Raw genomic sequence first — 141,632 nt, forward strand, 5'->3', positions numbered from 1 at the left:
ACCAGTGTAAAGTTGACCGTCTAGTGAAATCAGTATCCGCTCATAATGTCTGAATAAAGCTCCCACTGTGCCAACAGTGTTAAATAGACGTCCAAAGATACCATACTCAAATGGAAAGCTTCTTAATTTCCCTCACACAGGACTATTGTTTTATTTTATTTCATTTTATTTTTTTAAAAAAAAGACCAAGATACTTTCATTTGGTTAGAAATGGTGTGAGAAATGTCGCGCTTTTATTTTGAAGACGAAGCAATTTCCGGTGTTTTTCACCTTACTTTAATGAACAGCTCTCCAAGCAATTAAAATACACTTGTTCTTTCAGGTTTCGTTGGAGCGCCAAAATGTCTACAATCCCTGAACAACCGCATCAAATAAACATTCACACCCAAGCATTTTGATACAATTGGTAATTTATATACAAATAAACTGTATGGTTACTTTTTAAAAGATAACCAATTTTAAACTTTTTAACTGCAGAGTCCTCTATTAAAATCTTAACTCTCCGTAGAGAAGTAATATCTCTGTATTTAGTTACTAAACTGAAAAATCTTTAACAAAACTATTTAGTAGCTTAAATTTATATAACTCTTTTTAGAAATTAAAGTGAGTTCGGCTCGGGGTTAAGGTTTATTCTCCCAGAGGTAAAACAACATGAAGCATAAAGCCAGAGATGCAGTCGAATGGATTAGATCAAGGCACATGCATGTGTCAGAATGGCCTAGCTAAAGTCCAGAATCTATGGAAAGTCTTCGAACGTCAGTGTTTTCTGGTTCTTTTAATCAACCCGACTGGCTCCTGCTAACGTTAGTAGAGACGTACCTGAAAAGACTCGTAGCTGTGTGCGGCTCTACAAAGCACTGGCGTCAAAAGCGTGCCGCACTTTTCAGATTCTGATTAAAACGTTTCACCAAACAAACGCGACATCTTCACGGTTGTGCGCAGCTTAGTTTTTAATGTCGCGCATAAAAACCAGCTCAAGGGTCGCGGACATTTACGCAAAACAGGAAGTGTCAGTAGGACATCTGTGGACGTGGATCACAAAATACAAAACCTGGATATGTAATCTATGTGATAAAACGAAACACCCTCAGGAGGTTTGTAAACTTTATGGAGGCAATCGCGCTGCAGGAACCGTGAACTTTGGATTGGATTCTCTCTGAAAAACATTTATTTAGCTAAAGGCATTCGAAGGAAATAATTATTAAAAGGCCGTCCACACGCAACCAGAGGAATGTTTTATGTGCTCTCAGACGCCACAAGTGGATCCAGTGCAACACAACCAGTCATCCCACGTTCTCTGAACTCTACATTGTTCAGAAAGCAATCTGGGAATGAAGAAAATCACAAATTTACCAATTACTCACAAGGAGGCAAAGACGACAAAAAGAGAAGAAGAAAAAACAACCTCCCCTCAGAATGTCAGACAGCAGAAGCATTGTGGCTCAGCGATGACAAAGTGGCTCTGTCTGACGCAAAGTGCTCGACAGGCAGGTGGCAACTGTCACAGCACATGACAAAGTGAAATGAAAGGGAGCGAAAAGATCCTCCAGAGGAAAACACTTCAAATGGTCAAACGTTGACAGAAAGTTCGGTTTTCGCAAACTGTGTTAGATTTATTTATTTATTTATTCATTCATTCATTCTTTCTTCTGTGTCCGGGAGGTACTGGAGCTCAGTAATATATATTTTAGAAATAAAAATAAAAAAAATAAATAAATCCCTATTTACAGAATGACATCGAATTCGTGTGAAGCATTAATATTCACATTTTGGACTTTTGTAGTTAGCCTTGGAACATCATATCAGCTTCTGGGCCAAATCCTGACGGATGGAGGTTGTTGAGCCAAGCTTTGATGAAATCACCATGATTGGATTGTTAATATGACAGCTTTCTTTTCAAAGGGGCAATATCGTGTTTTCCAGGCACAATCACGTAACTGTTACCTTCAGATGTTACAAAAAGGCTTCATGTTACCAAATATCACTTACAATTAATTTTACTTTATAATTTAATGCGTCTCTATAAAAACTCCTGCTCTTTCACAACATGGCTCCTCTATTAACCTTTTACCAATGTTTTTACCAGCGTTGCACTGAGAAGCAGCTCATGTAATGAGTTCAGCAGCTCCATCAGGTGCTTCCTGATTGCTGCTGCCGCTAGTCTGAAGGAGCCGAGTTGAGGAACTTGCAGGAAGATTTGCTCCAGAACTGTTTGACTTTTTAATGCAGTAGCGGTCCCTTCTGAGGAGAAGATTACTTCATTTTCCTCTTCTCCACTAATAAGACAAACTGTAACTCTAACTCCAGGATGAAGGGCTAATTAAAATATTAAGCTCCGTACAGAATACACTTCGGTTCAGAAGTTAATTTGGATCTCCTCGCGTGAGGAGGAGGCTCTGTGGATTCAGCGCTGCCATGGGAGGGACGTCTGCAAAAATCTGCAGCAGCACAAAAACACTTAAGTTAAATAAATTATGACTGAAAACATCAGACAGACTGTACACAAACTTTAACAAGCCCCGACGTGAGCTGACAGGTTTGTGCAACGAGTTTTGGCATTATGGCACACAATCAAAAGCCTCTCTGTCAGCGGGCCGGGCGGCGTCGCTACAGAGGTTACATTTATGAAGGATGAACACAAACAGAGCGGTGAAAACGGTTTTCACCCCTTTATAGATTTGGTTTCTTTTTGCTTTTTTGTGATGATATGTTTTTTTAACTTAAAAAACTTAAAAAAAAACTATTTTCATATTTATAAAAGCTGCACTATGAAAGTAAAAAAAAATAAAATAAATATTTGTTAAAACTATTACCATGTCGTGACATTATAATATAAGACAGATAATGTGTGAAAATATTTTGCTCCTCTGCTTTCCACCTATGATCCAGAAACAACCAATCAGTTTTAGAGCCGACAATAATCCTCATGCATTCGCTCACATCCTCCCCCGTCTGTCAGCCATAAAGTCTGGTGATGATGATGATGACAGTTTTCCTGTAGTGGCAACTTGTTTCTGTGCAACTGAGCACATTCAGCAGCACATACACGAGGATGACTGATAGCACTAAAACCCTCCTCTTGGCTCTGATTGGTTGATTTTGACCCGGAGCGGTGCTTCTCTTCAAGCAAAAGTGACTCAGGAAGGAGGTGGAGGACCTGAATTTTTTCACACATTATTTGTCTCATGTTATAGCGTCATGAGATTTTTAACAAATATGTACAAAAAAAAAAACAAAATTTTTTGTGAAAGCTACAAAGTTACAGCTACTGCAGTTTTAAAGAAGGTCCCAATTTAGGCACATTGAAGAGTTTTGGGCAGGTGTGGGCACTCCTGGTCCTGGAGGGCCGGTCTCCTGCAACTTTTAGATGTTTCTCAACACACCTGAGTCAAATAATGAGGTCATTAGCAGGATTCTGGAGAACCTGACTGCACTTGGATTCAGGCGTGTTAGACCAGGGAGACTCTAAGGTTTGACCAGGTTTGGCCATCCCTGGTTTTGGGGCATCAATGGCTTCTAAGTTTTAAGTCCAGACTATTTACTTTTTTTTTTCTCCCAAACCTTTAAGAGGTAGACTTGCTTTTTATCCTACTGAATAAACCAAGTAATTAAACTAATAATAAGACATTTCCTTCACAATTTTCTGCTGCAGACCAGAACTCTTAGCTCTTCTGGGAACAAAAGAAACTAAAGAGTGCAAAACATGCAGTCTAAATATTTTTGAGGCCTCCTTGAGGAATTGTCTAAGTACAAATCCTCACTGTGGTTTGCCGGCTTCCAAAACTTTTGAGACTTTTTTTTTTTCCTTTTTGTTTTGCAATCTACTCTGTTTCTTGAGATGGGGGCATGATGTCTTGCCTTTTAGCTTGCTTCATGTTGTCAGATTCAATTTAAGTGACTTATCGATTGTGCAGGTGCAGTAAAAAGGCCCGGCTGCTGCTGGCGACATTGAGCCGAAGAACGCTGCAGTCACACTGGAATCTCAACACAGCCTGTAAACAATCATTTGAGATTTTAAAAAAAGTGTGAAATGTATATTCAGATCGGCTTAGAACGCTTTGTCATTTACTAAATGAGGTGCATTTTGTGTTGACTCAGCTTACATTCGCCTTTGCTATTAAAAATTGTTTGACGATGTGAACGACTTGCAGATGGAAAAAGCAAACAGGCGTAATCTGTGGGCAAACAAAGAGTAATATTTTACTGCACTGTTTTGTTAAACAGGATATCAGGAGAGTGAATCATAAAGCTGCTTGATGCTGCAGCCTTCCATCTATGTTGGTGCGTATAAAATGGGTTTCATGTGGGTCCACTGCCAAGAAATCAGCGTGTTGCTCTTGATGATATTTGGATAAAAGCGCAAAATTTTACAGAAAGCTGTGGTGTCCAGATGTTAATTTTAGCTTCATTGAACTGAATGTTTCTTTTTTTTTTGTTTGTTTGTTTGTTTCTTCCATGTTTGATGATCACTTTGTGAACCCTGAGCAAACAACCGGCAGCTTCCCAAGAAGCTTCATGACCCAACTATAATGGAGAGGTTCAACTAGTCACAATAAACAATAAATCAGTTAATAACATGATAAATAAAAAAGACAGTCAATAATTTTTATTTGCTTGATTCATCGGTTTTCTCTTTCTCTCACTTTTTATCAAAAACTGATTGATAAAAGTCGTCAGTCTGGCGTTTTGGTCTCAACCATCCCCTTTTTTGAAAGACAATTTTGTCAACAGAAACTTCATAATTCATTTTATTTGTTGTTTCTGTTGTTTTCTTTATTTATTTTGGATATTTAAAATGTCTTCCAGTTCAAGCTTCAAATGTGTATTGTGATTTAATGTTTATCGATCCTTAAGAATAATGTTCTTGCATTTTTATGCAATTACTACTATTATATTACTTGAAAATGATCTCAAAACAACAATATTATAATTTATCACAATAGGTTCTGGGACAATTTATTGTCTCGCAAAATTTGTTAGGAATAACGTACCTTCACATATCTGCAGAGCTCAAATCATAGATGGATTAAAAGTATGTTTAAAAACTCTTACTTTCTTCAACTAATTATTCACTGTTTTTTTTTATTTTGTCAGATTTTCAGCGTTATTTCGTTTATTATTCATATGATCATATTTTTGGTTTTACTGACCATTTTAGGAGGAAAGTTTAGCGTTCTAAACAAAAAGCATGAGAGCAACTAAGTGAATAAATAGTTCAAGGTTGAAGTCTTCAATTATCATGTCTTATCAGACACCTTAAGCATTCAGAATGCTGAGGTCAGTGACTCCACATCAGTACAGACAGAGCATCTGGACAGTGCATGAGCCAAATCATGTCATTATTGATAAATTCCCATGACAATTGAGTATCACTCAGGTAGATTTTGTAATCAACAAATCTTTAGCAGCCTGGTTTAGCATCATGTATAAATAAAAGAGCAGTGATGCTGGCGTGTCACACACCTGAAGCATTGTATGTACGCCATAAAAATGTAAGGCAGAAAAGTGCTAGGGTAGGTGCAAACGTAATATTTATCTTTGTGATACAACATTTACTGCCAGGACATTTTAATCAGCATTATGCAAAACACACAAATTGGCCTACAAAGTAGCTTTATGCAAGCAAGCCCACATTATCAAGTACAAACCATAAATCAATAAACCTTTTGGTATTGGTATGAAACGGACCAACTGGAAGATTTCAACGCTTTACGGAGTCTAGCTCAGACACTGTGTTTTGCGATGCAGCTTTCTTTGTTCACTAATATAACTGTATTTTCCACCAGGCTTATATAGACACTACCAACCTGTAGGCATAAATATTATGAGTGGCACTGGCAATCTTCTTGTTTTCATAAAGTTTCTCCAGGACCATCTTCACCTGAAACGCACGAGGGAAGAAAAACAAAACAGTAATGAGTGACGGCTGCTGGCATTCGGCTTCATCCTCTGTTAGCTCACTGTTGAGTTTATAAAGCGCTGTGCTACAGCCAGGAGTGTTGAAGGAGTTCTACCTGCAGCACTACGAGGTATGAATAACCCATTAGTTCAGTCTGCCGCTGCTGACTAACGCAGGTTATTTGCCAGGCGCTGAACTTTTTGGTAAAAGCTAGTAAAACAAAACCTGTTGCCCATTTTTAATGCTGTCTAATGGTTGCAGAGCATCACATGTTCTGCATGAATCTACAAAAAGAAAAAAGGAAAAAAACAACACAACGCTGAGCAAGCATTTCCTGGAATTACATCACTACAGCCATGTGAGTTTTCAAGAACTACAATGATCAACTATAAATACAGTAAGTAAAAAAGACAAGTTGTGAATTGAAATGTTTCCTTTTTCTTCTTTCTTTTGCTAATCTGAGTGATTTATTTACTTCTATATTTTTATTCCAGACTCTTTCTTGTAGCTGCGGAGTCAACCAGCACTTCAACATGCGCCTCCTTTTGTACATTTTAACCTGAAATAAAATTAAGCGGAACATCTCTTTAAGCCCAGACAACTAGAACTTTTTAAAAATCAACAAAATTACTAGCAAAAAGGCAGAGTTATCCGTGGAAAGAAAAACATGAGGTTTGTCGCCATATCATGCATATTTTCGGTACAGAACAAAACGGACGCTGGGAAGAAAGTTTGCAGAAAATCTGGACTTCTTGGACAGAACGGACCAGATGGGGAGAATAATCTTGACACACCTCTGTGTAGAGCGTCTTCGCTCGTATTTTAGCTAAAGGGCAGAGACTAGAACTGAGCTTCCACAAAGGGGTCATGACACCATGACACTCCTCCCTGACGGCGGTGGGTGACAGAATAAATCATGAACTGTCGCTGTGAAAGTCCCGACTCATGTCCCAAGACTTCTGTTATTAACTAACGTCACGATCACCTATCAGAGACTTTAAGCCAGAGCTGCACCAATAGCTCAGTTATTCTGCAGAGCTCATAAGCACCAATTCTAACAGAGACATTTACAGTGATCTTGGGGCATCTGTTCACGAGGACGCTAAGATAAACAACAGCATTTGCGTAGCTAAGCCGTCTCCCTGTACAAAAAAAACTCTTGAGTAAATGAGAGGAGTGGGATCAAACATTGATTTGGTGAGACGTTTGTGCAATCTGTGCAAAACAAAACTGATTCTTATGTCACCAGCCGCGGTGACGGGCAGCTGCCGTCCCTTTGGTGAAGCTTTGAATGGAAGTCAAAATCTGAGACTAGTGAGCCGGAATCAGAAAAAGAAAAAAACATGTAAGTAGAGATTTGATGATCTTCAGAAAAGTGATTCACAAGTTAAACTAAATTATGCAAAGTTTTGGCAGTTTCAAGAACACACATGTATTAAATACACAGACATGCAATAATTAAGTAATAAACTGGTTTTCTGACAGGTAAGAAATGAGAGAAGGAAGCCGCAAAATCAGGTTACAAATTAGCTACAGGGTGAACTGAGGCAGAGCTGCCAGTAGCATGCAGCATTTCCTTTACAGTGCGTGGCCTTTTACAGAATCAATAACATGATAATATTTTTAAATGCATAATTTTTTTGGCTATGTTTTGTTCTTTTTGCAACCAAGTCAGATTCCACTCAAAAGTGTGTTTAAGTAAAGGCTCCTAAAATCCTAGTGTGTGTACAAACTTTGTTCCAGCAGCGCCATTGGCTAGAAGAAAAACCTGGCTGAAACTGAACCCCATTGGCTCCATTTACTGTTTACAGCTTATAAACACCTCACTGCTTTAATTAAGGAAGGTTTTATATATAAATATATATTTTTTTTCTTTCAAAATTATTTTAGCAGTTGTAGCACTTAGCGCTTCAAGAACATTACGTGAAAGCATGAAGCCTGCCTCGGGTCTCCATTATCTTGGTCCGTGGCGTCCCAGCAGGACAGCTGCATCTGCTAATATTTTTGACCAATTAGTACTTTGCAGCAGGTGGGAGCTTTTAAGACGAGCCAAAGAGTAAGATTAATATGCAGGAAGTGGAAAACAGATCTTTTTTACTTCAGTCAGTGGCAAAAATCAGAAGATTAAGACAAACCCAAACTACAGAAAGTTCATAAGTTCCCTCTAGGTGTCATATACCATTCTGGCTAGCTTTTAGCCACTTTAGCTAAACAACAGTTTATTTGTTTTCTGCCTAAATTACGACATGTCATAAACGTTACTGTGCACGTGTTGTACCTGTCCTGGTGTGACCACAGGTGCCAAATGGGGCTGGAAGGTGCTGCGTCGGTCCGTGATGAGGCTTCCATGTTTAATCGGCGGTATCTCTTCATCTGTAAGTGGGGCAGCGTTGCACATAATTCTAAAATCTTTTTTATCGGAAATGGAGCAGGTGCCGATTTAAGAGAGCTATACCGTTTGCCCGATCCAGGAAGATGTGGGTTTTCTCTGCGTTTTCCCCGAGAACGCGCAAATCAGGTATGTCTTCATCGTCTTCCACGTCCTCCTCGGCAGTTACGTTCACTTTTTCTTCTTGAATGACTAAAGAGGGATAAAATAAACACAAGGTATTAATATGAGAATGAATGTGGCAGGGGGAAGAAAAAAATCACATAATAATTAGCACAGTGATTGTTAATGCTAAGGCAATGAAAATAAATAAATGTGCGGTTAAAGTCAGCTGACAATCTATTCCAGGATTATTTATGCAAAAACATAGTGCGATCCAAAAGTATTCACACCGCTAAAACAAATTAGTAGTTTGTCACGATCCTGCCTTGTGCAGTTCGGATCTAAACGCACAACCACAAAGACTCCAGCAACGCAAGCATGAACAGCGTGATTTCTCCAAAGGCTCAGCTGCTGGCAGCTAATATCACACTGATTATCCTCATTGTCTCCATGGGGTTTTCACAGAGAAACGTTGAGATGTTGGAAAATAAGTCCATTTATGAGATATGTGTTTGTTATCCTCAACAAACCCCTTAAAAACGTGACAGTTAATTAGCCCGCCCTCCCGCTGCTCCCCCTCAACGTAGTTGAAGCTTTTGGCCGCAGATGTGCTTCTCATTTCTGAGGGTGTAAATGCCACACTGCGATCAAGTAATGCAACTTAAAAATAAATAAATAAATAAAAATAAGTAACTGGCACTGATTTAAAGTGTGGATTAACACACATTTGCAGGGCAGTGCGAACACGTGACTCGCCAACATGCTATTAACACGTTTTTGGAAGACAGTCAAGGGCGCGGGAGGGAAGATGCAAACGCAACATTAGCATAAAAAGCACGTACTTTTCAGGAAGAGAGAAAACTCCCAAAACAGAGGTCAGAAAAACAAGGCTGCACGCGGCCTGGCATGCATAATAGGATGCATTAAAGCACGACTATTAGAACTCCAGGATAAAGAACACGCAGACATGAGCATTAATGTCATTCATCAGCCCCTTTTTAAGTAAACGCTGCTGAAACTTGCACGGCCGCCAGGAAAACAGGAAAAGAAAAATGTGCACTGGAGATCTTCCCATGTTTACTCTCATAATGAAAAAAGCTCAGTATTTCTTACAGTGTAATCAACACACACACACACACACACACACACACACACACACACAGCAGAGAGGGAGCAAGCACTCAACAGAAACACACACACACACACAGCCAAAATCCATTAAAGGTAAGTGGATTTCAATATTTGTTCTCCAATGTTTTTTTTTCTCCTTCTCCTGCTCTTCGTTTTGCTTCAGTGTGGTCTGATTCATCCAAAACTTCATCATCAAAGCCTTTATATCCCTCCTCACTTTTCATGTGCCCCGTCATCTCTTCTGCTTTTTTTCATTTCCTTTATTTTTCTGTCAAATGCGCGGCTCCGGCCTTATCGCCGCTCCATCCTCTCTTTCTCTCTCTCTCTCCCACCGTGTGGCTGTCATTTAAATGAAAAAGCCGACGGTCCCACTCCTGGGCTGCGACCAGTTACACTTATTACCACAGGAATCAGAGAAAAGATGACTTTTGACGCACCACAATGGGGAGGCGGGTTTTTTTTTTCTTGTCTGGCTTGTTGTTAAAACGGTATAATGTTCTGTAGGAGCACGGTGTCAGATAAGTGAGACAGAGGGAGGAGAGACTGACACCCAGAAACGCACCTCGTTTAGCGGGTGAAGCCGGAACCGAGGAGCCTTTTAGCGCCGCGTTTTATGCCACATGAGAGGCTCCGCCGAAGCAACAGGGCGCATTATGGAGATACGGATCTTAATTCAGTGAAGTCACTCAAAGCGTGGAGCATTTTTCTTTCTTTTTTTTTTTTTTTTTTACAAGGGCTTTGTGTTCACCTTATCGCACCTTTAGATCCTCACCGGAAAGATACGCCGGCGAGGAAAGGAGCCGAACGAAGGAGGGAGGAGAATCTAGATGAGGCTTCACCTGCTGGTCGGAGATTTGGCTGGATCGGAAGTGATTATTTAACGTATAATAAGTTTCAAATATGCATTTTATGTGGCGAAACGGTGAAACCAGGAATTTCAGGTGACATATACATTTGTCATCGTGTGACATGAACTCAGATTGAACTTTTAGGTCAGCTGGATCATTGAAATGATGCATTTCTTTATAAAATGGGAAGAATATTTTTAGGTTTTCTTCAAATTGAAAGTTTTGCACAAACTAAGATGGCTGTGATTCTAAACGCGTTTGGGAGAGCTCAACTGATGATGTCATCGCTTTGTAAGGTTCCGATAGGTTAATTTCTGACATTTAAGTTAAATGGAGGCACACGTCTCCATTTAAGTTATGAAGGAGTTTTTAAGTTTCTAATGAGAATTTCTTCGTACACTTGAAATAAAACAAAAGTAATTTAGAAGTAACGTTTTAGCGAGATATAGGAGTCTGTCTTAAGTCAGTAATTATTGAATACTTATATGAAGTCTTTGTTTAAATGGCAGATGTTTAATGCTTGATGTAACATTTTTCCCATCTTAAAAGTTTTTTAAAAACCTGCCAACGGAACTGGTACGTTTTTTTTTTTCATTACTACTTGGGTATTATTGACTTAAAACAAACTATTGTATATTGCTAAGAAGTTACTTGTAAGTTAGTGATGTCTTTATTTCAGCTGCACCGAGATATTTGCACTGGACATTAGTCAAAACTATGTGGTAAGATTTTGTGCAAACGTGACAGAAATCAAATCAAAACAAATTAGCCGAGACATTATGAGGAGAAACGTGAACTTCGTCCAGTAAATTGTTGCACTTCATGTCATTTGCAGAACAAAAACACAGAAAAAAAGCAAACTTTATTCTTCAACTCCACCGTTATGAACTACCAATCGTTGTGCAGAATGGGACATAAACTCCCATCAAAACACATTCAGGTCTGTGGATATTATGTAGGTATATGAGTGTCAAAAGTTTGTGCAGCAAAAAATGTTTTCTGTTCGGCTTGGGTTTGAAGGTATTAATGAAAGGTTAAAGGTCAAAATGTCACCCCCCCCCCCACACACACACACACTTTTGCAGGAGGAGGGGGAGCTGCAACAAATTTTTTGCTGCACAAACGCAGCACAAACATTTGACACCAATTTTATTTGATTTCATAAAAGTGGGGGGAGGCTAGCTGACCTTTAACCTTTCATTAAGCCAAAGCAGCACAAACAAAAACAAATTGCAGCACGAACGGTGTCGAGTTGATCGGCATCCATTTTGTCTGATTTGAAGAAGGTTGCGGGGCTGGATGACCTTTCATGACCTCTAGGAACATCCATCCATTTTCTATACACCCTTTGTCCCTAATGGGGTCAGGAGGGTTGCCGGTGCCAATCTCCAGCTAACGTTCCGGGCGAGAGGCGGGGTTCACCCTGGACAGGTCGCCAGTCTGTCGCAGGGCAACAGAGACATACAGGACACACAACCATTCACACACACACTCACACCTAGGGAGACTTTAGAGAGACCAATCAACCTGACAGTCATGTTTTTGGACTGTGGGAGGAAGCCGGAGAACCCGGAGAGAACCCACCATGCACAGGGAGAACATGCAAACTCCATGCAGAAAGACCCCGGGCCGGGAATCGAACCCAGAACCTTCTTGCTGCAAGGCAACAGCTCTGCCAACTGCGCCACTGTGCAGGAACATTTCTTTATATATTTAAAAGCAATTTTGTCTGATTTGAAGAAGGTGTGTGTGTGTGTGTGTGTGTGTGTGCGTGTGTGTGTGTGTGTGTGTGTGTGGAGGGAGGTTGGGGGGCAACTTCACTCAGGTGACAAAATGTGAAAAAGTTAAATATATACTGAATCTGTTCACTATTAGTTGCAATTTTCCAGCATCTTTCCTTTCAAGAACCCTCCATGTTCTCCAACAGTCAGCTGGCTGGTACAAACGGATGAAGCCACCAGGTGAGCGCTCAGAGTAGCATGAAGCTAGCTCTGCCACGCAGGTGGACATCAAGCCATTCGGGGCTCACAGCACCAAAACTCATTTCTCACACACCTCACCTTGTCCCGAGCCGTGGGATTTCTCCACGAGAAAGTCTCTGATTCTTTCCACCCACAGGTAGAGGATGCTCTCCCCCGCATGCTCCCTGTTGAAAATTAAATAGTCGCATGTGAGGGCGGAAGCTCGAAATCACACACAGAGACGAACGCCCTGCGAGAAAGAATAATGAAAGCTTTTGTTGTGACTAATATCGCCGTGCAGCGTCTCTTTGTGAAGTCAGAAATTACGAGAAAAGCTCTCACACGTAGATGTCTTCCAGGCTGTTTGCCAATTCGGCCCTCTCGGAGCCTCGCAACCACGCGGCACTAGAAAAGCCGAGAACAAACACAAGGTTATTGAGTGGGACGCGGAGTGGGCTTTTGAGTGGGACGTTGTTCTTTCAAATCAGCAGCATCTCCTCATTAAATGAAAAAAAGGCAAATCGACTTACTTGATCTGATAGATGGGTGGGGCTGCACTCGGATAATCGGGTGGAAGGATTATCTGGTCACAGTGAGACGAAAATAATAGTTTTAGAACAAGCTGAAATGCTTGGGATTTATATGCAGGGATTTTTGTTTTTTCTCCTCCCGTTTTCCACCTGCAAGCATGCTGTCAGTTTCTGCTCCTCGGCGTCGCTGGATATTTTGATGCAGAATATCCTGGACGCTTCGTCTATCACACACCACTCGTCTCCGTAGATAGAAGACAAAGCTTCGACCTCTTCGATCTGAATGAGAAAAAAACCAAAAAACAACTAGTCTAAGAGTTTTCAAAGTTTAATCCCTGGTTAATCCACACTGTGATTATAGAATTTCAACAAGTGGAGGGTTTTAAAATTCTCACAGTACAGCTGATGGCGCTGTAGAGATCTGTATAGATCTATGGGTTTGTTATTCTGGAAGAATAACAAAGAATAACAAATCCAAGAATCAGACTAATTCCTTAAAGAAACAGACGCTGAAACAAACTGTTTATAGCAAAAGGGATAAAAAGGAGTGATGCACAATTCCTCACTATGCAGAGCTGGACAGAATCATAAGAGAAACAGGCAACTTTCAGACTGAGCCATTTTATTCCCATCAACTTTAAATTCGTATATGTACAACAAAAACATTTAAGGCTGAAACATTTCATCAGATTAATTGTGATTAATTGATTATTGAACTATTCGTCAACTAATTTAGGGATTGATTACTCGTTAACTCGAGGATACAGATGAAAAAAACGACTATTTGCTAAAAAAGTGACATCCTCAGAGCAATAGTTAAGCCAAAACTGTCCAAAGATTTTTAAAAAAAATTTCACTTAAGATAAAAAAAAAACCTTAATCTAGTGGCATAGTTTAGTTTTAGCTTCACTCAATTCAAATTCTGTAAAAAACAATAACAAAAGCAATGCTTAAGAACCTTTTCCTATTCAATTATTAATCAAATAGTAGAAAAATAAAAGGATTGCCTCTACACTGTATTGATCTTAAGTCAAACAGAGAGAGCTGAGCTTTTCACATGTTTTGGGGGTTTTTTGCTGCAGATGCATCCTAAAAGTGTTCACTAAAGAAATGCTATGTTGTTGCATTTTAGGCAATAAAATGTTTATCTTTTTATTTAAAAATGGACTGAATTATTTATTTACATCTTGTAATGTATTTCTAAAACTATAAGAAAGGCTTTTTAAAAAATCAACAGAATGTGCCAATTATCTTATCTGATTAATTGATTCGTTGTCAGAATAAGCAATAGGTTAATCGATAATTAAGATAATTTCTTTCATTACAAACACATAGTGCACACATCCCTAAACCATGACATACCAGTTAATAGGAATCACTAAGAGTTCCCTAATAATAAGAATTAGGGAACTAAGACTCACTCCTCAGTGAGGGAGTGGTGGAAGCTCACAGCCAGTCAGACATATGTTGCATCAATCCACGTCATCAGCTGACTGGGCAGATCAGCAGATTGTGAGTCTGCTGGGATAACTTTCAGACAACCACAAGACCAGGAGAGCACAGTGAGGTGTACCATCTGTACAACTGACCAAAAAAAAAAAAAGCTTCACCCCGTTCCTGGTGGAGTCACACCAGACCGAGGATTGCAGCTTATCAGGAGGATTCATACATTGGTGTGAAAAAGTGCTTGTCCCCTTCCTGATTTCCTTTTTCTCTTTTTGCATCTTTGTCACACCTTGGTGTTTCAGAAAATCAAAACAATTTAATACAACACAAAATGCAGTTTTTTAAATGGTGGATTTCATTATTAAGGGAGAAAAAAAGCCTGAAACCTGCATGGGCCTGTGTGGAAAAAGTGACTGATTGGCTGCAGAACCCAGGTTGGTTTCAGGTGGAGGTCAGAAGTGTGATCAGTCTAGTAAATCATTTCTACAAGAACGCCAATTGAATACATTCAATTTGCAATAGTATGTATACTTATAAAAGTATAAGTATACATATTTACATGTATAATAATATAAGTATACATGTATGTATATATACTTAAATGGATATAAGTATGTATAATTATAAACACAAAAGATGAATTTTATGAAAAGCGTGGTAAAGTGGAAGAAAAACAAGCAAAATACAACAGCTGATTGGTCACCTTATGTGATGTCACCAGAGGTGTCTGGAAGCTTTTTTTGTTTGTTTGTTTTTGAGAAGGTATGCTTTTATTTTGTTGATTAAATTGTCATGTTTGCAGAAAATAGCAACCTGTACGTCAAGTTTACCGTGATATTTTGTACTGTATAACAGATAATCTGGTTTGGGGCTTTAAATGTTCCTGGCATGATTTCAAGAAAAAGTTGCACTGAGTCGCTCTGCCTCTTATCAACATGATTATCACTTCCACGCTCCATGCAGCCAATCTACAACAGTTACTGTAAAACTCTGTTTTCTTCACTCTGTCTTGGAGGATTTAATCTTACTTGAGCCTGCAGATCTTCTTCATTCTCTGGATTTATAATATCCGCCATGAAACCATCTTAACAGACCTCGCCCGCCGGGAACACGTATCATTCAGTGGTAAGGCACATGACAACACGAAGAATCCTAGCAGTCCGTGAAGAACAGCTTCCAGGGTAAAGTGGCTCCACAGCCTGCTACCATTCTGACTTCCGGTTTCTGCCATCACCTTGTGGGTATAAAGAAAACAGTAAAATGAGGCACAATATACTGAGATAAGTTTATACACAATATTCTAAGAAGAGTTTGTCTTCTACTGTGTCGCCAAAAAAATATTCACATTTCTCACCTTAAATTATGTTTTGTTACGGGATTCTCTTTTATTTTGAAAGGCCCGGTTGGCTGATTTCCGCTGAGGCGTGGATCAGCTGATCTCAGTGTAAACAGTCAGCAGCGACAGAGGTATGTGTGTCCAGGAAGCGTCACTGCGATACATATTTGTCGGCGTGCTGAGCCGGAGCTGTCAGAAGACAATAAACGAGAAGTTGGTGTCTGTCGGCGAGTGAAAGCGGGATGTGTTGGAGGCTCTTCGCCGTGCTGTGTGCGCTGAAGTAGGGCAGCAGGAAGCTCACCGGAGGGGCTTTAGACATCACATGCAGCTCCACGGTGGGCCCCTGTTAGAGAAAGCAGCTGGATTTTAACTCACGGGACGTGGAAACTGTAAGTCTGAATTTTTCTGTGCACTTAGTTGGATCATAAATGCGTGTTTAAATCACATTAACGCTAAAACTATCGCTGCTTGTGGCAAGCTGTAGAGTATTTAAATATATTTTTATGTCCTTTAAATTCCTCTTGAAAGTAAATTGTTCGAAGTTTTAGCACCTAAGTGTCCTGTGTTTTTGTTTTTTTCTTCTTTTGTTTATTATCGAATAAATACAATAGGTACTGCAATGTGGTTTTTATTGCTATAAGACTGGGCACCTCTTAAAGATTCACAATAACAATTTAACTTGAGCTTTTCTGGTTTCAATCCAGATTCTGTTGTCTTATAGCGCAACACGATGATAAATGTCAGCTTGAGGCATTTTACAAGAAAACATTTTAGAAGTGTAATTTGCATCCAGTTTTATAAAAGCAGAATAAAATCAATCCAATAATGTATAGTCGGATTCAAATTCAGCGACATACTTATAATCCTTGTTGTAAAACAATGTAATCAAATTCAGTTTAAAATGTAAATAGGTGAAACTTTCCTAATCTGCCGAACGCCATTGTCTTTGCAGCAATCCATCCTCCACTCCAGCAAGCATGACGCGACAGTAGCCAGGAACAACTCAGTTTTAACCAGAAAACTAATAATAATAAAAAAGAAACTCCATCTGAGCCTGGAGCTGAGAGGGCAGGGCAGAGCAGAAGACACAATGCAGATTTTGTTGAAAATAAAGTCTACATAACAAGGTGTTCTGAAGACACTGGAACAAATTTATGTTACACTGTCTTTTTAATGAGATGGAAGAAACAGTGGCTGAGTGATTTTTGACGTTGAGTTTTTACTATATGTGTTAACACACTGACACTGTCTTATTGTTTTTACTCAGGTTATCATGTTGTGAGAATGTCACACCGGTCCATGTCTACTTCAAATATTTCTAGCATAAATATCCATCAAAAGAAATCCATCAAAATTTCTTACTCATTTTAGCCATAAAGATCTGAATACCAAGATACTTGTTTAGTCACGGTCCCATATTTCAGAGCCAGTGGTACAAAAGAGAAACGGAAAACACTTATGCAATTTTCAACTGGCATAGTTTTTGAAATGCCATTGAGTGAGGAGGAACATTAACCTTAAATCCTACAAAAAACACGAGAAAATGTGTTTTCTTTCTTACTGTACCCAGGTGCATTCAGGTGCCTTTTGAATTATTCATATGTTTACCATTTTGAGCCAAAATGAAGCCTTCTTCTTCTGAACACAGACTAACACTAAGCATATAACGTATGGTAACATTGGTAATCAAGTAGATTGTTTTTTAATCGATGTACTAATAGAACATTTAATTAATTAGCAGACTAAAGGCTTGGGGGGACAATTTAATTATTGCTATTAATTAAATAGTATAAATAAAAATGCCCTTTTTTTATACAGCATACCCTTTCTTTTGTAAATCCAAATATAGCTGGGGATTTTATGGGGTTTTTACTTACTTTGATACAATCATCTAGTCATCTAGTCACCTGCTTTTCAAGCCCAGCTAAACCTGTTTCTGAGCCACACGTCAGTTTCCTGCAGAAGTCAAGCTGCAGAATCTTACGGTAATAGTATTTTGTTGACTACGTGATTTATTGATCCCTCTGCAGAGCCACATGACAAACCGTGACATCGCCGTATGAGCGCTTTCCAATTTTCCCTTGTCTTTCAACAGCAATCATTTGATGCCAGCTATAGGGGTGTCATGTGCACATGCTTTTTTTTTTTTTTATAAAGTCTGGATGTGGAGGAAAGGAAAGATCTGCCTCTTTCCTGTAAGGCTTGGCTAGAGACGGCCTCCTTTTGAAAAAAAATAAATAAAAAAATCCTCGTTCACTTCTCCTTGCTTTCTTCATTTCCGAGAAAACAAAAGCCCTTGTGACTTGTTTCTCACATGACCCCGTGCTGACTGGCTAAGTAATGTAAACAATAAGGGAGGCTGTGCAGCAATTTAAAATGGCCAGTCTGATGATTGTAAAGCATATATTTCACTTTATTTCTGTGAAAGTGTGTTGAAAATCGTGCCTCAGAAAGTCACTTGATGATCTGCGGGGATATTTGTATGGAGAGAAAACTGTCTCAGAATACCTGTACTATTTATTTCATCTTCTGCTAGAAAGGCAAAAATCAATCGACCAGATATGAGCAAGTCAAATACTGTTGAACTCTTTCATACTCATTGAATCTATCGCAACTACGAATCCCCACCGTTTCAGTCAATCAATGCGTCAACCTGCGATTGCTTCTTTAAAGCACGGCCGTACACGTTTTACTGTAGTAGAAGCAATTTGAACAAATGGCGATATCCTTCTAGAGCATTCAGCACATTTCTTTTCTGTTTTTATGCTTTAGAAAAACCACTAGAATAAGTTACAAATCTCAGTTATCAGAAGCTGAACGTTCGTACTGAGCAGGAAATATCAGGATTGGTGCACCTTTAATTTTGCTTAAGGGTCTCCGCGCCCTTCAAACACACGCAGGCGGTTGGAAGGCATCCATGTTTACCAGCATATTTGAACACAAAACATGACCACTTTATTCCCTTTGCCAGGCTCGGTAGTTGTGGTTTGGCTCTGTTTTGACACTACTTGACCTGCATTCATTGGGAATTATCATTGTGCTTCTAGCAGCTAAAGCCTTTCCAGAATTGGGTCATGTAACAGGATTTTGATCCTCAAGCGCAACAGCTGAACAAGATAGGTGGCATCGTGTAGCGGTCTTAGATTAAAGCCAGGCTGGCTGAAATGCTGGGGCAGCATGTTTAAAGAGCAGAACATAAACAAACCCCAGCAAATCTGAGCAAACTAAGGCTACTTTTTTGATAAAGAATGATTAAGAGCCACTTCAAAAAGACGTGACAGACTGATACGTTTGTGCAGAAACTGTCGAATCATGGCGTTGGACAGTTTCCGCTTCTCTTTTATTGTTTTTAAATAGTTTTACATTTTCCATTACGGTCAGAGTCAGAGAGTCTTTTAAAATCTCCCACTCAGTCCTATTTATCATGTAGCCACAGCTAATTCCCATCCTTTCTGTTTTCCCCTGCAGGGTTCCATGGAGGATCTGGAGCCAGAGGAGCAGCTCCTGCAGTGCGCCCGGAACGGAGATCTGCCTGGGGTTCAGGAACTCCTCAGGTCCGACGCAGCGGTGGAGAGGCGGATTAATGTCAACTGTAAAGGTGTGTGACTAACACATGGGTGTAGCTTCAGTTACAGTGTGCTGTTGAACTCAATTCAAGTGTGTCCTGTTTTTTGATTTCAGGTCAAAGCAAGTCTAACTTGGGCTGGACGCCTCTTCACTTGGCTTGTTACTTTGGTCACAGAGACGTAGTGGAGGAGCTCCTCAAGGTGGCGTTTCTCTTTTTTTTTATTTTAAGGATGAAATGTTAAACGACTGCTCAGATGACACGTATTTTCGCTCACATCCTGCAGGCGGGAGCAAATGTCAACCTGCCCAACAACATCGGAGACACAGCGCTGCACAAAGCTGCGTTCACGGGGAGAAAGGTGCGTTGCAAAAATATTCCACCTCTATAGATTCTTTTTTTTTTTTTTTTTTTCAAATTAAAAACTCTCTGCACCACTTTGTTAAATGTAAGATTGTTTTTTATTTCGCATGCGTTCGTTCGTTCATTCATTTCCTGTCAAACCAATCAAATCAATCCATCGCATATTGATCAGGAGGTTGTCATGCTGCTGCTGCACTATGATGCATGTGCTGCTGTCATCAACGGCTCGGCTCAAATTCCCAAAGACGTCACTCAAAACGCAGAGATCAGAAGCATGCTGGAAGGTGAGAGATGCATCTTGTCATTCTAAGAGTTACCATGGAGACTTGCATTCAGTCTTATTTATTTATTTTTTTCCACGCCGGCTTGTTTATCCTCCATTCACACAAACTATTTATGCCGCTTATGTCCTACATTTTCTCCCGTCGCGTGGCGGATGCCAGCTGCCGAAAGAACAGAAGAGAGGAAACTGGAGGAGAAACTTCTGGAAGCTGCGAGAGAAGGAGACCTATCGACTCTCACTCAGCTGGTTGGTAAAAGATGCTCCTCATATCCGTCCGGACGCACACAGAGCTGACCTGCATGTTTTCGTACAACTTTAAGGCGACATTGAAGATGCTGCACTGTTAGAAGTGCGGATGAAAACAGAAAGCGTCTGATTACTCGTCAGAGATTAACATGAAATCAATCGACAAATTTAGTATTTCATTTTGAAGAAAAAGAAAATGTTCTCTAATCTGAAAAAACAAAGATCTCCTTTTGTTCTTATTATAATCTGGGCCACGTGTCAAACTCAAGGTCCACGGGCCTAATCAGGCCCGGCAGACATTTATACATGGCACCGCTAGACTCTAGAAATAGAAACTTTGAGATAAGAGTGTGCTTAAATATTATATTATTTTATCAATATTATCAGTAGTTTTATCTGGAAAGTACAAAATTACACCAAGTGTGAAAATATGTTTCGCAAAAATCTGAAGAGGTTCTATTTATTTTCATTTTAACTGTTTAATAGTGTTTTTATTTTTTATCATTGGTTTCTGCCACAACTGGCCATTCAAAGACAGACTCAAAATGAAAATGAGTTCGACAGCCCTGACTTAGGATGTAAACTTATTTTACTTTATATCTGATAGAATCACATCTTCACGTCTTTTAATATGTATGTTTGTGTTTCACGTGTTTTTGCTGCTGTATGTTTGATTAAATAGTTGGAAATGTCGCCTTCTGACGCTCCAAGTACTTGTGTTTAATTATTGCAGCCTGTGATGTCGTTTTGCATTATAGCATGTAAAGTTATTTAATTAAACTATTAAATTAGCTCTCATTACATCCAGACTGAAACACCACCCTACACAGGAATTGGCCCCCCTTGTAAAAACTTTGTAAAACCTGTTAAAATAAGTCAAACTTTCACAGTGGCATAATCTCGATTTGAACATTTTAGGAGAAATCCAACCTTCAGTTTGAGTACGTCAAAGCCGTGGGGGAAGAAAACGAAACCAGAATTATGCGATTTTGCCAACAGGATATGACTTCGTCTTCTCATATCAATTTTTCCAAACTCTGCATACAGAGAGAGGGATCTTTAATCATTCCTCTTTGCATAATCGCTCTATGCCATCCAGAGTCCTGAGCTCTCCTCTCTTCAGCTCACCTTATGGGTCTTTTAGACGATTTCGATCTGAGATTTCCTTGGGAGGAAAAAGAAGAGACAGATTTTGTGTCTGGTGGGCTTTTTCTGTATTGATTTACCCTTTTAAGTTGGGTCATTATCTTGCTCAAAATGACCCATTTTCTGTTTTTCTGGTGGAGACACACAGATTTATGTCTAAAACATCCTGGAATTTCAAAGAATTTGAGATGCTTTGCGCTATAAGAAGGTCGCCAGGAAAACAGACCCACAGCATCACAGATCTTCTGCCAAAGCTTTTTATTTCCTCAAATTCTTCTTCTTGGAGTGTTTGTTGCTGAAAAGTTAAATTTTAATATTTTGTGGATAAAGATCTCAGTTAAAGTCCTAGTAGAGCTCAGCAATCTCCACGTTTGGATTTGTGTTTGTTGGATCTCCTACTAAACAGCTTCCTCTCATGTAGGTATTGTCTGATATCTGCTGGGGAAACTGAACCAAACTCAGGAGCCACTTTTAGCCAACAAAAACTGAAAATCTCTTTCCTTTCTCCACTCCCAACTTTGGATCCTCATGAGACTCTTCATCAGTGGCGGCGCTTCGGTTGACCATAAAATTACGCAAATTGTTATTGCAAAAAAAAAAATTGCTTAATGGGAAGCCCGGCAATTTTGAGCAAACTCTCGTTTTTTGTGATTAAATGTTTTTGCTGTAGGGTTAGGTGTTTTTTCGGCCGGATCAAAATTACAGCATTTCACAAAACTGCAATGGAAACACTTTTTTTTTTCTCATCACTCGAGTCGTGTGATCAGCAACCGGATGTTACTACTGGTAGAAAAGACGACACAAAGAACAGGAAGCAGTCGGAGGAGGATGCTGTGGCATGTTTTTTAATGGCTTACTGCGTGAACAAATTTATTTAGATGTGATTTTAATGGTGTGTCTTATTTAGTGGAAAAGCCGCAGTTGCAAAATGTAGTTTTTCCGATATTAGCAGAACATTAATAAGCACATTTCTAATGTTCTTACGATCCTGATTGCAGAAATGAGCGCTTGCTTGTCACTCATGAAGATCAACCCACATCTACCTCACCTACATATTTAATTTCTCTGTGTGATTAGTAAAGTATTTTTGAATTGAACAGTATGTTCTCTTGTCTTTCCCTCATTGAAGAGTCACTAAATGAAATGCCTCTATGTCACACCGTATCCATACGGGAGTGAAACAAAAAATTATCTTATTTGTTAGCATTTAAAAAAAACGTACTCAAATTTAAGGGTGAATCTGCCTGAATTATTTTAATATATTTTAGTGTTTTTACACATCTGTACCGGAGTGCCAGGGATTACGCAGCCGGTCGATTTGAAACATCTCACCCATTTCTATGTATCACGTTTCACAATGCAGAAAAGTTGACAACACCTTTTAAACACAATAGTTCACACACACACACACAAACACCTTTTAAGGCGAAAGCTTCTTAAAAGCATAAATCTGCCTTTGTGCCAAAGGGTTTGCAGGATGAAAAGCAGCAGAAAGACGCGCGGCAGTTCTGAGTCGGTGTGTGACAAATGACAGAGTTTGTTCCTCTCCTGCGTGTTTTGCTGCAGCTCAGCAGGAAGAAGCCTCCAGATATCAACTGCACAGATCTGCTGGGTAACACTCCGCTGCACTGTGCCGCCTATCGAGGCCAGAGGCCGTGCGCCCTGAAGCTGCTGAGGAGCGGCGCCAACGCCACTGCGAAGAACAAAAACGGTAAAGTGCAAAAGCCAGAGAGCTGGCAGCAATGAAAGACTGCTGATTTTTCTTTTGTTTTTCACTTGGACAAAAGGACATGAACAGGAACAAAACCAGCAATAAACCAAACCTTTTATGTGCCTTTTATGAAATATTGCTCCTTTGAAATGACTTGGAAATAAAAGAGAAGCTAGTCTTTTTCGTTTCTTTGTCAAGCTTTGATGCTTCTGTCTTTTTTTGAACTTTTGAAAATATTTCCCGAGGTGCTTGGTGACAGTTTCACCATCTTCTCTCTCTATTTTTACACCCAGACAAAAGTAGCATCCATCCTGGCACGCAGTTAGCAACTCTTCATTTTCTGTCCCGAAATTTAGTCTGTTTTTATCTCCCCAAAAACAATCGTCAGGGAAACAACAAACATAACAACTGAGGCTGTACGAGTGTCAGATAAAACCTTGACATTTATGACTGCTGGCAGCGCCATTTAACCGCTGTTCAAGCTGATGGTATTTTTTTCCTCCCCTCTCTCTGCTCGTGTTCTGTTTTGATAAAACTCTTCAATTCCCTAACTCGCAGGGCAGACGGTGTTTGACCTGGCCAGCGATGCGGCAATGAAACAGTGTCTTGAAGGCAACGTTCATCGAGTGAGTGCTCAGCGGACGGTCGGCTTCCTAACGTCTCAGTTGATTTGCTCTGAGATTTGTTTTCTACTCTTTTTATTTTTCTCATCCGCAGGATTTGACCCGTCATGTCAAAAAGTACGAAGGACTCCTCTGGAAGGTAAAGTCTGGAAATTAAGTTTTTTTTTTGTTGTTTTTTACTTTTTCTGGTGGGTTAGAGAGGCTGCTCGTTTTACAAGTTATTAACTGTCTGTAGGCACGTTGCTGATGTGCAAACACAGCATTATGTTTCCTGATTTGTTCTTTTTTAAGGCTGTAGTTCCAACTGATTACATGCAGCATTAGAGGTGACTTAATATGCTTCCTTGAACAGGCTAGGTTAGGAACTTGTTCATCGCATTTTTTGCAGAAAATCCTTGATTCTCATTGATTGATTTTATTGTGCTCATTTTGAGCTCTGTTCAGAATGAGCTGTTTTAGGGCCTCTTGCCACCTTAGATCACAATAAGCTGTCAGTGCTTACACTTGCACATGAAAAAGGCTGCAAGCACATGCGCAGTTATACAGTACCTGATATATCTTTGAAAAGCAGAAGTAGAGCCTCCTGCACAACCACGGATGGTAAGTCGACAACAAAACTTGCCACTGCAGCCATTTTGCAGCAGTAGAACCAGCTGATCAAACATACTGGAACTACTGCAACTCAATGATCGGGATGTATTTGAAATGGCTAGTTTTCCAGACATCAAAAATCGTAAAATTACTGTCAATGATGACTGGATGTTTGGTTTTTTATAAGCGCTTAGACTGTTTTTAGTAGCAGTTCAGACTTTTGCACAATAACGTGCAAAATGTTCATTTGAAAACAAAGAAAAGTAAAATATCTTTTTCTGTGAGCCTGTGCTTTACTTCCTGTTTGCTGAATGAGAGCTCTTACACTTTATAATGACCAAAGTCACTTTCCAGTCCTGTTTCACTAAAATGTAAAAGTTAAGTTGTTTCTAAAACAATTGCAGAAACATCTGAACATGTTTGGAAGCATAACAGAAGATAACAGTATAATAGATGTTATTCTATTATCTAATTGTTGCACCTCAGTACATGGTGACCTCACAGCCAGAAGATCCTGGCCAGATCCTTTTTTTGTGTGTGTCAATGTTCAGGGTTTGGTCTATAAAAACAGATGTTTCATTAATTGGGCTCTCTAAATCCCTCAATGTGTGCATGCATAGTCATCACCCCTGTGTGTTTCTGTGATGGACCCGGTCTACAGTCCTTTTCTACAATATGCTGCTCAAAACAAAAACAGTCTAGCTTCTCCTGCTGTAAGTATGAACTGTTCTTGGCTGCTGTCTGTATATAATTCCCGGTTAATTAACCTGCCACTCCAGCGCTAATGCCAGTATTTATTGTGGAGCTCTAACAAGAGCAAGAGGGAAAAAAACCCACTCATCTCTAAATTTTAATCCAGTGAACAACAGGACCCGTAAATTACAGCAACTCATATTGACAAAGTGGGAAAATGTGACATTCAGACCGAGTCCATTCAGGCTTTTTTTTATTTCTAGTTTTATTTTTATGCTGCTTTATTGTTGTTGGGTTTGTTCGCACACCTGCAGAATTCTGATCAGTTCGTTCAATAATCCGAGCAACTCGGTGTTGCCAGGTAAACTGTAGATGTTAGCGAGACTAGAACAGTTTCAAACAACAAGCCACTTTGATTCTCAGTCCAGCTGTTTTCAGCCCATATAGGACGCACCTTACTGTTAGTCGAGCTAAAGAAAGACCGGCCGACAGAGCCTGACGGGTTGAGCCGCGATGCACTCCGTCGGTTTCAGACATCGCTGTCTCTCCGGGCTCAACTTGACTCCAGGGTTAAAGGTCTAAAGATGGATATGAAAAGGTTATTTTGCAGGTGTTGTTGACAGGTGAGCCACCCGCCTCGCCTCTGCGGTGGTTGTGTGCGGCGGAGAAGGATCTCTGAGTCACATGTGCGGTGCATGATGAAAGCTGCAGCAGTAATGTGGTCGGAATGAGGACAAATTGCCTGCCGGCCCTGCGTTGTTCCTGCCGGCTCCCAGCAGACAATCAAATTGCTTAAAGGACTTTTTGAGCTGCCGACTTTTGCTTTGAAAGCCACCTTTTTATCTCTGTTTCCAGTGTTGGTTCAGAAGTTTACTCACAAACTCATCATGGATGTAAATGTCAGAATAATAAAAAAAATTATTTGATCCAGATTATTCGTACTGGTTCCAATATATGCGTTCATCCTCACTTTATTAGCCATTGAAGAGGTTGGCGCACAATCATTATAAGTGTTTGATGACCCCGTCCGTACGTGTTTGATAAGTCTGGGGAGCTTCCAGAATCTTCTTTTTTTCCTACAAATACTAGTTTGATGTGTTTTTGGTTACATCAGTCACTTGAAGCGCCCACATGAGTTTTTACTCGTCTGGTTGTAGATTTAGCTGATGTCCAGTCATTTTTTCGTGCTTTTCAGCATTCACCACGCTTGGCCACCCTTATAAAACGTATTTATGTAAAGCAGTAAAAACAAAAAAATTCTGCTAAAATTTTAGCTGCAGACTTATACCAAGTCTGCAACTTGGTATAAGATATTTGCCAAAATACTCATAGAGGTGCATCGTACAGCTGTGGACAAAATGTTGGACGGCATTTTTTTATTATTATTATTAATTTTTTATTTGGAAAGGCAAATTACAATTATTTTGTACAATTCAGCTTCCACCACATTGGAAGTATGAGAATGAATAACATAAGCCCAACCAGTTTTTTTTTTTTTTTGTATAATAACAGAACATCCATAACAGAAGAGTGAGTGGGGGGATGGAGGGTCTGGTCTGAGTTTTCTTATGTTAGGGGAAAAACACAATCAAGAGCGTAAGTTTGCCATAATCCTGAGCCAAAGTACCATACACAGAGAAACAATACTTGCATGTAATAGAGATATTTAGTCCACAGGAATAACAGATTTTATATAGTTTGTCCATTTAGACCAGATCTTGAAGAATAATTCCCTTCGGCCTTGGACAGAAAAAGATATCTTCTCCAGAATGTAAATGTCCTGTACAATCTTGAACCAGTCCTCAACAGTAGGAGCTTCAGGCTTCAACCATTTTCTAGTGATTGTCTTTTTGCTTGCTGCCAGGAGCACCAACAGCAGTTTTTTATCTTCCAGAGTCCAGTTATCAAGTGAAATGTTTCCTAGGTATAGGGATTCAAATTTACATGGGATCCTTTCAGTAAAGATGTTATTCAGGTGGGAACACATTTGTTCCCAAAAACCTTTAATAACCGGACAATCCCAGAAGATATGATGATGATGATTTGTCCCATTTGATCCACAGAGTCTCCAACACGTGTCTCTGTTGCCCTGATGCTTTTTCTGAACTGAAGTTACAAAATATCAAATCGTGTTTTTCCAACAGAATTCTCTCCATGTGTTGGAGCTCGAGGTCATCCAGGGTAACTTGTTGATCTGTTCCCAACTTTCAGATGAGATAGATAAGTTTCCTTCGTTTAGCCACTTGTTTCTTGTGTAGTTTGTGTCACCTTGTTTAGAAGACAGAATACCATCATATAGTATGGAAACAAGTTTCTGACTTCAACAAAGACAAAAACACTTTAAAAAGTCCTGGTTTGGCTGTTTTCCAATTGTCATATATATTTTCATTGAAATAGGCCCTAACCTGTAGATATCTAAAGAAGTCGTCCTTCTCCAACCTTTTAGATCTCTGAAGTTCCTCAAAACTCAGAAACACGCCCTTCTGAGTAAAGCTATAGTAGGTGGTTAATCCTTTTTGGATCCATCCTCTAAATCTCCCATCAATCTTGTTTGGTTTAAACGCTGAATCAAATGCACACCATCTGAGTATTTTTATCTGGTTACCCAATTTATAAATTTTAATGACCCTACTCCAAGAATCCAGCATAGTGTGTAATATTGACCCATGTGGTATATTCAGCCCTTCTTGTAAGTTTTTGTCCATTAATACTGATATTAAAGGTTTTCCTTCCACTGTTGTTCCTTCCAAATCTTTCCACCTTGCGTCGTAAGATGGATGGACGGCATTTTTGTTAGATTTGAGGATATATGCAGTCACTAGTGCTCCAGAAGAAATTTTACTTGGTCATTGACAGCTTAAACTTGTTGATTTTTTGTTGGCATGACAACGTAAAACTTGCCTCACTGTACAAGTTACTCAACAAGTTGTTGCTAGGTAACCAAAGAGTGAGTGAGTTAGTTGATGCCACCGACATTTCTTAGCTAGCCATAAGAGATGAAGCAGCTCAAGTCTTTCCTTTGCCTACATTTCCCAGAATGCTGTGTGGTTCTGAATCTGAATTCAGTGAAGTTATCAAAATTCTATCGAACATATTTGTTATTGATACTGATCACATGTCTGTTGCGATAGATATTGTTTTATCAGTCGTCCAACTGCACTGACCAGCTTCCACTCAGGGTGATATTCTGATAAAACTTTGTACCATTTGGATATTCCAGAAGGCCAGTAATCCCACAAATACATCTATACTGGTTTTGGATTGGATAAAGCACAATGACATTAAATTTCTAAGCCCTGATAAAAAAAAAATTAAAAAATCTTAAGGCTATGCAAAGGGTTCTCCAGAGGAGAAGCAGCCATTTTTGATTTGAAGAGATTATCATTTTCATTGGCAATAAAAGGCAAATGGAATCTCTGCAACTTGGTATGAGATATTTGCCAAAATATTCATAGAGGTGCATCGTACAGCTCTGGGCAAAACGAAGAGCCCACTTAAAATGATCAGTTTCTCTGATTTAACATTTTATAGGTAAATGTTTGAGTAAAATTAACATTATTATTTTATTCTATGAACTACTGACAACATGTCAAAAATCCAAGCAAAATTTTTTTAGAATTATTTGCAGAAAATGAGAACTAGTCAAAATGACAAAAACGATGCAGCGCTTTCAGGCCTCAAATAATGCAAAGAAAACAAGTTAACATTCATTTAGAAGCAGCAATTCTAATGTTTTAACTCAGGAAGAGTTCAGAAATCAGTATTTGGTGGAACAACCAGGAGGTTTTCAATGGGGTTCAGTGAAAACGTCTCTTCATTTTTTCCAGAGCTAAGTATATGTTTCCGTTTGTGTGTGTAATTTTGACACAATAAGAAATAGAGAAAAGTCCCAGTAAATTCAAACTTCTAGCTCTTGAAATTCACCAGCGTTTTTGGTCGTCCCTGGCAAAAAAAAAAAAAAGAAGTATTTAAATGCATCAATAAAAGGCCAGAATTAATATAACAGTGATTCCAAATATCCACTGTGGTAAGCTATGTCCAAGGTTGCATTACCACCAGATGCTTTCATCATAGTTTTCTGCAAAGACAAACAAACAAAAAATAAAATGAAGGATCAGACTGACATCGTTTGATATCCGATAAACAAACCCAGTGGAGCTGCAGCTGTCAGGTGACCCTACAGCCAGCATCCCTGCACACACACACACACACACACACACACACGCACACACACACACACACACACACACACACACACACACCCACATACGGGTTTTGGTGGTTTAGAGGGACAATTTTTTCAAACCAGTTTTTTGCAACACTAAACAGTCACCCCTTTCCACTTGTGCTAGAAAGACGTAGTAAGTTGTCAAAAATCTTGTTTGAGCTACACAACATAGATCTCACTTGAAAACTTCAATACACACATCAGAACTCAAAATACAAGAACCTGATGCAATGCTGTATTAGAAGGACAGACGATAATGAGGTGCTTGGCTCCGCCCATGATACCAACAGTAATTGTCAGGGCCAATTTTATTTATCAGGACCACAGCATACACAAACATGAAATATATATGTATTAAGTCCAAACATGGAAATATGGAATATGGCTACACAGAAAGTGGACTTTATTTACAGCACCTTCACTAAGAACTAGAGCAACAATTCTGTTTGTGAACATAAAGGAAAATCTGTGAATGGCAAAGTTAAATGAATTATGGGTCTATTGTTAAATCAAAAAGATAATGCTGGCATTCTATTATAGTGGCCAGTTGTCCTTTCTTGATGTGTTCGCCAAAGTGCCTCATGACCGCAGCAATCTCCAGGGAGATCATGGATGCTTTTTTGCTCTCCTAGCACTTTCCATAGATGCTAGAAAAAAGAAATAATTCATTAGTGAAAACCAACTCCAATTGTTAATTTTTCTTGGTTATAAATTATGTAATGCCTGTTTTCAAATAAGCATTCATAAAGAACATACATTAGTGGGAGAAGCTACAGAAATGAGCATGTAGGTTGCATCGATGAAAATTAATTTCTGCAAATGCCAAACAGGTTAACACTTGGTATGGTTGCTTGGTATGTATGATTAATTATTTGAGGGAATTCTAGAATTTTTTTTTTTTTTTTCATAATTTAAAATTGCATTTGTTTGACAAACAGGCCTCAGCAGCTGGTGAAGAACCATCCAAAGCCAAAAGACTTGTTCCTCCTTCTAATGCTGGTGCCTAGTCTTTTTTCCAGTGAAGGAGATCCCACTCTGAACCATCTCACTGACTCCACCAAAATACAGGTTCTGTACAGGTGCAGCATCAGCAAAGGGCCGTTTATTGAGATCTCTGGTTTCCTAAAACCAGAGATTAATCAAATTTAAGATGTTAAATTTGGTTAATATCTTAAAATTAACCAAATTTAAAGATATACTCTGATTACTTTGCTTATTAGTTTTGTGGTGCTTTGATATTTTGAAAAAAATATAAATATGTGAATGTATTTCAGATTAAGATTGGGATAGAGAAAGTAGTATAAACAGTCCCATTACTGATCACCAAATTAGATTTTCTAGCATCTGAACATTGGCTGTGTGAAAGTTTATCATTTTAATACAAGGCACAGTTAAATGGTATGTGTGTGGTAATTTAAGCCAGATGACATATTGGATAATGTCTGCTCAAAATATCATGCATAAAGAAGAACATGGTCACCCTATTGCCTTTCAGTGGTGTAGATCATTACTTTTGACCATGCTTCAGTTGTGCTTTTGAGCTTAACTAGCTTGGTGTTTCAAGACTTGTGTAGGTGTGGTGATTTACCAGAATTTTTATTTGTGTTCCTTTTTCTGCGGGGCTCTATGTCCTTCTGTTTTAGTTTTCTGTTGAGCTCTTTCCCCTTACCATCTGTGTTTACTTTGTGCTGAAAAGAACATATAAAATTATGGGGTTAATCAACTGAAAAGTAAAGAACACTTGCTTAAGGTGAGTCTCTTCCCAATGTAGAAAACAGTTCTCCATATTCCTGCACATTACATGTTGAATATTACACAAGACCTGTGTGTCTGTGCACTTCTACATGTAACTTTCAATTTTTTGTAACTTCAAAACTCAGTCCTCTATATACCTGCATCTTACATGATGAATATTACACAAGACCTGTTTGTTTGAACAGTAGTTAATACCATTTTAATGACTTCATTTAGAAAATAAGTTGGTCTTTGGAGACCAATAGTACCTCAGGAGGGTTGGTTAAAAGGATCCCCATGCATCCACGTCACCAGCCTGATACGGTTCCTTTTTGGAAATCTGAAATGTAAAGAACACTCATTGAATGCGAGTTTGTTCCCAATGTAGAAAACAGTCCTCCTTATTCAGGGACCTTACATTTTGAGTATTACACAGGACCTGCGTGTATAGGCATTTCTACATGTCACTTTCATTCTTTCAAAACTATGTCCTCCTTATTCTGGCACCTTACATGATGAGTATTACACAGGACCTTTGTGTATGGGCGTTTATACATGTAACTTTCATTCTTTTGTACTTGTAATTTCAAACCTCTGTCCTCCCTTTTAATGCAGCTTTACATATCAAGTTCTAGACAATACCTGTGTGTTTGAACAGTACTTAATAATCATTTCAATGACTTAGTTTTAGAAAATATGTTGGTTGTTGGACACCAAAATTACCTCTGGAGGGTTGGTTGAACAGGATCCATGTTTCCACATCACCAGCCTGACACAATTCATCTTTGGAAATCTGAAATGTAAAGAACACTCATTGAATCCAAGTTTGTTCCCAATGTAGAAAACAGTCCTCCTTATTCAGGGACCTTACATTTTGAGTATTACACAGGACCTGCGTGTATTGGCGTTTCTACATGTCACTTTCATTCTTTCAAAACTATGTCCTCCTTATTCTGGCACCTTACATGATGAGTATTACACAGGACCTTTGTGTATGGGCGTTTTTACATGTAACTTTCATTCTTTTGTACTTGTAATTTCAAACCTCTGTCCTCCCTTTTAATGCAGCTTTACATATCAAGTTCTAGACAATACCTGTGTGTTTGAACAGTACTTAATAACATTTCAATGACTTAGTTTTAGAAAATATGTTGGTTGTTGGACACCAAAATTACCTCTGGAGGGTTGGTTGAACAGGATCCGCATGTTTCCACATCACCAGCCTGACACAATTCATCTTTGGAAATCTGAAATGTAAAGAACACTCATTGAATGTGAGTTTGTTCCCAATGTAGAAAACAGTCCTCCTTATTCAGGGACCTTACATTTTAGTACTACACAGGACCTGTGTGTATAGGCGTTCTACATGTCACTTTCATTCGTCTGTATTTGTAATTTTAAAGCTATGTCCTCCTTATTCTGGCACCTTACATGATGAGTATTACACAGGACCTTTGTGTATGGGCGTTTTACATGTAACTTTCATTCTTTTGTACTTGTAATTTCAAACCTCTGTCCTCCCTTTTAATGCAGCTTTACATATCAAGTTCTAGACAATACCTGTGTGTTTGAACAGTACTTAATAACATTTCAATGACTTAGTTTTAGAAAATATGTTGGTTGTTGGACACCAAAATTACCTCTGGAGGGTTGGTTGAACAGGATCCATGTTTCCACATAACCAGCCTGACACAATTCATCTTTGGAAATCTGAAATGTAAAGAACACTCATTGAATGTGAGTTTGTTCCCAATGTAGAAAACAGTCCTCCTTATTCAGGGACCTTACATTTTGAGTATTACACAGGACCTGTGTGTATAGGCGTTCTACATGTCACTTTCATCTGCCTGTATTTGTAATTTTAAAGCTACGTCCTCCTTATTCTGGCACCTTACATGATGAGTATTACACAGGACCTTTGTGTATGGGCGTTTTTACATGTAACTTTCATTCTTTTGTACTTGTAATTTCAAACCTCTGTCCTCCCTTTTAATGCAGCTTTACATATCAAGTTCTAGACAATACCTGTGTGTTTGAACAGTACTTAATAACATTTCAATGACTTAGTTTTAGAAAATATGTTGGTTGTTGGACACCAAAATTACCTCTGGAGGGTTGGTTGAACAGGATCTGCATGTTTCCACATCACCAGCCTGACACAATTCATCTTTGGAAATCTGAAATGTAAAGAACACTCATTGAATGCGAGTTTGTTCCCAATGTAGAAAACAGTCCTTATTCAGGGACCTTACATTTTGAGTATTACACAGGACCTGCGTGTATAGGCATTTCTACATGTCACTTTCATTCTTTCAAAACTATGTCCTCCTTATTCTGGCACCTTACATGATGAGTATTACACAGGACCTCTGTGTATGGGCGTTTCTACATGTAACTTTCATTCTTTTGTACTTGTAATTTCAAACCTCTGTCCTCCCTTTTAATGCAGCTTTACATATCAAGTTCTAGACAATACCTGTGTGTTTGAACAGTACTTAATATCATTTCAATGACTTAGTTTTAGATAATATGTTGGTCGTTGGACACCAAAATTACCTGTGGAGGGTTGGTTGAACAGGATCCGCATGTTTCCACATCACCAGCCTGACACAATTCATCTTTGGAAATCTGAAATGAAGAGATGTATACTGAATGAGTCCATAGAAAAATAAAATCCACCTATTTAATGAACCTGTCCAGCTGATTGTTAAACAGACATTTTATGTATTGACACTGCAAAATATGTCTCCTGCTATAAAATGTTCATTAATATAAGGTCAAAATATACTAATTTACATATGACAGTTTCTAGCATTTTGGATAGCGCTGAACAAGTTGAAATGGTGGTCTGGTTAAGTCTTTCTCCAAAATCTGGTTTTTAGGCACTCTGCTAATCACTTCTTGTTTTCAACTATAATGAAACTCTGTACTACAACTTGACATTTCCTTCAAAAATATTTTCAATGCTAGTAGAATGACTTGTGATAGTATTTTCACACTTACTCGTACCCTTCTTCTCCATAGCCAGTCAGAATCACTACAATTATAAGTCATTTCTTCCTTGACCAATATCTTTGAGTGCAAACAAACAGAGATGACGTCTTCCATCCACCCTTGTAACTTTCATTTTGTTGTTTGTGTTCATCTCTTCATCATTTACCAGCCTCCCCAATGATCCATGTTCTCTGGCAGCATCAACACTAAAATATTAAGTATGCTATAAGAATAATTATACCATGCAACGGAAATGATTTTGCATATTTGGTGTTTGCATGTCAGAAGAATATTCCTCCTCCAACTAAAACTACTTTTACTGATGAAGCTGAAAATGTTTACATCACTTTGATTAAATATAAAATAAAAAACAACATTAAAACAGTCACATACCAAAGCTGTTGTCCATTGAACTTGAAATCAAACATAAAAGCCTGGAGTGCATCATGGTAAATTTTAAATCGGTTTTCTTGTTCCTTCCTACTTATGACTTCCTCTGCACTCAATAAGGAAATCTCCTTTTGAAAGCACTGGCAGCTGAACACACCCCGACCTGCAGGTAAACATAATGAGTAAGGTTGAATAAACTTTAAACAATGCATATCTTTCAAATAGTAGCAAATGAGATTATTAAAATTTTTTCAAAATCAGTTAATTGATCTAATTTGAGGTCTTTCTGTGTTACTTGAACATTTGTTTGTCAGCTGAGTGGTGCTTCTAAATGTCACTCATTCTTTTATACTTGGAATTTCAAAACACAGTCCTCCTTTATACATATATATATATGATCTATGCTAGTGTGCAGTATAAAATAGTTTAAAAGTCAAAAAGCAAGACAAAAGTAAACAAAAACAATCCTTTAATAAACTCTGGAATCCTGTACGTAAAAAAGTCACAACTCACCTTTAAATGAATTGATGTATTTTACATCAAATCCCTCTTTATCTTCACCCAAGGAGAATAATAGCTGGCATCATGTTTGGGATTTCTTTTTGCTCTCTGAGACCTTGTTGCTGACATCTCCTGCAAAGATCAGAGTAATTTGTTGTTGAGTAACAACATGATGCTTTAAATCAGGAGTGTCAAACTCCAGGCATCGAGGGGCAGTGTACTGCAACTTTTAGATGTTCCTCTGGTCCAAAACACCTGAATTATATGACTGAATTAGCTTCTAAGGGCAGTCAAGTTGATGACCTGCTGATGACCACCTCATTTGATCCAGCCATGTGGCATCACAGACACATCTAAAAGTTATTGTATACAAGCCCTCAAGACCTTGAGTTTGACACCTCTGCTGTACACAATATGATTTGATTTTATTGTATCTGAAAAACCTGTACTGAAGTACACAGTATTACATAATTGACTTTCTATTGACAGGTTCTCAAAACCTTCAAATATTAAAACATTATCTTAATAGTAATGATTATTACAAAGGATAATTTGTGCCTGTGAAAGAATATCACTCACTGATGCACAGAAAATGTCCAAATACAGTTTTGTCTAATTCTGGAGTGAGCCACCTTCCCTTTAAACTCTGGTACACTGACTAAGATGGTTGGTGATAACTAGCTAAACTGAAGCAAATCAGATGCTTTGGTGCATCCAAACATCAAGTAACCTACAACATTCTTCAGAATTACAAATCAATATGTACTTAAATGTCTTAAGAGATTCTGTATGAGTCTTACCTCTTCTTCCACGCAAAAGAAGTTCAATTAATACTAATGGCTTGCACCTGGCCTTGATGGACTGTACCATGTTGATAGAGTAGGAGGGTACAACAAAGGAGAAATCTATTTTGTTTCTGAAGCACACAAGGTCAGATTTTTTTTCAGAAACAAGAAAACAAATTTATTTGAGTTATATTTTGTAACTTTCATTCAATATTTCAAAGTTAAATAGTTTATCATACATCTTTCTTTAATTAGGAAACAACAGTAAGATGGTATCTCTCACCATAATGTTCAATCTTTTATCAGGAAGGTCACTTCTTTTAATCATTTCTGTTCAATCAATTATTTAAGGTTACTTCTATAGCACATTTCAACACATATATATACATATCTATATACATACATATATATATATATATATATATATATATATATATATATATATATATATATATATATATATATATACACACTAGATCACTTTATGATATAAAGTGTTCAAAACACTTTAAATCATAAAAACAAAACTGTTGTCTAATGGCAGACAACACCAGCAGAAAAAGGTTGTCTTATGTACCTGCCTACAGACAAATTAGACTACTAGACAATCTGCATGTATGCAGAGTAGTGACATTGAGATAATGACAAAATATCAATCTAAAGTTTTGTGCTAACAGTAACATAAGTAATCATAATATTTTTGGCACTTTAAATATTTTTAAATAAATGCTTTTTATATTTATATTTGTAATTCTGTATTACTCCATGAGTGGTTATCCCTTCTTTCAAATTCAAAAATACTTTATTGATCCTAAAAAGGAAATTAAATTTAAAAAAAGCTTGGGTCCTCTACCACAGGCCTTGGAGTGTGAGTGGTCTTCACAGTATATTAACAGTTCCCAAAGGTGTGCTTCTCTGTATCAAGAGGTCTGATGATGTATTGTTTGAGCCACTCTTCCAGTTTAGGGGTCATTACCCCAAGGGTTTCAGTGACCACAGGCACTACTGTTGCCCACACCTTCCACACTCTTTTAACCTTTTGCATGGCATGCATTATTAATTCATCTTTAATATTGGGGCTGATTGGGCCCTAATGATTCCAAAAACAAAGAGTTATCTTTTTACATGATATGTGGACATAATTCTTCTCAGAAAAATATTTATTCCTTTTAAATCACCATGTTTAGCACCATGGTAAATCTCTACAGTTGCCAACTTTTGTAAACTTACACCACAACAATAAACACTGAACATCTTGGGTCTAGCCTGTAATATGTAATAATCTTCCACTACCACTAAGTCATAAAATAATGACCTAACATATGGACACCCAATCCCATGTAGAGCTAAATTTATTATTGTGGGCTAGACAGCCTAAAATAAGTCATCCACTTATGTGGATTGGCCTCTATTGCTACGGTACTAGGCACCTGCTTGTGTGCCACCATAAATACCACCTCTGTGCTGTGTTTCAGTCTAAGCCTTTTTGTCCATTGGTAGTATTGTTTGCTCGCTATTGTAAACACCCTGTTGTTATGATTATGCATCATAACAAAATAGCAAAATATAAAAAATATTTACAAAAATCAGTCCAAATACACAGTATCAAAACAAGAAGGAACTTTTGTCCAAACAAAAGCTATATTTCCCCCAGAAAGGCAGGAATGAAAGTTTAAAAAGTTAAATTCTCAATGAAAGAACAGGGCTACTCCAATGTGCTACAACCTTGAGAGGCACAATTTTCCATTCATCATCAGTAGCATTTGAATTCTTATATCAGTGGACTGAGTTTCCTCCCTTTTCCATCTTATCATTCCAGCATGGTATTTGATAACTGTCAATGCATAGCTGTTGATTGCTGGACCTTGTTTCTCTCATTGGACTTGCCTTACTTATTGTAGGTACAGTAGTTTGCAAAAGTATCCATAGCCCTTGAACTTTTCCATATTTTCTGACATTACAACCGCAAACATATTTTTACAGAATTTTATGGGAAAGACAAACACAAAGTGGCATATAGTTGTGGAGTAGAAACAAAACTATACATGATTCAAAACATTTTCTGCAAATAAAAGCTGAAAAGTGCAGTGTACAAAATCTTCAGCCCCCTTTCCCTAAGTGCGACCAATTGCCTTCAGAAGTTGCCTGATGACTGCTAATGACTAAATAGTCCACCTGTGTGTAATCTAATCTCAGTATAAGTTCAACTCCTCTAAGACTGCCTCAAAGGTTAGTTAAGAGAATATTGGGAAGCAAACAGCATCACAAAGTCCAAGGGACACACCAGACAACTCAGGGACAAAGTTGTGGAGAAGCTTAAAGCAGGCTTAGGTTATAAACAGGTTCCACGAATCATCTGGAAATGGAAAGAGAATGGCACAGCTGTGAACCTACCAAGACAAGGCCATCCACCTAAACATAAAAAAGTCCCATTTGCAATTTGCCAGAAGCCATGTTGGGATACAGCAAAACAATCAGTCGAGACCATAATTTAACTTTTTGGCAAAAGTGCAAAGCATTACTTGTGGTGGAGAATGGACACTGCACATCACTCTGAACACACCTTCCCCACTGACAAACATTTATTTTCTTCATTCTTGATTGTAAGATGGATTGAGCCAAATACAGGTCAATCTTGGAAGAAAACCTGCCGGAGTCTGCAAACGACTTGAGGCTGGGGCGGAGGTTCACTTTCCAGCAAGACAATGACCCTAAACATTAAGCCAGATCTACAATGGAATGGTTTAAAAAACATTCATGTTAGAGTGGCAAGGTCAAAGTCTAGACATAAATTCAACAGAGAATCTTTGGCAAGATCTGAAAACTGCTGTCAAGTCAAGTTTATTTGTATAGCACATTTCAGCTGGAAGGCAGTTGAAAGTGCTTTACATCAAAGAAACACAGAACTAAGAAGTCATACAAGTAACATACACTGTGTTCCAAATTATTATGTAATTGATATCTTCTCAGATTTTATTAAATGGTCAATGGAAATGATGGTCAGTATGATTGTCAAGTCAAGAACTACTACAGTATAAATAAAATTTTACTGAACAAAGCTCCCAAGGAGAACAGTATTTTTCAAAAAGAAACTCAAAATGCACTGTTCCAAATTAATATGCACAGCAGATTTTCTAAACATTTTATGGATTATAAAGAACTGCAAACAGTTCTCTGAACTAATCAATATTTGAATGTGCAGCATCACAAGTACTAAAATCAAAACCTAATTCAATCAAAAACCTCTTAATAGACTGAGTTACGTGTTCACATAGGACCCCTTCTTTGATATCACCATCACAATTCTTGCATTCATTGAACTTGTGAGCTTGTGGATAGTTTCTGCTTGAATTTCATTGCAGGATGTCAGAATACCTTCCCAGAGTTGCTGTTTTGATATCAACTGCATCCCACCCTTGGATCTTCTGTTTGAGGAAACTCCAAAGGTTCTCAGTAGGGTTGAGGTCAGAGATCAGAGGAGGATGGTGACCTCACCATGAGTTTTTCCCCTTTCATGCCTATACACAGTGGCCTTGCAGCATAAGATGATGCATTGTCATGCATGGAGATGATTTTGGTATGGAAGGTATGGCTCTTCTTTCTGAACCATGAAAGAAAGTGATCAGTCAGAAAGTCCATATACTTTGCTGAGGTCATTTTCAAGCCTTCAGGGACTCTGAAGGGGCTGACCAGCTCTCTCCACATGATTTCAGCCTCCACTACCTCCTTGTTGATGTCACAGCTGTTTTGGAATTTGGTGGCCATCCATCATCAATCTACTACTGCGAACATCTGGACTATCCAGGGTTGCACATCAGTCATCAGTGAACTAATCTGTTTGAAAATCAATCTTCATGTACAGTTGGGCCCACTGCGACTGGTTCTGCTTGTGAGCTCTGGTTAGGAGCTGCCAAATAGTAGGTTCATGCACTGCAAGCCTCTGGAGGACCCTTCACCTTGTGGTTCCAGCTTCAAGTAACTGCTTGCTGCTATGTAAGGGCATTTTAACAGCTGCTCTCTTAATTTGATGAATTTGTCTAATAGAAACCTTCCTCATTCTGCCTTTATCTATACAAACCCATCTTTGTTCTAAATCAGCCACAAATCTCTTCACAGTACAATAATGCTTCAGTTTCAGTTAAAATATTTGATGTTTTCATATCTTGTCATATAGCACTACACTATCTGATGATTTTGGTCAGCAAAGAGATCCTTTCTCTTTCCCATATTGCTTGAAAGCTGTGGCCTGCTTAATAATGTGGAACATCCTTCTTAAGTAGATTTCCTTTAATTAAGCTCACCAGACAAACTAATCCGAAATTAATTATAGTGATTAAAAGAGCCCTGACACACAATACCATCTATAAATTTAATAGCACAACAAAAAATGTAATCTTTATAACAGTTAAATCCAATTTGCATAATAATTTAGAACATGGTGTGCATTCACCTTAAGAAAGAAAAACAAAGAAATTAAATTCAAAGTAAAATCAAAATTAAAATCATATACATCAAATATAATGATACATGTACCTTTGATTAAGATTCAGAAACAATTGTAAATAGTTGTGTTTTTGCCTTGATTTAAAGGAATTCATTGTTTCAGCTGTTTTCAAGCTTTATTCAAGATTTGTGGTGCATTGAAGCTAAATTCTGCTTCAAAATGCTTGGTTCTGGTTCTATGGTTCTACTACTGCGAACATCTGGACTATCCAGGGTTGCACATCAGTCATCAGTGAACTAATCTGTTTGAAAATCAATCTTCATGTACAGTTGGGCCCACTGCGACTGGTTCTATGGATGCAGAGCAAGCCAGAATCAACAAAATGTTAGCAGTGGAGTGTATAAATAGTTTGGTGAAAAATGGCTCTCTTATGGTTTATATTTCTTTTAATCCATGCACTTATGTCACACATTTATTAGTCATAATATTTTAAATAAACAATATTTGACCAAAATATATATTCATTTCTGTATCTTATAGCACAGAATAATCATATTGCCAACTCATCCCCAGTGTAAATTGCAAGACGTGAATTAGAAGGACACTGTAATAATTAGCAGGACCTTCCGGTAAACAACCAATCAGATTAAGACCTTGTGTGAATATTCATGAGGTCCTGCTATTACACAAACCTGCCATAGGGGGCACTGTGGTGATACACAGATTATACACAAAATCAGGTTTATGTGTATTAAGCGGACATCTCGTTTTTTTTGCATTTTTGGGGTTAATAGACCAATAGAAACCTTTCTACGTTTTTAGATTTTTCTCTGTTTTAGCAGGACACCGCTCCTGTCCTGCTAATTCAAAATGTCCTTCTAGTGTGGTGTGTATTCTGACGAAATGTCCTGCTAAATCACATATACCAACGCACACACACACACACACACACACACACACACACACACACAGGTACTCATAGCATCCAGGAATAAAAATAATTATAGCACTTTAAGAGATCAACAGGAAATGTATTCTGCTAACAAGATAAAAGCCAAAAATGAACAGGCGGCATCCGACCCGTGTTGCTTCGCTGGATGACATGCCTTCATTACTGTCAACACAGGCCTGTTGTTTTCTTTCAGTCATTCCCATGTATGCATACCAGATGTCAGCTAAAAATAAGCCCAGTTTTAATTACCTCTTAGATGTTCATGCGAGGGGCTTTTTAGCATTCAGAAACCAGCAGACTTCTGTTACCGTGGTATTGGAAATCCTCTGAAATGACTTTATCCTCATTATACCTTCTGAGTTAATTAGTCGGGAAAGCTAAGTGTTTCCCAAGTGCTTCAACATGGTTTTTTTAATAACTACTGAAATTACAAAATGCTTGTTCTGTTCTTATTTTCCAACCCACAGAGCTCCCGGTTTTTTGGCTGGCGGTCCTACTGGGTCGTTGTGCTGGACGGGGTTATATCCTGGTACCCGAAACAGTAAGTTCGGCTCTGACCTCGGCTGTGAAAAGGAAATGGAAAAAGCAAACCTTTCTTCAGATACATGTGTGAAAATCCTACCTGTCTGGCTTCTCCAATAAAATACAAGAGAAAACCGTAATTTTTTTCCCCGTCTGGATTTCTGAGACTTCACTTCTCCCTCTATCGAGCGCAGGTCTGATGCAGCCGCAAATGTCAGAAGGCAGGGCTGCAAGTCACTCACAAACGCTCACTGCTTGGTAAGCCGGCTTTAAAGTATTTGGCTTTCATTTTTGACCTTTTGTTCAATCTGCATTTGCGCAGCTTTCGGTTAAAGCAAATATTTATGCTTCTCTCCTCTCCAGATACGAGCCAAAGATAACTGCTTTTTTACTCTCAAGTGCTTCGATGACAGCGTGCATCACTTCAAGGTTTGCCCGAAAAGTGAACCAGAGGCAACTAGAAAAGTAAGTTTATATCGCCTCCACTTTCTGTGCTCGGGAAAAGAAAATCATAATTAATCACAGATGGAAAGAAAGGTAAATTATGCGCCTTATCTAAAGGTCCCTGTATTTCACAGAGAATCACTTCCAGGAATCGCATGTAGTCTTCGAAGTGAACCAGTCGTTGGTGCTCTGTACTTGAAAGCTTTTGTAGCCTTGATGTTTGAAAATGATCACATTCTTTAACAATGAATTCTTCTTAACACAAATCAAGAATCATGTTTCTTCTGCTGCACAAGGTCATCAGTATTAACGGAGCTCTTATCTTACCTCTACAAACCTTCATAGTCTCACTCTGTCAGTCTGTATATAATGGATAGATCAACTGATAGATTTATGGAGTTAAGCATGAATTATGTTTCTACCTGCATGTCTTCCAGAGGATAAATCCCACCTGCCTTTAATTTGTTGTGTTATGTTTCTAGCATGTTAGCTCAATTTAGCTGCTGATGTTTTTTTTTTTTTTTTTTTTTTTTCCAAGCAAAAAGTTACATTCAGGAGGAGGAATCTGAATTATTCAGATTCATTTCACAAAATCATCCTAATTCTTCATACAATTTGCAAGTATAAGAAGAAGAGAGTTTGCTGCCAACCATCTGCCGCCATTACAGCTGGGGCTTGTTCCAGTGGCTTGTCTCATCATCGTCTAGCCTTCGTTGCAGCAATTATTTGTTTATTTTTTTTGCATTTTGTTGCAGTTTAGCTACAAACTTCCATGTATTTTATTGAGATTTAATGTGATGTACCAACACAAATCAAATCAAATCAAATTCAAATATACTGATGTGCTGCACACAGAAACAAAATGACAAATAACAGTAATTCCAGCACAAAAGAAATTACAAACATAATATAAGAGAGAAAGAAAAACATAAACATGTCCAGCAAATGAACCTCTCACCCTGCATTAAAAGCCAGTGAGTACAAACCTGTCTTAATATGAAGGGGCACAAAGTACTAGATTGTTGTGAAGTGAAAGAAATTTTGTTCATATTATCAAAAGTAAAACTATATCGGAGCAGATCGGGCTTTTACTGCTCTGAATATTTAGCTTCTGCTGGTTGATGTGTAAAACTACAACCATGTCACTGACCTCTGACCCTCTGAGTCTTCACATCAGAATCAAATGAGCTGCTAAGGTGCAGAAAGAAGAGAATATATATCTGTATATATATGTATATTTTAATATATTTTTTACCATGAAGGATGTGAAACAAAACCAGAAATTTGGCAATCAGCACAGAAATGCTCTTTCTTTCATGTTCGATCTTATGTAACATCCCTTCTCATTTCTGATTGTTATCTGTGGCTGTCAGAAGATAACAACTTCCTGTGCGTTGTCGCAGCGACCAAAACTTTATCCTTTTATGCGTGTCTGAAACTCTGCAACCCAACTCGCCCAACTTTGAAAAATAAATAGATAAACCTGTCGGAGGGGATAAATTGCTACAATTAATTCAGCATCAACACGGCAAAGAGGTGAAGGTTTTTCTGTTTGCATGATTGTTTTTTTCCCCCAGATAAATAAAATATGCCAGTTTTTGATCTTTCTATACAATTTTAATCTTTCAGAACGAGGTGAGAAGCCACCGGCAGCTATGCGTCATTGTGCAAGCTCTACTTCCCTGCGAATTGATTTTTAACTCCTGACTATTTTCGTGATTTAATCCAGTATAACCACAAACCTTTGTGTTATTTATTGGGCCAAGAAGGGAAGGCAACGTACAAAACGTACGACCAGTAAACCTCTAAGTCCTTCATGGATTTGCTGTTAGGTGACCTCAAAAGACAACTATTTGCCCTAAGTCGTTTTTAGGTTTATCAGGATGGAGGAGGTCACACAGATACACGACACACAGTTAGTGTGTTTTTAGTTTTAAAACAAATTGAATGCCTCTTTAATCAGGTTCTACTCCGTGTTGCTCTGTGTGGTTGGATCCCGGTGGAGTGCTTTAAAGTTTCTGGCTGGAAAGTGAGAAAAAGGACAAAGTTTAAGGAGTTCTGGTAATTCCATAGTTTTGTTGATGGAAATCTTTCACAATGGTTTTCATCAGCGGCATTTTTAATCCCCCTCATTCAAGTGAATGCAAACAACAACTCTGATTATAAATGTCTAAAGTTTACATCGATGAATAAAAAGGCGAGAAAAATGTTGGAGCCCCTCGGTTTAGTAGTTGAGTGGCATAAATCTACATTTTTATATAAATAAATGTACGCCCGTGTATTAAAATATCTAAGTTTGCGTTCATCACATCTCTGGACTGACGTTTTATGTGCAGATCAAACTAAAATGATTTATTGCTCAATAACATTTCCTGTAATTACAACCACCTGATGGTAGTTTATACCACCATGAGTGAAAAGCTAAAGGGAAAACAAGGAAGATGGGAGGAAAGAAGAATGAGAAAATGTGTTTCATCTGACTTGAGATATTAATATGGTGGAGTTTCATTTTTATGGATGATAGTGAGGAGGCCTTTCCTTCGATACGTCTTCAGAATACCAGTGGAAACGTAAAGCTGCTCAATCATTAGAGAAAATGTTTGATTGCTGCATAGATCTCTCCAGAGCATAAATCATTTAAGACATATCATCTTTTAATAAAATGTAATATAATTTTTTTCTAATTATATTTTCCTTTTACACAGTTTTATTGTCTCCTGTAGCAAAAAACTAATTGCTACAGGAGAAGCAATTACATATTATTTCAATAATGTAATTGAAATAATATAATTTCAATTACATTATTGAAATAATGTAATTGAAATTACCGTCAGAGGGATGAATAATTATTTTCAGCTTAAATGTAGATGTAAAAAAAAAGAATTTCTTCAGGATTAATATATTAATGCCTTAAGTCAGTTTCTGATTTAAGGCATACAAAGAAAAGGAAAACAAAATTTTCAGTAAATTTAGCAGAAGTCTGATTTGAAATTAAACTAAAGGTGCAAAATACAACAAGATGATTATATCCTGACTAAAACTAAATTATAATCAAAGGACAGACTAAAAGTGAATTAATATTTGCTACTAAAAGTAACTTTGACATACCTGTAGGTACATAAGAACCCATTTCCCTTCCTTCCATTTTCTACGACTTTCATGTAAAACTTTCTCTAGCTTTAGTTTAAACTTCTGCATTTCCACTTTTCGTAGCTAAATCGGTCGCACGCCGCTTGTCACAACAATTGAAAGAAGACCAAATTAAAAAATCTGCTTTTATTTTCCCTCCAGGCATGGCTGGATGCGCTGGAGGAGCACTCTGCCTACAGCACACACTACTGCTCCCAGGAGCAGGGCAGCGAGGAGGAGGAGGAGGAAGAGCACGGCATGTCGCTAGGGGAACTGACGGACTCGCTACAGGTGGCTGTAAACAAAGACGTACATAATGAGCGCGGTGGCACAATGCTCCGGAGCGTTTTCTGAGAACGAGGAGCGCCGCGCCGCCTCCCTCGCTCATCTGCATCTTTCTCACGTCTCTCTGACTCACCAGGCGGCGGAGGTCAGCCAGAAGAAGCTGGAACAGGAGGTGGCGGCGTTCCTGTCCATGCTGAAAAACGACGGGCTGTCAGAACGTAAAGCCTACTATTTCACCCTCACTCCTGTTTCGTTTTGTCATTTTTCCTCCGAACCCCTTCGCTGTGTTATCGGCACATAGGTGACAAATTAAGGAGAAAACCAAAGCAGTGAGAGAGAACCGCTGCACAGTCCTTTTGCTTATCTCTGAAACTCTTCTAATGCAATTATGTTTTCATTTATCTTTAGTAGTAATACATTTTATGATTTATTGGCCCACAGCCATAAGAAATGGGTTAAAAGAATTGACTTCAAAAGCAGGAGGATATAATTTGCATCCTCTCCAGTAAACCGTTCATTAATGGGGTCAATCGATCGCGATGCGTCTCTGCTTGCATCACGAAACTGAGTTCATCTCCATCAAAAGCAGCGCCGTGTTTCTCTGTTCATTTCTTATGCTTTGTTCCTCAATTTTCCACTCATCCACGTGTAAGACGAAAGAAAGTTCAATAGCTTAAGAGTAGAAATGAAAGGCTCATGATTAAAACTGAAAGCATCATCAAACAGATTACATGGCGCGATTTAAAAACGTCTGAATTACTGCTAATTAAGAATATTCCGTCTGTTTTGGTTGTTGGGGATTTCAGCAATTTGCGTGCTTTTTGAAGTTCTTTTGAAAGTTTTCGAAAGAAGCTTTAAGGCACTTTTATTTATTTATTTTTCATTTTTATTTTAATCATCTGTTTTCCTGTTCTTGGCAGGATTTCCTTCGGCCGCGGTGCAAAAGATGCAGGAGATCTGCGACTTGTCCAGCGAGACGGCCTCCAGTCTCAGTGCCTGCCTCAGCCTCTTCTCCAGACAGGAGGGGGTGAGTGTCCAAGAATTTAGACAACTAAATCTCCTCCCGCTAAACTCTTTGAGGGTTTCCAGAAACTTGTTTAGCAAAATCAGTAGTGGATTTCTTAAGGTGCTGTAAAAAAAAGAAGTTGCCCCCTTTTTTACTTCTGTTCCTTCTGTTTTGCCACACATAAATGCAAATTCATATCACAAATTTTAATATCAGGCATAAATAACAAGAGTGACAACAAAAAGACCGTCTTCTTTCTCAGTTTTTTTTATCAAAGGGGAGCTTATTTAGGATTTTTGGGGCCCCGGGCCCTAAACCGTGCAGGCTGAAGCCGGTCGAGTGTTTCTTTGTTTTTTGTGCTAATCTTCTCTTTAAACCCTCTGAATGCTGCAATCAGCAGGATTCTTCTTGTTCCTGACCCCTGGTTCTCGGTTCTGCTTTGTTATTTTCCTTCCGATTGAAATGCAAAAGCAAGATGTGCTTCGTGAGAACTTCCTGTGAAATTAGCTGGTCAGGAGTGATGTGATTATAAACCGAGGGACAAGTTTTTCCTCTAAGGATTCTGCAGGCTTTGATATATCATATCCTATTTGCATGTGGTTTACAACAAGCCCTGCTGCATTGGCAGCATTCCTTGTTTTTTGAACAGTAAGAATATTTGTAGTTGTATAAAATAAGCTTTAAAGCGTAGTGATGATGATGATGATTTACATAAGTCAGTTTTGTGGTTGCCTTTTTGTGCTGCATGTAATAAGTTTGTTTTCGTAGCTTCTGCAGTTCCTGCTGCATTTTATGCTAAGCTAAAGGCTTTTTGTCGTGAGCCTTCAGAGCACTGATGTGTATTTTTGAGGCAGTTTACAGATTGACGTTTACAGCAGCAACAAAACTGAAATATACATGCAGACTGTTAAAGTCTGCATGTATATTTCACTCCATTATATTCCAAGTGAAATAATATAAAAGTGATATTTTTATGTTAATGCCTTTTGGAAAATTGAATGGTAACAGTTGTGAACAACCGTGACTGAATGGAAGAATTACCACGCAACGTTTAATTTGTTTAGAGATTTCTATGAAGAGATAAATTTACTTCTCTCTGTCTGCAAGCCTGACGCAATACGGACACACCGGATTATAATGCTGGGTTTATTGAAGACTTACAAAAAAGTCTTCCAACTTCATCACATCACAACCACAAAGAGATTTTTACCCAAAACAGAAATAGTTAATACATGTAAAATGGGAGGAAAATAAATAACGCGTGGCTTTATAATTGTCTTAGAAATAAAAATCTGGAATGTGTGACATTCAATGTAAATTTCTTGTGTCCAAGCAGATAAGCAGTATTTCAAAAGATTATTAACAGATTATCTCAGTCAGGCCATACTGTCACAACATAATGACAGTTTTAACAAAAAGTTTAAAAAAAATCTTTTATATAAAAGTTACCAACTGCAGCTTTAATTTCACTCAGGAGAGGACGGGTCAGGAGGGATGTGGGTTAGAGCTGCTGCTGACCGACTCATCTGTTGTTAAATGTGCTAAAAGGTACAAGTTAAATATATGAATGTCTTGGTAATTTCTTTCTTTAATTTATTAAATGCTAGTGAAATAGAGGCAAATAACAGTCTGTAGCTAAGCTAACTATGCTAAATGGTTGATAATCTCACACAGTCTACCCACCTATCGTGTAGCACAACGCGTCATTGTTTGTTCATGTCCTTTAGCAATATTACTTGTTTTCATCATCAAGCCCGGTAATGAAGAGACTGCGCTGGCAAGACTGGATTCAGTTTCTGTTTGTACAGAGAGATTATTGGCTAAGGACTGAAATAGGTTTGTTGGGGCTGAGGCAAAATGAATAGACAGAATAATTAAAAGAAACAAAGACTCTCTACTCTCATTATTATAACTTAAGGTTTCATTAGTTCTGTAATGGTGGCTGTAAGGTTTTAATTAGGAGATTTGGGACTTTCTTTTTGTAGTTGCTGACAGTTTCTTATTCTGAACCGGATTTTAATCTGAACTTGACGCTAGAATGAGAATTAGTCACAGCTGGCACAGCTCTGCTCATTAAAACCGCTGCGTTGTGTAGCCGTGCCGCTGGTTTTGATGGACTGCTGGGTATGTAAATCCACGCGAGCTCGCCTTTACATGATAATGCACAGATTCAGTTATGTTTTGCATAATTTTTTTTTTAAAGGGGAAACGGACAAAGGGACGAACAAAGTGACAGAATACAAAAGCCTAAATTATGAGCAACACTAGAAGTGAGGAAGGAAAAAAATAAATGACCATCAGTGGTTGTGTGAGTGAAGGGTTTTACTCTTTCTCATTCAACACAGGCAGAATTCCCGAGAGATCTTTAGTGTAGACGGCGCTGCTGCCAGAAAGCGGTTAACTGTTCCTGCTTCAGAAAGCGGGCGGCCGCGGAGTTCAGTGTTTACACCTACGGTAGGCCTTGATCGCTCAGCTGTGCCGTCTTTTGAGCTGCGGCCTCCAGCTGCAGAGCGCTCAATGACGGGCTGATACAGTCCTAGAGCTCGCCTTTCAATAGACCTGCACTGAATGGCACAGTCTGCACATGACATGTTAGGAGTGTGAATGGCCCGGCAAGACTCGCACACGGTGGAAAAGCCGAATCACTTCCTGCTCCCGCAGTCCTGCAAAAGTAGTGGCACCTCTGCAGAGGTTGGCTGCCAGAATTTCCCTGAACTTATCATTAGACCACATTTCAGCTTGTTTTCTTTAGTCGTATGTAGTCAGATACATATTTTTTTTGACTCTCTGACTGCGGAGTCTGTGATCTCCAATTGGATTAATAAAATGCCAGCCCATCACTGGCGGCAGTAGAAATGGATTTCTGTAAAGGTGCAGCTGAAATTTAATCCCTTCTTTTTGTCAACACGTATCACACCGTACTTGTCTAGTAATCTAACAGCCCTGAATAAAAGCCAGTGCAACAAATTGCTTTCACTGGTCACTTCATTTGCGAAGTTTATGTCATTTAAACATTGTGCATGTTTTTGTACCTCCATTTGGGTCTCTACTGCCTCTAAAACACACCCAGCTGTTTTCTGGCAGTAAGTTTTTGTTTTCTGGTGTCTGGACAATGAGCCGTTTCAAAAACCTCCTAATTGCTAAATCACTATCGACGGACACTGCATCGTTACCTTGCAACCTCAGCAAAGCCCAGGCCCTTCATCCAGTAACCCAAACTGAGCTCCAGCACGTTTGATCAGCTGGTTTTACCGCTGCATGCGCTGTACAATGGCTGCTGGAAAAGACAAGCGTTTGGTTGACTGACAGTCCAAAAACCAATCGCTGCATTCCTGTTGATTGTGCAGGAAGTTCTTCTTCTGCTTTTCCAAGATGTACGGCTGTATAATTGTCAAAATGTTAATGTTAAAATGGTCCAGTCAAAGTTCAAACCCAAATCCAATTGCAAGCCTGACAACAACCAAAATTGCTGTTCTCATTCGCTCTCCATGTGATTTAAAGTTTTATCTATTCTCCAAAGACTGGACAAAACATCCAATGCAACAGACTTGCATCTTTAATTGCAACGCAAAAACGATTCTACAAAATCCTATTTTTCAAGGTTTTATGTGTTTGAAAATTATGCTCTGTTTTCCCTCCACTTCTCTCACTTCATCGCTGCTCTCCGTTGGCCTGTCGCAAACAACCCCATGGAAATACGCTGGAGTTTTGTAGCTGTGCGTTGACAGAATTGTGAAACACAACCAGGGGATACGAATACTTCTGCGTTTTGTGTTGAGGTAGGGTTCTAGCTAATGCTTTATTCAGCATCCAGCAGCTGTCATTTGATCGGTCTCGCCTGCACAGGAATCATGTTCTCCAGCTGGCCATTTGAGACGGCGGCACCAAGGCAGCCGTCCTCTGCTACAGAGAAGCGTGGCTCGTCCCTCTCAGCTGCTTCTCTCCTTCTGTGGCTCTGATGAAAGAGAGGAGGATCAATCCGTTGACATGCTGATTATTGCGAGAACAACTGCCATCACAGCCGCCTGTCTGAAGGCCATGAGCGTTTGCCTTCTGTTTTCCTTGAGAATTGACTTTTGGTCGCCATGAGAGCAGCAGACTGTCAATCTGTAGTTACTAAAAGTGCAAAACAGAATCCCACCACCCTTTTCTTTTCTTGTTGTTGTTGTCTTTCAGTCAGTGATTAATCTGTCCTTCTTTTGTCTGCGTATGTGTGTGTGTGTGTGTTTTGGCTATGTGTGTGCGTGCGTGTGTGTGTGTGTGCGTGGCAAGCTCAGGTGCGCAGTGTGAAATTGGAGCAGGAGGTGGGGAAGAACAAAATCCTCTCCGAGGCGCTGCAGACTCTCGCCACGGAGCATCACGAACTTGAGCAATCCGTCGTCAAGGGATCGTCACCGCGCAGCGCCCTCAGCGAGGATGAGTTCCACGACGCCGTGTCTGGTGAGTTGACAAGTTATCGAACGCTCCCGGGACTCGGAGGGGGATTCTGTGACAGGCCGCCGTTCCCGTTCACGCTCGCTGCACTCTCGTTCACCTGCGGGACGCCGGGATACTTTTTTTTTTTCCTCGTTGTTCTTGCTGCTGCTGCCGGTGAATTCCTTCGGTATGTGTGAGACTCAAGTTTGCCGGGTTTTTAGTTACAATGACAAGTCTGACTGATGTTTGATGACTTTTGGCCAACTCGTAGTCGTCATTAAAGCATTTTATCTTATTCTGTGTAGTTATATCTACAGTAGATAGTTAAGTCACAGCTGAGTGATCAGAAGTGGAAATTTTTATTTTTTACAGAAACTTTTGGTATATTCCAACAATGTTGAAGCTTTGGAGGAAATTAAGTTAATCTTGCTTTCTTGATTTAGGCTCTTCCGTGATTAGGCCTATTACAACAACAAAAATTGCATGATTGTTATTATTTAATAAATTATTCCTGTTGCACACGTATGAAAAAGCAGGATGAAATTAAAATATTCCCCCGTTTATGAGGCTGATTTTTGGTTTGCACCACTTCTGATGTTTTCGTCATGTTCATGATAATCACTGTTTCTGACCTTCAGGTTTTGATTTTTGAATTTTGATTTTAAGCACAAAGTACAGCTCAGGCGTAGTAGGTACTTTTATCTTTAGGCCAAACAAACACGTAAATTAAATCCTGTAAATTAAACAGGTTTATCACAACTGTGGACATTTTGTGAAGTGTTTACCAGCATGATTTTCTTTTCTTTTTCGTTTTTCTTTTTTTTAAACAAACACATGAAAATAAAAGAAAACATTGTGGGCCAATCCAACATCAGATTAATCAAATTATATATATATTTTAATCCCGTCTGTCATGAGCGGTCTTTAATTCTTTCTAGCAGGATCAGAGGCGATGTCACACAGTGTGCGTGAGAGAGGTTGTTGTGACGCAGGCTTTTGCTAACTTAAAGCAAGCTGATTCTGAATTCGACTTTAAATTTGCATTTTATGTTGGTGATATGTGTGGTGGCGTGTCTAGCATTCCTGACACAATCATTTCTGTGTGATGTCCTAACATTAACTTAGAGATTTCCAAAAGACTTCCAACAATTCAAAATCCATCGTTTTCTCTGACTGACGTGATCTGAAAGCTCGGAAAGATGAGACATTTCAGCAACTCTGACTGAAGTCTTGCTCTCTCATAGGCTAAATGAAAAGAGTTGAGTTGTAAGCCACTCCTCTTTACTTTAGATCTGAAAAAAGGACGAGACCTGTGATCTCAGCAGATTGGTTTTTATCACGTGAACAGACAAAGGGATCAGTAATGCTGAATTTATGGCTTTGTGTTGTTTGTGAAGCTGTAGTTTAGTCCTTCTTATTTCTGCCCAAATTTAGATCACGAATGTGGTCAAAAAGATTAGTTATGGCAAAATATTGATAAAACTCCTCATTAAACGGTTAAAATATACACAAATAGTTAAGTAGTCAGTGTTATTTGGCAGAATGGAGATTAAAAACTGCTTTGATTTGATTGATAAAATAATTACTGGGCACGCAGCTGCTTTCTTGAAGGCTCTGTTATCTCTCTGGAGTCTAAAGGGCCTCAAGGAAAGGTTCAGCGGGCCACATTTGGCCCCCGGGCCTTGAGTTTGTGAGCAACCGGTGGGGATTCATGCATGAATTACCCAAATTCATGCACAATAACTTTACTGTTTTGAGTAAAGTTACTCTCACTCGAAACAGTAATGTTTCATTAGCTACCCTTTATGTAACTGGACACAATAGAAAACTTATTTTGGTGGAACTGACAGATCTTTTTTTGGAGTACTTTTCCCTAGACAAGCATTTTTTTGGACTTGATATGGTTTAAATAATCAACAATTGAATAACTAATGAAAGACATAAGAAATTACCTTGTTATTATCTGTAAACTTGCCATGATTACGCTCTTTTAAAAAACGAGCATAGTGTTGCAGTTATTGCCTGCGACATGAAAACAGTTCCTAAAAGTTTTCCCATTTATGAGCCTCTCTGTTTGCACTTACTAGTCAATCAGATTTAAAGAAGCATCTTCCCCCCCACGTCTATTAATTAAAGAAGCTTTATACTCTTCAGCAGCCCGTGTTATCAGCCTTTGACTCATCACCGTGTCTCCTCGTCTCCATCAGAGTCAGGCTCTGAGCTCTCCCTGAGCGGCTTTGAGACGGTGGCCAGCAATTCCTTTGAAGAGGACGAGGAGGAGGACGAAGGCTCTGTCATGCTAAGCAGCCCGTGCAGCAGCCCCGCCACCAGCATGTTGCAGGAGGATCACCATGGAGACAGAGACGAGACTCAGTCCAATGGGATAACAAAGCACAGGTCAGAAGTGCAATATGCCCCCATGGTTTCCCAAATTGGCCACACTCCCCCTGCGCCTTTCATCTCTGGCTTAAAGATGAACAAACTCAGCAAAGGGGCCATTTTTCTCTTATAAGTCTCTTATTGTTGCAGATACTCTTACCTGCTCGGAGAGGTCGGCTGGTTCTTCCCCCCCTGGTCTTTTTTTTCCCCTCCACTCTTCTTTATCCTCCCTCAGGTCTTTCCACTTCGTAGTCTGAATAATTTAGAGCGAGATCCTGCCTGGTAAAGCCACGGGAAAGGGTTGTATTGAGCGGGCCTGGCTCCGTGTCACTTTGTTAAATATTGACAAGGTCACGGTGTAATGCAACAATGTGGTAGGAGTGTGATGCCGTGTTTGCTGATCCCTCAGTGGCTCACACGATTCAGGCGTCCTTTAAATCGCCGCCATTAACTTTTTTTCTTTTCATTTCACCTGCGAACCGAAGGAACCTGAACGATCCCAGAGCGTCTCGTTCATAATTTTTGCGTCTTGTCTGGAGTTTCCTTCTTAACTGCGCACTGTTATAGCACCTACTCTCCTTTACTTTGACTTCATCTTCTTGAATTGACACCTGCAGCTATTATTCATCTCGAATACCTCGGCTCTCTTAAAACGATGCCAGCTTCTGAACCGCTGCTTGCTCGACGCCAATAAATTACACATGAATTATGGAGGACTTGTAATTATGCATGCAAATTTTTTCAGGGCCAGCTTACCTGCGCCGATGTTCTCGAGAAATGACTTCAGCATCTGGAGCATTCTGAGGAACTGCATTGGAATGGTGAGCACCACGTTCAGATGTCGGTTCAATTGCCGTACAGGTGGCAGCTGCACTGTTGCAAATTTACATTTTTGTTTCTTTTTAATTGTTCTATTTTTTTGTCGTTGTAAATGGACCGACAGGATTAAGCTTATCATTACGGTGACTCTGTTACTTACCCTGCATAGAAAAGAAGACAATAGAACAGAATACTTTCTGTCAGACTGAAGTGCTTTTCTCCACAGTAAAACATAAAATCACCTATGAAATACAGAAATATACAGCTTCCAGTAAAATGAGAGTCTATTTACACTAAAAGAAAGACGACATCCACATATTTTGAGAACTACCTTTTGCACAACTTATTTAAAAAGTAAATAAATGAGAGAGCAGTCTTACGACAGTTATTTAGTGCAACAACGCCCTTTTGGTAAAACCTGTATTTAAACTTGTTTAGTCGTGTTTGTATTGTCTTTGTATCTTTTACTTGAAGGCAGAGACAGATCATGTGATATATCAATTCCTATGTTTTCTATTAAGTAGCTATTTAGTGTGTATTGTGATAAAAAATGTTGCGTTTTCTCTATGCTACGACATCACTAAGCTTCTGTCAATGTGGGGCTTTTTTTCTACATATTTAATGATCGTCTGACCATCTTGGGATGAAGCTCATTTTTTTGTGAGGTCTTTAATGTCCTTGGGGGCTCCCAGGTAGTCAGACAATTATTATCTTATTTAAAAAGTGGGCCAGGCTGACCTGCCGTTGGACCCGCTAGAAGAAACTCGGGGTTGTAGAGAGAACCAGGAAGTATAAATCAGGTCTCACACTTGTGTAAATTTAACAATAGAGGATAAAAGACATTTGTTACACATCATTAATTTTTTTTATTTTTTTTTTTGCGAAAGGTGTCACGTTATTTATGTTGCTATAGCAACATATCTTCATAACCAATTGAAACAAGTGAATATGACTTCCAGCTAGCAAAGAGCCAAACGTTGCTTTCTGCAGAGTTGTGGAAAGGAAAGAAAAAAAAAGGGGAACAGAAAAAGTTGGAGCCTAAGCATCAAACACAAGGACAGAGAAAGTTATTCCCTCTCCCAGGACTGTAGGACCTAAATGCCATCATTCTGTACAAGTGCTTGTACCTTGTTCTTGATGCGAATTCTGACTGAAAAACTTTTTTCTCGTGTGATGTCTGAGGAATATGCAGTGGGAGAGACCTATAAATATTGCCTGGGAGATCTGGGCTTTAGTTCTTGTGAAATATAAAATGGCCTTGACAGCAAGAACTTTGTTTTTGATTTTTTTTTTTTCAGCCTCAAGTAAAGTAACTTATCTCTCTCTTTTACGATGTTCATGATGTAACAACATCAAACACACGCTAGCAACTCTGATGCTGCCTCAACACTTTAAAAATAAATTATTATGCTAAATGTCAGTGCTGCGTTCATTAATTAAATCTTATTCCTAAGGTAAATTTAAATGTGAATAAAAACCTGCTCAGCTCCAGCGTGTTGGCGTTGCTATATGCCAACCATGACAGAATTGTCCTAAAGCTTAGCTTATTAGTTAGCATTACTTAAAACCTTTTTTTTATTTTTATTTTACACAGTGAAAACACCAGACGAAAACAAACTAAATGTACTGCTACCTCATAGATTGTGTTGTATTAAATTACAAATATATAAAGTGGGGGGAAAAAAAACAAGTAAACACACAAAATATTTTTAGTTTGTCTTTGAAGTTTGTTACACATCTAGGTTAGCTATCTAAAAAACACACTAGATGTTGTTCAAAACATTTCAGCCTTCATCCAGACAATGTCACTATTTGTAAACGTAAGCAGGAACTATGACACTTGACACACAAAGAAGAAAGTCACATGATCTCGTGCCGTTGCATGAGTTCTCTGAGTTTCTGTTTTCAGGTCAGCTCCAGCTGCTTGTAGCTTTATCTCTGAAGCTACAAGGAGGCGTCTTCTAGATCAGGGGTTTTCAAAGTATGAAAGGGTGAGCCCCCCTCCAAGGAGCACAATGCCTGCTGCGCCCCCCCCCCCCTCCACCCCCCCGAAGGTGGTGGGTGGGGGGGGTTGTAAAAACTCCACCTTCAGCCCCGCTCTGGCCAAAACCAGTGATGGCATGGTTACTTTGAAAAAGTAACTTTAATCGGACTACTGATTACTCCTTGAAAAAGTAACTTAGTTATATTACTGACTACTGACTTGGAAAGTAACTAAGTTACATTAAAAGTAACTGTTTAGTTACTTTCAGCAGCTGCTAACAACAACGCTCAGCCTCCTGTGAAAATCACATTGAGCTTTGCCAAAACTTAATTGTAAGCTATTTTATAATGGTAACATCAACAATGTGTCTCCACTGATAAGGTTGAACTGAAGAGGAGATTGTACAAAAAAACAGTACAAAAAATAAAAAACGTGAGTAATTTGTGTGGTCCACTGTTGTCTGGAAAACTCTAAGAAGGATTTTAAAGCCCCCCCCTCCCCCAGCCTCCGGATGCGGCGGTACGGCCCTGCGTTTGGTGTCACAGCACAGAGCTCCTCCTGCAGCTCCACAGCTCAGATGGCTGCACAGATTTGTGACACTTATCTTAATATTAATAATTATAACGGTGCTAACTTGCCATTATAATTATTGCCAACTACGGACACGTTCATTCGTGGCTGTTTTCATGTTTATTGCGCTGTTCATATTAGTCTCGATGTTTGCAGTTTTCTGGAGCGCAACGCGAAACTCGACGTCATTCAGAGGTAATATATTAACTTGACATTAACAAAGACACAGCGGGACGGATCATCCGGGAAATGATGGACAGAGAGAGACTGACTAAAACTACCTTAATGACGGACAAATTCTGGGATTTATTATGAGTCTCTGCTTATTTCCAAGCCCAAATGAGTAACTTCACGTTCAAAAACGAGCCCAAAAAGGCGCAACCAGCAACTCGTTAAATTTTCAAACGACTTAAAAAAAAAATGAAGCCCAAAGCCGCTTATAATAATCGGACTTGGCGACAGAAACTCAAAATAGTTCCAGTTTTTCCTCCAACAAAATGCGCATCTCCCTCCATTGTTTACATTTCTGTCGCATAGAGACGTCGGTCACTTGACAAGACGAGTAGAAATACGATTAAATAACAAAAGAAGATAGTAATGATAACAAAAATGATTTTGATAAGTAACTGTAGTCTGACTACTATTACTAGTTACTGAAAAAGTGGTCCGGCGTCAGTAACGTTACTGACGCCACTGGCCAAAAACATCCTCTAAGAAACATTTCCACTGATCCCCCACAGTACCAACTTTTCCTAAATCCACAGAGTTGATCGTGTGCGTAAAAGACGTTTCTCTCACATCAGTAGACAGCAAGCAGATAGCTTTTCCGGTTTATTTTTTCCCTCGCACCGCGCCTCCCCTAAAGTGCTCTGGCGCCCCCCAGGGGAGGCGCGCCTCACACTTTGAAAACCGCCGTTCTAGATAAAAGATATTGCCAGAAAAATGTACAGGAGACAAAGAACATCTGACAAATCCTATAAAAGTGGTCTTAGTGTGTATCCCTGAAGGACTCCGCATCTTGTAGCCGCTTTCCACTAATATCCACCTGAAAATATGATCTGGCTTCTGGATAATATTTTTTAAAAGCTTTGAAGGGCAAAGGTAGGATGCTCCTATGGTAAATTAACAATCTACAGATTTACCAAATGGGATTTCCTGGAGCTGTTTTGAGATCATCAGACAGTTGTGTCTTAGAAAATCTAAAAATTATCAAAGTACAAAATCTTATATTTAAACTTAACCACCACTATTTATTTTACCACATTGAACAGCAAGAAAAACTTTACATTCACCAAGTTGCAGTGAGGAGGTTAACAGACACACAGAAAATTAGAAATGGTTCCATCTGTAGAGTCTAAAGTTTGTAATAGCAATTGTAAAAAAATAAAATAAAAGGAAAGGAGAAAATGATTTAAAGCACAATAGTAATATCATTCGGTTCTGAGTGTTCTCCAGTTTCATCATAAAACTTCAGTGGAAAAGTGTCTCCTCCTTTTTTTCCTGAAGCTGCTTAATAACCTTCCAACAAGTTTTCATATCATCTTTAAAGATATTGGTGAAGTGTAATGTGAAGTGTAATTTTGCCAGTGTAATGAGATAATTATGTCTGGGGAGATGGAGTCATGAAAGATTTCTAGAACAGTCTATGCTTTCCTCTTGCAGAGTTATGAAAAATCAGGATCAAAGAAGGGTTTTTAAAACTGTTACTAGAATTTATTCGAATTGAGGCAAAATATGATTTATCATAATTAGAGATGTGCCCATAAAGTGTGGGAATCTACCTTATTGACACGGCGACAGATTCCTGTTTTTTACCATTTTTAATTATGTTTATGGCTGTAATTCCAGATTAAATACAATTATCTAAATTGAGGCAAGGGATATTTAAAAAAAATCCCATAATTCCTGCTAATCTCTAGCTTCAAGGTTGGGCTTTCTGAAGCCTTGTCTTTGTTTCCCGCAGTGTGACATTGTTGTTGAACTTTCTTTATCCATAACAGCATGCTTATTATTGCTATGTTTGATCAAATACGTCTCAAGTCTTTAGACAAAAGAAAACTAATTCATTCCCTGAGGATCGGCATGTGAAGGAGCTCGGAGGTCCTGTTTTTGGTGAAACCTCGTCTCTCCGCCTCGTCTCTTTCAGGAGCTTTCCAAGATCACGATGCCGGTCATTTTCAACGAGCCGCTCAGCTTCTTGCAGCGTCTAACGGAGTACATGGAGCACACGTACCTCATCCATCAGGCCAATTCGTCTTCCGAATCTATCGAGAGGATGAAGGTGGAGCAGTTTGCTTTAACATCCTGGAGTCGGAGTGAGCAAGCTGCTTTCCGCTCCGTCATTATGTTCCCTTTTAGACGAGCCAAAGTTTTATTACGTTGTAGGTTCATGTGTTTGATCCGGAGTGTTTTGTGCGTTTGTCCGCCGCAGTGCGTGGCGGCGTTCGCCGTGTCCGCTGTGGCCTCCCAGTGGGAGCGGACAGGCAAACCCTTCAACCCCCTGCTGGGAGAAACCTATGAGCTGGTCAGGTGGGTGGAGCAGCAGGAGAGCGTTCAGATTTTAAAGGGTTTTTTCAAAGACGTTCCTGTTTTCGTGCTCCAAAAGCTAATGTCATAATTACAGTTCTGATATTTATGGGATTTGAACGATGCGTTTGAACCGTTTCTGAATTGAATTCACTCAATTTAAAAACGTGTAAGCAATTTATGTACATCTTTTTTAATCCACAGAAGTTCAAACTTATACATTTTGAATATTTGGAAGTCCGATTGAAGAAAAACCAGATGTTTTTTATTTGCCATCAACGAGCTTCTGTCATACATCCAGGTACATGTTCAGCTACTCCAGAAACAATAGTTCATTTCCGGTAATTGATTTCCAAACCCGGTGACGCAGCTTTTACAAATATTCAGGCCCCAATCCTTTTCATTCACGGATACTGGTGCATCATACAAAATGAATTAAGGAAGACTACATCCCAAATCTAGTGACTGAAATATTTGCCCATTCTTCTATTTTTTATTTGTAAAAAATTATTTGAATCTTGCATAAATCTCTTTCTACTTCACAGTTGAACACTTTGTGTTGGTCTTTCACTTTCAATTCTAATGCAACATATTTATGTTTATGGCTGTAATGTGGCAAAATATGGAAAAGTTCACAAGAATGAATACTTTTGCAAGCCACGGCAAGTTTTCCAGAACAGCAATGATGTAAAACGCATCAAATCTGGTTCGTAATTCATAGATCAGGCTAATGAAGTGTCTGGAATGACCGCATGAATGCTGAAGATCTGGTAACTGTGCCTCAAAAAGGTGGTCTACCTGAGGAAAGCAACACATTTAACTCTTCTTAAAATAGTGGTCATAAATCAAAGGTTTTCCATCTTTTACCCAGAATCGTAATAAGATGCGGATGGATAAATATGAGCCTGTATGTATAATTTTGAACTTGCATGGATTAGAAAAAGAAAACAGAAATGAAAGCCATTTATATCAATGATGAATGCGTTCAAATGCCTTGGCTATCATCTCGCTTCTCAGTTCTCATGTGGCTTTGAGTGAAACGCCACGTGCAGCTCGACCTTTGTGACCTTTCCGTACCGTACGTTCCCCAGAGACGACCTGGGCTTCAGGCTCATATCGGAGCAGGTGAGCCACCACCCTCCCGTCAGCGCCTTCCACGCCGAAGGTCTGAAGCAGGACTTTGTGTTTCATGGATCCATCTACCCCAAGCTGAAGTTCTGGGGCAAGAGTGTGGAGGCCGAGCCAAAGGGCATCATCACGCTGGAGCTGCCCAAGTGAGAAGAAAACGAAACCTGTGCAGTCATGTATGCTTTTAAAGTTTGAGACTTTATGGGTTTTTTTCTTTCAGGCACAGTGAAGCCTACACATGGACAAACCCCACCTGTTGTGTTCACAACATCATCGTGGGCCAGCTGTGGATCGAGCAGTATGGGAATGTGGAGGTGATCAACCACAGGTCAGATTCAGATCCATTAGGAAAATGTGTTGAATGTTATAAAATGCTCCCCGTGTTTGATGACACCCTGATCAGCCATAATATCACGACTGCGAAATCCCGTTGCATCATCCTATTTCTGGGAAAGCCTTCCTATTGGCATTTCCATGGAGTTTGCTGTGACTCTTGCTTCCCAACAGAGGATTTTCGCTTGTAAGTGGAGGACTTTCTTTTGAAAAGCAGCTGCAGGAATACAGGCGTGTTCAGTGAAACACCTTGGAAAAGCGTCTGAGGAGTTTATCCTGCTTCCAAACTCCAAAAAAAATGTCCATCTGATGGGGCCTGATGCGAAGAGAGGACCCCCCCGCTGGCTCCTCCTCCTGGTTGGAGTTTGTTTTTGGAACAAAAGAGACACCGACTCAATATTAGTCATTAAGGCTGATTGGTGGATATGTATTCGCAGCGGCACGACTAAATGGAAAACAGCTTCTTTCTCTTGAGAACTAAATTGTTTCTTATTGTGCTGCATCACTTTGAAGTTTAAATCCCAAACAACAAAGTGAGGAGATGTGCTGTATACATCACCACACACACACACACACACACACACAGGGTTTCCAACAATAACGATGAGGCACAGTGAGTCTTTTTCAAAGGAAGTCGCGCAACGACTTTATCTTTTCAGGGTTAAATCCCTAATTGGTTTTTGAAATTTAAAATAGTTTCCAGATTCTGCTGGGAGTTTTGAATGAAACAACTTGTGAAGTGGTTGTCAGACAGATTATTTATTTTTAGTTTTTTTTACAGGACCAGTTCACAACTAATGTCATTAAAAGGCAATTCACATTACACTGCGGTTCCAAATCATACCGCATTTACACAGAATCCAATTTGAATCAGTTTGCTTTGTTCCAGCGTAATCCAATTATTTATTAATTAAAAAGATTAAAAAGAACCCCATTCACCTCAGATTATAGAGAAATACAGTCAGAATCAGCTGATTGTGTGGCGTGCTTTCTGCAGGAACGAAAAAATGTTGAGCAGGAAGCTATCAAAGAGAGCGAGAGCGCAGCAAACAAAAAAAAAACACCAGAACAGTAAAACTTTATATTTAAGACGAATACAAAGAGAGTTCATATACTGTCGAAAGGGTCGGCAACATTTCTGTCATTCGGTTGACTCAATTTGACTTTGATGAAAATGTCTTGTGTGATTCAGCAGTGAGTGAAAATAATGGAGAAGCATTGCTGTTGTTTCCTTTGTTTTCTCCGTAGGACTGGTGAAAAGTGCTGCCTCAGTTTCAAACCATGTGGACTTTTTGGGAAGGAGCTGCACAAAGTTGAAGGTTACATTCTTGATAAAAGGTACAGAGAGCAGAGGGAGTTTTAAATGGTCTTCCTTAAAACTGTGGTGTGTATTTTTTCTGAAAAATATATTTTTTTACATATTTGTTAAAACTGTCACCATGTTGTGAAAGTTTAACATGAGACAGATAGTCTATGACAATTTGTTGCTCCTTTGTCTCCTCCCTATTCTCCCATTGCCATCTGAAGAAATGCCCCACTTCCGGTCAGCAACAACCAATCAGAGCCAGGAGGAGGGTCTTGCTGCTGTCAATCATGCTTGTGTATGAGCTGCGGCAGTGCTAATGGTGGAGAAACAGAATAATGTTACAGGAACACTACTGATCCACTGTCATCGCTATCGAAACTAACTAGCATGGCAGGGTGATTGACAGCACTAAGGCCCTCCTCCTGGCTCTGATTGGTTGTTTCCGATCAAGTGGTTCATTTTTTTTCCATTGCCCCCTGATAGTTTACATTCCTCCATTTGGCTAAATATTGCAGTGCAGATCAGATTTGTTTGGATGCGTAGAGTAACCGTCAGCTCTGCTTAGAACTCAAATTAGGTCTAATGTAATGAGTCTCAAATTCAGATTTGCAACACAAATTGTACTCCTACCCATTTGCCACCATTTTATTAAATCCCTAGTAGTTTTGTTTGTTTGTTTAGCTTATTGAACAGGCACCATATGAAGAAGCATTAATCCCAAAGGTAATCGCTTTACAGAGCTGATGTTCAAAAAGAAAACTGCAGTTTTTACACTGATCAGAACACTCACAGCTGGAGCGCTCTGACCTATAACGATTTTAGTCAATTTGAGAAAAAAAAAAGACATTCACTTAACAGATGTGGCAGAAAAGCAACACAAAAGTTCAAACTTTTAGCTGAAATTTCCTGGAAACTCACGACTCATGAAAGCGCCTGTATTGAATTTTTGGAGCTTCGTCTCCCTCGAGGTTTTTCATCCTTTGCCGCTCGAAACCGACTGAAGTCATCGGCGGTGCGCTTGTGCCTGAGGACGTGTGCATGTCTGCCTGTGTATCTGTGTGGTTCACAGCAAAAAGAAGCTGTGCGCGCTGTACGGGAAGTGGACCGAGTGCCTCTACGTCGTCGACCCGGCCGCCTTTGAAGCTCACAAGAAAAAAGACAAAAAAGGAGCCGAGGAGAAGAAAGCCGGCAAAGCGGTATGAATTACTCAGCGGGTGTCTGCAACAATATGAAGTTAATTGCAAAGTAAAAAAAAATAATAATAAAAGTGAGCTGTTGCTTCTTTCCTTTTGGGGGGAAAGGAAAATGAGCCATTGTTCCGAGTTTCGACTGAGATGAAAACAGTCGATGAGGGCGACTCTGCTCATAGCGTAGTGAGTAACTCGTCTCCAGATCTGAGGCGTTTCAGCACGCAGTCGAAAAAAAACTGTCTGAACTCTTTTCATTGGTCGTCACTTCAAACACTCCAGTATATACTGCTGAAATATACTCTGCCTTGATGGTAGAACCTTAGAGAGATGTAGGCGACTGCTTGGACTGGCTTCAACTCCTAAACCTTTCATATTTCGTTACATCACAGCCAAACACTTCAATGTATTTAAGTTAGGTTTTTTTTGTTTTTTTTTATAGGATAGACCAGCACAACGTGGCGCTTAATTGTGAAGTTGAAGAAAAGTCAACTTTTGAAGAGCACGGGTGAATACGAATGATTTTGTATTCACCCGTGCAGCCTGATACACCAAAATAAAATCCAGTGCAACTTGGGGTGCATTCACACCAGCCTTGTGTGGTCGGCTTTTAACCGAACTCTAGTTTGTTTGTCGAGAAAGTCCGGTTCGTTTGGGGAGGTGCGAACGCTCAATCAAATTCCGATGTGGAACCAAAAGGTCCGCTTAAAACCATGGGTCTCGGTTCGGTTGAAGTGAACTCTGGTGCAGTTCGAAAGAACAAGCTGACCAGAGACCGCTTCATACGCAGGAAGGGGACCGTAGTGCAGGGAATTCTGGGTAGATAGAACGAAAACAAATGGTGTTTTGCCAGAGACCAAAGAGAAATCCTACGGCCGCTAAAATTTGACACCACTCTATTGTTCTTTGCATTTTCTGAATTAGAGGGTGGCGCTCGTGTTTTCTTCAGAGGTTTTTGTGCCGTTTCCTTCAGCAGCTTTTGGTGCAGCGCCACCACAGGAGAGGGAGGAGGGGGCAGGTTTTTCAAATAGTTTGGTTCGTTTGACAGAATGCGGCGTGAAAGTGAACCGCACCAGCTGATAATGTAACAAATGTAGCAATTTTTCATCCCAGGATCAGGGCTGCTGAAAAAAATATATATACTTTTTTCTCAGAAGATTAAAGACGGCAATTGTAAACATGCAGCTGGCTTAGATCAACGCATATTTATCTCCTATGTCTTAAAAGGATTTGTGTTTACACTACTTTGGTGTTGTCCTCTCACTTGAAATCACAGTTTAGTGCATTGCAGTTCACTGTACCCTCATGTCCTACTGAGAGCTGCTGTGTGTTTCTGTTCTACCAGGGTAACGGTGGGGATCAGGAGGGCGTTCCCTCCCCTGCTTCAGACACTGTGGAGGTGATTCCTGGCAGCCAGCTGCTGTGGAGGATTGCCCCCAGACCAGCAAACTCTACCCAGGTCTCACCGATTCCTACATTACCTACCATACATCACTCTTCAAAGAAATACGACGCTTAAACGTGAAATTGTGATTTTTGTTTTAAAACCAGATGTACAGCTTCACGTCCTTCGCGATGCAGCTGAACGAGCTGCACAGAGACATGGAGGGGGTCATCCCGCAGACCGACTGCCGGCTCAGACCGGACGTAAGGGCCATGGAGAACGGCGACATTGGTAACGCCTTTTTGTTTTGCTTTATTATTATTGTTATTTAAAATAAGCTTTTAGCCGAATCCTCTTCGTCGTAACCCAAGAACTCGACTTCCGCGTCTCAAACAGACCTGGCGAGCGAGGAGAAGAAGAGGCTGGAGGAGAAGCAGAGAGCCGCCCGTAAAAACCGCACTAAATCTGACGAGGAGTGCAAGACCAGGTCAGAGAGGGTTATTCTCTTTTTATTTATTTTGTCATTAAATCTCTCGCCAGGCTGCTTATCCACGAAGGAACCAGATGATTTTAAATGCACATCATAATCATCTAATCTTTGTGTTGTGTTCCTCTGAATTGCTCCAGATTAACTCTGGTTTTTTTTTCTTTTCTTTTTATCTCCGTTTTTCACATTTGGTCGGCTGCGTCTCGGCTTTGATGCCAAGGAGTCCTCCCCTCGGCCCGAGGTTAGAGCGGCTCGCCGTTCGACTGACGCACTCTTGACGTCTTCTGTGTGCTCACGTGACCCTCTGTGTTTTCCAAAAAAAAAAAAAAACCCATCCTCATCTCTCAGTGAATGTTATCTGAACGACAGAGAGACTCGCGGTGTGAAGATATTTAATCCCCTCCTCTTCTTCCCTTTGCCAAAGCTTCACTCACTGCCACTAGAAGCAGTTACTCAAACACTACAGACATCCTCCCTCCATATCCCTCAATAAAAAACAAAACTAGAGTTAATGTTAACTGAAAGCAACACCCTAATCTCCTCACATCTAAATAATGATCCGTACCCTGAAGATAAAGTATTCCCATCTCTTCGTTCCTCTCCCTCCATAATTTGCTCGACTGTGGTTTGGCGCGGCGCTTCCTAAATGCCTTCTCTCTCTCTTTCTCTCTTACTCTCTTTGCCTCTTTCTCTCTCTCTCTCTCTCACTCCTCAGGTGGTTTCAGCAGGGGCCGAACCCCCACACCCGCTCCCAGGACTGGCTGTTCTCCGGCGGATACTGGGACAGGAGCTACAGCCAGCTGCCGGATATCTATTAATCCATTTTGGGCACGGAAGAAAGAAAGATAAAAAAGAAAGAAAGCACACCTGCTCGTTAAATATCACCAATAACTGTTTAATTCTCCTTTCATTCCTTTAGCTTTTTAATTAATAACTACACTAATTATAGGCACTTTGGGAAGTTTGCACCTGAGCATTGTGGCCTTACTCTAAGTTATAATGGGAGGGGAAAAAAAGTCACTAATTAAATGTAGATTGATGATGCTTTGAGATGCATTATTTGTATTTACACTGAAATGCTTCTTTTTTTTTTTACTTTTAGCACAGTGGACTGGGAGTCCACAGGGTTGTTGTTTTTTTTAGCATTTAACTTCTTTTAAATGTTCATAGTTGTAAATCTGTGTATATACACGCCCCTTCTCCAGCCATCACAGACCTCAGCTTTATATCCTCCATCTCTCTGGACTTTGTCTGTTTTGCCTTGTACAGTTACAGGGTTCTCTTAAACCCTCCTTACTTTTGACGCTGTGTATTTCCTCTCTCCCACTTTAAGCATAACCATAGCCGAATTATATATATTTTTTGAAATCATCCTGTCTTTGTGCTCTGTTTTTATTGAAGCGTGTGTAGAAATTGAGCGCTGTAAAGAGCTGAAGTTGGATCTGATCTGAGCGATTTTTGGTGGAAATCATTTGCACCAAATGGAGAAAAACTATGATTTGAGTCCTCAAAAGAATTTAATTTCACCATTTCAAGTTTTTTTTCCCTCCCTACTTTCATATTGAGCTTTGAAATTATAAATTTATTATCTAAATAAAACATTTCAGTCCATTCCTGTGTGTTTTCACTGTTGCCGTTAATAACTTGACATCAAGCAAGGCTGAGGCAACAATGTCTCAAAAGTAAGAAACACCGCCACCTGCAGGTGGGGGTTAGCAGCCACATAAACCTGGGGGTTTTCTTGACCATTTTGGGGGGGAGAATTTGCAATAAACTCACAAATTCGCATTAGCGCGGGGATCTGGTGAGTTTGCGTGAATTTCGGCAGCAAAACCGGCTATATATATATATATATATATATATATATATATATATATATATATATATATATATATATATATATATATATATATATATATATATATATATATATATATATAACACTGCTCAAAAAAATAAAGGGACCACGTAAACAACACAGTATAACTCCACTTAAATCAAACTGTCTGCTTAGGAAGCAACACTGATTAACAATCAATTTCACATGCTGTGGTGCAAATGGAACAGACAACAGGGGGAAATTATTGTCAATTAGCAACACGCACTCAATAAAGGAGTGGTTCTGCAGGTGGGGACCACAGGCCACTTCTCAGTTTCTGTGCTTTCTGTCTGATGTTTGGGTCACTTTTGAATATTGGTGGTGCCTTCACACTCGTGGTAGCATGAGACGAACTCTACAACCCACACAAGTGGCTCAGCTGGGCAACAACCCAGCAGCAGGACCTCTGCCTTTGTGAAAGAAGGACCAGGTGAACCACTGCCAGAGCCTGCTTACCAAAGGTAGCATGACTGCCATTCAGTACTGAGATGAGATCCTCAGACCCCCTGTGAGCGGTTGGCTCTGGGTTCCTCCTATTGCAGAACAATGCTGGACCTCATGTGGCTGGAGTTCCTGCAAGATGAAGCCAGTGTGGACAGGTCACACCTGGGGCATCATGTGTCGTCGCACCAGACTGACGGCTTTTGTCATTCACTTTTTGGTTAAAGAAAAGAGAAAAACAGTAAATCAAGAAAATGAAAATGATTTGAGGTTTTTTTATTTTATTTTTTTATTCGTCATGCGATTAATTTATCTACTGCTTATTGTGACAGGCCTAGATTGAACTATCTCCTAGAGAGACAGATTTTAAAGTTACAGCTACTTACTATTTATTTAATCTATCAGCCATCCACTGTTTTTACACATACTGCATTTTGCCACTCCTTTAAATGAATCTATTTTCATTAATAAAGACACACAAATGCTAAATTTCATCCGTCTTTCCTGTCTTGTATTTCTAATGGCAGCTCTAGAGCAGACAGCTGGGTGAGCCTTTAAGGCTAAATCTGGTGTTATCGTCATTATGGACCCAAAATTCGTTGTGAGCCTCCTGCTCTCATGTTGAGATCAGACGGAGGCGAACTGGCGGCGGTCTGTAAAGTGAAGCACTCCATCTGATGGCCAAATGCAGAGCAGCAGGCTGAAACGAGACGAGCCGATGGGTTTCTGTCAACAAACCAGAGCTACATGTGAGTTTGTAGATGTTAATGGATTCATAACACAGAACAGAACCACTCGTATGGCTGGTTTAAAAAAAAAAAGAACTGTTTATTTAAGTTTTACCAACAGAAGGCAAGAGACACTTCACCATGATCTTCACCACATATTAAAGCTCGAAAATGAGTTTTGAATACATTAGCAGGGGACTGAATTTAATAAGCATTCAATTTGTTTTCCTGATAGGCTGTGCTTGGGTAACTTTTGCAGCCTTTAAAGCGTGTTTCTCTTGGTGCAGGTTGACTCTTAGTTTTATTTATGAGTGGTGGCAGGACAGTCAGACGGGAGGGTTGGAGCGTCGCCCGCAGGGGAGCCGAGCCAAGAAACAAAGCTCTCAAGTGCAGAACAGGACTTTAGCCCTTTGCTGTACATGGTCTTTAATTTTTACTCTGTGCATTAACACATGAACATATCCAAACGTGGTAGAAAACCAACAGTTTTTATATAATTATAAGTAGCTGTGGACCATTTTCACTAAGAACCTAAACTGAGTAAAATAATAAAGTGTAAATTGGTCAACCATAGACCCCGACATTTATAGACTATAGTACTGAAATACTGAAATGTAAAGGTTGGTCAATGTTATTGTTTCTTGTGCCGATGGACTGGCAGGAAACGATGCTGGTTATAGGGGTTTATTGTATCGTTTATCGTGATAAATTTGTTCTGATAAGAATTTTGTTTATTGTTATAACCTGCCTGTATTGTCCAGATTGTTAGTTTCACTATTTTCTCCACTGTTTGTTGGAGAAAAATAAGTATTTATTGATACACTGAGAGTACCAATAAATACGGTGAGAGTATTTATTAATACCAATAAATATAAAAATATGACTGAATGCAGTTATTGTGTGCAGCTTAGTGTTACAAATCACACTTTTTGTGTGACTGGTGTCCTAAAGACGCATATTAATAAGGAATGTGTTTCAAAAGCTGGGTTTGTGTTTGTGGGGTAATGTTTTCTAATCTTTGTGTTGTGTTCCTCTGAATTGCTCCAGATTAACTCTGTTTTTTTTTGCAATATTTTGCTAGCACGTATGTGAAATATACTTATATTTAAGTGTAGCTCTTGTTCTTTTATATGTACAATATTTTAGGATTTATTAGTGATTTTTCTAAACTACTCTTAAGATTAATACTACTGTCCTGTCACAGTACCAAATAAATGAGGATAATTGCATTAGTAAAACTGTTCAGTGTTTACAGCATAAGGTTTCAGTGATTAATCTATACAAAAGCTGATTTGCCTTAAATATATATATATATATATATATATATATATATATATATATATATATATATATATATATATATATATATATTGAAAAGCCCAAATGTTATATTAGCTGCACTAATCTATATTTTTGCAGACTTCCAAGAGCATCAGCCTGTGAAGATCGCCTTTTGACGATTTGAAAAAGGTAAATTAATACATTAGCAAAATTAAGCATATAAGTGTTGCTGCTGCTGCAGCCTGTTGCTGCTGCTGCAGTCTGTTGCTGCTGCTGCAGTCTGTTGCTGCTGCTGCAGTCTGTCCGGCGCTCTGCTGTGATTTATAGACCAGCAGAGGAGTTAATTGCACTGTTTCTACGTTGACCACCAATTTCCAGTAAACACCATCTAACTTGTTGGAGGCTGTGTGATAAACGCAGCATGAGTGTTTATGACAGGATGAATTGACGAACCTGTCACTTATATAATATTCAGAAAATATCACCGGCTCAAAAGCAATTCTTATTTTCATTGATAACTGGTAGAAATGGTTTCTGTTTATATCAATTTTTCCTGGTTTCACAATTTGAAAACAAAAACACAAATAGCAGTTGAGTTTCATTCTTACATCTTTTTCTGGCGATATTCATGGTTATAATTGTGATTCTTTAAATATTATTTTCTCAGAAGAGCTGGAGGACACCATGTTTTGTCTTGGTACTAAGTTTCCATCAGCAAAGGTTATTTTAGGGGGAGATTTTAATGTGGTCTTTTCCACTCAACTGGATAAACATCCTCTAGATTTACAAATGAACAGAACCATCTTTTGAACTTCTCTAACCGGCTAAATTTATTAGATATTTGGAAACATCGTCATCCTACTGACATACAATTCACCTGGAGTAACAAAAGTTTTTCATCTCAATCTAGAATTGACTTCTCATAGAGGTTTTTTTTTTTCTTTTTTTGCCTTTATTGTTCTTTTTGCTATAATATACAATCTTCTTTGTATTTGAATAAATTTTTGACATTTTGTTATGAAAACCTAACTGAAAAAGTACACATCATTTTCTTTTACCAATGTATATATATTTATTTAACTCTTGTCTTTCTAGACTTTAACATCAACACCCTCAATATCTGTAATTATTATTTATTTTGTTTTATTTTAATATTTGACTTTGAGTTAACATCTGTATGTATGCTCATGTTATTCATTTGAAATAAAGTATAAAAAAAAGCACACACAAATTGTTTTCATTCAAACTTGATGAGTTTGCCATTTGTTCTGCTGAGGCTGTGACATCAATCTGTGACATCAATCTGTGACATCATGCTTTTCTGTATTACATCACAAAACTGCAATCTGGAATTTTAGTTGACCACAAGAGACGTTCAGTCAGTGAAGAAGAGTTCGACAATTCAGACTGCTGTTAAAAACGTACGGAGTGCTACAAAAATGGATGAAACTCCTGAGCCGCCGACGTGGAAAGAGAGAGAGTTGGATTACATAATTAAAAGGATAAATGAAATAAGAATCGTTTTGAAAAACACGATCACGTTGTCCGATGACAATTTAGAAATACTTAGGATTCAAATTAGAGATGCCGGTTTTAGAGTAAACAAAATAAAATCATATTTTAGAGAGTCAAGGGAGAATGTGGAATCATTAAAACGAGCGATCGACACTCTGGAAGATACAAAAGCGCAGATGAGAAAAATTAAGAAGTGGAGGGAATCACAGGCTAAGAAACCAAAGGCGATAAAGGCTTTACAAGAAATGGCAGAAGGATTCGGGATAGGTTTGATGATTGTGGGGGCAGTAACTCTATGGGAAACGTTTGGACCTTAATGGAGCCACCAGCTGAAGTGCACTAAGCTGCACTATATCTGACCCAGAGAAAAGGCATTTTTAAACTCTGCCTTAACACCAACCAGGGAGTTTGACAGACTTGTTTCCTAGCTATCAGTGGAACCAGTGGTATGGATGTTGGTTCTCCAGAACCAGGGGGTCCAGCCAAGCTTCATGTGGGCTTTGGGTGCACTAAACCTGGCAGGTTTAGGGTGAGTTTTACTTGGCAGAAGGTAAGTCGGTGGTCCCTGGACGAGATCTGGGTTCTGGGAACCGTGTGCCCAGAACGAAGGTCACTGGGGCTTCGCCAGGCAGCTGGCACCGAACTGGGCATTCCCTGGTACGGGGTCCAACTCTGGGAGCCGTCGCTTGGAGCCTCATGGCCAAGATCAGGTACCTCTGTACCCTGAGGTTGGTCAATGGGGCTCGGTACTGGTTGGTCCCAGCCCTGGTTGTGGTTCCAGCCCTGGTTCTGTTTCTGGTCCCAGCCTTGGTTCTGGTTCCAGAAATGGAACCAAACCTGGTTCTGGTTCCAGACATGGACCAAGACCTGATTCTGCGTCTGGTTCTGGGCCTGGTTCCAGACATGGATCCAGCCCTGGTTCTGCGTCTGGTTCTGGTTCCAAACATGGTTCCAGCCCTGGTTCTGCGTCTGGTTCTGGTTCCAAACATGGTTCCAGCCCTGGTTCTGCGTCTGGTTCTGGTTCCAAACATGGTTCCAGCCCTGGTTCTGCGTCTGGTTCTGGTTCCAAACATGGTTCCAGCCCTGGTTCTGCGTCTGGTTCTGGGCCTGGTTCCAGATATTGATCCAGCCCTGGTTCTGCGTCTGGTTCTGGGCCTGGTTCCAGATATTGATCCAGCCCTGGTTCTGCGTCTGGTTCTGGTTCCAAACATGGTTCCAGCCCTGGTTCTGCGTCTGGTTCTGGTTCCAAACATGGTTCCAGCCCTGGTTCTACGTCTGGTTCTGGTTCCAAACATGGTTCCAGCCCTGGTTCTGCGTCTGGTTCTGGTTCCAGACATGGTTCCAGCCCTAGTTCTGGGTCTGGTTCTGGTTCCAGACATGGTTCCAGCCCTGGTTCTGGTTCTGTTTCCAGTCCTGGTTCTGGTTCTGGTCACAAGGCTTTGTGTCCGTGGCAGCACAACACTCAGGTTTGATAAGCTCAGTCTCTCATGTCTTTGTTTGGGATAAGGCAGCAGAGGGACTTTATGTTCTTAAAGGTTCTGCGTCCTAAATGGATTTCTTCAGCGCCTCAGGTTTTGGTTTCCTGCTGTTTAATGTGTTCTGTGTCGCCGGTTGGTTCCCGCTGTAAGGGATTGAGGTGAAATCTGAGGAATCTTCTTGTTGTTGGTCTCTCTCAACCTCCTCACCTCCTTCTTTCCTCCTCCAGGTTGCCAGAGTTGCTCCTTTGATGAGCATCTTCCCTGCTTGGTGGTGGATGTGAAAAATCACTTTTTTATTTTTTGTTTTTAGGTTTCTGAAGAACTTAGGGTCCAAACAAAATCTTCTTAATTACAGGTTTGGTCACTCTATTTTTATGGAACTTTTGCAACAATGTATATGATGGAATGAAATATTAAGGCTTTTATTTGGAAGAGTATTTCTACGCCTTATTTTAAGAGAATTTGGACGATCTAATGCAGAGATCCGCAGCATGGAGCTCCGGAGCCACAAGTGTCTCTTTAGTGCTTCCAAGGTTCAATAGTAACAATAATTGTGGCTAAAAATGTTAAAGAACCAAATGACTTTTTAAAAATTAATATGTAATAAATCCAGGTCTTAGAAGTTGATGTATATGTATGGAAATAATTGCTTTGTGTTTTTACAACAGAATAACATTAAAATAGTTTTTTTGTTGTTGTTTTTTTTTTTCAGATATTCCCCAAATATCAAAATCCCATAAAGGAAAAAATGGATCAATCCTCATGTTTTCCAAAGTTTTTATGTATTTTAAAATCCACATATAAATAAAACTGAGGTTCTTTAAAAATTATTATTATTTAAATAGTTGAAGTAACATTTGCGTCTCTGAAGTTTTATTTAGATGGAGTGAGGGCTGAAATGGCTCTTTGGATGGTAAAGGTTGCCAACTCCTGATATGACTTATAAGACCCTATTTTTAATTTTAATTATGGTATCTGTAAGCTTTATTTTGAAAGGCCAGATTGGTCCAGTGTGAATCACTAATTTAGCTGTGGCAGCAAATTGAAACCCATTCAATTTCTAATATGTAATCAAAGTCTCCTATTTCGGGAACCTAACACAAATCACACAAAGTTCAAAGGGTCAAGCAAAATGACCGCTGTTCAAATAGATGGATTTGGAATTAAAAAAAACTTCTCAAAGAGGAACAATAAAATAATTTTTTGTCTGTTTTTCAGGGCAGGGCAGCCATGCATATCTTAAAGAATGGTTGTGGTGAGCTGGTTTACTATCAAGTAAGTGATGAGCTTTGTGTTATTGTAATGTTTTTCCATCACATTTCCAAATCTGTAACTATATATATATATATATATATATATATATATATATATATATATATATATATATATATATATATATATATATATATATATATATATATATATTTTAAAAAAAAAACTGTCCTGTCAACAGACAGGACCAGCAGAAATACATTGGGGAGAACAAATATTTGATACACTGTTGATTTTTCAGGTTTTCCCACTTGCAAAGCTTGAAGAAGACTGTAATTTTTATCATAGGTACTCTTCAACTGTGAGTGATGGAATCTAAAACAAAAATCCAGAAAAATACAATGTATGATTTTTAAATAATTAATTTCCATTTTATTGTGTGAAATAAGTATTTGATACACCAGAAAAATGAAACTTAATATTTGGTACAGAAACCTTTGTTTGCAATTACAGAGATCAGACGTTCCCTGTAGTTCTTGACCAGGTTTGCACACACTGCAGCAGGGATTTTGGCCCACTCCTCCATACAGATCTCCTCCAGAGCCTTCAGGTTTCGGGGCTGTTGCTGGGCCACACGGACTTTAAGCTCCCTCCAAAGATTTTCTATTGGATTCAGGTCTGGAGACTGGCTAGGCCACTCCAGGATTTTTACTAAGCTGTTCTAGCTTTAATCCTTTTTTTCCAACATATTAATAATAAAACATTACTTAATTACTCAAATAAAGGATATTTTTTAACAACAATGTGATAAAACAACAAAAACTCAAATGAAAGGCTCGGAATATGCTCACCAATCTCAATGCAACACGCCTCAGACAACTGTATAGTGGCTCTCAGTCGGGATGCATGGGGCACTAGATGGTGTAACAAGGCATATTTGACCTAAATAATATAAACTTCCATTTTCTATACACCCTTTGTCCCTAATGGGGTCAGGAGGGTTGCTGGTGTCTATCCCCAGCTAACGTTCCGGGCGAGAGGCGGGTTCACCCTGGACAGGTCGCCAGTCTGTCGCAGGGCAACACAGAAACATACAGGACACACAACCATTCACACACACACTCACACCTAGGGAGAATTTAGAGAGACCAATTAACCTGACAGTCATGTTTTTGGACTGTGGGAGGAAGACAGAGAACCCGGAGAGAACCCACGCATGCACAGGGAGAACATGCAAACTCCATGCAGAAAGACCCCGGGCCGGGAATCGAACCCAGGACCCAAAAGGCTGAGAAGGCAACAGCTTCTCAGCCTTTTGGCTAAGACAGTAAGCTTAGGTTCAAAGTTCACCGAGGGGTGGTCACACTTGCAGGCTTGGAAGTGTTCAATAATGAAGAACTAGTATGAAGTGTAATGAAAGCAGGAGAGACGCTAAGATGAGGACCGATTCTTTGCCAGGTGGTCAGCAGGTGGGAAAAAATTAAATATAAATTAGTTTAAAAAAACAATTATCCTGGAAGCGTTTTAAAAAATAAATAAATAAAAAGCTACAGATGTGAAGTCAAAACATTTAGCAATTTTAGCCGTTTATATTATGTGCCAGTCTTGAACTCAGTTTTAGTCATTAAACTTGGTCATAATAAAATCACGTTATCCCTCAAATTAGCCATGCGTGCAGAACAAAAATGTTGCAATTGTGGGACAATATTCGAGTAAAATTTGTAAACATTGGATAATATATCTCTGTAAAATATCGTTTTTACCATGCAAACACATTTATGAAAATTTATAATTTTTATTAAAGCAAATTTAAATCAAGCTGCAAAAGGAAACGTAGCTAGTGAGCTAACATGCTAATTTGAGTAGAGGTAGCTGTGTTTTGGAGTTGGAGAAAATGTTTTTACATGCTAAATATTTAGTACTTGCTCTATTATCACAACGCAAATGCCAGGAGGCTATTTTTACCACTAATTTGAGTTGGCTGGTTAGTATAATTGTTAATTTTATCAAAGCAAATGTTATTCAAGCTGGGAGAAAAAATTACTTCTGTTTCTAGCGAGCTAACATGCCAATGAAATTGCACACTAGAAGTTAGTGTTTTTGTGGAGTTGGGCAATATGTTGTTTGCATGCTACATTTTTAGTACTTGCTCTGCCAGAAGACATTTTTTGGGGTTGGCTAGTTGTTCTTCTTTAACCCAAAGCAATGTTTTTATTTGTACATTTTTAGCCCCAAGTAAACTAAATGAAAGTCACTTGAGGAACAAAATCTGAATCACATGTAGACAAAACTTCAAGTTTTCATCTTGACAGCTTTTGAGCTTTTAGTCTCCATTCTCATCTGGTTCATTGAACAAACTGTCACCAATTCTATGTCTGAACTCTTTTTTTAAATTGTTTTATTTTTCATTGAATCTTAACTCCACAGCATTTTGATTAGTGGTTAGTTTGAATGTTCGTAAAATGTTTCCAGGGCTTTATAGAAGTTAAAATGGACAACTATGTTCAACATCTATTACATCTCTGAAAAAGTTTGATGCTTTTTCAGGGATTCTTCAGATGTCGACTCTCCTATTCAAACAGCTTGTGGATGAGGGAGAAGGGGAGACTTTGTTGTTTAGGTTTAGAGAAACTACAGAGGAAAAACAAGCATCTGCTGGTTTCATAGCTCACCTCAAAATGTGCCAATGATCAGTTTGTCCACCAAGGTTGTCGCTGCATTCATCAGACCCGATAATTAATGATGGTTGGAGATTTTCCCGTTGAAAACAAGAGACAGACGTTAGGGGCTGATGTTTCCCCCATGTGCATAAAATGACTTTAATGAATGTTCCCAACTCTGTCCAAGATTAAATATCCAAATTTTATTTAAATTTTCAGTTTTATTTTATTTTTATTTTTTTAACAAGTTGTACAAACAGAAATGTCTGGATAGTTGAGAATCTACACCCGAAGAATAATTTCTTCTACATCCCTGAGAGAGGTAATGTATTCCCTATGAGAGCCTGTTATGTCAGACAGGTTCACAAGCTATGTATCTTAAGAATATATATATATAAAAATTAAAAATGTTGCTTATAGTTTAGAATGATCTGTTTCTAGGGTTCTTGTAATCATAAAATTGGGTACAAAGCATAGCTTGCAATGCCACAAATGTTGCCGCCGTTCCGGGCCATCCGCATGTATCCGCCCTCACCCCAGCTGGTTCCCCAACTAGGAAAACAATGAAGAAAAATCAGTAAGACATCAAGGAGTACCATTGTTTTTAAAGTGACACCAAGGTGTCCCCCAGAGAACATGGTAAGCCTGGTGGTTGGGCACTAGGGCCGTCATTCATCCTGCAGCCTGTCATACTTTTCAGTTAATATTTAAAGTTGACAGGAAATTTGAAAACAATAATGTGTCATTGGAAAATTAATACCTGGACACCAACTATAAAGTCTTAAAAAATCCAGTAAAGTCTTAAAAATGCAAACAATTTAGAAAGACGTAAATAAATAAGCAGTGCTAAACCTGGTGGCCCGCCAGGCTTATAATACCCTGGGGGAAACCCTGGACATGTTTTGATTTACATAGAAAGTGTCATAAATACCTGTTTTTGATGATCCAGTAGTCTTGTCCTTCCTCAGAGCCGTAGCCGACCAGCAGCACTGCGTGGCTCAGGTGGTCGGGGTTACAGCTGGGCTCGTTGTAAATTCCTGTAGAGAAATTCAAAGGTAAAACTTTATGCAAAAACTCCCTGCTGTTTCTGTTTTTCACTTAGAGTTTTGAATCATCATGAATGATTAGATTTACATCTTACAAAACACGTCATTAGTAGTAAATAGTGAAGTTTTAGCAAATAAGAATACCATCCAAACTTCAGTATTTCAGAAATTCTATTCCAAAAGTCAAATCCATACAGTACAATATGTAGATTCATTACACACAGTAATATATTGCAACCTTTTATCTCGGATCATTTTAATGAAGGCTTTCAGCTAAAACAAAACCAAACTTTTGTCATTTTTTCCTTCCACTTAACTTTCCACTAATATGCTGAAATACAGGACTCAGCTTTTTCTTAACAATGGCCTTTTTTTGTTCTTCCTCCTTATAACAGGTGTGAGTGACTGCCTTAATGTTTCTGCATCCAAGCTTATTTGGCTCTCGGCTTTATTTAATGTTTTAATAGCTTGATAAACTGAATTTAACATTTTCATAATCATAATTAACAGAAACAAACACAATGTATTGCCCTGCGTGGTGTAAATCCATACATGTTTTGGTTATTGCAACTGAATTACTGAAATAAAATTACTTTTGATGGTGTTCTAATTTATTTATAAATGCGTCTGTTCATTGTTTTCTCACAATTTCTAGCCTGATTTTAGCAACCAAAACAAACCTGAACTTTTGCTATTTCTTGAAAACACTGCTCTCTAAATGCGCAACAATTTTCAGAAATATACACAGCTTTGCATTTAAAAAAAAAAAAAAAAAGTGGTAAAACAAACTTTTCCATGTTGATTTTGGACTGAAACCTCTTAATTTCTAAATCAAGCTCAAATTGCTTGCAATCAGTTGCTTGTTTAAAAATCACACAAATAAGAAGCAGCACAAAAAAGTAATTTTGCTGTTTGACACAAGAGGAAATATATCTGTCTCTGTATCTACAGTTTGTTTATATTCTGCTGCTGCTGGTGTTAGACGGGTGCCATGCCTGTCGAGGTTTATAGAAGTTAGTCCATCTGCCGAGTCCCGACTGCTGTAGCTGGAAACTGATGCAAGAGGGATAGTGACTCTGCTTAAAAATCCAGGACAGACATGCGTTTGATCAAAACACATGACTAATTCATATATAAACCGAGCGGATAATAACCTGAGCTGTAGAAGAGGAAGCTTGCATGATCAGCATCCACAGCCACTGTAATTGGCCCGATGGTTGCCACGGCGTCGGCCAGCGCCTGCTCGTCTCCTTTGGGAATGAACCTGTAGTCTCTGATATGAGCCACTGCAAGCCTGCTGTCGTAGAAACAGGGCTGCGAGTCCTGTGGAGAGAAATGAACGGTCCTGGATGACGAACTGTTCTCAGTTTGAGCCTACAGATCTTCAGACTGGGCCTCACCACGGAGGTGTACGGATAGGTGTCTGTCGCCTGCAGACCGTTGCTGATCACGTAGTCGTAGGCGTTGGCCATCCAGGCGCCACTGCACCCGTGGGTGCCGTATGATCTGGAGCAGTCCACCAGGTTCTGCTCGCTCAAAGACACCAGCTGACCCGATTTCTTGTACAGTTGTCCCTCTATCGCCCCTGTGGTGCTGAAAGCCCAGCACGAGCCGCAATAGCCCTGAGAGGACAAACCAGATTGTGACTCTCGTCATAAAGAAACGTCGGACTATCAGATGTTTTCTCACCTGATAGTCCGGTAGACTCGGTTTGACCGGGGACCAAAATTTCAACATTTGTTACATTTTCAGCTGGTGCAGTTCACTTTCACACTGCACTGTGTCAAACAATGCAAACTATTTGAAAAACCTGTTCACCTCCTCGCCTGTGGGGGCGCTGCACCAACAACTACTGAAGGAAACAACACAAAAACCTTTGCGAAATGTAAATGGGGTAGTAACAGATTTTAGCAGTTGTAGGATTTCTCTTTTGTCTTTGGTAAAAGACCACCAGCCATTTTTTCCTGCCAGCACTTACCCAGAATGCCCTGCGCCTTAGCTCACTTCCTGCTTTTGGAGCGGTCCACATCCACATATGCATTTGAACTGCACCAGAGTTCAATTGAACCAAGATCTAGGTTTTTAGGCGTACCAGAATTTGCTTTTTTGGTTCACATCAGAGTTCAATTACGCATTCACACTTCCCCAAATGAACTAGACTTTATAGACAAGGGTGTGAATGCACCATTAGTCTGGATAGGACATGCTGAATTGACTGCACAGGTGTGGTCTTACCTGGTCTTTCACCTCAGTGACATAGCCCATGCTCCTGTAGTCAACCACCGCAGCGTCTAGTTTCTTAGCGTTATAGCGCAGTCTTCGAGCTGAAACCTCCCTTCCTCTCGGCACAAACTGGACGTTGATCATGGCTCCCTGCAGATTTTGGTATTCCTGCCTTGTCTGCAAGTTGAAAAAAGATACAATTCAGGTTCTGTGAACTTATTTTCAGCAGTTAGCTGAGCTACCTGAAGCTAACAGACGTTATATTGCAGTGAGTTTCTAGACAAGTGAAGAAATTAAGTTTGGTTTCTCAGCTAAGCAAAGTTTGTGTACAAGATGTTGCTTGATGCAGTTGTTTGGCTGAGAAAGCAGGAATAGACTTAACAATGGTCTCTGGCTGAATTGAAGATGTTTAAGGTCAACTTTAAAAAGCATTTTATCTCCGTTAGATAAACTATAACAAGGTAAGCCTTGTGCGAGGAGACAGTCTACAAACTTCTACATATGGTATTATTTTGTAGTTATTTCTTGGCGTTTCTGTCCAAAACAAACGTGAGAGTAAACCAGCACTTCTTACAAGGTCTCCATATTTATTCATGGCCATAGCAAAGGACATCCTCCCCATCAGAAAGCCTTGGTTGTGGTCTTCAATCTTGCGCTTGTTGTCCTCCCAGATGGCCCTCCGCTGCATGTTGTCCTGAATAACAAATCAAAGAATAAAAAAAAAAAAAGCTTGTACTCTTGATTGTGTTGATGGGCTGTAGCCGTCTGTTCGCTCTCACCGATTCATCGTAGCTTATGCCATGGCTGCTTTTCCAGATCTCCCACTCAGTCATTACCACCTCGTCCGATTCCGACAGCACCGTCTGCGGGTCGCACAGCAGGACGGAGAGCAGGGCCGCCCTCAGCAGAAAGCTCACCAGCCCAGCTGGAAGGAAAGACAAGGAGTCACAACCTCTCGTTGAATTGGGATTTTACGCCTCGTATTGTGAAGAAGGTGGCAGGAGTTCACCGACCCAAACACCAGGATCAAAACACTGTGAACTATTCTGTCTCTGCTGCTGAGCCCTCATTTTCAGAATCACATTTTTCTCCCTCTTCAGTTTTAAAAGCACACAGCATGGACTTAAAATTTGATCACGATATTTTGTGGTAGTATGATAGCAATAAAGGTGACGATGACTCTTTGCTGCTTTTTTAGCTACTGTATCGCTGTGACACAGCAAGCATAGCCCAACAAACACAAATAATGCTCTTGAACAACATTCCCCTTTGTAGTACTTTCCTTTAGCACACAACTCACAAGAAGAAGTGTGATTTGTATCACTAAACTGTGACTTTAACTATATATTCAAATTAAATCATATTTATTGACACTGCCATTGAACAAACAGTGCAGAAAATAGTAAAACTAACAATCTCAACAACACAGAGTTCTGGAGAGTTTTAATGCATCATTAATTGGAATTTATCACAATAAATCACAATTTATCACGATAAATGATAAATGCCCACCCCTATCACACCGGCGCTACATTCAAGGAAAATCATATTAATCTCGCGAAACACTGATAGGAGCTCAGTTTGGCTTCACAAATAAAATAAAACAAAGAATCCTGGGCTGCCTACCTGCACACAGGTGAGTCTGTTTTGTTCCCATGTTCCAGCAGCAGCTCCAACAGTGTAGCGACTCCAGCTACCAGCCTGCTATATAAAGCTTTCTGGTAAACTACATGTTCCTGCTCTACTTTTACTCAAGCCTTAAATGAATGCCTGTGCCAGCACCCTGCAGTGGCATTAGTCAACAAAAATATGTTGTCCTCCAAACCCTCTGCAGTTGTCACCTAGAAACAGCTAAAGCTGCAGTATTGTTAATCCCTCAAATACATGTTTGAGCACAACACCCCACACCCAGCACGGGCGGAATGGGGACAATGCATCTAATCTGATTAAAGTTTGCACCGAAATGACATCAGCTGCAGACGGTTGCGTTCGAATAAACACAGAGTTGATTCTGGCGCATTATGTGAGCAGCATTTCACTGAGATCACAGTCAGGGCTTTGCTTTTTGTAGACTCAATTATTTACGAAACTCTTTGACATTGTCATGTGGAACTGGGAAGAGTCACAAGATCAATTTTAGGGGAAAATATCAAGGTTTCAACTGAACAATTTTAATTCATTTCCAGTTTCAAAGCGTTTAAAAAAATAAAAAAAAAGATTCCTTTTCAATTAGATTTTTGATTAATTTTGACGTGAAATGCTGAGCAAACAAATATAAAAACAACTCGGCTCTCCTCCGAGGCATACAGCTTTCCCACTCACTGGACCTTTTCCACAACTTATAGCCACAGTGGGTTTCAGTGTATTTTGGAGGGGATTTTATGTGACAGTGGAGCCTGACTCTGAAGTGGAAAGAAAATAACACATAGTGGCACACATTTGTATTCTGCCAGGCAGAGAGTGATTTCATCAGAGATGCAGCCCAAAGTAACTCAGCTCAGGCAGAAGAAAATGTCAAATAATAATAATAATAATGATAATAACTGATAGAGTTACAAGTCCCTAATGGGATGAAGTGAACATGTGGAATAAGGTGTTCTGACCCAATAAGAACAAAATTGGCCAACATTTGGTCCTACATGCAAACCACACTGCATGTCAACATGGACACACTATCCCCATCATTCAACTTTCTGCTGTAGGACTTTCTTTTCTTAAACATGGACACGGAAACTTGTTAGATTTTGCAAAAGGACAACCTAAAACATGTAGCCAGAGCCACAATGAAATGGGTCAGGTCATATTCATGCTCAATAAAGCCCTAGTCAAGGTCCAGACTTAAATCTGACAGAGGATCTGTTGCATAGCTTGAAAATTCATGGTCGCAGGTGATTTACATCCAGTCTCACTCAATATTATGCAAAGTAGAAAGGGCATAAGTCTCAATTTGTAGATCTGCAAAGCTGGTAGAGACGTAACATTAGAAACTTATTGTTACAGCCGAAGCTGCTTCTACAAATTACTGACAGACTCCCACAACCCTTGTAAGATTTTTACTCATAAAGCAGTTTTTTAAAAACTCTATGTTAGATCACTATTACAGATGATTTTGTATTTGTCCTATAACATCCCAATAAAGTACAGTAAAGTTTGTCCTTTTAATGTGACGGGTGAAAAGGGTGTGTGACCCATAGTACCCATTTTTAAACTAATACCTTTTATTTGAGGAACTTTTGATTTATGACTTGACTTGTGCAATTCTGAAGGAAAATAAAGTACAAAATTATCTTACTGTTTAAACGTTCAAATACGTCTACCTTGAGTTTGATCGTAATAGTTGGGTGAAGAAGTGGATGCTTGATATTTTTTTTCCCCACCTGTATTCTGCAGCGCCCTCTGGTGGCGTTTCTTCCTCCTTGCGGGGTCCACTGCAGAGGCTGAGCTCAGCGGACTCGCTCCCGCTGTTATTATGATGTCCGCGACGAGGGCAACACCCAAACACGGTGCGGCGGCAAAACAGGCAAATTACGCGCAGCGTCGCGCCTAATGAGTGAGTGCGCATCAAGGGAGCGCTATGAGTCACGACTGAGGTCTGCAGGATGTCTTTCAAGGTAAAACGCAGCTTTCTCCATCCATCTTTGCCCGGGCAGCCTGCCTGAAACGGCCTGTATCATCACAGGACGCACGGCAGCAGCTGGCAGCTGCTACTGGTCAAAAGCAGACTGCTGTATAGTCAGGATTTGTTTAATGACGTGATGTGTTTAAGTATAAAGGAAATAGAGGTTACATTAGAGTCTGACTCAAACAGTGTAGGACTTCTGGGAATAGCGGCATTAAATGGCTCACGAGTCTTTGACAAATACATCTTGGGTGTTTGTGAACAATCCTGAGAATAACAACAACAAACAACATTTTTAAGTTAGTCCTCGTTTTATTAATTGTACTTTTGTTGGTTTCCTATGAGGCCGACGTTTTTAAAGTAATCTCTTTAAGTGGTGTCAATCAATGGTTCTTAACTGAGCTGAACCGTGCATCTCCCAGGGTCTGCTCGATGTTTAGACTTGTTCCCGTTTGTAAAGATGTAGTACATCTCCTGTCATGTTTGTTGGTCCTCTTTTAGTTTTTTAACCAAAAAAAAAATAATTCTCCATTTGCCCTTGTTCTTTAAACACACTTTGTGCAAATTTGTGTTATGGTCAAGAACAGAGACTGGACAGAAAATAACCAAAAACCTGTCCATATGTAACAGTTGAAAGAGATTCAAGAACCTGACCAGCACTACTTCATAGTAAAGATAGTAAAAGTAAAACGTAATTGTCCAAGAAATTACTCAAAAAATATCTGGCTAAAAGGCCAGTCAAGTGCTGAATAATGATCAGAATATTTAAAAATGACATAATCTGACAGGCAAAAATGCAAAGTTATGTCTAAATTTTAATGAGTAAAATTAAAGAAATGAATACAAATAAAAGATTGAGCAGGTAGAAAAGAACAGGCAAACAAAACTTTAGAACAAACAAGAAGTTGTGCCTTAGTGTGCGTTTCATGAATCTTTCGATTTTCTTCTTCTAGTGAAGGACTCACTTTCAGTAGAGTGAGCAGACGTTCTTCTCAAGAGTAGCAATACTTTATAAAAAAAATATTGCTCAAGGAAAAGTTAAAAGGACAGCCTAGTGAAACTACTTTTATGGGGTTCTATTTGTGCAAAAAAATATGCTCATTTGCACAAATGGAACTCCATAAAAAAGTGCCCCCCACCCCGCCCAAAAAAAAGTAAAAGTAACTGACTTTTAGGTTGAAGAGCTAGGCTTACCCAAAAAAATAAAAGTTTTGGGTTGCCTAGAAACCACTAATCTGCCTTTATGGGTTACTGACCTCTCAGTTGCACACAGACGCAGCAACCTGTGTAGCATCTACTCTTAGTGGTGACACCCGGTCACACACCACGGTGGTCACTGTCTGCTCTCAGAGTGTGTAATGCTATAACAGTGGTTTCAGTGTGAGCGATTGTTGTGTGCATTTACCCCCGCAGAAGGAAACACCCCTGGCCAACGCCGGGTTCTGGGCGGCCAGGAAGGGAAACCTGGCTCTGCTTCAGCTGCTGCTCAACAGCGGGCGAGTGGACGCCGACTGCAGAGACAGTGTACGGACGCTGCATGCCCCCCGGCCGCTCAGCCGTAACCTGCCTGTGAGAGAGATACAGAGAGCGTCGAGCGTTACCTCTGTTGAGCATGAGTTTGTGTTTGCATGTGTATATGTTGTTTTTTTTGTTTGTTTTTTAGTTTGCTTATTGTGGATTTATCCTCATCTCACCATTGCAGTTCTCTTATCACCACGATTTTTTGTGGGGATTGTCTTCTTTATTTCAAATGCATGTTTTTCTTTTATTATTATTATTATGGCTTTTGTCTTTGTTTGTCTTTTCTTTGTAAGAAAACAAAGTACATTCTCATTTATATAACATCTTTAAACACCAAGGTTAAAAAGTGTTTTGCATACAAGACAAGCAGACAGTAAAAAACAGTAATGTGAAGAACAAATAATATACAATTTGACAAAAAAAAAATTATCTTATAGATACTCCCAATATTACAGAATTAAAAGACATATAACATCTTTTTTTTTTCACTGTCTGACTTTTCTTGTGTTAGGTTAGTTAAAAATAGCAAACTGCTTAATGCCACAAAATTAGGAGAACAAATATTTCAAAGATTTATTTATCAATGTCTTCAAATTCAAAAGTTTACATGCAAAATGATCTCTTCCTTTTTAAGCAGTGAGGGAAAGCCCATTTGATGATCTCACCAATTGAAAACCTCTGATAGGTTAATCGACATATTTGAGTTAATTGGAGGCACACCTGTGGCCACACCCAGAACACACTGCTATCTTATTTGGGAAACAAGAAAAATTTGGTCGAATTTAACTTCAGACAATAAGAAGAAATGCATAAACCAAAAATCAAAGCCAAAGCAGGAAATCCTGGGAACCTCACACGTGACAGGCGCTGAAGAAGGAGCAAAATCTGTACATTGCAGCCATTTTTATACTGGTGCCAGATTATGAATAAATGCAACCTTCTGCAGGGTTGACTAATTGTATGTTTGGCTTTTTTTTTTTTTTTGTTTATTTTTGTGATTGCAGTATGGAACGACGGCGCTGATGGTGGCGTCCTACAGCGGCCATTATGAGTGCGTCAAAGAGCTCATTATGCAAGGAGCAGACATTAATTACCAGAGAGAGGTAGATCTGCTCCAGGACACATCACTCACAATAGTTGTTGACAGTAGAGGAATTTTCCTCAATCACTATTATTATCAGGAAACTATCGCTGCTGTTTTCGAAATTCCCCATTCACCTATTCGGCACACAATCAAAGAAAACAACAAGTATATTTCTAGAGTAACACAGGGATTTTTGTTCCTGTAAGTCAAGGTTTTTGTTGTTTAGTTTTCAGATCTAACTCTCACTATAACATCTGTGTAGAATGTGCAGGTTCTTTGGAGAGCTATTTTGATGTGCTTTAGGAAAAATATTAACTAATATCATTTGTGAAGCATTTGTTGGGATCAGCTTTCACTAAAAAAACCACCAAAGTCTTGAGTTGACTAATAGGGTGCTACTCCTCCATGTAAACGGCCGTGTCTATTTTTATCCTCAGACAGGTTCGACGGCCTTGTTCTTCGCCTCGCAGCAGGGACACCATGACGTCGTGAAGCTGCTGTTTGAGTTCGGTGCCTCCACCGAACTGCGAACAAAGGTTCGACGTAACCATGTGGAAAAACGCCAGGCGACGGTTCAGCCAGTTACCGAGAATACATCCAGGCGTTTTTTGCGTTCTCCATTTTGAGATTACGCGTAACTTTCATGTTGTCTTTCCATGTTTCGCTAACAGGATGGTGGCACAGCTCTCACCGTTGCCTCGCAATACGGACACTCAGCAGTGGTGGACGTCCTGTTGAAGAACGGAGCCAACGTTCACGAGAGGCTAAACGTGAGACCTGCATCTACAGGCCTGTCTCTCCTCAGACTGTCACACCTGACCCGTTCTGTATTCTGTCTCCCCTTGTGTCAGAAACTTGATGGTTAGTTGATCTCAGTGCAGCAGGAATCCCGTCGCTCTGGTTTTCCCCAAACTGCTGAGTCAGTCATGAATCACCTTGAGCAGGATTAGCATGTGCCAAAAACAGCAACAGCCTTACTGTGCGAAAATGTATTTAACGAGCTAATTATTGGTGCATTTACAATGAGTTTTGCCTCTGCTGTTCTGATTTTATTTTATTTTTTTTCAGGATGGAGCTACACCTTTATTCCTAGCTGCCCAGGGAGGTCATGTGACTGTGATTCGTCAGCTGCTGGCTTCTGGTGCCAAGGTGAACCAAGCCAGGGAGGTAATGCCCCCCGCAGGCACAAATCACTTCACATGCCTGCGCTTGTCACCTGTTTTACCCTGTAAATCTGTCTAGTTCTGTCTGTCAGGCTGCTGTTTGTCGCTCAGCGTTCACGTTTTGCGATGATGCTAATCTGAGCGCTTCATCTTCCACTGTGACCAGTTCCATCAAGATAAACAGCAGTTTTTCTAGTCACGTCTGCCGAACATGTCAGCACGCAACGTAGTTGAAACGCAGGCGAACGAAAGCCTGACGTCTACCAGATTATGACGTCTCCTTCAACTTTGTGCTTCTGAATGTGGAAACGGTGTTTGTTTCTCTCCACGACCTTCTAACCACCCGTCTCTCTCCCAGGATGGCACGGCACCCTTGTGGATGGCAGCTCAGATGGGACACAGTGAGGTGGTGAAGGTCCTCCTGTTACGCGGAGCAGATCGGGATGCTGACAGATTAGTACATTAATCCTTATATGAAAGTCACTTCAGGTTGGATTGGAGAGTTGGATCAAATTATCTTACATTGAGAAAGTCTCCTTGACTGTGTTGAGAAAAGTCAGGAGGTCAATGAAGCGGCATTTTATGTTATACAATCTTATGTTTTCACGATTGATGTCTCACATGCTCTAAAAATTTTTTTTTTTCCAAACAATATGCTCAAATAGTGCTTATTGCTATCACTGGAAGCTCACAGTCTTCTCCTTTTTTCAGAGTTTGTTTGCATTAACCAATTACCTAAATAGAAGAAATAAAAACAGAAAAAAAAATAACTTAGACTCGATTTGGAAGATCTTTCCACAAAGAATTCTAAGGCATTAGTATTATTTTATATGTTTCATATAAAATAATAGAGGAAATACAAAATGAGTGAGGGAAGGTCCTTCAATATTTATATAACTGAAACACGTTTGAGTTGTTACCACCATAACAGCTCGGATTTGCTTATCTCAATCAACCAAAAAAAAAAATTACAAAAGAGCTGTTGTTTGTGGTTTCAGATAGACGATTTGATCAATCTAAAAACTATTTAAACTGGATCAAATATGATTCACATTCCTGACAAACAATGAGATAGCATTGAGTTTAGCGCTGAATTGGCGCTTACTTGAATCCTTACAAACAAGTGGAATAAATAAGCATTTTTGCTGACATTTCACAAATAATCTAACACAAAATTTCAAAGTTGCAGTATTTAGGTGTCAATTTTTATTTATTTATTTTTTTTGTAGTTGAAAGTAGCTGAGGCTGATTTGTATATTTGGTCTCTCGACTTTCAAGGATGGATCGACGGTGTTATTCAAAGCAGCGCTGAAAGGACACAACGGCGTCGTCGAGGAGCTGCTGAAATTTTCTCCTGCGCTCGGTCTTCTCAAGGTTAGGATTCTTATAGCTCTTGCTGAAGGATAATCTTCAGGTTTTCTGCAATTTACAACTAAATGAAAGATAACAGAGCAGGTTCCCTCCTTGTCTTGTCTCCAGAATGGCTCCACCGCCCTTCACGCTGCTGTCATGGGTGGGAATATTCGGACTGTACTTCTGCTGCTTGGAGCCAACGCCGATCCCGCTTTGCCCAACGAGGTAACTCTCTTAACTTTGATGAGAAACCGAGCTAAAAGACCCGGATCATCCTGTGCGTTCTGTTTCGCAGCATAATGAGCTCCCCGCTGACCTCACAAAGAGCGATCGCGTCCTGGGGGTTTTGCGCCAGAAAGTTGTGAACAGAGACAGTTGATGGAAGCCCGGACTCTCCTCCTCTCACACGACGACGCGTCAACAGTGTCAAAACTGCTCAACTGCGACATGTACTGTAAACGGTGCTTGGTTAAGGATACTGGCGGAGACAAAGCTGTGAAAAGTTGAACAAACTTGAACTGAATGTATGATAACCCAGACGTCCATTAGCCTTCTCTATGCTGTTTTTTCCTCGGCACACATTTATTTGTTTACCTCTAATGATAGAGGAATTATGGATATTTTGCACACTATTTATTGGCCTTTTCAATAAATGTTATAAATGCACTATCGGTCTCTGGCGTTTGGTTCTAAGATGGCAGGCCTTGTAACAGGACACAACAATAAACAATAATATGCTGTAATACATTGTGTAACCAGAATGTTTCATTTGTTATGAGCGAATTTTCCATTTAGCTTATTTATATATTGTCTTATATAATTAATATGACAATATAAATTACATATTGTCATATATATTGAATCTGTCACTTTAACAATGCAAGAAGAACTGGGTGCTAGGTGTACTTTATATAGAAAAGAAGGGGAAAAAAGAATACAGACAGCTTAATGCTAGCAATAAAAAAAGACTTTGTTCAGAAAACGTGTGTGGCAAAACACAAAAGTGCTACACCAGGATTTTTTTTCTGTGAGAAAGGAAACTTAAGGATGTGCAAATGAATCTATCCAAGCACAGTTAAAGGTAGGAAGGACTCAGTGAGGTTTATGTAGTATCTAAGTCGAGAACAAAAAGAGTGTCAGCTCTGACTTCTGAGTTCAAAACTTTTAATACAAATGGAGGGAAGAAGTGCAAAAATATTTACCAAAAACTGTGGGAAACTGAAGTCTGTCCTTGCAGCTGCAAAGCAACATCTTAGCATCAAATAAGCTCCAGAGTGGAAACATTACATAACCTTAAGTTCAACGCTGTCATAAGACTTCAGCATGTAATGACATTCTCAGTCACGCTCTTGAAAATAAGACAAAGAAACACTGGACCTTTCTATGCTTTCTATGTGAAACATGGAAAAAGACACAGCAACAATGGCTGTCATTAATATAAAAATTTTTAAGCTAATTATTTTTTAAGTTATTGGTATAATTTCATTTATATATATATATATTGCTATTATTATTATTATTATTATTATTATTATTATTATTATTATTATTATTATTATTATTATTATTATTATTATTATTATGTTGTTGTTGTTGTTGTTGTTGTTGTCATTGTGATTTTCTTTTAATCTGTAAAATTAGCTATAAAAATTATATCTACTAATTTAATTACTAGCACACACAGTATTAAGAGGTTCATCACTAACTCCTCTGTCCAGGAGGGGAGAAACAAATCTAAACACAGGAGATGTTACTGCATGGCCCAGGAGTCTATTGGAAACAAGTCCAGATGTCGTCTAATTAACAACTTTACAAAAGTGTAAAAGTTCACCTGGACCTTTTGACTTTCTTTCAATATATTTATGAATTATGACATCGGTGCTTTATTGCAGCAGTGACTCAGTATATTCAGAAAAGTACAGAAAACCAAACGGGGACGTTGGAAAAAGAAACGTCAAGGATGACAGTTTGGTCACGTGAGCACCGCGGAAGCAGCAGTCGAGGTTCAGATGCGGAAGAGAGACAAACCTTTGGGATGTTTAGCGGCTGAAAGTGCTCTGAATGTCACTCTTAAGTAACCGGACACAAGAGGGGAAGAGAGCCACAAGTTTTAATATTTAATCTCAACCCACCCTCACAGGTTGCAGCGACAGAAGCGGCCAATGGCGGGCGGAAATTTACAGGTAAGTGAGACTTTTAAAACATTGACGTGACTCACCTGGAAACCGATACGACGCCTCGTTTAGCTCAGCTTTAATAAACAAACTAATAAACACGCTTTTATTTTATTTTAAACGGAGCTGTTTTGTCACAAAAAGTTTGTAGCGGCGCACTTTTTACTCATTAGTAGCCTATACTTAAGTAATGTTTTTAATTATTTAGAATGCGATGTCTTGGGAAATTAGAACATTTAAAGGGAAAATGTACTAGTCCTGTATTGCTAATGTCACTATGATGTCAGTTTGTGGTTATGAACATCGCTGACTTTTATTCTGCTTAATAAATAAAAAAACATAACATGTTGTGATATACTGTTTCTCCGAAAAGTTCTAACGGAACAAATCAAAGGTAAATCCAATGATTACTTAATTTTGTAAGCCCCTTATTAAATAGAGCATAATATTAGCATGATAACTCATAAACTATATAGAAATAGATTTTTTTAACTCTCCTTTTGAGATCTGCACTGGCATCATAGCTAAAAAAAAAAAAAGAAAAGAAAAGACAGGAGCGCGTTTACCACCGAGTGACGTCACTTCTTTATTAGCAACCCTGATTATGTTGGCATGTATTGAACGTTTCCAAACGTCTTTATCAATTTCCAGCCTTATTGTTTGCCTTCAGAAAGCTATTGACCTGGCCAGCAAGGCGGCACAGGAGGACAAAGCCAAGAACTACGAGGAGGCCCTCAAATGTTATGAGCATGCCATACAGTACTTCCTACATGTTGTCAAGTGTAAGGATTCGCCGTCCTTCCCCTCACTCAACTACACAGAATTAGATTTTATTTCTTAATTTTTTTTTATTGTGATTCTCTGTGTTGTCGCTGCAGACGAGGCGCAGGGCGACCGAGCGAAGCAGAGTATCAGGGCGAAGTGTGCCGACTACCTGGACCGAGCCGAGCAGCTGAAGGTTTACCTGAAGCAGAAGGAGAAGAGTCCTCCAGCCAAACCTGTCAAAGAGTCCGGGGACAAAGGGTTAGAGCCGTCAACAAATCAGAAATACAGTAAACTGATATTCAGCTGTGTCTGTTGCTGGTGTGAATATTGAAACACATCTTGTTGTATGTTTTTACTAAGAAAGAAAGTAAACTACTTAAAAACTACTGCAATTAACTGCTTAATTAAGTATTTGTTTGTGTCCTGATGATTTATTGTTTCCTTAACATTCAAAATTATATCAAAAGCTTTGTAAGCTGGAACTGAATCTCGTTACTCCCTGATTTTTGCGATATTTTAGGAGTGAAAGTGATGAAGGGGAAGATCAGGAGAAAAAGAAATTCAAAAATCAGCTCTCAGGTGAACGAAATGATTGTTTGACTGGATTCTGAGAAATGCTTCAACTGAATGTAGTGGCTGTAAACATCTCCTCTTCCAGGTGCCATTGTAATGGAAAAACCAAATGTGAAGTGGAACGATGTTGCGGGACTGGAGGGAGCCAAGGAAGCCTTGAAAGAAGCTGTCATCCTCCCAATCAAATTCCCTCATCTGTTCACAGGTGTTAGCACGAAAAAATAAACAGAAAAAAGAGCTGCAAACGTATGGCCTGTTTCTAGCGCCATACTGCGTGTGTTTTTGTAGGCAAGCGGACTCCATGGCGGGGAATCCTCCTGTTTGGTCCTCCGGGAACAGGGAAGTCCTACCTGGCCAAGGCGGTAGCGACAGAAGCTAACAACTCCACCTTCTTCTCCATCTCCTCCTCTGACCTGGTGTCCAAGTGGCTGGGGGAAAGCGAAAAGTGAGGTTCTGGTTTTCGGGGTGACGGTGACGACAAATTGAATGTGTAGAGGGTGGGGACAAAAGTAAACGATCCCACTGTTGTCATTTCCTGCTACTAGACTGGTGAAGAACCTGTTCGCTCTAGCGCGGGAACACAAACCGTCGATCATTTTCATCGACGAGATCGACTCCCTCTGCGGCTCGAGGAGCGAAAACGAGAGCGAGGCCGCTCGCAGGATCAAGACGGAGTTCCTCGTTCAGATGCAAGGTGACCAAGAGGAGGTTTGAGCGCCACTGAGCCTACCATCATCCTCACACACACTGTGTGTGTTGTAAATGTCATGTTACCAGTTTGTTGCACAGTACAGACTCAAGTTCCAGTTAATGTCAGATCTAACTAAAGAAATGTGTTTTTCTGCTAGTAATTCTTATTTCCTTCATCTTTAATTGCCTATTTTTCATCGTTGCCGCATTTTTCTCCCGCCAGGCGTTGGAAACGACAACGATGGAATCCTGGTCCTGGGAGCCACAAATATTCCCTGGACGCTAGACTCGGCCATCAGGAGAAGGTTGGCTCAGCGCGAATCCTCCCCGTCACCTCTTGAGGGTTTATCGGAGCTGGCTGCCGTCCGCATCGTCCGGACGCCGAAGGTCTCGTAATGGTTTACTGAAGCTTTTGTTCTGGTGCCAGGTTAGAGAAGCGGATCTACATTCCTCTGCCAGAGGAGCACGCCCGCTCCTTCATGTTCAAGCTGCACCTGGGCTCCACCCCCAACGGGCTGACGGACGACGACTTCGTCACTCTGGGCAAGAAGACAGACGGCTACTCCGGAGCAGACATCAGCATAATTGTCAGGGACGCCCTCATGCAGCCCGTCAGGAGGGTTCAGTCAGCGACTCACTTCAAAAAGGTAAAAAAAATAAATAAAAATGTCTTCCAGTTTTTTTTATCAGCTGGAAAAACTTCATTTGGAATCAGTTTTTTCTTAAAATTAGAAATGTTCCCGAGTTTGAAAGAGTTTTTCATATCAATAAACGGAGTGAGAAATAAATCGAGACAATATTTAGAGTTAGCTTCAGGCACAGAAAACGATTGAATGTCGGCATAATAAACTGTTTTTAAGTAAATATTTCAGATGGTAGTGGGGAGTTAACGTTGGGTCAGATATTTTGATGTGTTTGGGTTTGGCTGCTCCAGTCAGCTTTTAATAGACCTCATAAACTCACTTTAGTCTAAAAATAACCAAAAGTTACACACAGTTGATTTCTATCTGGGGATTATTAACTAGTTCACTAATCTCTACTATAAAGTTCTGGTTCTCTTTATTGGCCACCCTGGCAAAGATGTGTAAAAAGCCTTTGATAGTTCATCTTTATTTGTGTTAGCATAATCTCACACTGAGTGATTTAGAAAACCTTTAATTTGAGTACATTCGTTCAGTTTTGGGGATGACTGTTGTGAAACAATAAAATTATTGTCTGTGCTCAGTGAACCATTTCTGTGTTGTTTTGGTCTGTTGTCTTGCTGAAAACATTTACAAATCACTGCTAGTAATTACTACTTAAAAAGTTCTTGGAGGCTTTGAAAGAGCAACAGAACCACAGCATCACTGATCCTCCACCGTACTTAACAGTGGGGATGGGGCGCTAAATACTGCTAGTTTCCTGCATGCAAAACTTACCTGGAGTTGTTGTTGTTGGTGAAAAGCTCAATGTGTTGCGAAGACTACAGGAGTCTAAAGATTTAACCAACTAATAAAAACTGCAAAGGAAGTATGTTTTGGTTCAATTTATTTAAGAGATTGGCACTTTCACCAATAACTGTGCTGCTTTAAAACATCTTTTTCTCACCATGTTGTTTTTTTCCTCACTGAATAAACACAATCATAGAAAAGGTTTAAGATTTTTCTAAAGTATTCAGTATTACATAATGCTATTTTAATATAATAATGTGCTAATTTAATACACATATTTACCAGTGGTGTACTTTGCGTCAATACAGACGAGCACTATGTCAGGGAAATTAAAAAACAATAAGGAACTAAATTTTCCCAGGTTAGCTTAGCATGAATTTGTTGTAATTTGCAGACAGTCTCCACGCCCAGCTGTGCTTCCCTTCTGTTTCTATATAGAGCTGTAACCCTAAGAGAGGCAGGTTTTCTTTCTTTTATCTTCTGTCCATCCAAACGTTTTGATAAAACTTTTGTCCGATCTCGGATTTTAAGGTACGCGGATCCCCATTTAGCAACCCCAACGTTGTGGTTGACGACCTGCTGACGCCGTGCTCCCCTGGAGATCCCAACGCCGTAGAGATGACGTGGATGGAGGTTCCTGGGGAGAAGCTGTTGGAGCCGGTGGTGTCTATGGTGAGAAACCAAATCAGTGCTTTTAATTTACAATATAGATGATCAGATTGATCTGGACCTGCTATGACCTGCTCGGTGGTCTCTGTGCAGGCCGACATGCTCCGGTCTCTGAGCAACACCAAGCCCACGGTCAACGAGCAAGACCTGGATAAGCTGAAGAAATTTGCGGAAGATTTTGGTCAAGAAGGCTAATTTGCTAAAGATGGAAGTTTGGTCATTTTTTTCCTTAATCAGTTATACTTAATGTGCCAATCTTTTGGTCTGTTAAATCTTAGAAATGGACAATTCACGAGGTTCCTAGAGTGTACCTTAGAGTTGACCGTTTCCTTTGTTGTTCCACTGAAACTAGTGTTTACGAATACACCGACACGTCTTTGCACTACAAACACTACAAACATCACCACGTATAAGGTGGATTTATTTTGCACCAAATAAACTTTGCTTTAAAGTTTTCTTTTATGACTAGAGGACGGTTTAAATTTACCGATGTTGCCTCCTTTATGAACACAAAATCACTTGTTTTCTTTTCTTTCATTTGATTCTTCTCTGGTTTTTGGTCTTTTGGGTTTTGTTGCTTCTAGAATGAATTACTTTCTACTCAAAGAAGCTTTTTCAGCAGTTTCCGTGTTATGTATGTATGTGTACATCCGATTTCTTCATTATAATGTTATTGTAGATATAGCTGGTCATGTTTTGATCAGTGTGTTTAGGCGGTGACTTTTGGGGGTCAAAATGTTTGGAGTTTATCGACGTATTGTTAAAATCTGAGGTCATTTCATGCATCTATTTGTGTTCTGTGAACAAGACTCAGGGCTAAATAAACACATCGCAAGAGTAATGTGAATATATTTATTTGTTAAAATAACATCTTGATTTAATCAGTACATCTGAGTCCGATTAAGTCACACCTTTAAACATGCTTAAGAATTGCTAAACAAAGTAACTTTATTGTTATGCTATTAGAGAAAATGAGTTCTCTTTAGCATTTCTTAGGCTCAATAAAAAGTTATGGTAGAGGCCGTTTGTGGAGATGAAATCACATACCTTTAGGGTTTTTAAACAGAAATAAACTTTAACTGAATGCTTGTGCACCACACATAAATACATCAATATGAACAAATCAAAACAGGAGGTAAGGTTCAGCAGCTGCCAATGAGTTGACAAAAAAAAAAAAAAAGAAAATTAAAAAGACCAAACAATAAATTGAAATAGAGGACTGCAGAAATTTAGTGTCCCTTTAAACTTCAGGATAATGCGCCTTCGTACTTGGTGTCCTTTTTCAACAAACAAAACAGTGCAAACCAACATTTCCCCAAATGACTGTAAAGATGCTACAGGAAAAGTATGTATTGATTTAGTGCATCCAGCACCTAAATCCCAGTCAGACTCAAACACACACAAGGCCAGGGGCACACTGCAGATCTGTGACTAAAGCAAATGGAAAGTAAACAAAGGTTACAGTACGAAAAAAAAAAGGTTCATTCATTTTGCAAATATGAAAGGCCCACTGTGTGTGAATCTGAAGCAAACTTAAGGAAAGCAACGTGTACGTGATAAATGATCTAATAAATAACAGTTCGGAGAGATTAATCGTTATGGTTTTGGTTAAAGATAATTCAGCGCACACGTCACAAAAGGAGCAAAAACACTGCCTGGGAGTATTGGAAAGTGCTAAAAAGTATTTACTAGGTCATCCTCTCTGTCACAGTCATGTCTCATTGATGTAGTCCAACAGAGGACACACTTCGTTTGAAATCTTGTGACCGCACTGACAAGAGCGCACACTCAAAGCTGTAAATAAACGCTAAGCGAAGCGGGACCAGTTAGAAGACGGAGAAGAGCGAGCTGATTGCCAGACCGGTGGCTGCTCCGGCGAGCATGCCCAGAGCCACGTCCCCCGCATCGCCGCGCGGCCGCTCCTGGATAATCACGTGGTTCACTTCGGGGGCAACATATCCACCTGAGCAACATGACAAATTCATGAATTAATTCTCCACGCTGCAGCCAAAAAACCTTATACAGCTGCAGTCAGGCTGAGCGGGGGTGGAGTTTATTTACCTTGATACTGATATGGATAAGCAACAGCGTAGGGTCGCCCTTCGCCACAGTATATAATCTGTGTGGGATGAGCAGGCGGAGCGGTGTAGTCTCCATATGGGCCTGGAGCATAAACCTGGGGAAAATCCTACATGAGGCTTACAGATACAGATGAACACTTCCACAACGTCTGCACTAGATGGCAACAAAACGTAGCTTTGAGCAAATGAGCTGCTCTTAAAGGGGCTCTAGTATGAGTTATCCAGACACATAGTGCTACTTTACAGCAAAATCAAATAACTACGTTAACTTCAGTTGTCATAAAAACAACATTACGCTCAAACAAGTCAATTTTACATAACACTGACCCTTTAAATAGTAACTTTTAAGTTTTCGCTGGGGTTTGTTCATTTTCATTGTAAAGGAGTCTGAATTAATTAAGCTAAACAAAAAATACATAAAATAAAACAATATAAAATGCAGCGTCAGAATATGGATAGTGCTTTTTCTATTTTCCAGTCGTGTTAACGTCGGATACTCCTTTTACCTGCGGCTGGGCGTACTCTGAGTAAGGAGGAGGAGCAGATGCCACGACTTCCTGCGCAAAGCCAATCTGAGGAGCAGCTACCACCTGTGAAACGTCAAACAACCAAAGAAATGAGACTTAATCAGTTTACCAGCAATAACTGGGCTACTTGCTAAGACAAATGCAACAAAGCAAGCACACTCACGGAAGGTTTTGGAACCGGGAAACTGGTGAGAGGTTATGAGAAATCAATGAGCTAAATGAGAATGATTGGCAAATTCCCTTTCTGTTTTCATTTATCATTAGATTAGTTGAAAAAGTAATAGCATTATCATTTCTCATAATAATTTCTGGCACAATTTAGAACTTTGTGCTCATCACAAAAAAAATAAAATAAAATACAATGAACTTTATGATTGTGCTGCAACAAAACAAAACGTAATTCAAGACGTGTAATAGTTCAATAAGGCAGTGTAGAGAAGGAAAATATGAGAACTGTCTCACATTGCACAAAAAAAAAAAAAGGGAAAACTACAAACATAAATATGAGACCTTGCACACAAAAGATTTCCTTTAAATGTACGAAACATTCACCGTGTTTATTCTGGCGTCCTGCAGTGCCATGGTCCATGCTCTGCAACCAGGAAGAGAAATCATATTAATATCAAATGACCCAAATTCTACAGACGTAAACATACAATTAAACCCAAAATCATCAACCTTCCAGACAAATTTAAATATGAAATTATCTTCCAATCAAGAGGTTTGTTTCTGATAAGAAATGATCTCTTAAAAAATATTCAAACTGGCATGTTGAAAATCATTGCCATGACCGTAATCTTCATCTTTCTTCAAAGACTTTCTGTCAGAATATCTTTGGAGAAAGTCCCTCCAAAAAGTTAATGATACTTACAGTCAGAATAAAAGATTACTTTTGACCTAAATATGCCTGGGATACGGATAATTTGGGGCTGAGTGTCAATTAATAACTGACATAATGACTGGAGAGTATATCTGCTGGCTTACAAGGCATCATCTGCACTGTCTGCACACAAGCTGATGACCCGCCCGTCTCTGCACACGATCTGGAACAATGCGTCACGCGCTTTCCCATCCGGTGGGTTCAGCTCTGGAAGGAAGTACAAAAACACAAAGGTGGCACATGTAAAACAATATCAAAACTGTCAGTAACAACACTTCTCATCCATTTAATGAGCCAAAACAAAACATGTGACAATACCCTGACAAGCAGCAGAGCCGCGGATGTTAATGCAGTGGACTCTCATGTGGATGTCATCCTCCATGTCACGCCGCTGTTGGTCATTGTAGAACACCAGGCGTCCGTCGGCCCACAGGTCAAACCAGTTTCTTTTCCACCGCCGTAGGATAGTGCCTTCAAAATAAACATTACAATTTTTATTATTGTTATTGTTTATCAGGTCGTGTTTCTACATACATATTTTTTTATGTGCTACTTAACTGCTAATTTGCAAATAGAAAGTTTTAAAGTTTGCTCACTTTGTCTATGGAGCCAGCCACTTTTTACCACAGCCATCTCAGAGGAAACTCCTTGAGAGAAAAAAAAAAGTATATATTATTACAGTATCTTTCTCACAACTCCAGAGGCTGGTAACAGGGTGGGGCATGTCTAAGATGAACCTCGTGAATGGTAAAACAATTACCAAGTCCACAACGATGTCTATAAAAATCTACAGCATTAAAACAAAACAAATACCTATGTTTTCTGATGGATAAATGTAACGATTTAGCACTTATTTTTGCATATAGTTTATAAACTAATATATTTAAGCTAACCATGGTTGAGGCTATTGGTTTAAAGATATTGTTGACTTTGTTGTACATCAAGAATTTATTCCAAGTTAAGTTGAATAGCAACTTTTTATTTTTACTTTGACTCTCAGGGTTCCTCAGTTTAACACATTAAAGGAATAGAAAGCAAGAAATTGGTAATATGATATTGGTAAGAAGAATATGAGGTCAAAAAACGGACACATGACTAAGTGTAAGAAATAGATTAAATATGCTTCGCTAGTTGCTTCCTGTAAATAGCTAGAAAGGAGCAGACACGTTAGCGCCAGTTTAAACTGTTAATAGTAAAGTAAAAACTCCGACTATACGCTCGTATATGACGTTAAAATGTGTTTTTGGTCTAAATACTTACTTGAGTCCTTAAATGTTTTGGACGAGATAACCTTTCTTGAGGATACCGAGAATGCGGAAGTGATACGCACAACAACACGATGTGTTGCTCGGAGTAAGAAATGTCTAACCGTCCAGCACAGTGGACACATCGGAAATATCCGTTATGTCTTCGGTCTGTGGTTCGTGTTAAATCCCGCCCAGAGAGCATCTTCGCGAATCAACAGTCTCTGTGGAGAGGGCGGTGTTTGTTTTTCAATGACGTCATCTACCAGCTGACCGCGGTGGAAAATGCCAGCAAAAGAAGTGAAGGTGCGTTTGGTTATTAGTAACCTCCTGTTCCAGGTGCACACAGTGCGAGGAGTGAAATTCTAGTGCGAGGAGTGAAATTTTCTTATTTCTCTTTTCAGATGTCTCAAGATCATTGATTAACCAAGCAATCAATAAATTACAAAATATATTTAGATATATTCAGGAATAAGAACAAAGATTCACAATTCATGGTAGCAACACTTTGTCAACTTTTTTCTTTAAATTATTACAGCTAAGTCTGAAGGTTTTTCCAAATATGTTTTTTCCCCTTGGGTCCATCCCTGTCATAAAAAAGCAAAAATAAATGTTGATATATGATTTTCAGGCAGGTTTAAATTACTGTTAGAATTTTAGCAGTTATAATTCACTCTTTTTGAGCTTGATTTTACAAATTAATATTTATCCCTGCATCCAAGGTTGAGATTGTCTATTAATTATAAAAACTGGTTATTTTAAAATTCATAAATTGTAACTCCATAACGTGTTTTACTGCAACAGTTATTTTTTTCTAATAACTTGTGGGAAAAATAAAATAATTTTTAAAATTTTAATGACAGACCTTTGTCTTTATATATTTATTGAAATACAATCCGTTAAGACATTGTCTTAGCGACTGAAAGGTGAGTAATACTCAGCTTTATGTATTTTATTTAGTTATTTAGATTTGTATCATTCGAATACGTTTTGAGAACAAAAAATAGTACGGAAAAGAAAACTCACATATATTTGTTTTGTTTACAACCGAACTCTGAAACTCGTACCGCCACGCCACCTACTGACGGCAAACCTTGCAGTCCAAAACCAACGCTCCCTGTGACTAAGAGTTAGCGTGCTAACGAGAGTACGCAGAAGCTAAATAGATATTCCAAAATGGCAACAGCAATTTACTTGGAGCATTATCTTGACAGTGAGTATCAGGAAAGGACATGTACCGTGATTAACATAGTCACTTTAAAGTTTGTTTGAGGTTTAGTTTTATTTATTTATTTCTCTATCGAAGGACACGCTCGCGGGACTAGACGTAGATTGTAGTGTAGGCACGTTAGCAAATAGCTCGCTTGCTAACAGTAGCGTTGTTCCGATGGAAATAAAGCAGAATAAATTGTCACTTTATAGTTCTCAGTCTGCTGATGTAAAGAAACGAAATTAAATTGGTCGTATTCAATGATACACAACGTAACTACTTTACACACGGATTATTTTTGCAATTATAAAATAAACAGCAGAACGTATTTAAAGATTGAAATTGGAACATAATTTCTGATTATTATTTTTTTTCGTCAGCATATATTTTTGTCGTCTTATTCGGGTTTTTACTGTTAAATATTGCACCATGTATGTGCAACCTGTTGGAGACCGCGTTTCCCGTAACTGTTTTAGGCGCCGGGGGGGCGGAGTGTTTGAAGTAGCGCCCAGACTGAGGCAGTCCGAAGCTGAACCCAGTTCCTTTAGCGCAAAAAGATAACATCGTGGTAATGTAAACTACTACGCCATAGCTGCATGTTACGTCATGACGTATGTGTAGTGGACAAAAAGGTTTTCCCTCAGTAAATTCATCAAATCAAATTATATTTTCCATGTTTGAAAAGATAAGAAAATAGCAACTAACAACACTCAAAAAATCATTCTCTGAACTATTCTTCTTTTCCCCCTGATGCAGGTGAATCTGTAAATTTTTCAGCTTACAGATACGTATTTGTGGCGTGCTATCCGTAGTTTTAAATGTGTTCAATCTCTAAATGTCAAAGGTGCTGAAATATTAAGAATTTTGCAATATTGGAGTCATACTCAAACTGTCATACAAAAACATAAGTATATTATGCAGTAAACTTTAGTGAATGAATAAATTGACCAATTTTTATTGCTGAGGATTTTTAACACCTATGTGGTTAATGCATTAATCTAAAGATGATAAGAAAATAGACTGTATGTTGGCCTGAAATGATGGTATAGTTATAAAAGTATATTGTTCAAATTTCCTGACCAAAAATTTCACTTGTTTTGATCATTTTAATTGTTGATTTCAATTAAAGTAGCCCACAAATTTCAGCCTTTCAAGCCAAAACTGTTACTTTTGCCTGTCAATTAATATCGGCTTATTTATTTATATCAAAATACATGTTCATACTATTCACTAATCCTCTGTCTAGGTATAGAAAATCTACCATGTGAGTTGCAGAGGAACTTCACCTTGATGCGGGACCTGGACAACAGAACCGAAGGTTATCATTTCACTATATTTTATGTTTTGGTGCCATTTTAAATCGGTTGCTTCTGAATTTGCATAATGAGCTTTTAGAGCTGTGGTGGAGTTCATCCGTCTCTCCAACAATCCCCTGTCGTTTTCGCAGAAAAGAAAGGCGAGATCGACAAGCTGGCGGAGGAGTACATAGCGAATGTGAAGAACCTCGCCTCGGAGCAGAGAGTGGAGCACCTGCAGAAGATCCAGAACGCCTACAGCAAGTGCAAAGAGTTCAGTGATGACAAAGTCCAGCTTGCCATGCAGACGTATGAAATGGTCAGTCTGAGCACACTTTTCCAGAATTCACCCAACTTCTTCCTTTCCATATTTATTTATCGGATTTTTCTGGTAGATTTTATTTTTAAAAAAATCTTTTGCCTTTGTTTGTTCAGACTTAAACATTCAGAACATTTCTTTCCCGCAGGTGGATAAACATATCCGCAGACTGGACGCAGATCTGGCTCGGTTTGAGAATGAGCTGAAGGAGAAACTAGAACAGAGCGGCTATGAAAGTGCAGATGGAAGAGCACTGAAAAGTACGTCGGGTAACCAGAAGACTTTTCCTGTGAGTCTGCAGGACAAGTTTTGTTGTTATGAGCAATAATTTATTTATTTTTCTTCCCCCCGCCCAGAGAGCGAGATGCGGAGCCAGAGAGAGAAGCGTGGGTCCAGGGGTCGAGGAAGGAAGGGCTCCGACGAAGATTCTCCCAGAAAGAAGAAGAAGGCCAGGTAACTCGGCCTGTCGGCTCAGGATTTGCCACATCTCAAAGGGTTTCTGTCTGTGTTTATGAGTCGTGGTGCATGAGTTGCGTTGATGCTTTCAGTCCGGTCCTGAGCGACGCCCTCCTGCCGATGCAACCGTCAGACGTTTTGGACATGCCGGTGGACCCCAATGAGCCGACGTACTGCCTGTGCCACCAGGTTTCCTACGGAGAGATGATCGGATGTGATAATCCTGATGTAGGTTTTGAACCTTTTTTTTAAAATTATTTTTATTTATCCATATTTCCGTTCTAAATTCATCTGAACCCATCTGCAGGCTGACGTGATTTTTCCTGTCGTTTCAGTGTCCCATCGAGTGGTTCCACTTTGCATGTGTTGACCTCGCCACGAAACCAAAAGGAAAATGGTGAGACCTGAACTCCCTAGAAGATATCAGGCATTGGTCCAGTAACTCTCTGAACGTTTGTCCTTCTTCTTTCCCCTTCATCCGACAGGTTCTGTCCGAGGTGCACTCAAGACAGGAAGAAAAAATGAAATTTTCCTTTCAGAAATGGCAACCTACTTTTGTGTTGTTGGTGTCACTGAGTAGTCTAGTTTGTATTTTGTTTCAGCAACACTCCGTTTTAAAAAGACGGTTTGTACAACTCTCCTTGAAAACCTTATCCAGATTTGGTGTAAAGCTACTTTTGTGACATATTTCCTCACCAGCTTCCCCCATGTTCCCTTCCCTCTTTAAATTTTAGCACATCTGTCATTGTCTTGTAGCTTTAAATCAAATTGTCTTACAATACATTTACTGTGTTGTCCGGGCCTTTTCAGAAAGTCTCTCCTTTTCGAGTATGAAAGATGTAAATACTATCTTGACTACGAAGACGCACATCCAAAATTGTTGCTTTGGCATACTTGAAATGTCAGTTTTATAAACAACTATTTTTTTTTAAAAGAACAAATTAATGAGCCTGCTGAGAATTACATTTAAAACACCTACACATCCTTACGGAAACAACGGTGGTTAAAAGAAAAAAAAAAAAAGGAAGTCAGATTTAGTTTGTCGTTACTACCTCTTTAGGGTTTTACATTAGAACCGCATAAATGACTGCAAGTGACCGAGTGATACAACAATCACCTTAAACCAAACTGGCAAAGAAGAAATGTAAACTCAAAATTTCAACACAAGCCTATGACATTTTTGAATGTATTGTGGTACTAATGGTCAGTCATTGTCTTCTGTCACCTGAATGAGGTATTTAAGCACTTTGAATGGAATCGTTGCCCCTGAAGACGTTTGATACCGCAGGCGTTTTAAGACGTAGTTTCTCATATCCAACTTTGCTATTGAATGTCTGTCGTTTTCCTGGCTTGTACAACTGTAGGGAAAACGCCGGTTCTCCACATCAAACCGCACATGGACAAATATATAATGTATTTTGTACTGAAAAGATATTTTGTAGACAAATTATTCCAAAGAGATATTTGTGTTGCGTTTAAATCCCGGTGACTCGAGATGTAATTTAATTTTAGAACTTTAGCAGCTTCTTTCATATTTGACTGTGAATATCCTTCATTTATGTGTAAACCACAACAATAAATAAAACCAAAGTATGTATTTTGTAAAAGTCTTGTATTTTATAACAAATAAATTTCAATTATTAATCCTACGTTGTTTTGTTGTAGCCTGACAAGCATGTTTTCTAAAACACAGGGCTGTTTAGTTCTAAGCTTATGCTGAAATGTCTGCCAGAGTGTTTATGGCAGACCAAGAAAGATGGTCTGCCAGATGTTGTTTATCTCCACTAATTGCAGTGGACATAACTGGAAGTGGGACCCAAATTAAATTCCACTCGAGCCCTCCGACAATCTTGGGTCAGCCCTGTGTCCAGAAGAAAGAAGGCTTTATTTTTACTTGGTGTTAACGCAATCAGAGCTTCAAAAGTCCCCATTGGATTCTTCATCCCAGCTGCACTTCTCTTGCTGCGATTTGTCAAACTCCACCTCCAGGTCGTACACAAAGTCCGGGTCGTCTTTCCGCTTGCGGTTCCTCTCGAACAGTGTGTCCATCTGTCCCTTTTTGCGGGCCAGCTCCTCGTCATCCAGTTTGTTCAGATCCTCGTCAGGGTCCAGCTGGAACGAAGCGAGGCTGTTCTCCAGACTCAAGCCCTGCATGTGATCGCGCAGGATGATGTGGAGTTTCTCCAGCTGGTTTAGGGGTACTTGATCCAGATAGCCCCTGTGCCTTGGGTGGTTTTTCAATCTTTCAGCAGCCATGCTGCAGTCTGGAAGTCAGAGATCATATCAACATTTTAATTCAGTGGAGGCAAATGCTCAGCAACAGCAGTCAAACTTCTCCAGGTTCATATATATATATATATATATATATACTTTAAAGCTGGTACAGACAGTCCAAAACACAGCTGCGACGGCAGTAAAAAACACTTAAGTTTGTGGTTTTAACACATTTGTGAATAGGTTCCTGGGGTATGAATACTTTTGCATTGCCCTATTATCATAAGGATTGGAGAACTGTTTTATTTGCAAATTATTACATTTATTTTTGGACCCAGGAACATTTTTTTATTTATTTATTTAAATTCATAACAGATAAAGCGATTGCAACATGACTCATTTTGATCTTTTTATTCAATCAGGAAATTGACTAAGTAAGTGTATTCATTACACTATTCCTGAAACTGTAATTCCAATACTAACTATATAACTGCTGAAAAATATTGTCTTACCAGAATATTTGGAGAAACTTCGTATGGGTATGATTCTTTTGCGTATCTTATTGGTGTCGGTGTGGATATAAACCAGAACTATAGAAGGAGGATTGAACTGCACCCCGCACCGCTTTGCTTCAAATCCCATCGCTTTCCGTTTTTGATAAAGATGGTTAAATATGTCCTTTTCTGAGGTTTAGAGTTTGAAAGTAAATTATTTAATTCATAATGGCTGTAATATTGTTAACTAAATTGAAAACGAAGAGAAATGCATATAGGATTAATTGCAGGTCCTTTCATGGGAAGCGTTACCAAGGAGCCTTACATTAGGCAAAGATTTTAGTGAAGCCTGTCCAAAAATATTTCTTAAAAAGGTTATAATGAACCACTGTCCCGTAGTTGTAAAATTAAATTAATTAACTTTAATTAAAACTGATTATTCAATTTTAAAGCATATTATAACAGCTTGGCAGCGACATTAAACACTCGAGGGACTGGATTTATAGTCAGGCAGGATTCTGGTTTCTAAAAAACTACAAAATGGTCCTACGATATTGTCTTCCGTAAACATTTGAATTAGGAAATATGAAAATTTTGCTTTAGCGATTGTGATGTACTTTGAACTGTTTTTTGTTTTGGCTTGCTTATCTAAATGCTATTCTTTGAACAAAGAGGGTAAGTAGTATAGTTAGACGTCTTCTTTCTTGGCAAGAAAACTTATCTATTTTTACGGTTTAATGTCTTACAAACGAAAGAGATTAAGATTTTCCCTAAATGTAAAAACATGTCCTCTTGTGAAGCACGTCTCCGAAAATACATTTCACCAAAATATCTTTGACCAAGACATTATACTATGGACAGATTAAGCCAAGAGCTCATATATGTATATATATGATATATATATCTACTAACTCTTTCCAAAATGTTTATTTGTTTAATACTCCTACTTTTGCAGATGAGCAGGAGCACTGCGATCAGCTCAAACAGTGGCTAGAATCCTCCTCTGTATCCTTGGAGCTTAGCAAGAAGGGCTTCCACAGGTATTTGTTTCTTCACCTGTCATAACATTATGACCACTGGCAGGTGAAGTGAATATGTCTTCATCGTGACATATTACGTTGTCATTAATACCAGGTGGACAGTTTGTCCTCGAAGTAGATGTGACAGAACCAGATAAAATTGGCAAGCTTAATGATTTGAGTGCATTGGACAAGGCAAAATTCAGATGCCTTTTCAAGAAAATGCTCGAGATTGTGAAGATAATGTTGGTTCTCATAGAAAGTAGGGCTGCACCGATTGCAGTTTTCGCCAATTACAATCTTTAAAAAGTCTGACCTGCTGATTCAGATTGTGTCCAATACCAGATAAGTTCGGGGTATGAGATCGTCTTCACATGTATGTGTCGACCGATCACCAAACTCCCAAAATTAAGGAGATTGGTGTCTATAAATCAGTGCATCCCTAATGGAAGGGTATCCAAACAGCAGTTTTCGGGATATTTAGCTGCAAAGTTGTCAAGAATGGAAAACAAATTATTTTATGGAAAAAACAATAAAACACTACTCCTATACTACAGAAACATTTTAAGAGCTCAAAAAAAGTTTGATGTGTTACCCTGATTTTTAAATTCCCATCATCTCAATCCAATTGGGGATCTGGGATGACAAATGACAGATTTGAAGCCCCACCTTTAAAATCTGCCACTAACATCTTGGCGCTAAAAGCACAGCATAACTTCAAGTGTGTAGTTGTTGCCTTGACTCATCGGTGCAGGGCTATTTGGGCAAGAAAAGATTAAATTGATAAGAATGGTTGACTCCAAAATTTGCTGCAGAATAGTCATTCACCACACACAAGACAAGCAATGAAGAACCCTCTCAGATGGACTGCTACAACTCTTCCAGTGTAGCAACCAGTATAGAAAGTCTTGTTGTGCAACAATCAGCTGTGAATGTAACTCTAACACCTTTTTCACACAACTAATACCTTCATCCCATCATATAGTAATCTAATCCCTTCAAAAAACAAATGTCATTTGAGTACTATTTTATCTTTTTGAGCAAAATAGTCTTTGAAATTCTTTATTGCTATTATTTATGTTTCACTGTACTTTACTGCTGCGGTTTTTGAAAAAGTTGTAATGATTATATATCTGCTGCTGGAATAAATACAGTTTGTCTATTTAGCAGGTGGCCATAATGTTATTTCTAATTCATATACATGTTGTAAAGAGACAAAAGGCTTGAGAAACTAATTTCTGTTGTGTTTTAGGGAGTTGACAACCACTGTTGAGCTCAGACCAAGTGTACTCAGTGGTGCCAGCATTTTGCTGCTTTACAGATGGCCGAATGGCATCTTTGTAGATCCATACCAACTGGCATCCCTAAGTGATCAAAGCAACTTTGAGGTAACACCATGACAACCATGGCACAGTATATTGGTCCACATTTGCGTATATTTTTTAAAATTATCTTTGTCTTCATTTCTTTAAGATATTGCTAGATTCAGCCATTGACCTGGAAGTGCCTGCTCACAAGACTTCTGGATTTCTTACCTATGTGTTTCCCTTCTATACTGGATCAGCTCCTAGTTTCCTAAAATTAACACTTCCAGTACACGGGCGCTATCACGAGCCCTCTTTTGCTGGGGAAGCATTCGCATCTGTTCACATTGAACCTCCTGACCTGCTACTGCGCACTGAAAAATGTAAACAATTAATGTTTCCTTTTCCTTTCTTAAATTGTACAGATGCGCCAATCAGATGTTGTTTGTTTGGCTAGCTTTTCCTTGAGTTTTCCCACCAATTCCAGTTTTGACATATTAGGGGATTTCCCACCCCCACCCCCCTCATCCAAAATTATAATGCAGAGAAATGTGCTGCACTTTTTTTGATAGATGTATAAGTTTTGAATCTGACAGAGAAGACATTGTTTACAAAATAATCCTCATTTGTGCATCACAGTATAAATCCTTGACTATTAGATTGTTATGCCGTTTATAAAGAGCATCATAGTTTAATTGTGCATTTATAGATTGAAAAGTGTGGACATTTTTAGTGTTTCTAATCATTCATTTAGTAAAAAATAAATAAATAAATTACGAGTCAGTATTTGACCTACCAATAAGAGCTAGTTAAGAAAATATTGTTTGATTTCAATCTTTGGGTGACTGCTTGGTGCATCTCTAATAAATATACAATTTATTATCTGATCTAAATTGACAATATTTGTGTTGAAGATGTCTTGCTTATGCCCTTGTTTGCTCTCATAGAAGAAACTCAAAGGGAGGATTTGTTTTCCACATTGAACAGATAGTACAACTTTTAATCAAACAGATTTTGTAATTTCCTCCATTCCAGGCTCAGATCTTCGCAGAATTGAGTCTCATTCTGTAGTGGACGCTCCATGCACTGTCAGCAATTCCAGCACATGCTCATGGGTGAAAAAAGCTCTGCAGCAGGTGCTTTTTTTTCCTCTAAATTTTTACAAATCATTTTGTTAACAACAACAACAAAAAAAGAAACAATCCTACTGTTCAAATCTCCTTCTTTCTCATTCAAAATATATCTTGCTTCCTTTAGGAGTCCAGCGCCGTCAGTGTCATGTTACCGGTTGGTGACGGGTCAGCGACGATGCTTGTCTGCGGTGGGACTCTTCTTGCCACTATGGTCTGCTGTGTGACGTTGTCTAAATACATGTTGAAACATCGAATCGTTTAAGCTGCAACAGTCAACAGGACTTGTTCTAAATGGGATTATAATGTGGAGCAGTCGTGTCTGGGACCTGGATTGTCCTAGCTGCTTTCCGTAAACACAAGACAAATCTGTGAAAGAATCCCAGGTATCCACATTAAATTCACCCCGAGGAGCGTAATGCCACTCAATGTTTTTACAGATTTTTTTTAAATTCATTTTTTTTATGTGAAATTTAAATTTTGTTGTTGTTGTTTAAGCAGCTGGGAAACAGAAATAAAGAATGTATAGAGCTACAAATGAGGTTTTAGATAAATAAATTAATCTTATATTTCCTTGCACATGTCAATATAATTTCTAACGTTGATGAAATAAACATGTGAAACATAAATTTGTAGACTAGTATAATTTCAACTCAAACCCCTTAGAAGGGATCTCCAGTTGTGATGAAATATTCATATATTTAATTGTGTAAAACTTCAGTTTCAGCTTCAGTTATTTTTTATAGTACTTTTTTCCCCTGAGTTTTTTTTTTTTTTTTTTTTTTTTGTATTCAGTGTTTGAAGTGCTGAGTATCTTTGTGTTGAAAGGATGATCTAATGCCCCTGACGGCTAACTTTCCCCCTCACTCCATTCATTGGAAGCGTTGCCTCGCTGAAGGGGCCAGGGCTGGGTCGGTAGTTCCGCTTCCCCCCTTCGCCATAGCGGAATTATCCCAGGGCCGAAAAGACTGATGAAAAGTTGAACTGTAAATAGTTGGACTCAGGTTTTTACTAGGGTGTTTGCGCACAAGGTGTAGCAGTCGGAGCCCAAATGTTACGTCGGGAGCATTTTTAGCGGATTTGTCATCGTTTTTCCAAACCGTCGGGGATTGTCCGGGAGTCAAGTTGAAGCGGTGTGGAAACTCCGGTGAGCTCCGCCGCTTCTGCGTCGTCTCCGTTAGCCCGCTAGTTGGGAACATTTGCAGGAGCCACTTTGGCCTTTTCCATATCCTGTGCTGGGCTGTTAAAACTCCAAATGAACGACGGAAAGTTTTGAGCTGTACTTTGGTTAATCATTTAGCGTTAGCTTAACAGTCTTTAACCACGTTAGGTTTAAAAGAGCTGGTGTAGCATGTCATGCTTAGCATAACTCTTAGCTAGCACACTTGTTGGTCAAGCGGTGAATGCTAACGTTAGCCTGCTAACGCCCCTGTTGGTGCTCAATTAAATAGCATTTAGAGACAATTAAAATGGTGGAAACACGGATATTACTGGAAAGTCTGCCAAGGCGGAGACGAAATATCAACTAAGGAGCTGTTAGGTGTCAACTTTACAGTGCAGGACATGAAGAAGGAGTAGCTTGCAATGTTTTCATACTAATCAGGATGTGTATTTTGCATTAGACGCATTTACTTTGGATTAATTTGTAGTTTCTCCCAATGAAACTCTAGAAACCATGCTGCTCTTTTCAACATACAGTAATTGTTTAAATTTCAGGTTAAAATGAGAGAACTTTTGACTGTATAAAGAGGAGGCCACACTGTGATTGCACATGCCTTTTAAGTTTTTACACTTACTCATGTTGTGCTTTATTAAAACCTCAAGAGATGGAGCAACACGACAGATAGATGTTATCACACACTTGCAGCCCAAATCGTCTAAAAGAACAATGAATAATAACAAAGGAATAAGGAAAGGAAGGCAATGCAGCAAACAAAAGACAAATCAAACTCTTAAAGGTATTACACCTTCTTTGTTCAAATACAGATCCAGTGGAACAGTGAGCTTCACAAATGGAGTTCACTGTGTTTAATGTAATGGTAGTGGCAGCATCAAGCTGTGGAAAAGTTGTTGTTGTTTTGTTAGCAGGAACAGTGAATTGAAAATCTGTGGCAAGTCTTGACATCTCAGAGATTTCCCAAAATCACTCCATGCAATCTGTCACAACTTGAGAGATATTTTGCAAAGATGAATGAGCTAAACCTTCAGGCTCCAGATGTGCAAAACAGGTAGAAATCTCAATGTGGAGCTGTATTTGCAATTAAAGGTAGTTATGTTGATACTGACAGGGCTGTATATAAATGCATACCACACTTGTAAGACTCTTATTTTGTAGAATGTTTTTGAAATGTTTGCATCTTCTTCTTTTCCTCTTCACAATTATGCACTACTTTGTTAAATTTGTGGTTTCAGCTTGGCAGGAGCTACGGATGCTTAAGTTTATACTTTCAAGGCTTAAGTGACAACATAAATGGGAATGTTTTCCAAGCCAAAGTGACTCTGGTGCAGTTTATAGACATCCTCTGCTGTATTTAGAACTTTAATAGTTATTTTCTGTTCTAACAATAATTAAACTTCTTCCCAGGTGCCTCTCGGTGCTTCGTCTCCCATTTATGTGAACACTAACGCCCCTTCTGATGTGAGTCTTGCCTCCCTTGCTCGCTCATCTCAATCCTGAACCACTTCTTGTTTGGCTGCCTGCTCTGCCCCGCGCGGCACGCGTCCACCTCTCTGCAATGTGCGATAACGGGGACCCCGAGGACAAGCCCCCCGCCCCTCCGGTGCGGTCAGGAAGCACCATTTTCGGTACCGGCGCCGGCAAAGACTCGTTCTCGGCCAACCACAAACCGCTGCCGTCTGTGCCCGAAGAAAGGAAGCAGCGGAAAGGCATCATGTCCATCCTGTCGGGGGCCGAAAAAGGTGAAGTCAAGGGTTTGAAACTTGATGAGAAGCTTAATCCAAAGATGCGCTTGTGGTAAAACGTGTGGTTTCAATTCTTTAAAGATTTGGTTTCTTTTTTTTATTTTACGTAGGTAGGAAAAAAGATAGAGACAAAGAGCGACCGGAGATCTCGCCGCCCTCTGATTTCGAGCACACCATACACGTCGGGTTTGACGCCGTTACGGGGGAGTTCACAGTGAGTTTTCACTGTTTGGGCAGTCTTGTTGAAACTCACTGTCTGCATTGTGTGTGAACTTCGGTTTTGTTTTATTTGTCTCATGCGTAGGGCATGCCGGAGCAATGGGCTCGACTGCTGCAGACCTCAAACATCACCAAGTCGGAGCAGAAGAAAAACCCACAGGCTGTTCTTGACGCCCTGAAGTTTTACGACTCTACGGGCAACGGCCGCCAGAAGTACCTCAGCTTCTCGTCCTCTGGTGAGAAATTAAATTAAATTAATTTATTTCGGTCGCTTTAAACCTTTCCACACACAAGTCGAAGAAAGACGAAACACACAATGCGTCAGATCCAACAACAGTACAGTCCAGTTGAGTTCTGCTCAGAATAAAAATGAAACTCAGCTGATCATAAAATACCAATTTGGGGGATGGGGGGACGCAGCACTGAGCTTGAAGTACTTTCTGTGGCGAATAAAAAAAAACCTCTTAATTTTTGTGGTTTTCTTTACACAGAAAAAGAGGCCTTCCCTGCAGGACCTCAGTCTGTAAGTAATTCAGACTTGTTTTTAATGTTTGTCTCCAGTTTTAGTGCTGCTCTCTGTGTTTTGAAGCTGAATAAACATTGCTTTTATTTTGAATAAGCCTGTGAAAAAAAGCTCAGAACCCTCATCTCCGAACATCAAAGACATTGATGACGACGACGACGATGAAACTCCGCCCCCGATCGTGGCTCCAAGACCAGAACACACAAAGAGTGTAAGTCGCCACTCATTGGTCTGTGGAAAGAAAATCGGCCATCTTTGGTGTTTTATTCTTGATCTTGTTTAACTTTTCAGCTACAAAAGTTGTCACTTTTTTTAGTATATTTTTAGGCCTTTTTATTTCATTATGTATTTGGTCAACCTTCCAGATGTACACCCGCTCTGTAATTGACCCCATTCCTGCTCCAAGTACGTGTCCAGACGGGGATGCTGCCTCTAAGTCTGCAGACAGACCAAAAAGGAAGACCAAGATGACAGACGAGGAGATCATGGACAAACTGAGTGAGTTATCACCAAACTACACGCTTCTCCTGCCTACAGGTCTCTTCATCTTTCTCATGATGTTTGTGATGTGGCTCACAGGAACCATAGTAAGCATCGGAGATCCCAAGAAGAAGTACACAAGATATGAAAAAATTGGTCAGGGGTAAGTTCAGACGTGTCGTGCAAAATCTTTCGTCCCACAAATTCCTTCATGGGATGAAGGAATTTGTCTGCCCTAGAAGTATGACGAGTTTCTACGTCTTTTGCTGTATTAGTGTAATTGTAGCTGTAGATTCTAATGAGGCTAACATTAGCTGCTACGTTTGTAAATAGTGATGCTTTCGAGTTTTACTTGAAAGTCAGAATTTCAAAGTTGGAAGAAAACTCAGAGCACCAAATAAATAAATAAGGGTACCTGTACTTCCCTAAGTTCATTATCCAATATGGCTTCTGTCAATATTGTTCAAATTAACTATGTGCATGTATAATGGTTTGTACCTCATTAAGCTAGTTACACAGATAGCATATTGCTACCGCTGCTTGTGAATATATTTCGTTGGTGTTTGAATCAATAGACTAGCTTGGTAGTGGTCATTGACACGGCATTAAGCAAATCCATCTAGTTTTCCCGAGTTCCAACATGAATGCCCTCAACCTTAGTTTGTTGTTTAGAACCTGTTGTTAATGCTCAGACTAGTTAGCGTAGCCTCTGATGAGTGTGGATAAGCGGATTTCCTGTTACGCTAAGTTGTTTTTCAGCCATGAGCTCATAGAGCGGTGCGTACACCAGCATGTTTGACAACACCAAGACCCTCCTCCTGGTTCTGATTTGTTGTTTCTGACTGGGAGCGGTGCATTTCTGCAGATGGCAGTAGGAGCCCAGGGAGGGTGCAGAGAAGCTTGATATTTTATTTTTATTTTTCACATATTACCTGTTTTCTGACTATATGATGACAATTTTATTAAACATGTAAAAAAAAATACATTTATAAAAGCTTATATATACAGAAGCTTTAATGACCATACAAAGTCTGATATTAAAAATAACAACTTTAGTTTTCTCAAACTGCTCATAAAACAATTGGATGTTCATTAGAGAAAGCATGCAAGAGCTTCATTGCCTTGTCTTTAAAATAATTTACAAAACTGTTTATTGTATTTACATTGCAAATTATAAAAACACAGAATAATTCCCACAAATGTACAAATGTAGACGGTAATTATAATGTAAACATAAAAAATTACTCGTAGCTCACTCAGCTCTTCTGCTCTCAGCTTGATTTCAGTTCCTTTTTGTTTTGTTTTAATTCATATATATTAAATTAGTTTCTCAGCCATGTCACTTTAATGCAGGCACATTTCGCTTGATAATATTGGGCACACTTATATTAGGTCAGAATTTCTCACATAGAGAAGTGGGTCACTTCTTTCAGCAGCCATTTGCTTTCACAAGTGGTTCTAGTGGCTTTTGAATCATAGTGTGGGTTAACGTTTTCACACACAGCTTCTGCATTGTGGCTTTCATTTGTTAAAATAAATGTGTATTTTTCTTTATTTTAGAACCTGGTAATCTAAATTGAGCATTTTACTTCAGTTTATTACTGTTTTATTTTACTGAATTTAAAATATGAGTGGATTGTTGCCTGAAATGTGTCTAAATTGGTCCATTTACACTTTTTGCAGGGCATCAGGAACAGTATTCACCGCCATTGATGTCGCAACAGGACAGGAGGTAATAGAATCTCAAAAAAGATGAAATGTGGAATTTTTTTCTATTATTAACTATTATTAAAGGATGACTCAGTGAAAAGGTTTGCTTACAACGATAATTTTAGGGAGCCAAATTAGTAAGAAAATCACCTTTTATGCTTCAGAAATCTTATTAGTAGTGAATCTATAGAGAATCTTTTTTTTTTTTTTCCTTTGTGCACTTTTCAATGACAGGCGTTTGGTTTACGTTGAACCCAATCTCACCATTAACTTCCACATTAAAGCTGTGGTTATTCATTTTGTCAGGTGGCCATCAAACAGATCAATCTACAAAAGCAACCCAAAAAGGAGCTAATCATCAACGAGATTTTGGTGATGAAGGAGCTGAAGAACCCCAACATTGTCAACTTCCTGGACAGGTGGGATTAAACTTTAACATTCCTTGTGTTGTATGTTTAATAATGTGCCACTTGGGGGTGGGGGATCCTTATTGGTTGGTTGTTTTTAATACATATATATATGTATATATAGATTTTAAACCCCAAATGTTGTTGTTTTCAGCTTCCTGATGGGGGAGGAGCTGTTTGTGGTGATGGAGTATCTGGCTGGCGGGTCGCTGACGGACGTCGTCACAGAAACCTGCATGGACGAGCCTCAGATAGCTGCCGTCTGCAGAGAGGTGCTCCGCACTCGTCCTGCCTCCGGCAAATTTAAGGAAAGTCCTACGCCACGCAGAAGGTTAAACCGTCTTAACAATTTTTTTCCACCCTCTTCTCAATTCCAGTGTTTACAAGCTTTGGATTTCCTACACGCTAACCAAGTCATTCATAGAGATATCAAAAGTGATAACGTGTTGCTGGGGATGGACGGTTCTGTAAAGCTGAGTAAGTATGACTTCCTTACAAGCAGCTTCGTTCTTTAGCCTGGAAGAAAAAAAAAAACAAACAAACATGTCCTCCTTCTTTCTCCGGCAGCCGATTTCGGCTTCTGTGCCCAGATCACTCCTGAGCAGAGCAAGCGCAGCACCATGGTGGGCACGCCCTACTGGATGGCCCCCGAAGTGGTGACCCGAAAGGCTTATGGGCCGAAAGTAGACATTTGGTCACTTGGTATCATGGCCATTGAGATGGTTGAAGGCGAGCCCCCCTACCTGAACGAGAACCCACTACGAGTGAGTACAAAGAAATGCTGGTGACGTAGGGTGGAGTGTTAAAAGTTGATTTGTGTTTTAACAAACAAAAGCAAGAAACTTTGTTCTCTATATTCAGAGTAACTATTACCTTCAAAATAAAAAAACTTTTATCACATCTTATGTGATTAAAAACATCACATAAGATGATTTGATTCATCTTGTGTTTTTTCGGCACGACTGGACTCGTGTAGTGGAAGTGTAGTGGAAGAAAAGCAAACTGACTTAATCAAGAATTTTGAATTGGTTTTAGATTATTTAATTGGTTTGGAATTGGAAAATGAAACAAGTTTCAACAGCATCACAAATCAGAAATCTAAAAAGTACATTTGTTTTCAGTCTTTGTGACGACACCTTTCACTGCAGTTCAAGCTGCAGATGAAAAATGGCTGAAGCTCAGTCACATTGCATGGTTAGCATCTGTGAACAACAAATATCCTGTTAAATTTAATTGGACTTTGACTGGGCCATTTTAAAACACGGATATTTTTACCTTAAGAATCACCGTTATTGAGCAAGTTTGTGTGCATGAACAAGGAATTTGACTGTCTTTTGAAGGCAGTTGTGTTACACTGGATTTTATTGAAGGGCATCCGAATAATGCACACCTCACTTTTCAGATGTTTGATTGTAAAATAATTACGTAATCATCTTCCCTCCACTTCACAACTATGTTTTCCATCACATAAAGTCTCAATTAAAACCTTATACTGCTTTTGTCTCATCTCAAACCCTTTGCCAGGCATTATATCTGATTGCCACAAACGGCACACCCGAGCTCCAGAATCCAGAGAAACTGTCTCCGGTTTTCAGAGACTTCCTGAACCGCTGTCTGGAAATGGATGTAGAGAAGAGAGGCGGAGGCAAAGAGCTCCTACAGGTAAAAACAAAGTCGTTATTTCATGTGGTGGTGTTTTTTTTTTTTTACAGTACTTTTTTCTGATCTTGCTGTCAATTTGTGTCGTTGCCGTTCAGCATCCGTTCCTGAAGCTGGCGAAGCCGCTCTCCAGTCTCACGCCTCTCATCCTGGCAGCCAAGGACGCCATGAAGGGCACTCGTTAACGGATGAAGCCCAGCCGACCCCCTCCTGCCTTACTTATGCTGTGCACAGATAATGTGCCAACCGTTTAGATTTCGTGCCAGACAATAGGCTGAGAGTGACTTGCCAGCCTTGATGCACCAGCCTTGTAAGCCCTGACGAACCTCACTGTGAAGACCAAAAACCGGGAGCACAACCCCCCCGCCACCCCCTCCCACCCCCACCCACCCCCACCGCTGTCAGCACGAACTCTTACCGTCAAATGACAAGTCAAACTAAAGTGCTTAGTTACAGAGTCAGGCGTAGTTCATTTTTGTACATCAAAACTGGTGACATGTTAAAACTAGGCTTGTATTTAACTTGGAATGAAGAAGACGCCTAGTTTAGTTTGTTGTTGTTTTTTTTTTTTTTTAAATCAGCTGCCTTAAACAAATGCAAAATGTTGCCTAATGTATTGTTGATTGTGTCTGTTTTGTGTTTCCCATGATTTTTACTACCTTTGTAATTGACATTTTCAGCCTGTCAGTATCGTAGTTATTTTGATACTTGAATTTCACATTCGTCCCCCCGGCCCACTCCAGTCTCCTGGTCCATATCGTCTGATTCAGTGGACGTTCTGTTTCCCAGTAGGCCCATGTCGTGTGGACATTTCTCGTCTCGGTTTTATAGGAAGCGTTTCAGTGCATTATTCATCGTGACCATGTGCTGTGATTGTGATGTTCTTTAGCTGACAGATCTACTGTACCAGTTCCTTCCCCCTGTATCTGTAGTGTCCTGATGCCAGAGGCACACCTTGCAGGCATTTAAATGTTAGATTGACAGGGTTTATACTTTATTCTCTGTTGCTATTAAAACGAGTATTGTATGTTGGACTCTGTCCTTTGCATTCTTCCAGACTAAACAAGTGGACTTTTCTCACACAAGGGTTGTATATTTTTTATGTAGCTTGAGAACCAGTTACCAAATGCTAATTAGATTAAAATAACTGCAGACAATAAACTATTTTTTTTAGTCTTTGTCAACACACAAATAAATACAACTGGTTTTAATATTAATTGGTGGTGAGATTATTTGTGTGAAAACTTTTTAATAAAATTTAAAATGATTAATATTTAAATTCTGTTTACAAGAATCTGACCAGATGATTTTGGTTAGTGCTCCGTGTGCACTAACCAAACATTTTTGATTATATAAATCAAAAGCATTATTTTTAAAGCTGCGTTTTATTTCTATTGTTTAGTGATACTGTTAGTTAGTGTCATTCTTTCTGGACATTCAGTGCAAATATTGCAAGAAAAGTTTTTTTTAAAAAACGGCCCAAAACTTAAAACATAAAAAAATCCTGCATTTGTTGCTATGTCTATTTGAAAACACCAACTGTTTTTTCTTAATTTTTTGTCAGAGGTTAACAAGAGCCATTGTGAAAGGTGTAAAGACTGGCACCAGAACCGCAGGTTCCAGCCCCCCTGTCAGGGTTTCTGTAGGTTTCATCAACTTAAATTTAAGACTTTTAAGTTCATTATGACAGGAATTTAAGACCTGTGTCTCCGTAGGAATGTATGAACATCATCCAGACAACTGGCCATAAGTCTGAACTTTCCCATGAGGAACCCCAATAGAACTAGTGAGCTAGCAACGTTATGTTAGCACTTAGCAGGTAGCCTCTACTGTCTCAAGAACGCAAAAGAAACTCCAATGGTAAATGACACTCCCCCTAACTCCAACTCAAATCCCCTTGTTGCTATTTTAGTTATTGTTTTATTATTATTATTATTATTATTATTATTATTATTATTATTATTATTATTGTTGTTATTATTATTATTATTATTATTATTATTATTATTATTATTATTTATCATTATTACTTTATATTTAGATTTTGAAATCTGCCTCTACTTTGCCCTCTACAGAGTTGCACTGTTGTCATTGCCACAAAACACCTTAAGATATTCAAGTGTTACTTCATCTTTACCCAAATTGAAGATTGGAGAATATAACGTGACTGATAGAAAGTTCAATAATGTTCTGCTTGTGACTGCCTTCACATCTAAATTATTGAATGATTACAAAAATAATATCTTTGTCTATGATTGTAAAGGCGTTTTTCCAAGTATAAAGCGGCGGTTCCTCTAACCAACCATCACCCACATATTATACTATGTTGATGACCTTGATAGTCAAATATCTGACATGGTAAATATTGTTTTCTTGCTTGTTAAATATCATATATACTGCTATAAATGGAGAGGTTCTACTCCTTGTTTTGATTTTTTTTCTTAACCAATTTAAACTGTATTACACCTCAATGAAACATTTAAAATCTGTTTATGCAGAAAAAGGTAACTGCCAGTAAGTAAGTACCGGTAATCTTGCTCTATTTATATTCATTTGCCTTATTGTTTTGTTTGTCTTTAGTTTTAGCCCCAGGTTCTGTTTCCTTTTCTACTTATGTTACAATGCTCTTTGTACCTCAACGAGTCTTTGTATACTGTTTAATCCATCCATCCATTTTCTTTACACCCTTCTTCCCTAATGGGGTCGGGAGGGTTGCTGGTGCCTATCTCCAGCTGCGTCCTGGGCGAGAGGCGGGGTACACCCTGGACAGGTTGCCAGTCTGTCGCAGGGCAACACAAAGACATACAAGACAAACAACCATGCACACACACACTCACACCTAGGGAGAATTTAGAGAGACCAATTAACCTGACAGTCATGTTTTTGGACTGTGGGAGGAAGCCGGAGAACCCGGAGAGAACCCACGCATGCACAGGGAGAACATGCAAACTCCATGCAGAAAGATCCCCGGCCGGGAATCGAACCCAGGACCTTTTTGCTGCAAGGCAACAGCTCTACCAACTGCGCTACTGTGCAGCCTATACTGTTTAATAATAATAATAATAATAATAATAATAATAATAATAATAATAATAATAATAATAATAATAATAATAATAATAATAATAATAATAAAAACCTGTTGTAATTGCCTTACTTGTTTAAATAAAGTTTAATTTAAAAAAAGAATTCCCGTCTTCTGGCTCATGACAATTACGTCACGCAAGGCGCTTTGTTGCCCTCTGGTGGAGAAAACTATAAACAGCAAATGGCAGGAGTTTGATATTTGGTTTTGTGTAAAAGCATTAAGATTAAATTAAGGCTAGCCACAATCTCACAGTTCATAATTTTCACCAGGAGAGGAGAGTTTGGGCCTGAATTCGACGCCATAACAAGGTAGCAAAAGAGCTTATCAGTAATATTAGCAACCAACACTACATTTTTTGTGCAAGTAGCAATATGGATACTGAAGTCAAGGTTGGTTGATGATTTCCAACTTTCCCTTTAAGAGTAAATTAACTTGAAGATGGGATTTGAGCATCTTTACGAATCAAATTCAGAATTTCCGCAACAAGAAATCTGAACTTGTACAGCTAACTGCTTGAATGAAAACCTCACTAGCATGAGTTGCAAAAGTGAAATTGCAAAATAATGTAAAAAAAATTCTGAATTTAAATTTGACAGAGTTACACCTGCCTCTGACTTCCCAGAGGATCCACCACATAAAAAACATTAAAAAGGAGGAGGCGTGGCTTCAATATTTAATAATACTGTAAATAGTAGTAAAATTTCCTTGGGTCACTTCATCTCTTTTGAGTATCTTGGAATGGACCTTACCAGAGGGCCGCTTTTCATTGGCTGATACCCATTCTACGTGGTCACGTGATTGGCCGTCTCACAAACACGAGCTTCCCGTTAGCCAAGTACAGCATAATGCTAGGGCCAAGATGGTGGCCGGACCAATCGCTGTGTGATATAGCTAAGACGCAGATTTCAATCTTCACTCCTCCTTGCTAACATTATGCTCTCTTTTTGAGCCAGGAATGTTTATAACTCCTAACTTCTATTTTCTGCTCTACTCAACCTGATCAAGAGTGTCATTTTTGCTAAGGCTGCGTTCAAGCACGTCGTCGAGCTAGCAGCTAACAAGCTAACTTCTGAGTTCAACGGTTATCTTCCAGAACCTATCGATACTGCGATGCAACGGTTGGAGCACGGCTTTAAAAGGAAAGAGAAGGGGAAAACTAAAACTACAACTACAGACTTGCACAAAGATACGATGTCATCAGCTGCAACCAGTGGTCCCCAGATTTGCTCTCCATCGGATCCAGCTGCAGGTGTCTCTGCCTCCGATCACAACTATCTAGGTTCCCTGGACAGACAGAGCCCTGATCTATCTCCTCTACCGGATTCTGACCCAGATACCCCTGCTAAACCAGAGGAAAAGAAGCTAAAAGGTGACTTGTCTCTCAGTCAACTGCAAGACAACATTGTTAAGATAATCAATGATCGCTCTGATAAGATAGAAAATATGGTCACCCGTAACACCGTTAGCATCGATGCTCTGAAGAAGTCAATTGACTTCATATTTACGGAAGTCGAAACGTTGAAGTCTGACATGAAAACTATGAGCTCCATATCCGAGAACACTGTACAGAAACTATCTGAAGTAGAAATGAGAATAAATGAAACGGAGCGATATCAACGTAGATGGAATTTAAGGCTACACGGAATCCCAGAGGATAAACATGAGAACATCAGAGCCAAAGTTAGCGACATCTGCTGTGCTGTTGTTGGAGAGAACCAGGTAAAGATGAAAGAACATATTGATATCGCTCATCGTCTGGGTCGTTTCAACGACCAGCAGAGGGCGCCGAGAACCACTATGATCCGCTTCACCAACAGAACATCCCGCGACCTGGTGTGGAAAATGGCTAAAACCAGCATCTATCTGAAGGAAAACAGGCTGAGGTTTACAGAGGATCTCACCACAGCTGACAAAGCTCTGCGTGAAAATCTGTGGCCATTAATTGAGGCAGCCAGGAAGGAAGGAAAAAAGGCCCACTTTGCTGGAGTCCGAGTGATCATTGAAGGAAAAGAAGTCAAGTCACCGCTATCCCCAACTGGACAGAAATTCAGTCCTGTCCTAATGGACACAACAAGCCCTTCATAAGTAAGATCTCAGGTTCTGCTCAGATGGTCACCTACAGAACCTACACATTAATATTCGGCTTCCTTTCTATCTTCTAATCCTTGAAGGCAGTTTGTCTACGCACGTTAATGTCTCGCATAGATTACTGGTTAGTTTCTGATTACTTGGATAAGAATAACGTTAATCCTAGAATATTAATAACACCTTTAACCGATCATAAAGCAATATCGTTGATTGCCTCATTCAGTCCTCACATTTCTCCCACATTCAAAAGTTATTATTGGAAACTTAACAATTCTATCTTAAAAAATGAGTTAATAATTGATAAAGTCAAATTATTAATAAACCATTTCTGGAAAAAAGCCTTAATTGATAACAATTTTCCTAGAAATTGGGAACTCCTTAAATTTGAGGTTTCACAATATTTCAGAGAGTTTGGTGCCTCTCTATCTAAATCCAGGAAAGATGAAGAAACAAATGTAATATCCAGAATAACCGCAATTACTCAAATCTTACCTGAAAATTTATCTGAAAATGATTTAAAGGATTTAACCATTCAACAGAACAAATTAAATGAAATATACAGAAGGAAAGCAGAGGGGGCCTTTGTGAGATCGAGAGGAAAATGGCTGGAGAAAGGGGAACAAAACACTGCATATTTCTTTCAATTAGAAAAAACCCGTGGTCAATTCAACTCAATTCAAAAACTTAACATTAACAACTTTATCACTGATGATCCCAAAACTATAGCAAAGTATTGCTCCACTTTTTACAGTGAGTTGTATGAATCACAATACAATAAATTTGAATCTGAAAATTTCTTTACACATCTTACTGAAACTAAATCAATTAATGATGACCAAAGAGATATATGTGATAGTCCCCTTTCTCCTGCTGAAGTCCTGTCTGCCATCAAGCACCTAAAACTCAATAAATCTCCAGGAGTTGATGGCCTAACTTCAGAGTTTTACATCACCTTTGCAGATCAACTGGCCCCGTTCCTCCACCGGCTGTTTGCAGAAAGCATCCATAACCAAACCCTTCCTCCTACTCTGTGTCAAGGCCTTCTGACTTTAATTCCCAAACCTAAAAAAGACCCCCTTCTGATCGATAACTGGCGTCCGATCTGCCTTCTTAACAATGACTATAAAATACTAGCTCGAATTTTTGCGATGAGGATGAAAAGTGTTCTTAACCTTATAATTGATGAAACTCAAAATGGTTTCATGACACAAAGACATATAGCTAACAACATCAGACTGGTGTTGGATCTGATTGACTATGCAGATTTGTGTCATGATGATAGCCTTATATTATTTTTAGATTTCCGTAAAGCTTTTGACACCATTGAACATAATTTTATTTTCAAAACATTAGAGAAATTTGGTTTTGGTCCTTACTTTTGTGCAGCAATCAAAACCTTGTATAAAAATGCTAATTGTTCAATCAAGCTTCATACTGGTACTTCTCCCAGATTTGATCTTAAGCGAGGAGTCAGGCAAGGTTGCCCGGTGTCCCCATACCTCTTTTTGATCTGCTCTCAATTACTTACAGATTTCATTAAACTCAACCACTTGAAAGGTATCACTATTGCTGAAAAAGAGATTATAATTAGTCAATTAGCTGACGATACCACTTTATTCTTAAAAGATGCTTCTCAGGTTTCTTTAGCAATTAATACAGTTGAGAAATTTTCTAGAGCGTCTGGACTCTACCTTAACATTAGTAAATGTGAACTTTTAGCCCTTAAAAATTGTAACGCATCCTCCATTTATAATATTCCTGTAAAAGACTCTGTCACCTATCTCGGCATAAAGATCAACAAAGATCAAATCTCTAGAAATGCTCTGAATTTTAACCCTATTATAGAAAATGTACAAAAGAAACTCAATTCTTGGCTCCAAAGAGATTTATCAATTCAAGGAAGAATTTTATTAGCAAAAGCAGAAGGCATCTCCCGTTTAACTTATCCAGCTTTGTCTCTTTCTGTAAATAAACAAACATCTGACATCATTGATAAAATGCTTTACAGATTTGTATGGAAAAATAGAATTCATTATATCAGGAAATCAGTTTTAATGAACTCATTGGAACTTGGTGGCCTCAATTTTCTTGATTTTTCTACCTTAAACAACACATTCAAAATAAATTGGATTAAACAGTTTCTTAAAAATTCATCTTCAATCTGGAATTTTATACCAAACTATTTATTCTCAAAACTTGGTGGCCTTAATTTTATTCTTCTTTGCAACTACAACATTGAAAAACTCCCTATAAAGTTATCTAATTTCCACAAACAAATGCTTCTTTCCTGGTCTCTAATTTACAAACACAATTTTTCAGCCCATCGATATCACATTTGGAACACTAATGTTTACAGAGGAAATAAGTTCATGTCATCATCTGGGAGGAGGTTACTGGTTTTTCAGTCACAAGCTGGTTGCAAACCTGAGGCCAGCAGGTGTCAGTCGGTCAGTTATGGTAGATCTGAAATTTGGTTTGATGACCTCAATATGAGAAGCTACAGACTGATAAGAGGAACCAAAGAGCTCTGTTACGGCAAAGACACCATTTGTTTGTTAAAATTTTATGAAATCTATTTGTTCTATTTGATGTTTGTTATGAATGACGTATGGTCCCAAATGAACGAGGTAAATAGTCCAACGTTTAGAAACTACAGCGGCTGTAATGAGCCACAGCAAATGTAAACAAAGGTAAAATAACCCGAACAGGTGATCAACTCAAAACCATTCGTACCTTTTTACTCATTCTCTCTCTTTGTAGTTTAAGCATACTTGTTACCGTATCAACCGCCTGCGCCCCGCAAGACGAGCAAAGATTACGTTAAAAACATAACATCCAGTCCGTTACGATATCAAATTTCCAGGCTTGATATTTATTTCTGGATTATTAATCAGCACTTCCCTGAACACAGCGATGGTTAATTTACTAGCTGTACTTGGTGCTAGAGAGGCTAACACGAGTAACAATTTAGTCCAAAGCCTTTTCTGCTAAAATAAAATCTTTAGTGTGTGTCAGATACAGTACACTTTGCATATTGATCTGTTTAGCTAACTGCTAGACTGTGTAGCAGACAGGCTTCAAGGTGTAGAAGTTGTATCAGAACTGCTATTATGTTGTACTTAGCTAACGGGAAGCTCGTGTTTGTGAGACTGCCACCCACGTGACCACGTAGAATGAGCATCAGCCAATGAAAAGCGGCCCCTCTGGTAAGGTCCATGGAGGTTAAAGGCCACGAACGAACGTTAACACTAACTTTATACAAAACTCCAACATACGTGGAAAATTTCTTTACTGACTTGAATGAGCTTCTATCTCTCATATGTATTGATTGATTATGACATCTATAAAGAAACACTACGTTACTATCATTTAACACTAAAAAATCCAAGAGAGACTTTCTTTGCAGATGTCATAAACAAAAACATTAACAATGCTCGAGCTTTATTTGCAACAGTTGACAGGCTCACAAATCCTCCTATCACGTTACCAACTAAATTTCAATCTAATGCCGCCTGCAACCAGTTTTCCAGCTACTTTTCAGAGAACATTCAAAAAATTTCAGGATTAATCTGCACATCCACTATAAAGCCAGTACCAATGCTGTGCCCAAACAAAACAAATACAGGAAAAATTACCCAATTTCAACTACTTAATATAAAACCCTACAGAAAATTATAAATCAACTCAGCTCAAGTTCCTGCTGTCTGGACATCCTACCCACACATTTCTTTAAGAAAGTCCTGCCTGTCGTTGCTACTGATCTGATCCAAATAGTAAACTCATCGCTCTCATCAGGCGTTTTCCCCCAGGCTTTGAAAACGGCAGTAATTAAACCACTTATAAAAAAAGAACAATCTAGACAAATCACTACTGCAGAATTACAGACCGATCTCTGACCTCCCATTCATCAGCAAAGTTATTGAAAAAGTTGTGTTTAAACAATTAAATAGCTTCCTAACAATAACCAACTGCTTTGACTCCTTCCAGTCTGATTTTCGGTGTCACCATAGCACAGAAATGGCCCTCGTAAAAGTGTTGAATGATATACATATAAATACGGATTGTTGGGGAACCACAGTGCTGGTTCTGTTGGACCTCAGTGCAGCTTTTGACACTATCGACCATGACAGATTACTGAATCGACTGCAGAGTTGGGTTGGACTCTCCGGTCCAGTGCTTAACTGGTTTGAACCTTACATAAATGCGATGCAGGTGTGTTTTTTGAGAGAATAACATAGTTATCGGTAGTTGTCGCTCTTTTTTTCTTCTGGGAAAAAAGATTCTAATAAACCGACATGCCATCATGGATTATGTTTGAGAACTGTAATGAACGACTCATAGCTGCTCGTGGAACACTATCTAAAACCTGCAGCATTTCCGCAAATAGCCAGAGTCCAACGATCTTTTTGGGCTTTAAATCCTGGGGCTTTGGCTTCTTTCTGAATGATTAGAAGACATATTTAAAAATATTGATTTTGCAAAAAAACATAAAAAATCACACAGATGGTAAAATATTTAAAATCAATCAGAGATTTTATCCCCAATCGAACAATTGCGTTTACATACTCATTTGCTCAAAATGTGGAAAACAATATATTGGGGAGACAAAGAAATACATTAGCAACACAAATTTGGCAACATAAATATAATATAACACATAAAAAAGAAACAGAGACAGAATTGGTTCAACATTTTATTAATCATGACTGGAATTTGGGTAAAATTTTGGGCCTTCAAAGCAACCCATCATGGAAGGACATAGGAAGAAAAAAATGGGTAAGAAGATTAATTTATTGGTTGAAGACAAAGAGCCCAAATGGATTAAAAATAAATAAACAAAAACATGAAAACAATTTCAATGATTGGATGTTGAAACCCAAATTTGTCATGAATTGCAGTGAGTGGTGGTGAGGCAAGCGCTGAGAAACCAGGTAGAGACGAAAAATGATGGTGATTTAATGATGAAAAGCGGTACAACAATCCAAAAACAGTCCAAACACCTGTCGGCACAGCAGAGCGGAAAACCAGGCTCAGCACTGGTAGCACAGGGTATACGCAGGACAAAACGACAGCTCAGACAAGGACCCGACAAAGACACAGACACACGGGTGACACTAAATACACAGGAGGTAATCAGGGAACGAGACACACCTGGGACATAATCAAGGGGCGACAGGACAACACGGAGACTCAGAATAACTCAGAATAAACACAAAAAACACAGATCACGACAAAATTTTCTATCTAATTTCTCCACTTTATTGATATTTGTTTTTTATAAATTCATCATTTATTTTGTAAAATGAAAATCCTAATTTAAACAAAATAAACCAGAGTGAAACACCACGAAGTCCAACGTAGGGGAGGAGCCTCGAGGCAGAGGAGAGTATAAATAGAGGGACGCACTCTCCTCTCTTTCACTCACTGAGTCACAGCAGTGGAGAATCAGTGAAGGGGTCAAGAATTCCAGACTACTGTTAAAATGGACAGCCTACTACAAAAATGGATCAAAATGACCTAGAGAGAAAGTTGGGGTAAATTAAATGACATGATCGAAAAAGTGAGATTCTTTTTCCAAAAACCGAGCATGATATCGACTGACAATTTAGTTAGAAAAATTGAAGTACTTAATAATCAACTTCAAGATGCCCATTTAAGTACAAAATCAAGATATATATATATGCATTAGGCACTAGGGGCAGGGGCTCAAGCCCCCATCAAAACGTGCCTGCTTTTCAACAGTGTGGATTCGTGTTAAAATGACCATTCTGACTGAAACCTTTCCACACTGGTCACAGAGATAGCACTTCTCTCCACTATGAATGTGTTGATGAATTTTCAGACACGTCTTCAATCTGAAATGCTTCAGGTGTCACACCCATGTGACTACAATTTTCTTCATCCTCTGGGTGGGCTGAACCTGCTGTCCATCTCTGGGACCAACTGAGGCTTTATAATCACGTTCGCCTAGATTTGTGCAGGTTTGGTTCTACGAAGGGAAGTACAGTAATTATAACCAACAGTAAATGTATATAAACACTTTGATAGTCAACAGCTTTATTGCTTTGCAGAGATTAAAGCATCCTAACACATCTCCCCGTTTAGTTTAATCAAATGCAAAAGCAAAAGTATATATGTGGGGGGTAAATGGCTATGTGGAAATATGCATCGGAGAGGTCAATAGTTACAAACCAATCCTCTGGGCGAATGTTTCGACAGTATTCTGTCTTCTGCACACAAGATTTAAGCTGTTGAGTTTTCTCCACTGCTGTGGCTCAGAGTGAGTAAAAGAGAGGAGAGCGCTCCCCTCTATAATCTCCTTCTCGAGGCTTGAGAATCTCCTTCTCGAGGCAACGTAGACATCACGAAGTCTACGTTGGACTTCGTGATGTCTCACTCTGGTTTTAATTATGTTGTTTAGGTTATTTTGTTTAAATTAAAATTTTAATTTTACAAGCTACATAAAAATAAAATAGGAAATATTAGGTTTAGGAAAAGGTCAAGGTTAGAAAAAGTTAGAATCAGGTAAAGGGGAGAAATTAGATAGAAAATTTGGGTTTCATCTTAATCATTGAAATTGTTTTCATGGTTTTGTTTTATTTTTTGTTTAATCCATTTGGGCTCTTCATATTCAATCAATAAATTCATCTTCTTTCCCATTTTTTTCTTCCTGTGTCCGTCAATGATGGGTTGCTTTGAAGACCCAAAATTTTGACCGTATTCCAATCATGATTAATGCTGAACCAACTTTGTCTCGTTTCTTTTTTATGTATTATATTTATGTTGCCAAATTTGTGTTGCTAATGTATTTTTTCCTCCCAACCACGCCCCTCCAGGCCTCACTGTCATTGCCCACGTGAGCGTTGAAGTGCCCCAGCAGAACCAGGGAGTCCCCAGGTGGAGCACTCTCCAGTACCCCCTCTAGGGGTGGGTAACCTGAGCTGTCGTTCGGCCCGTAAGCACAAACAACAGTCAGGACCCTTCCCCCCATCCGTAGGCGGAGGGAGGCTACCCTCTCGTTCACCGGGGTAAACCCCAACGTACAGGCGCCAAGATGGGGAGCAACAAGTATGCCCACTCCTGCCCGACGCCTCTCACCTTGAGCAACTCCAGAGTGGAAGTATGTCCAGCCCCTCTCAAGGAGACTGGTTCCAGAACCAGAGCCATGCGTCGAGGTGAGACCGACTAGGCAATGCAAGCAATGCTGAAGATTTCTCATGAACGTCGGCTAAACATCAGTAGAAACAGGCCAATGGCAAAAAAACTGAAAATAGTCCAAGAATTTCTTTGCTCTGTGGCAGGGGTGTCAAACTCAAATACACAGTGGGCCAAAATTTTTAATTGAACAAAGCGGGCCAAGGTTGAACAAATGAATCTTTTAATATGGACCTAAACAAGTTTTGATTTAACAATAAATATTGAACAAGCAAGGCTTATATAACTTAAAAGTGCAGGTGTGCAAAATTGAGTTACTAAAAATAATAATAAAACATATCAATGGCATATTAAATAAAATTTAAATAAAAATTGAATGCCTCCTTTCTCAGGTAAATGTCAAAATAAGCTTCGTACAAAGGCTAATACATTTGAAAATAAAATAACATAACAATTGTGAATAATTTCTTCTGCCACAATATAACTTGCCTTTACAGCAGCTTCACTTTGCGTTATGGCTTTTGTGAACATTTTCTGTTGTGAAACCAAACCTCTTTTCATCTCCTTTACTTTCTGGCTCTGGCAGGTGTTTAAATTGAAGGTTGGTTGTCTCAGATTTCCTCTACTTGCTGTCATGTGTGTTTCGGGTGAAAATTTCTCATCAACGACGAGCCATGAGAAAAAGAATTATTCCAAGTGTACATATACTGATCCAGATACCCGCGGGGCAAATATAATTACACTGCGGGCCAAATTTGGCCCGCGGGCCAGAGTTTGACACCTATGCTCTATGGGCAATCCTGGAGGTTGTTGACTATTTTCCATGTGGTCAATTCTGTAAAGTTCTCTGCTAAGCTCAGATGTCCTTCTTTCCAATTCAGGAAGTGAGTGAAACATTATGGCTTTGCCATGATGATCCACTTGTTATAAATATAAAACTTTTATAACTATACACATACATGAAAACATAGTTTTTCTTGTATGTATGTATGTATGTATGTATATATTTAAAATAGTTTCATTTATACTTTAGAGACTGCAATATGTCACATTAGATTATAGTTTTAAATATTTACAACTATAAACAACAACAAAAAAGAATCGCTTCTCCAAAGATCTTTGGTTTGGCCAACTTCTTCTTCGGCTTCCAAACAACTCGACTGAGGTCAGATGTCTGTCTTTCTAATTCAGGAAATTGTATTAGTATTACTGAATCTCCACAGTCTCTTGGGAAGATGTTTCGTGTGAAGTTGGCCCTTTGTAGAAGCTTTGTAGCAAAAGCCAAAGCTTCTTGATTCTGAAGTGTTTCTTCTAAAACTTCAAGACGGCATCCAATCTGGTGTGACACATCACACACTGGTCTGAATATTTCAATGAGGTCTCCAGGTTTAGGGTCATTAAAATTTAAATAAAAATTGAATGCCTCCTTTCTCAGGTAAATGTCAAAATAAGCTTCGTACAAAGGCTAATACATTTGAAAATAAAATAACATAACAATTGTGAATAATTTCTTCTGCCACAATATAACTTGCCTTTACAGCAGCTTCACTTTGCGTTATGGCTTTTGTGAACATTTTCTGTTGTGAAACCAAACCTCTTTTCATCTCCTTTACTTTCTGGCTCTGGCAGGTGTTTAAATTGAAGGTTGGTTGTCTCAGATTTCCTCTACTTGCTGTCATGTGTGTTTCGGGTGAAAATTTCTCATCAACGACGAGCCATGAGAAAAAGAATTATTCCAAGTGTACATATACCGATCCAGATACCCGCGGGGCAAATATAATTACACTGCGGGCCAAATTTGGCCCGCGGGCCAGAGTTTGACACCTATGCTCTATGGGCAATCCTGGAGGTTGTTGACTATTTTCCATGTGGTCAATTCTGTAAAGTTCTCTGCTAAGCTCAGATGTCCTTCTTTCCAATTCAGGAAGTTCGCATGAAGTGAGTGAAACATTATGGCTTTGCCATGATGATCCACTTGTTATAAATATAAAACTTTTATAACTATACACATACATGAAAACATAGTTTTTCTTGTATGTATGTATGTATGTATGTATGTATGTATGTATATATTTAAAATAGTTTCATTTATACTTTAGAGACTGCAATATGTCACATTAGATTATAGTTTTAAATATTTACAACTATAAACAACAACAAAAAAGAATCGCTTCTCCAAAGATCTTTGGTCTGGCCAACTTCTTCGGCTTCCAAACAACTCGACTGAGGTCAGATGTCTGTCTTTCTAATTCAGGAAATTGTATTAGTATTACTGAATCTCCACAGTCTCTTGGGAAGATGTTTCGTGTGAAGTTGGCCCTTTGTAGAAGCTTTGTAGCAAAAGCCAAAGCTTCTTGATTCTGAAGTGTTTCTTCTAAAACTTCAAGACGGCATCCAATCTGGTGTGACACATCACACACTGGTCTGAATATTTCAATGAGGTCTCCAGGTTTAGGGTCATTAAAATTTAAATAAAAATTGAATGCCTCCTTTCTCAGGTAAATGTCAAAATAAGCTTCGTACAAAGGCTAATACATTTGAAAATAAAATAACATAACAATTGTGAATAATTTCTTCTGCCACAATATAACTTGCCTTTACAGCAGCTTCACTTTGCGTTATGGCTTTTGTGAACATTTTCTGTTGTGAAACCAAACCTCTTTTCATCTCCTTTACTTTCTGGCTCTGGCAGGTGTTTAAATTGAAGGTTGGTTGTCTCAGATTTCCTCTACTTGCTGTCATGTGTGTTTCGGGTGAAAATTTCTCATCAACGACGAGCCATGAGAAAAAGAATTATTCCAAGTGTACATATACTGATCCAGATACCCGCGGGGCAAATATAATTACACTATGGCCAAAGTTGGCCCGCGGGCCAGAGTTTGACACCTATGCTCTATGGGCAATCCTGGAGGTTGTTGACTATTTTCCATGTGGTCAATTCTGTAAAGTTCTCTGCTAAGCTCAGATGTCCTTCTTTCCAATTCAGGAAGTTCGCATGAAGTGAGTGAAACATTATGGCTTTGCCATGATGATCCACTTGTTATAAATATAAAACTTTTATAACTATACACATACATGAAAACATAGTTTTTCTTGTATGTATGTATGTATGTATGTATATATTTAAAATAGTTTCATTTATACTTTAGAGACTGCAATATGTCACATTAGATTATAGTTTTAAATATTTACAACTATAAACAACAACAAAAAAGAATCGCTTCTCCAAAGATCTTTGGTCTGGCCAACTTCTTCAGCTTCCAAACAACTCGACTGAGGTCAGATGTCTGTCTTTCTAATTCAGGAAATTGTATTAGTATTACTGAATCTCCACAGTCTCTTGGGAAGATGTTTCGTGTGAAGTTGGCCCTTTGTAGAAGCTTTGTAGCAAAAGCCAAAGCTTCTTGATTCTGAAGTGTTTCTTCTAAAACTTCAAGACGGCATCCAATCTGGTGTGACACATCACACACTGGTCTGAATATTTCAATGAGGTCTCCAGGTTTAGGGTCATTAAAATTTAAATAAAAATTGAATGCCTCCTTTCTCAGGTAAATGTCAAAATAAGCTTCGTACAAAGGCTAATACATTTGAAAATAAAATAACATAACAATTGTGAATAATTTCTTCTGCCACAATATAACTTGCCTTTACAGCAGCTTCACTTTGCGTTATGGCTTTTGTGAACATTTTCTGTTGTGAAACCAAACCTCTTTTCATCTCCTTTACTTTCTGGCTCTGGCAGGTGTTTAAATTGAAGGTTGGTTGTCTCAGATTTCCTCTACTTGCTGTCATGTGTGTTTCGGGTGAAAATTTCTCATCAACGACGAGCCATGAGGAAAAGAATTATTCCCAGGGCACATATACTGATCCAGATACCCGCGGGGCAAATATAATTACACTGCGGGCCAAATTTGGCCCGTGGGCCAGAGTTTGACACCTATGCTCTACGGGCAATCCTGGAGGTTGTTGACTGCTTTCCATGTGTTCAATTCTGTAAAGTTCTCTGCTAAGCTCAGATGTCCTTTCGCATGAAGTGAGTGAAACATTATGGCTTTGCCATGATGATCCACTTGTTATAAATATAAAACTTTTATAACTATACACATACATGAAAACATAGTTTTTCTTGTATGTATGTATGTATGTATGTATATATTTAAAATAGTTTCATTTATACTTTAGAGACTGCAATATGTCACATTAGATTATAGTTTTAAATATTTACAACTATAAACAACAACAAAAAAGAATCGCTTCTCCAAAGATCTTTGGTTTGGCCAACTTCTTCTTCGGCTTCCAAACAACTCGACTGAGGTCAGATGTCTGTCTTTCTAATTCAGGAAATTGTACACTCCTGATCAAAATCTTAAGACCAGTCAAAAATTTGCAAGAATTTGCATTTTGCAACACTGAATCTTAAGAAGGTTCTAAGTAGAGCTTCACAATGTTAAAAGGACAAATCAGTGCTAGAGACAAGAACATTTGAGCTGGGAATTGTCTGAAAACTGCATTTATACTCAAACATGATTTTTTCAGCTGATCAAAAGTTTAAGACCATAGTCTTTAAAAGCCAAAAGTTGTGTAATTGAACCCAGAACAACAAACATGGGTCAATAATAAACAAATTAGGAATTTGGGCCCATAAAAGAGGTCAAAGTAACAAAATTCAACTCAGGCTAACAAACAGACCTACCGAAATGAGACAAAAGGGGAAACTTAAATACTGGCTGATCGGGCCACATAGAAAACACAAAGGGGGAAACACACAAAAACCTAACTATAACTAACAAAGGAAAATCCCATTCCCCCCCTCTTGCTGATGAGTAGTGGTGTGAACCAATTTGCAGTTTCAATAGGCTGGCTCCACCCCTTCTCCACCTCTGTTCTCCTGAAGGACTGGAGCAGCCAGCACTGAGGTGACTCAAAAACAAACAAAGGTTAAATCAAGCAGAACACAACAGTGTAAACTAAAATGTGCGCACTTATTCCAGAATACAGTGTTATGCCTTTCCTTAAACCAAATTATTCTGTAAATTAAATCCTAAACTTAAAGAAATCCAAATATAAATGTAATGAGAATGGCTGACCTATTAAATATTACCGCATTTGTGTGGCTGTAGTTGCAGCCATCACAGCCATGATGATCCACTTGTTATAAATATAAAACTTATAACTATACACATACATGAAAACATAGTTTTTCTTGTATGTATGTATGTATGTATGTATGTATGTATGTATATATTTAAAATAGTTTCATTTATACTTTAGGGACTGCAATATGTCACATTAGATTATAGTTTTAAATATTTACAACTATAAACAACAACAAAAAAGAATCGCTTCTCCAAAGATCTTTGGTTTGGCCAAGTTCTTCTTCAACATCCAATCTGGTGTGACACATCACAAACTGTAGTAAAAAAAAAAACAGACAAAAACCAAATTAATATACATGACATTTTTAAACATCTATTTGATTTATGAATGAATAAAGTAAAAATTAAATTTGTTTAAACTAAGGTTTAAGAATGGTTAACATAGATATAAACACCAAGTTGACCCAAGAAAAAAAAAAGGGTCTTTCCTTCTAGAAGAATATCTTTTAATCCAGAATCAGAGCCCATTTGAATTTTTCTAGTGCCATCTCCCTGCTTTGCTCTCACCTGTTTGGTAGTTTTTCCATCACTATGTATCCATCCAATCTCAACATTTTGTGTTCCTTTTGGTTTCTTTTTCTGTCTTGTACTTTCATGTGTCGTGGTCTCCTGTGGACTTTCGTTTCTGTTCTTCATTTTCTCACGAAGCCTTTGAAGAAGTCCTTGTTTTCTTTTGGACAATGGCTGTTTGCTTTTGCAGTAGTTGAAAACAGCAATTCTGTCTCCATACGAAGGTAAGTAGTTTTCAAGTGTTGCATCGTCCATAAGACCTATGACATCAGAGTCAATCTGCACACAAACAGATGAGAAAGGACGATTTTTACACTGCAAATCAACTTTAAAGTTACCTTTACATTGTATCCTTCGGTCCCTGCTTGAAGTGATTTACTGTTTTGGGGAGAATTACAATAATCGCAGCAGTAAATGTTCAATCCTCTATTTTACTGAAAAAGAGGAAGGACTGGATTGGTTAGCATGTAAGTATAGAAACACAGATTCATAAATATACAGTGTGTTTAAGGTAAAAGGTATCATGCATAAAAAGTCACAAGAAAATATTAACATTTCCTTTTTTATTACAAAAATTAAACATCACATTAACTTTGATTTAGTTAAATGAAGCCTACCATTTCCACACCTGTCCAATAAATGTGCTGATTCAGGGATTGAGATGTAATTTCAGTCCTGAGATGACACATCACAGTGCAGGAAAATGATTTTGTGATTCTCATAATGTAACGTTCTCCAACACCATAACACAAACATATGATATACGTAGATAAAATAGCACAGATATGCACATTAGTTGGTGTTGGCAAATATGGTGAACAAATCCAACGATCAGATCTACAGCCAGCCGCAGATCGGTGCAAGTCATACATTTTCCTTTTATATATTTGCATATATAAACGTTTATGTCACTTTATACTATAATTTCTGTCCTCCACTGAACTAAAAGTTACGGTTTAACACAGCAGACATCTTGGTGGCTGACATTCAGCTAACATTAGTTTCATTGTAAAACATTCAAAGAACAATAAAATAAACTACGGTGGCCGACAAGTGCAAATGCGCAGCAAAAGAGAAAACATGCAAACAAAAAAGAAAACGCCCCCGAATGAAATGCAGCAAACAAAAAAGAAAACACCCCCGAATGAAATGCAGCTAACATTAATATTAATATGCAAACTGATAATATTGATTAATATTAATATTTGTCGTTTGTTACATTGTTGTTAAAAAATATCCGTTGTTTTAGTAACTAGGTAATGTTTTGTTACTGTGTTGGAAAGAAGGATTAAAGCTAGAACGGCTTGGTAAAGTCCTGTATTTCTGCTGGTCCTGTCTGTTGACAGGTCAGGTTTTTTTTTTATACTGGATCATTCCTGAAGTGGATACCTCCTTTGATCTTGATGGCGAGCCTTCCCACCTGGACCTAAAGAGAGAACCAGATTTCGCCTATCCCATTTGGAGTCCTGCTGCACCCTGCGGTGTGGTAGGAGAGCAACATACATCTTCACACACGGTTATGTGTGAGACCACCAACTGACATTCTCCATTATTATTGTTTTTTTATTTATTTATTTTTGGACAATACTTTTTGGATTGTTTTATTTCGGACATTGTGACGCACAGCAGTGGTGGAAATTCTCCTGTGAATGAAGTTGAATCAAACCAAATTAATTTGATTAATCTGCCGACTAATACAATTTGGAGTGCAGATTACCAGGGTGCACCCGAATTATTTGAAATTAAGAATTAGCACTTGGCCAAGTATTATTGTTATTATTATTTTTTGCATTTTATTGTGTGTAATTTTATTTTCATAATTGTGTGTTTTGTTCAACTGTTAATTGTGTGTTTTCTGTCACTAAAACCAGTTCTTTAAATACACCCAACTGCCCTTGTGTGTCATTTAAACACTCCACTGTGCTCCGATAGCCGAACCTATTGGCCCATTTATCCAAAATATATACAATACCCTTCTCTACTGTGTTACATCTGCTTACATTATATTTAACTTTGTAGGTCAACATATATTTAAATATTTTCATGACATAGAAACTAGTCCTATTACTTTCTGCTGATATAATTATCTTATAATTTTGGTTTATTGTAGATCTCAGTTCTGGATGGATCTCATGAACAATTTCAAGGAAAGACATCTCTTCAATGGAAGTCATGAGCACACATGCCTTGTGCGGTTTGTCTTCATGGACATGCTACAGAGAGATCTTGATGAATGCAAGGACAGGTGGAATAAACATACCATAACACCTGTTAAACAATCTTGCTGTCCATCTGGTAAACCAGATGTGATGTATCATCTACCTCACAGGTAATTTTTGTTGTTTTTGTCTTCAACATCTGGTTAATTTAAAACCTCTTTGGGAACTCTAAAAAATAATGTGCCAAAACAAAAATAATGAACAATGTGTTAACACTTTTTATTCTAACAATTTCAGATGACAATTTCTAAAATGTAAATTTAAATAAAATTAATCATTTAGACAGGTTACAACAATAGTCACAGCAGTAACAGTTTAGTGAAGAAATGTAAATATAACTAAATGTTTACTGTGCTTCTTCTATTCCTAGGTTTGGTGGAACAGACTGTGGTTTCCCAGTCTCCCAGGAGCAATTGGGACAGTTTGGGACCGAGACTAACAACATTCATTGTGGAGATGAACACCTTCAGGCACATTTTGAGAACCTCCAGAGACAGTGTGGCCTAGCACATCCACAGAGTTGGGAATCATGTGTCGAAAACTATATCAAACTGAAAAACATGGCAGACTTATAAACAAACAAGAATCCAAATTTGAAGGTCGCACACAAACACTAAACAGTGTCATAACTGAACAGGTTTGACAAGTTAAATAGTTAGCATTTTGTTTTGTTGTTATGCATTTGACCTTAATAAAGCCCAAACCCAGGGGAGTTTTGAATCCCAAAGTCCATGTCTTCTTTAAACTGATGATACGTCTTGGACATTGGTATTTTGATAGTGTTGGAGCAGGTGCTACTGACAGGAAAACGAGAAGTGGCCTGAAAGATCAGTTTTGGTGGTGGCAGAATTGAAGATGGAGGTAGTGTGTTCAAGCCGGTGGCAAACATCAGGATGTCCTGGAGAGAGAGACCTGTTTTTTGTTCTAGAAAAGAAGCAATGACTTTATGTATCAGATATTACAATAACACCAGAATATAGCAATAAATCTTAAAGTCCACCTTCTGTGTCAAGGAGAAAGTCTCTCCAGAATCCTAGCACTCTTGTTTCCTCATGTCGTCTGCTGCTACCCTTTTCACTGAGCTGAACCTCAAATATTTCCTCCAATATTTTGGATGTCAGCTGTTCCACTCCTGCACACATAAATGGCCTGAAGACGGAAGCATGCTGCTCCAAAGCATTCTGGAAGTTCAGTGTTGAAAGTCCATCCTTGAATCTATAAAAAGTTTGAAACAGAAATCACCTTAATTATTATCAAAAGAGCTGATATTTTTCAGTAACACAAAGAACATTAATATGTCTAATCTTTTTTTTATTATTTTTATTTAGCATAGGTAATATTGCTGATGCACTGTACACAGTGAATTAACCTACAGTAACGTTCATTTTCTCCAGTTAAGCCGTCCCATCAATAGGGCTCCTATTTATTTGGCTGTTGGGTAATGTTGATTGATTGATTGATTGATTCTTGCACTATTGTACATTTGCTTGTATTAAATGCAACAAAATAGTAACTAAATTAGCATAGTTATTTTTTAAGTTAAGGAAGAGAAACATTACCTTTGAATAGAGAAATGGTTGCGGTAAATGATGAACCAATCAATGAACTCCTTTACAATTTTCAATTTGTCATCAACAGTCACAGGGAACTGCAAGCAACCAGCAGTTTGCAAGATGCTTGCATGTCTTTCAACTGACTGGTGTAGTTCAGTCAATGTACCTGCACTGGATATCTATGGTAGAGAACAATAACCATTTTGAGTTGTTTTCAAGTTAATTATTCATGTCTTTTCTTCGGCAACTTCAGACCACATCATCGGCGTTTAAAGGTGCCATCCAGTTGGGAATCGGTTACACAGTCGGGAACTTGAGCTCCAAGCCGGAGAGTCACCAGGAAAAGAAATTGAAGGTGGGTTGTCTCAGATTTCCTCTACTTGCTGTCATGTGTGTTTCGGTTGAAAATTTCTCATCAACGACGAGCCACGAGAACAAGAATTATTCCCAGGGCACAGATACCGATCCATCTCCAAGAATTTGCTGGCTCTCGTCTTGGTATTGGTGGAAGTCCTCCTTCGATTTCTTCAATCCTGAGCACAACTCGACTCAGGTCAGAAATCCACCTTTCAAATTCAGGTAAATATTGCATTTGTTAACCGTTCCTGCTCAGTCTTCTGACCGTGGTCGGGAGACACAGGGGAGTTCTTTCTCCAGGGTAACAAGAGGGAGGAACGGTGCTCTTGTGAGTGGAAAAACGTGCGCGAGTCCAGGAGTAAATTGTCAAGGACACAGACAGTGCTGCAGCTTATCGTGACGGCTCCATGTCAGCACATTGGGAATAATGTACGATTTTCAGATATTTGTACATCGGATCTGCGCAGCAAAAGAGAAAGCCTCCCAAGAGACCGTGGTGATTCAGAAATATTAATGTGTTGCGGAAAGTGCCTCCACTGTATGTGATGATTGCTCAGTAAGTGGTGTGTATGCTGAGTGTGGCAGCCGTCCTCCGGTCAGAAAGGGGGCGCTGCATGCAGAAGAGAGAACGGGAAGGCTGAGGGAGCATGGGAGAGACTGAATGAGAGAGTGTGTGGCGCTGACGAATCGAAGCAGCGGTTTCGAAAAGTCTGTGCAGTTTTCTGTTAGCTGGCGCTATTAAAGGTTAACTTCCAGCCACCTTCGTGCCAACGTGTGGTTCATGTGCAAGGCGTAGAAGGCGTTAACCCCGAAGTAGGTTTTCACTTAGGCCCTGGAGAAAGAACTCCCCTGTGTCTCCCGACCACGGTCAGAAGACTGAGCAGGAACGGTTAACAAATGCAATATTTACCTGAATTTGAAAGGTGGATTTCTGACCTGAGTCGAGTTGTGCTCAGGATTGAAGAAATCGAAGGAGGACTTCCACCAATACCAAGACGAGAGCCAGCAAATTCTTGGAGATGGATCGGTATCTGTGCCCTGGGAATAATTCTTGTTCTCGTGGCTCGTCGTTGATGAGAAATTTTCAACCGAAACACACATGACAGCAAGTAGAGCAGGGGTGTCAAAGTCAAATGGACGGAGGGCCAAATAAAAAATTTAGCTACAAGCCGAGGGCCGGACTGATCGAATGTTCATTGAGATTTTTTTAAATGACGCATTTGGTCTGGTGCAGCGGACCGGCCCAAGCCTTCGTAAATTTCCTGCGGACCGGGGGTTCGCGCGTTGTGAGAATCGAACGGGGCGCATCTCGCATTTTTTCAGACGGGGTGCCGGCTTGCTGCGGGCCGGTTCTAATAATAAATCAAGATCATCCCAGGGGCCGTAGACAATCTTCCCGCGGGCCTTGACTCTGACATATGTGAAGTAGAGTGTAGCAGGATGAAGCCTGCTTCAGGATTGAAGACACCTGGCACCTAATCACCTGAGTGGGTGGGAGCATAAAGGCAGACTCCCTAGCCTTCTCTTTTCATGCCTGCATTTGGTCACATTTCAGTTGAATGTATGCATTTCATTCGGGGGCGTTTTCTTTTTTGTTTGCTGCATTTAATTCGGGGGCGTCTTCTTTTTTGTTTGCGTCTCTCTTTTTGTTTGCATTTTATTCGGGGGCATCTTCTTTTTTGTTTGCGTCTCTCTTTTTGTTTGCTGCATTTCATTCGGGGGTGTCTTTTTTGTTTGCATGTTTTCTCTTTTGCTGCGCATTTGCACACGTCGGCCACCGTAATAAACGCACCAAACATCACAATTCCAGCAATCAACAGCTGTTACATCCTTTATTCATCTGTGTGATTTAATATTGTAAATCAGTTTATTCCTATAAAAGCGTGAGCTAACAAACTTGCTAACTACTAGCCATAACTGTTTGGCTTTAGACACCAAACTATCTCATTTGATTTACTCACCTTTTGTTCTTCCATTACTGCAATAGCAGATTCGGGGACTCCTCTGGCACGTAAAAACTCACTTAAATAACTCATTTTCTCCAGAACGTTAGCTGTCCGACTGCCACAACTCGCGTCAGTGGTTCTGAAACTGGTTGCTTGTTGGCGCCCGTCAGTCAGAATTCTGGTTTCTCAGATTTTTTTTTTCTGGGCCACGGATTTTTTTTTATTCATTTTTTTTACATGAAAATTCTGAGATTTTTTTTTTCTTTTTTTCTGGGCCATAATTTTTTTTTTCAGTGGCCCTAATCCTCTTCCGTAGTATTGAAATGATTCACAAACTGTACAAAAATATTTTTATGCCTACAACAAAATCCACAAGCTACACCATGATTCACAAATGTGTACAATGATTAAATACATATCAAACCCTCTGTAACAATGATAAAGAAAGATAATCCACACTGCTTTCTGATTGCTGCATGTATGAAAGAAACCACAGTCAGATAAAGTGATATTAAGAATGACATGAGATCTTAACATTTTCTCCAAAAAGAATTTCCTGTCATGAATTCGGGTTTAAGATGTACAGTGCTTACAAAGTAATCAGACCCCTTGAACTGTTCCATATTGTCACATTACAACCACAAATATATTTGTGGGGAGTAATGCCTCCCTGGCAAGGTCTATTTGGGGGTCCTGGAGAGGAGGGTCTGTCAAATAGTCAAAAGTAGGACTCAAGAAGAGCAGTGTGATTTTTCACCATGGTCATGAAACACTGGACCAGCTCTATAACCTCAGCAGGGTCTTGGAGGGTTCATGGGAGTTCACCCAACCTCTCTACATGTGTTTTGTGGACTTGGAGAAGGAATTCGACTGTGTCCCTCTGGGAACCATGCTGGGGTTCTCCAGGAGTACGGGGTATCAGGCCCTGTGATAGGGGCTGTTAGGTCCCTTTATGACCGATGTCAGAGTCTGGTGTGCATTGCCAGCAGAGTCGGGCTCGTTTCCTTGGCGGAGTCCAACTCTCAGCAGAAAAGAGTCCAACTTACTGCTAGCAATGCAGACTAGACTCTAGCACCAATCACACAGAAACCTTACAGCCCATATCAAAAGACCTTGGACACCATACTCCCAGAGAACCTGCCACCCTCCCCCCCCTGCAAGGTTCCC

The 141,632-nt window shown here is 39.1% G+C and overlaps 11 protein-coding genes and 2 long non-coding RNA genes across 15 annotated transcripts in view; 7 read left to right on the forward strand and 6 right to left on the reverse strand.

Annotated features, from left to right (window-relative positions):
* The window catches only part of LOC122838800 (histamine H3 receptor), a 12,125-nt gene extending 11,665 nt beyond the window's left edge, over positions 1–460 (reverse strand). The window contains exon 1 of the mRNA XM_044129753.1: positions 1–460. This exon is cut by the window's left edge and continues 550 nt beyond it. The gene's annotated coding sequence lies outside the window, so the exon portion shown is untranslated.
* Positions 461–2,201: 1,741 nt separating this feature from the next.
* Positions 2,202–15,520, reverse strand: impact (impact RWD domain protein). Its single transcript, XM_044130024.1, has 9 exons — positions 15,335–15,520; positions 13,011–13,139; positions 12,861–12,913; positions 12,673–12,735; positions 12,430–12,515; positions 8,355–8,480; positions 8,178–8,272; positions 5,808–5,881; positions 2,202–4,175 (listed from the first exon to the last, which is right to left on the reverse strand). The coding sequence occupies exons 1-9, from the start codon at positions 15,380–15,382 to the stop codon at positions 4,118–4,120; spliced, it is 732 nt and encodes a 243-aa protein (XP_043985959.1). The 5' UTR covers positions 15,383–15,520; the 3' UTR covers positions 2,202–4,117.
* A 216-nt stretch (positions 15,521–15,736) lies between these two features.
* On the forward strand, positions 15,737–66,167 carry LOC122838959 (oxysterol-binding protein-related protein 1-like). 2 transcript variants are annotated; one of them, XM_044130021.1, is made up of 29 exons: positions 15,737–16,031; positions 19,111–19,240; positions 19,324–19,409; positions 19,494–19,568; positions 19,743–19,854; positions 20,014–20,099; positions 22,812–22,956; positions 23,515–23,582; positions 23,674–23,718; positions 41,359–41,432; positions 41,608–41,671; positions 41,777–41,878; positions 45,149–45,277; positions 45,408–45,489; positions 46,192–46,298; positions 50,555–50,717; positions 52,901–53,090; positions 53,818–53,893; positions 58,592–58,726; positions 58,877–58,974; positions 60,063–60,245; positions 60,320–60,427; positions 61,681–61,770; positions 62,808–62,934; positions 64,271–64,384; positions 64,477–64,600; positions 64,706–64,796; positions 65,017–65,037; positions 65,512–66,167. In XM_044130021.1, exons 2-29 carry the CDS (start codon positions 19,117–19,119, stop codon positions 65,612–65,614), a joined length of 2,922 nt encoding a protein of 973 aa, XP_043985956.1. In that variant the 5' UTR covers positions 15,737–16,031; positions 19,111–19,116; the 3' UTR covers positions 65,615–66,167. The 2 variants fall into 2 exon arrangements, with proteins under 2 accessions (XP_043985956.1, XP_043985958.1); XM_044130023.1 differs by lacking the exon at positions 65,017–65,037 and having other exon boundaries at positions 15,739–16,031.
* On the reverse strand, positions 29,305–30,741 carry LOC122838961. Its single transcript, XR_006371968.1, has 2 exons — positions 30,680–30,741; positions 29,305–29,738 (listed from the first exon to the last, which is right to left on the reverse strand). It is a non-coding gene; the product is annotated as an uncharacterized LOC122838961 (long non-coding RNA).
* An 8,462-nt stretch (positions 66,168–74,629) lies between the features above and the next one.
* Positions 74,630–81,004, reverse strand: cts12 (cathepsin 12). The gene is made up of 8 exons (XM_044130025.1): positions 80,886–81,004; positions 80,039–80,184; positions 79,834–79,953; positions 79,272–79,436; positions 78,437–78,658; positions 78,191–78,359; positions 76,922–77,027; positions 74,630–76,542 (listed from the first exon to the last, which is right to left on the reverse strand). The coding sequence occupies exons 1-8, from the start codon at positions 80,914–80,916 to the stop codon at positions 76,443–76,445; spliced, it is 1,059 nt and encodes a 352-aa protein (XP_043985960.1). The 5' UTR covers positions 80,917–81,004; the 3' UTR covers positions 74,630–76,442.
* Positions 77,028–88,742, forward strand: ankrd29 (ankyrin repeat domain 29). The gene is given in 12 exon segments (XM_044130026.1): positions 77,028–77,045; positions 82,650–82,851; positions 82,854–82,870; positions 84,292–84,402; positions 85,404–85,502; positions 85,921–86,019; positions 86,155–86,253; positions 86,552–86,650; positions 87,005–87,103; positions 87,925–88,020; positions 88,126–88,224; positions 88,295–88,742. Coding segments are annotated over 11 exon segments (948 nt in total). The 5' UTR covers positions 77,028–77,045; positions 82,650–82,805; the 3' UTR covers positions 88,379–88,742.
* Positions 88,743–89,947: 1,205 nt separating this feature from the next.
* LOC122838964 (vacuolar protein sorting-associated protein 4B-like) lies at positions 89,948–95,140 on the forward strand. The gene is made up of 11 exons (XM_044130027.1): positions 89,948–90,182; positions 90,844–90,955; positions 91,052–91,196; positions 91,459–91,517; positions 91,597–91,716; positions 91,800–91,956; positions 92,057–92,205; positions 92,425–92,506; positions 92,629–92,848; positions 94,163–94,303; positions 94,394–95,140. The coding sequence occupies exons 1-11, from the start codon at positions 90,162–90,164 to the stop codon at positions 94,493–94,495; spliced, it is 1,308 nt and encodes a 435-aa protein (XP_043985962.1). The 5' UTR covers positions 89,948–90,161; the 3' UTR covers positions 94,496–95,140.
* On the reverse strand, positions 95,139–99,244 carry plekhb2 (pleckstrin homology domain containing, family B (evectins) member 2). Its single transcript, XM_044130028.1, has 8 exons — positions 99,049–99,244; positions 98,385–98,435; positions 98,107–98,259; positions 97,893–97,995; positions 97,461–97,500; positions 96,888–96,971; positions 96,362–96,476; positions 95,139–96,263 (listed from the first exon to the last, which is right to left on the reverse strand). Exons 1-8 carry the CDS (start codon positions 99,176–99,178, stop codon positions 96,127–96,129), a joined length of 813 nt encoding a protein of 270 aa, XP_043985963.1. The 5' UTR covers positions 99,179–99,244; the 3' UTR covers positions 95,139–96,126.
* Positions 99,245–100,084: 840 nt separating this feature from the next.
* ing5a (inhibitor of growth family, member 5a) lies at positions 100,085–103,905 on the forward strand. The gene is made up of 8 exons (XM_044130029.1): positions 100,085–100,245; positions 101,489–101,560; positions 101,690–101,856; positions 102,005–102,116; positions 102,213–102,309; positions 102,405–102,540; positions 102,648–102,709; positions 102,798–103,905. Exons 1-8 carry the CDS (start codon positions 100,209–100,211, stop codon positions 102,835–102,837), a joined length of 723 nt encoding a protein of 240 aa, XP_043985964.1. The 5' UTR covers positions 100,085–100,208; the 3' UTR covers positions 102,838–103,905.
* Positions 103,906–105,337, reverse strand: cep19 (centrosomal protein 19). The gene is made up of 2 exons (XM_044130030.1): positions 105,039–105,337; positions 103,906–104,576 (listed from the first exon to the last, which is right to left on the reverse strand). The coding sequence occupies exons 1-2, from the start codon at positions 105,166–105,168 to the stop codon at positions 104,230–104,232; spliced, it is 477 nt and encodes a 158-aa protein (XP_043985965.1). The 5' UTR covers positions 105,169–105,337; the 3' UTR covers positions 103,906–104,229.
* A 235-nt stretch (positions 105,338–105,572) lies between these two features.
* On the forward strand, positions 105,573–109,102 carry pigx (phosphatidylinositol glycan anchor biosynthesis, class X). The gene is made up of 6 exons (XM_044130034.1): positions 105,573–105,695; positions 105,976–106,060; positions 107,292–107,427; positions 107,513–107,726; positions 108,379–108,479; positions 108,601–109,102. The coding sequence occupies exons 1-6, from the start codon at positions 105,632–105,634 to the stop codon at positions 108,736–108,738; spliced, it is 738 nt and encodes a 245-aa protein (XP_043985969.1). The 5' UTR covers positions 105,573–105,631; the 3' UTR covers positions 108,739–109,102.
* On the forward strand, positions 108,733–117,475 carry pak2b (p21 protein (Cdc42/Rac)-activated kinase 2b). Of its 2 annotated transcripts, none has more exons than XM_044130032.1 (15): positions 108,733–108,859; positions 111,058–111,392; positions 111,506–111,609; positions 111,700–111,850; positions 112,106–112,137; positions 112,235–112,348; positions 112,503–112,635; positions 112,717–112,780; positions 114,301–114,349; positions 114,634–114,746; positions 114,889–115,006; positions 115,112–115,211; positions 115,302–115,498; positions 116,259–116,396; positions 116,492–117,475. In XM_044130032.1, the coding sequence occupies exons 2-15, from the start codon at positions 111,209–111,211 to the stop codon at positions 116,576–116,578; spliced, it is 1,584 nt and encodes a 527-aa protein (XP_043985967.1). In that variant the 5' UTR covers positions 108,733–108,859; positions 111,058–111,208; the 3' UTR covers positions 116,579–117,475. The 2 variants fall into 2 exon arrangements, with proteins under 2 accessions (XP_043985967.1, XP_043985966.1); XM_044130031.1 differs by lacking the exon at positions 108,733–108,859 and adding an exon at positions 109,297–109,620.
* An 18,131-nt stretch (positions 117,476–135,606) lies between these two features.
* LOC122838576 lies at positions 135,607–138,009 on the forward strand. The gene is made up of 3 exons (XR_006371918.1): positions 135,607–135,876; positions 136,501–136,719; positions 136,980–138,009. It is a non-coding gene; the product is annotated as an uncharacterized LOC122838576 (long non-coding RNA).
* Positions 138,010–141,632: the final 3,623 nt, after the last annotated feature.

The sequence above is a fragment of the Gambusia affinis genome, linkage group LG10, assembly GCF_019740435.1.
Source record: "Gambusia affinis linkage group LG10, SWU_Gaff_1.0, whole genome shotgun sequence".
Taxonomy (NCBI): domain Eukaryota; kingdom Metazoa; phylum Chordata; class Actinopteri; order Cyprinodontiformes; family Poeciliidae; genus Gambusia; species Gambusia affinis.

Coding starts and splice junctions, on each gene's coding strand:
- impact (XM_044130024.1), bottom strand. CDS start 15,382: ATGGCGGATATTATAAATCCAGAGAATGAAGAAGATCTGCAGGCTCAA. Junction 12,516..12,672: donor AGCCTGGAAGACATCTACGT/GTGAGAGCTTTT, acceptor AATTTTCAACAG/GGAGCATGCGGGGGAGAGCA. Junction 8,273..8,354: donor CTTCCTGGATCGGGCAAACG/GTATAGCTCTCT, acceptor CCCCACTTACAG/ATGAAGAGATACCGCCGATT.
- LOC122838959 (XM_044130021.1), top strand. CDS start 19,117: ATGGAGGATCTGGAGCCAGAGGAGCAGCTCCTGCAGTGCGCCCGGAAC. Junction 19,855..20,013: donor GATCAGAAGCATGCTGGAAG/GTGAGAGATGCA, acceptor GGCGGATGCCAG/CTGCCGAAAGAACAGAAGAG. Junction 61,771..62,807: donor GGTTACATTCTTGATAAAAG/GTACAGAGAGCA, acceptor TGTGGTTCACAG/CAAAAAGAAGCTGTGCGCGC.
- cts12 (XM_044130025.1), bottom strand. CDS start 80,916: ATGGGAACAAAACAGACTCACCTGTGTGCAG. Junction 80,185..80,885: donor ACAGACTCACCTGTGTGCAG/GTAGGCAGCCCA, acceptor CTTTCCTTCCAG/CTGGGCTGGTGAGCTTTCTG. Junction 79,437..79,833: donor TGAATAAATATGGAGACCTT/GTAAGAAGTGCT, acceptor TTCAACTTGCAG/ACAAGGCAGGAATACCAAAA.
- LOC122838964 (XM_044130027.1), top strand. CDS start 90,162: ATGGCGGGCGGAAATTTACAG. Junction 91,197..91,458: donor AAAGAGTCCGGGGACAAAGG/GTTAGAGCCGTC, acceptor GCGATATTTTAG/GAGTGAAAGTGATGAAGGGG. Junction 92,849..94,162: donor CAGCGACTCACTTCAAAAAG/GTAAAAAAAATA, acceptor TCGGATTTTAAG/GTACGCGGATCCCCATTTAG.
- plekhb2 (XM_044130028.1), bottom strand. CDS start 99,178: ATGTGTCCACTGTGCTGGACGGTTAGACATTTCTTACTCCGAGCAACA. Junction 98,260..98,384: donor TGGCTGGCTCCATAGACAAA/GTGAGCAAACTT, acceptor TTTATTTTGAAG/GCACTATCCTACGGCGGTGG. Junction 96,264..96,361: donor TTATCCATATCAGTATCAAG/GTAAATAAACTC, acceptor CATGTTGCTCAG/GTGGATATGTTGCCCCCGAA.
- ing5a (XM_044130029.1), top strand. CDS start 100,209: ATGGCAACAGCAATTTACTTGGAGCATTATCTTGACA. Junction 102,117..102,212: donor AGATGGAAGAGCACTGAAAA/GTACGTCGGGTA, acceptor CCCCCCGCCCAG/AGAGCGAGATGCGGAGCCAG. Junction 102,710..102,797: donor ACGAAACCAAAAGGAAAATG/GTGAGACCTGAA, acceptor TTCATCCGACAG/GTTCTGTCCGAGGTGCACTC.
- cep19 (XM_044130030.1), bottom strand. CDS start 105,168: ATGGGATTTGAAGCAAAGCGGTGCGGGGTGCAGTTCAATCCTCCTTCT. Junction 104,577..105,038: donor AAGTTTCTCCAAATATTCTG/GTAAGACAATAT, acceptor TCTGACTTCCAG/ACTGCAGCATGGCTGCTGAA.
- pigx (XM_044130034.1), top strand. CDS start 105,632: ATGTACTTTGAACTGTTTTTTGTTTTGGCTTGCTTATCTAAATGCTAT. Junction 106,061..107,291: donor AGCAAGAAGGGCTTCCACAG/GTATTTGTTTCT, acceptor GTTGTGTTTTAG/GGAGTTGACAACCACTGTTG. Junction 108,480..108,600: donor TGAAAAAAGCTCTGCAGCAG/GTGCTTTTTTTT, acceptor TGCTTCCTTTAG/GAGTCCAGCGCCGTCAGTGT.
- pak2b (XM_044130032.1), top strand. CDS start 111,209: ATGTGCGATAACGGGGACCCCGAGGACAAGCCCCCCGCCCCTCCGGTG. Junction 112,636..112,716: donor GGAGATCATGGACAAACTGA/GTGAGTTATCAC, acceptor TGTGGCTCACAG/GAACCATAGTAAGCATCGGA. Junction 112,781..114,300: donor TATGAAAAAATTGGTCAGGG/GTAAGTTCAGAC, acceptor CACTTTTTGCAG/GGCATCAGGAACAGTATTCA.